This window comes from Ipomoea nil, unplaced genomic scaffold (genome assembly GCF_001879475.1).
Source record: "Ipomoea nil cultivar Tokyo-kokei standard unplaced genomic scaffold, Asagao_1.1 scaffold2701, whole genome shotgun sequence".
NCBI classification, from domain to species: Eukaryota; Viridiplantae; Streptophyta; class Magnoliopsida; order Solanales; family Convolvulaceae; genus Ipomoea; species Ipomoea nil.
The window spans coordinates 217,658-361,836 of NW_017619129.1; the positions used below are offsets into that span (position 1 = coordinate 217,658).

Genomic DNA, 144,179 nt, shown 5'->3' on the forward strand with positions numbered 1-144,179 from the left:
TTTTTAGCACTTCAAAGGAAAAATGAAAAACCTTAATATTTTAAAAAATCAATCCGACCTGCCGGATTCGTACCAGCGACCTAAGGATTTCTAATTTAGATTAATCAAACTACAGTCCTCCGCACTACCAACTGAGCTAAGGTCGGATCTATTAACTATATTTTTGTCCGTATTGTACTCTTTTATGCCACAACGCGCAGTCCGACGTGGCAGTTCGAATGCCACGTAGAAAAAAACTTAACGGAAAAAATTATCGGTGTTAATGTTGTCCTTAATTATTCTAAATCTTAAAGTACCGAGACTAGATTACACAAAATAAAGGTACAATAACTAAATTGAACAAAACGCTACAGTACAGGGACCTAACAGGTAATTTGTCCGACTATGAAATGTTAGTTTCAGTTGCAATTAGATCGCCACACGAACAATGGTGCCACATTTGATTGGGTTTACTTAAATAGTAATATGTGACTGTCTTGTTTTATCGTGCGAGTCTTTGTAGTATAGTGGTGAGTATCCTCGCTTGTCATGCGGGAGACCTGGGTTTGATTCCCGGCAACGGCGTCTTTTTTTTTTTAGCTCTTCAAAGGAAAAATTAAAAAGCTTAATATTGTAGAACATCAATCCAACCTGCCGAAATCAAACCAGCGACCTAAGGATTTCCAATTTAGATTAGTCCAACTACAGTCCTCCGCACTACCAACTGAGCTAAGGTCAGAGCAATTAACTATATTTTTGTCCATATTGTACTCTTTTATGCCACATCGCACAATCCGACATGGCAGTTCGAATGCCACGTAGAAAAAAACTTAACGGAAAAAATTATCGGTGTTAATGTTGTCCTTAGTTGTTCTAAATCTTAAAGTACCCAGACTAGATTACACAAAATAAAGGTACAATATCTAAATTGAACAAAACGCTACAGTACAGGGACCTAACAGGTAATTTGTCCGACTATGAAATGTTAGTTTCAGTTGCAATTAGATCGCCACACGAACCATGATGCCACATTTGATTGGGTTTACTTGAATAGTAATATGTGACTGTCTTGTTTTATTGTGTGAGTCTTTGTAGTATAGTGGTCAGTATCCTCGCTTGTCATGCGGGAGACCCGGGTTTGATCCCCGACAACGGCGTCTTTTTTTTTAGCTATTCAAAGGAAAAATTAAAAAGCTTAATATTGTAGAACATCAATCCAACCTGCCGAAATCAAACCAGCGACCTAAGGATTTCCAATTTAGATTAGTCCAACTACAGTCCACCACTCTACCAACTGAGCTAAGGTCAGAGCTGTTAACATTATTTTTTTCCGATTTATACTCTTTTATGCCATATCGCCCAATATGACATGGCAGTTCGAATGCCGCGTGGACAAACTTAACGGAAAAAATTATCGGTGTTAATATTGTCCTTAATTGTTCAAAATCTTAAAGTAAATGGACTAAATTACACGAAATAAAGGTACAATGACTAAATTAAATAAAACGCTACACTACGGGGACCTAACAGGTACTTTGTCCGACTATGAAATGTTAGTTTCAGTTGCAATTAGATCTCCACACGAACCATGGTGCCACATTTGATTGGGTTTACTTAAATAGTAATATGTGACTGTCCTGTTTTGTTGTGTGAGTTGTTGTAGTATAGTGGTGAATATCCTTGCTTGTCACGCGGGAGACCTGGGTTTGATCCCTGGCAACGGTGTTTTTTTTTTTTTTTTAGCTCTTCAAAGGAAAATTTAAAAAGCTTAATATTGTAGAACATCAATCCAACCTGCCGGAATCACACCAGCGACCTAAGGATTTCCAATTTAGATTAGTCCAACTAAAGTCCACCACTCTACCAACTGAGCTAAGGTCAGAGATGTTAACATTATTTTTGTCCGATTTATACTCTTTTATGCCATATCGCACAATCTGACATGGCAGTTTGAATGACGCGTGGACAAACTTAACGAAAAAAATTATCGGTGTTAATATTGTCCTTAATAGTTCAAAATCTTAAAGTAAATGGACTAAATTACACAAAATAATGGTACACTGATTAAATTAAACAAAACACAACACTAGTTTCAGTTGTAATTAGATGGCCAGACACACCAAGGCGTCACATTGGATTGGGTTTACTTAAATAGTAATATGTGACTGTCCTGTTCTGCCGCATGAGTCGTTGTTGTAGTATAATGGTGAGCAGTATTGCAAAAATCGCGCCTATGCGCTGGGCGGTGGGAGGCAGCCGCGAGGAATGGCCAAGACCGCCTAACAGCTGGTTCGGCGATTTTTTTTTTTTTTTTTTGAAAATGTCGAAAAAGTTTTGGAAGCCAAAGGCGGTTTGGTCCACTAATTTCTCAAAAAAATGCCTCTTTAGTTCTTAATTTTAGTTTTTTATGTATTTAGATGGTTTAAACAATATTTTGAACAATTTTACAACCACTTTCGTAAATAGTTTCTAAGAAATAACTATGGAATCCTTATGTTTTATTACTAAATTTAAAAAATTTTAATTTTTAATTTTATTAAAAATAAAAAAAATTAAAAAAAAAAAAATCGGCGCCTAGGCGCCCCCTAGCGCCTAGGGGGCGCCTAACGTTTTATGCAGCATTGGTGGTGAGTATTCCCCCCTGTTACGCGGGAAACCTGGGTTCGATCCCCGGCAACAGCGTTTTTTTTTTAGCTCTTAAAAGGAAAAATTAAAAAGCTTAATATTGTAAAAAATTAATCCGACCTGCCGGATTCAAACCAGCGACCTAAGGATTTCCAATTTAGATTAATCAAACAACAGTCCTCCATTCTACCAACTGAGCTATGGTCGGAGCTATTAACTATATTTTTGTCCGTATTGTACTCTTTTATGCCACATCGCACAATCCGACATGACAATTCGAATGCCACGTAGAAAAAAACTTAACAGAAAAAATTATCGGTGTTAATGTTGTCCTTAATTGTTCTAAATCTTAAAGTACCAGGACTAGATTACATAAAATAAAGGTACAATAACTAAATTGAAAAAAATGCTACCGTACAGGGACCTAACAGGTGCTTTGTCCGACTATGAAATGTTAGTTTCAGTTGCAATTAGATGGCCACACAATCCATGGTGCCACATTTGATTGGGTTTACTTAAATAGTAATATGTGACTGTCCTGTTCTATTGCGCGAGTTGTTGTAGTATAGTGGTGAGTATCCCCGCCTGTCACGTGGGAGACCTGGGTTCGATTCCCGGTAACGGTGTCTTTTTTTTTTTTTTTTTTTTTTAGCTCTTCAAAGGAAAAATTAAAAAGCTTAATATTGTAGAACATCAATCCAACCTGCCCGAATCAAACCAGCGACCTAAGGATTTCCAATTTAGATTAGTCCAACTATAGTCCACCACTCTACCAACTGAGCTAAGGTTAGAGCTGTTAACATTATTTTTATCCCATTTATACTCTTTTATGCCATATCGCACAATCTGACATGGCAGTTCGAATGCCGCGTGGACAAACTTAACGGAAAAAATTATCGGTGTTAATATTGTCTTTAATTGAACAAAATCTTAAAGTAAATGGACTAAATTACACGAAATAAAGGTACAATGACTAAATTAAACAAAACGCTACACTACGGGGACCTAACAGGTACTTTGTCCGACTATGAAATGCTAGTTTCAGTTGCAATTTGATGGCCACACGCACCATGGTGTCACATTGGATTGGTGTCACAACTATGGAAACCTTATGTTTTATTACTAAATTTAAAAAATTTTAATTTTTAATTTTATTAAAAATAAAAAAATTAAAAAAAAAATAAAAAAATCGGCGCCTAGTGGGCGCCTAACGTTTTATGCAGCATTGGTGGTGAGTATTCCCCCCTGTCACGCGGGAAACCTGGGTTCGATCCCCGGCAACAGCGTTTTTTTTTTTTAGCTCTTCAAAGGAAAAATTAAAAAGCTTAATATTGTAAAAAATTAATCCGACCTGCCGGATTCGAACCAGCGACCTAAGGATTTCCAATTTAGATTAATCAAACTACAATCCTCCGCTCTACCAACTAAGTTGAGGTCGGAGCTATTAACTATATTTTTGTCCGTATTGTACTCTTTGTGAATTAAATTTTTAGACAAGCTCCTAAACGCATCTTGAATTATTTTTATTTTGATCATCATCAATTTTTTAATTTTGTCGTGCATTTGTCATATTTCTTGTCTTTTAATTCACGAGATTCTAATTATATTAAACAAATAAAATTAAAGACTCAAAATAGACCTTGGGAAATTATTATTGATATATTTCGAGAATATTGAGAAAAACTCAACAGAGGTTCGAAAATAGAAAATATATCAGCTTAAGAGAATTTTCAGATTACCTTCTGGGTTTCTTCACACCAGAGTCTTACTTCAAAATTTCCTTGACATGTTCTCTGAGTTTGAAGAAATCATCTTTGAACTTTGCATTCTGAAATTTCTTTGTAAGTTGTCCGGCCATGTAGTGTCAAAAAGCTTCTTTGATATTGTTGCCCGGAAGAACTCCGTTTTCCCACCATAAGACATATTCTTCGAAACTTCTTTCTTCTCCAAGATTCATGCACATATTTCCAGTGAAATCTCTTAGTTCATACCACATCTCGGTTCTTTTCCTTTTGCCTTCTTCTTCTTTATTTTTCTCCGAGATCCATTGGGCTTGATCGGCTGCAGGCCATTTCTTGATCATGCTTGGTAAATTTTCCTTGGTCCATATTGTTGTCTGAGTGGCGGTACCCTTAGAGCATTCGAACCAGCCACGCTGTTCAGCAACCTTCGATGTACTCATACCAAGACTAGGATTCGTGAACTGAGCAAAACCAATCTGAGATGGTCCTTGTGAGGATTGTCCGCGGCTTCGGCCTCTACCTTGAGTAGACATTACTGGCTATTGTTGGCTTCCAAGAATAAATTCTTGTTGTTGCAAAGCCAAGTGACTGAGAATTTCTTCCCCCCTTTTGGCGTTATCAACCAAAAATGCAAGGGTCTTAAAATCTCAGTCTTGGTTTGCCTTCACAGTTTCAACACTATTGTGCGTTTCAATGGAAACGGTTTGTACGTTGTCCAGCTTGTTTGTTGTAACTGCGAGTTCAGATTCAAGTTTGTTGATTCGGCTTTCTTGGTCTTGAATTGCTTTGATCTGTCTCAAGTGACGTTCGTTGTTAATCTTTTCAGCTGCTTCTCGTTCCTTCTTCATGAGCTGAATCACTTCAAGTAAGCCTTTTGTCAATTCTCCTTTCAAAATTCTTTCTGCTTTGTCAATTTGGGTCTTCAAAATATTTTGATGCTCCATTAATTCCTTCAGATTGACTCGTACATCCGTGTGTTGTTGTTCTAGCTTTTGGTTTTGTTCAACTAACTTTTCTCCAACTGTTTGACAAACAACATCACTGGATTCGGCTACTTTGGCAAATAAGGATGAAAATATGCCATCATCTTGATCATTCATCTGCACAAAGTTTTGAGGGGATCCGAATGGACTTCTATTCGGATCTGTGAGAACAACTGTATCAATAAGTTGCATCCCTTCTTCTTCAGGTGATTCGGCTTCTTGATTGAGATCACCAATTTGTTCTTCTATGACTTCTGTTCTCGTGTAATTGTCTGCAAATAATTCTTCATTTTCTAGAACAGGGTCCATGGTAGGCATGGTAGACTCGGTATGGTGTACCGGCAATACACTGGATAAATCCTCTGTGATTGGTTGTCTACTCTCAGTAGCAACTTCTACTGCTACTTCAACTGGTATATCTCTTCTTCTTTCTTCTGACACTTCTCGTACTGACATTTCGGCTTCATTGGATCCCACAAGTTGTTCATTGCACTCCAGATTCACATTAGTTGTTGTGGGGGTCAGATAAGATATTAATAAAGAAGCATCATGGACTTTCACAGGTATGTCCATATGATTTTCAGTGCTCATGATTGGTACATCAATGAGTGCCGTCCCTTCAGTTCTTTTATCAAAAATTTCATTATCCACAAGAGATGTGTTACCTGGATAATGATGTGTTTCATAAACTGACCTTTGTAGATCTAACTGAAGTGAAATTTCATTCTGTCGTTCTTGTTCGGCTAAACGGTCTTGAGCCGTACTGCCTCCCTTTATTGGTGCTTTTCCTTTTTGTCTGGTTGCCTTCTCGTGTAGCTTCATGTGATAAACTTGATTTAAATCCATGTTGAGTGCATCTAGCATCACGTTCGTTCCGCACCATTCCAAGGAAAAATCTTCACTCCGTATCAAGTCTGGGGTGATTTTTGACATGAAAGAATGATATCTTTCAAGTTTCCATTCTCTCCAAGTTTGCACCATTATCAATTCTTTCAACAGCTCCGGATCATCTTGAATGAGAGCTGTGTCAAAAACTATAGGTCCTGCACTTCCTTCGGCTGCAGATTGACTCGAGAGTCTTCTTTGTAGATCATTCGAAATTTGCACATCAACTCCTGCAAATTCCATTCTTGTAGTATCGTCAACTCCTTCGGCCAACAAGTTTGGTTCGGCATATTTGATCGGAACAACTGCCATAGCCGTACTGATGGCTTCTTGATCTCTTCCTGATCGATTGCTTGATCCCATTTAATTACTTGAGGTTGAGATTGCTTTGCTGTTTCTCGGTCTGGAACTCTGAGGTGTTTTAGAACTTGTTGAACTCCCACCTTCTTGTCCTCTTCTCTGGCTTGACCGTTTTCCAAAATTAGGACTGAATTTTCTAAAGAGAGCTCTGTAAATTCCAATATTTTTGTGTTTTCTCATTGGAATTGTCTTCTTCCTTAGCAGTTCTCCAATGATGAGACCATATCCAACATTTTGATAGAATCGATCCACTACAGCGGGTTTCTTCATTGGTTTGGCAGCATGAACAAAAATAACCATCTTCCTGTAGATAAATTTTGCCCATTTGAATTTTATTCCTTTCATGATTCCGTCCATCAGGCACACTGTCGATGCAGTCAAAATCTTCAGTACTTCCCAGTTTGTGTTCAGGAATTTTGTAAATCATGTCCACCAACATCTCATATTCAAACTTCAATACATTCTTATGAGCAGATATATCAGAGAAAATTAGAGCCGTAGGACCACGAATCTCGTTCCAAAAATTTTGAACAACATAACTGTGAGATTCTGCCATTATCTGAGATTCAGGAAAGTTGAAGCACTTGTGTATGTCATCTTCAGTGATCGAAACTTCTGATCCTCCAACTCTAGATTTAATCGAGTACTTTTCAACGACTGCATGTAGATAAAATTCGGCTACATCTTCTTCAAAGGTTCCAAAGTAGTTGTAGGTGAAGAAATCAAACAGTCCACAGTCTTTTAAAGCTTGAAGAATTTTCTCGGCCGTGTCCTTGTTGGTAGAGCCTAGTTTGAAAAACTCAGGATTGAGTACCATCCCATTCGTCACTTGTTGCGAGAGGGTGAAAATAGGATCAATTTGCTTTCTTCCAGATTGGGCCATGATGAACAAATCGATTGATCGAGGAGAGATAATTTGAGAGAGAGTTTTCTGATATTCTGAAGGTCTTGAAAGAGTTTTTGAGATATAAGTGAGGGGTTTATATGAGGAGGATGACTCGAAGGGGTTTTTCGAATATAAGAGAGAGAGATGAGACTTCTCAATTGTACCCTTTGGTTGAGGTGTGTCGATTGGGTGAGTTTAGGGTAGATGAGTCATATGATAGAGAGTGTTACGAGGAAAGAGAAAATGTCATCATGAGCAGACAAGAGCATTTAATGCTCACACCTCTTTAGAAATACCCAATGCACGTAAGGTGTAGAGGGTGGAGATTTGAAGAGACACTTAGGAAGAATTTGGGTTCTGATCTCCTTGAGATTTGTTTATGGGGATCGATTAAGAGGGTGATTTTTCTGACAGGCGAGATGGGGGTGTCGATTGAGAGAGAGGGTAAATCTGTTTGGAAAGATTTGATTTAGGAGAGGATTATGGGGGGAGGTTTAGGTTGGGTGGAGGTTTAGAAAGGGTAGGAGTTTATGGGTGGAGGTTTGATGCCCAATTAAACTCTAATTTCCTCCTTTATCTCCTGATTTCATTCTCAAATTCGTGTACCACAAACATAATAACACTCAAACATCTCGTTAGTAGCAAAAATTACTCCTCAAATAATTAATCACACATACCAATTATATTAAACTCATACACGGTAATTTCCAATCAAAAATTAAACACATTTGGAAATTAACAAAATAACACACATATTCCTAAATTATAATTAGAAACAACTTTATAAAAAGCACATTAATCAGATTCCAAAATATTTTAGAAACTAACAAAAATATTAACTTCTAGATTTCTAAAACATTTTATTGCAAATTATATCACATATACTGCATATATACGAAACACATATCACATTAAATCACATTTGCACATAACACATATATATATTTTTAAACAAACACGGTAAATCACTTTTTATAGCAAATTGTTCATGCAAACAAGTTAGTTAATTTACAGAAACATGAACACATACTCAAAAACTGATTAACACATAAAACATGCAATTTTAAACAAATTATCAAATAAATCACGAATTGCATATTTTATCAAATTAATTTGCATGGCATATGATCTCACGTTAAATAACACATGCAAATACACAATTACATTCCTAACACATATTGCAATTTTATCACATAAAAATTTTGAATAAAAACATACATGCAAGTACGTAAAACAATTTATTCATATAAACAATTTATTTTGAGCACAAGTATCAATTTAAATAGAGAGATTAAGTCCAGTGATACTTAGCTCATTTCGATCATTCCCAACTCGTGGCTTAAGGTAGAAAATCTCGTTTCGCATAAAGGCTTCGTGAGAATATCAGCAACTTGGTTTTCCGTAGGGATATATTCGATCTTCAGATTTTTCTTTTCAACGTGATCTGTAACACCCCAGATTTTCAAGACATTTAAAACTTATAAAATAAAGGTGAAACCTCATTAAATCCCAAAACATAATACAAGAGTATGGGGTGCTATGCCACACCTGAGCTAGAGAACTCAGGTGCACAGGCTAACTAACTAATATCCTCAATAATGTAAAGGCATAAGCATGGCACGCAGGCCGAAAGGGAAACTATCTACTTCTACGTTCCAAGTTCTAGCGCGCTCCAGTGACTTATTCTTCTGTGCCTGAAAGCCAAATATATCTGTTCAGCGAGAGATGCTGGTAACCCACTCCAACGCGTTGAAATACAATACATATAGAGATATATATATATATATATATATATATATATATATATATATATATATATATATATATATATATATATATATATATATATATATATATATATATATATATATATATATATATATATATATATAGATATACGAAAACCATTTTGAGCATGAAGATATATCCTACGAACTCTAGCTTTTAAATCCGGGAAAGACTCGACAGATAAGGCTAGACACAAGCAACAGTTATAACAAGCGTATACAACAGGCAAGACAGATAAAGCTGAGCACAATTAGTAATCATAACCCAACATAAACAATCCCCAGCATAAATCCCATGGTCACATTCCCCAAGGTACTCATAATCACAGCTCATCCATATCTCATCACATAGCACACTTTGTTGGCGCCACAGGACCAATCGCATGCCCATACATGAGGGTCAGCGCATATAGCTCTGACACGGCCCCGCAGCACCCTGCCCCGTCTCACATTACGGAGGAGCCGATCGCAACCGACTGATGGACCTTTGTCCTACATAATATTTATATACCTGACCGGTCTTTACCAGCCTGGTTAACAGTTGGGATGGTTCTCAGCCCATTCAACTGCCCGTATAGTGGACCTTTGTCCTATATAATATTTATATACCTGACCGGTTTTTACCAGCCTGGTTAACAGCCGGTATGGTTCTCAGCCCATCCGACTGCCCGTATAGTGGAACTTAGTCCTATATAATATTTATATACCTGACCGGTCTCTACCAGCCTGGTTAACAGCCGGTATGGTTCTCAGCCCACCCGACTGCCCGTATAGCCCGATTGATCTCAACCAAATCGGGGTAACATGCACACATAACACATAGCAAGCACATGCAACCCACATTAACACATTGGGAAGGGGGAGAAAACGTATAACAAGACCTATGCGTGATCCTTCACATACTAAGAATAGTCCTAAGGGGTTCATACTCCTTTCACCTAGGTTAGCGGGATACCTATTCAACTAGCATGCAATATATAAGACTCATACAACCTACGAACGGTACCCGAAACATCAAACTAGACATAGGCACGATAGACGGAGTCCGTTGGGACACCACGGGGGTCGGGGAAACATCAAACGGGGAAGTCGGGGTCCCAAGTGTGGGAATTTCCAGCGGGTAGCCGGTGGGTGGGGGGCCACCCGCTGGCCGCCCGCCGGTAACACTGTTCCGGGCAGCGGGTCGCCGGCGGGCAGCTGCCCGCCCGCCGGCTGCCCGCTGCCGGGACTGCCCTCCTTTGACCGCGGGTAGGTGGCGGGTCCCCTACCCCCCACTGACTCATTAACACCAAAAACGCCCTGGGAACCTTCGTGGAACCCGAGACCATGCTTAGACACTTTTAAACGTAATTGACAACACACGTAGACGATTTAACGGATCAAAATCAAGAATCAAACGGCACATAACCTATCATGCTTTTCTAAACATAATCGACACCCAAACATGCGATTTCCCCTCCCGATACACCAAGAATAATATCATACGATACAACCTAGGGTTCTAATCACTTTTATGCCAACAAGAATACGATTGGTCTTCTAATTACAAGATTCGGTACAAATAGCACATAAACATCAAGAATGCCATACAATTATCAAGAACGACATATAAACATCAAGAATTCCTCATAATCATCAAGAACACCCTAATTATCAAGAATCTCCCAATATCAAGATCTCCCATGGCATTATCCCATTAATCATCAATAATAATATCACAAATCATCAGTACACAATAATATGGGGAATCCTACGGGGGAAATTATAGCTATGAAAATAGGTTTTGTTGAGACATGGGTTACCTCTTAGCCTTAATTAATTCCTTGGCTATGAAGGGTCTTTCTTTAAGCTTTCTTGCTTTCTTGATTTCTTCTAAGGGGATTCTTGGAGCTCTTTTGGGGTGGTGGGGCGTTAATCTTGTGGGAGCGGTTCTAGGTGCCTCTTAAGTCCCCTATTTATATATTTAGGAGTCCTGACTAGGAACTAATATTATAGGCTTGCTAATTCTATTCCTTTTGGGACTAAGGATTGGGTTCCATGGTCCATAGTGGACCATATTAATTAATTAAAGAGAATCCTAATCATACTCTGAATAGTAAAAGACCTACTTCCTTTATTCCTAATAGATAACTAGGTCTAGGATTCCTAATCAGAATCTGAATAGTAAAAGGTTTACTTTCTTTATTCCTAATAGGCTTAAGGCTCTAATTTAGGCAAGGGCCCACGGTTCATGGTGGGCCTTATTAATTAATTAAAGGGAAACCTAACCGAATTAAATCATATTTAATTATTATTAACGGGATTAATTAAATAATTAATCCGGGATTGAAGGCCGTAACACAGGGTGTTACATGATCCCTTATGAAGTGATGTCGAATGTCGATATGTTTGGTTCTTGAGTGAAGCACCGGATTGTGGGTGATAGCGATTGCACTAGTATTATCACAATAAATACTAACGTCATCACAATTAACTCCGTAATCCTTCAATTGTTGCTTCATCCACAAAATTTGCGCACAACAACTTCCTGCAGCAATATATTCGACCTCGGCGGTACTAGTTGCGATGGAATTTTGCTTTTTGCTTAACCAAGAAACAAGCCTTCCCCCCAAGAACTGGCATGTCCCGGAAGTGCTTTTTCTGTCTATTTTGCAACCTGCAAAATCCGCATCTGAAAAACCTGTTAAAGTAAAATCTGTACCTTTTGGATACCATAATCCAACATTGATTGTGCCTTTCAAATATCATATGATCTTCTTTGTTGCGGTGAGGTGGCTTTCTTTTGGATTTGCTTGGAATCTTGCACACACGCCCACAGCATAAGATATGTCCGGCCTGCTTGCAGTAAGATATAGAAGAGAACCAATCATTCCTCTATATTTTGTTTGATCGACATCCTTTCCATCTTCATCTTTGTCTAGCCTTATTGATGTGCTAATTGGAATTTTGATTGATGATTTTCCATCAATGCCAAACTTCTTTATCAAGTCGCGGGTGTATTTTGCTTGATTGATGAATACTCCTTCTTTCAGTTGTTTGACTTGTAAGCCCAAGAAGTAATTCAATTCACCCATCATGCTCATTTCGAATTTATTCTGCATAAGCTTCGAAAATTTCTCACACAAAGAATTGTTAGTGCTTCCAAAAATAATATCATAAACATATATTTTCACTAATAAAATATAATCACCATCTTGAATTCTAAATAGAGTTTTGTCAACAAGGCCTTTGGTGAATCCACAGCTTATTAGGAACATTGACAAAGTATCAAACCAAGCTCTAGGTGCTTGTTTCAACCCATACAATGCCTTTTTAAGTTTGTAGATTTTATCACCTTCGCCTTTTACCTCAAAACCTGGGGGTTGTTCGACATAAACTTCTTCTTCGAGTAGACCATTCAAGAATGCGCTTTTCACGTCCATTTGATAAACAGTGAAATCTTTGTGTGCGGCGTAAGGCTAGGAAAATTCTGGTTGCTTCAAGTCGAGCCACCGGTGCAAAAGTTTCATCAAAATCTGTTCCTTCTTCTTGAGAGTATCCTTTTGCAACGAGCCTTGCTTTATTCCTAACAATCACGCCTTCTTCGTTTGCTTTGTTCCGGAAGACCCATTTGGTTCCTACAACATTGTGGTTTGCCGGTCTTGGAACAAGTTCCCAAACATCATTTCTTTTGAATTGATCGAGCTCTTCATGCATAGCATTTATCCAATCCGGATCATTGAGAGCTTCGTCAATTTCTTTTGGTTCAATTTGAGATAGATAACACGTGAACAATGCTTCCATGGTAGACGATCTTGTTTTCACGCTTTCATGAATATTCCCAATAATTAATTCTGGAGGGTGATTTTTGAGCCATCTTAAATCTGGTTCAAATGGGTGCATGGTACTGGGTGGATCCATTTGTTGTGAACTGGCAGTGTTGGTTCGAATTTCATTATTTAATTCTTCTTGAAATTGATTACCAACTTCACATGCAACTTGATCACAAACTGGAACCCGTACTGCATCCTCATTATCACGTGAGGCATCACTCCCAAAATTATTATTAAAAGAATTTTCAACTTCTTCTAGATGAGGGATGGGATTTTGTAGAGAATTAATTTCCAACTCATCCATTCCCTGCAAAACATCATCTTCACACGTATCATTAGTATCACAAAAATCAATATGACACTTGTTACCATTTTGTGCAATTTCTTCGTCCAGAACGCCATTATTGATCTGTGATTTTTCATCAAATACCACGTGTATGGATTCTTCAACCACCATTGATCTTTTATTCAAAATTCTGAACGCCTTGCTGGTAGTCGAATATCCTAGAAAAATTCCTTCATCTGCACACTCATCAAAAGCTTTTAGATGCAATTTATCATTAATATGAATAAAACATTTGCATCCAAAAATATGAAAATAACCAATATTTGGTTTTCTCCCTTTATAAAGCTCATATGGCGTCTTCTTGTACTGCTTATGGATCATGCTTCGATTTTGCGTGTAGCAAGCAGTGTTGATAGCTTCCGCCCAATATCGTTTCGGGAGACCGGCAGCACTAATCATCACTCGTGCGGCTTCTTTGAGCATCCGGTTTCTTCTTTTGGCAACACCGTTTTGTTGTGGTGTTCTTGCGGCAGATAATTGATGAGAAATTCCATGTGAATTGCAAAAAGCTTGTATAACTCCATTCACGAACTCGGTTCCGCGATCAGTTCGTATTTTTGATATTCGCAATTCTTTCTCATTTTGTAGTTGCTTCAACAGCTTCAGTAGAACTTGCTCAACTTCATTTTTCTTCTTGAGAAACATGATCCAAGTGTACCTGGAAAAATCATCAACAACAACGAGAGTATATTTCTTACCACTTACACTTATTGGATCAACCGGTCCAAATAAGTCCATATGTAGTAAGCTTAGCGGTCTTGACGTTGACTCGTGTGTTTTTATTTGAATGATGATTTGATTTGCTTTCCGCGTTGACATGCATCACACACTTGGTCCTTCTTGAAGATAATATCTGGCAAGCCTTTTACTAGATTTTTCTTTGCAAGCTGATTGATAGTCTTGAAGTTTAAGTGGTTGAGCTTTCTGTGCCATTCCCAATTAGCTTCATTCGAATATCTGGCCATTAAGCACACTGAATCTTTGCTTGTGCTCCAATCAACAATATACATATTCTTTCATCTTTTTCCAGAAAGAACAATCTCATTTGTGAGCTCATTTTTGATTAGGCAATTATCTTTAGAAAATTCTACAAGATAGCCTTTATCACAAAATTGACTAGTGCTCAACAAATTAAATTTTAATCCTTCAACGAAAGAAACATCTTCAATCTTCAATCCATTTTTCTTGATCGTGCCAACTCCTTTTGTAATTCCATAATTTTGATTTCCTCCGAATATAACTTTTGGTCCATCGATTTCTTTGAAATTCACTAGATATGATTTATTTCTAGTCATGTGGCATGAGCAACCACTATCGATGTACCAAACATCCTGCAAAAAAGATAAATTAACTTTAGGTACCCATACTTGCTTGGGTCCTTTACTGTTAGTGATTTTTGGTAACCAAACCCACCTTGATCTTATTGAATTAAGATGAGGCGATTTGTAACCATTTGAGACACGATAATTGTAACTCACGTTAGAAAATATTTTTGGCGCCGGATTTTGAAAATTATTTTTATATTTTGGCACCTGGGAAGAGAATGGTTGCTTTGGTCTATAAAAAGTATTACATCTATTGCACAACCAATCCTTTTGAGTGGGATAAAATCTCCCAACTTTATTTCTAGAAAAGCTTCCCTCTTTTCTATGAAATCTTTTTGCACTTGACTCTTTGGCATATCTTTGCTTGATGAATTTTTGTTGCTTTGCCGTATCATAGAATTGTTTCGGCCTTTCAACATTCATCTTTGCATTTGTTTGATAGCCAAGTCCTTGTCTCATTGTGCTATTCTGACTTTTAACAAATTTTACCACTTGAACTTTATTATTTAAAGTAGTAGTAGAATTAGTCATATTTTGAGGGGTTTGAGAACATGTGGAGTCATAACCGATTCCGGTTCTATCTCCTGATGGCTTTTGCATGCTCACAATTTTATCTATTATTTTAGACGAATTAGTGAACGTAGCAATGGTTGCCCGAAGGTTATGTTCTCTAACCTCTCTTGCTTTACACTCTTCCTGAAGATGAATATTTTTATTCTTCAATTTACTCACTTCAAGTAAAGCATCTTGCAATTTTTTATTCATTTCTTCTTTTTCAAGAATTAGAATATTATTGTGCTCCTTGAGTTGAGGATGAGTGAGCATAATCTCTTGACATTCTCGCATTAGATTGTCAATAGATTCACGAGAAAAAGAAGAATTAACAGAATTGAAAGAATTAGATGTTACCTCCTCTTCCTCTGCGTCAAGAGCCATAAGACAATCTTCACTTGTACTCAACCCAATTGACTTGCATACTAGCGCCGTATCATCATCCGAACATGAACTTTCATCGCTTGATGATGAATCTTCCGAATCATCATTTTCGTTTGGTTCGTTGCTAACGAGAGCTTTTCTTTTGTCGCGCTTGAACCTTTTGCTTTCGGATTTGTTCGGCATAGATTCAACATTTTTGCCTTGATACTTGCTAACGATCGAATATGGACAATTTATTTTAAAATGTCCGGGTTTGCGGCAATTGTAGCTTAAATCCTTGTTTTCTTCGACTTTTTCTTCTTGTGTTATGCGAGAGATGAATTTTCCACGAGCAGAATTTTTGTTGTCTCCTTTTCGCATAAACCTTTTAAATCTTTTCACAAAAAGAGCAAATTGTTCATCAGTCATAAAATCAACATTATTTTCTACTGACCTGGAGGTTGACGGTTGTTCGGCCATTGGAGCAGCATTTCGAGCTTCATGAACATCATCATCTTTGGCCTTCATTTCGAACTCATATGCTTTTAGATCACTAAATAATTTGTCTGTTGACAACATTCTTAGATCTCGGTGGTCGCGCATAGCCGTAACCTTCATATCCCATGCAGATGGTAAGCCTCGTAGGATTTTGAGATTAATTTCTTTTTGGCTAATATTTTTGCCAAGATCACTAATCTATCCAAGAACTTTGATCATTCGAGCTTCCATGTCTGCAACACTTTCATTTGAGAGCATTTTGAAATCTTCAAACTTCTTCATGGCGATTGTGAGCTTATTGTCTTTTTCTTGTTCATCTCCTTCGCCAATCTTGATGAGAGTTTCCCATATTTCTTTGGCAGTGGCACACTTTCGGTTCTTCGGAAATATTGTATCATCTACGGCTTTGAATAGAATATCCTTGGCAATATTGTCAAGATTATTCCGCGTTCTATCATCCGATGTCCATTCCGGTTTAGGCTTTTGTACGTACTGTGGAGCATCCGGGGATATAACAAATGCCGTATTGATTTTTAATATTTCTATAGGGCCAGTGGAAATAACTTCCCACATTTCATCGTGTAAAGCCGATAAGTGTACCTGCATACGAACTTTCCAATCATCAAATTTATCAAGTGAGAATAATAGATTTTGAGCTAAATCTTTCTTCATCATCATCACGAGAGATATGAAAGATTAATCCAATTCACACACTTTGTAGAATGGATCAGCCTAGCAGTCCATACAGTTAACCCAGTTGGGCAACGTGTTTAATACCAAAGGTTGGTATAAACTGACTCAAATAGGCTACAGGCTCTGATACCAATTGTTGGTCCCAAAAGAGGTAAGGTGAAAGTCTAGAGGGGGGGGGGGGGGGGTGAATAGACTTTCAAACTTTTTCGCACAGCACAACAATTGCTAAGCCAGAGATAAACCAAAACTCTTAACTAGATTGTTAGAGTATGGTGCACAGCGGAAATAAATAAACATAAAGTGTGTGTGAGATTTTGTGAGCAGTATATCTCGTGTAGAGCAAATATGTAAAGAGCAGTAAGTAAAGAAAGCAGTAAAGAACACAAGACAATTATAGTGGTTCGCGAAGTGGTGTAATCCTCCTACTCCACTTGCTCTTATCTCCAAGAGCAATTCACTATATCTACCACTCCTTGGTTCCAAGATACAATGAATTTCCGTGATCTAGTGCTTTGATCACAAAGCCCACACTAATCACGCCCAGTGACACCACACTGCTGCTTCGGGTTTCACGTCGCCGCGCTACTATCCCAGGATTTCACAACTCCGCGTTACTTTCCCCCTGTCTTCCACACTCCGGTAGAAACGTATCCCGTGATCTAGTGCTTTGATCACAAAGCCCGCACTAATCACGCCCAGTGCCTCCGACACTACTGCTTCGGATCTCACAGCTCCGTGCTACTTTCCTCCCTTCTCTTGCTTTGCTCCAAAACAAGTGTTGTCTTGCTTCCAACTTCTAAGACTCTGTAGTTGATCTTCAATGATGCGCATGTCTCTTTGATGAAGATAAACACTCTGGAATGATTTCTCTTGATAGCTCTGAGTGTTTTCTCTCTTTGAATATATCAAGTAAAGCACTTGATATTTTTGCTCTGCTTTGCTCTGTTTAAGAACTCTCTGAATATTTTTCTCTTGAAGCTCTCTGAGTTCTTTTTCTTTTCTCACTTCTCACTTGAAGATTTTTGGTATGCTCTGTACCAAATGAGATTTTTGCTCTATGCTCTTTTCAAGCTTAATTGCTCTATTCGTTCCCTTTGATGGGTTCGAATTTTCTGCTCTCTTGTTCGTGAGTTCGTTCAACTGCTCTATTGCTCTTCACACTCTGTTGTCTTCATATCTTCATCATTTTATAGCTGGTAATGAGAATCTGTCCGTTGGAAAGAGACGCTCTCATTTTTGAAATCTTGTATCTTTTTGTCAGAGATCTTATCTTATCTTCTGCAAAGATGTCAGAAAGGATAAGCTAGCCGTTTGATGGATATTCATCTCCATGTAAATGAGCTCCCAAACTTCATCTGATATTCCTCTGGTTTAACGTTGAGTGGGAATATATGGGTCTCTGTTTTGGCGTAGAATGGCTTCTCTGATCAGCTCTGGAGTGGTCCTTGTATCTTTGGGATTTAAAAAAATATTCATTAATTTAATCCCATACTAGTTAAACTAGTATTTTTCTTTGTGAGAATATTTTTACTGTAAGTTCATCTTCATCTTCTTCATTCTCACATCTGGGTGTTTTTCTCCTTTGTAATTGACACCCAATTTCAATTGACTTGTAATTGGCACCCAATATCTCATAGTGCTTCAATTACTTCTCAATTTTGAATTGCATTGACCTTGACTTCGAAATTGGCTCCCAAACTTCTCCTGGATTTCAATTCCTATGAGTCCCCAATCTTGAAATTGCATGGCTCCCATGAATTGATTCCCATGTGAAACTGGCTCCCAATTTCAATTCCTATGAAATAGGCTCCCAAGTGCAATTCCCATGTGAAACTGGCTCCCAATTTCAATTGCTTCCCAATTTCCATCAGATTAATTTAATTTGGCTTCTCAAATTTTACCTTGTAAAATTGTTGATGGTGAGTTTCAAACCTGAGCCATTTCGCATAATATATCAAGCATCATCCACTTCGTCCGTACAACTATTGATTAGATCTCCAATCTTCTTTGATGTACTCCTTTCTTCCCATAGATGCTTGATCTCCAAGTCAATTTCATGCATTCTTCCAACATTAATTTTCTTCACGAAAATTCTTCTGGGATATCTTCTTTAAGTAGTAGCATTGATGTGATTTCATATTATTCACCTTCTTCTTCAATTTGTCATTTTCTCCAGACAAATTCTTGATTTTAGGCTTGATATCTTCTTCTTCTATTTTCATGTATCTTCCTCTGTTTTTCTCTTTTGCAATATAAATAAATTTTCCGATCATGGTCTAAGACTCTACTAGACCTATAAATAAAATTGGGGGATCTACAAATACAAATTTGGCATATCAAAACCATTACACTTTATTCCTAACAGTACAGGGACTAGATTACACAAAATAAAGGTACAATAACTAAATTGAACAAAACGCTACAGTACAGGGACCTAACAGGTACTTTGTCCGACTATGAAATGTTAGTTTCAGTTGCAATTAGATCGCCACACGAACCATGGTGCCACATTTGATTGGGTTTACTTAAATAGTAATATGTGACTGTCCTGTTCTACTGCGCGAGTCGTTGTAGTATAGTGGTGAGTATCCCCGCTTGTTACGCAGGAGACCCGGGTTCGATCCCCGGCAATGGCATTTTTTTTTTAGCTCTTCAAAGGAAAAATTAAAAAGCTCTATATTGTAGAACATCAATCCAACCTGCCGGAATCAAACCAGCGACCTAAGGATTTCCAATTTAGATTAATCCAACTACAGTCCACCACTCTACCAACTGAGCTAAGGTCAGAGCTGTTAACATTATTTTTGTCAGATTTATACTCTTTTATGCCATATCGCACAATCTGACATGGCAGTTCGAATACCGCGTGGACAAAGTTAACGGAAAAATTATCGGTGTTAATATTGTCCTTAATTGTTCTAAATCTTAAAGTACAGGGACTAGATTACACAAAATCAAGGTACAATAACTAAATTGAACAAAACGCTACAGTACAGGGACCTAACAGGTACTTTGTCCGACTATGAAATGTTAGTTTCAGTTGCAATTAGATCGCCATACGAACCATGGTGCCACATTTGATTGGGTTTACTTAAATAGTAATATGTGATTGTCCTATTCTATCGCGCGAGTCGTTGTATTATAGAGGTGAGTATCCCCGCCTGTCATGCCTAAGACCCAAGTTCGATCCAAGGCAACGGCGTTTTTTTTTTTTTTTTTTTTTTTTAGCTCTTCAAAGGAAAAATTAAACAGCTTAATATTGAAGAACATCAGTCCATCCTGCCGGAATCAAACCAGCGACTTAAGGATTTCCAAATTAGATTACTCCAACTACAGTCCACCACTCTTCAAACTGAGCTAAGGTCAGAGCTGTTAACATTATTTTTGTCCGATTTATACTCTTTTATGCCGTATCGCACAATCTGACATGGCAACTCGAATGCCGCGTGGACAAACTTAACGGAAAAAATTATCGGTGTTAATAAATATTGTCCTTAATTGTTCAAAATCTTAAAGTAAATGGATTAAATTACACGAAATAAAGGTACAATGACTAAATTGAACAAAACGCTACACTACGGGGACCTAACAGGTACTTTGTCCGACTATGAATTGCTAGTTTCAGTTGCAATTAGAAAGGCCACACACACCATGGTGTCACATTGGATTGGGTTTACTTAAAGAATAATATGTGACTGTCTTGTTTTGCCGTGCGAGTTGTTGTAATATAGTGATGAGTATCCCCGCCTGTCACGCGATAAACCCAGGTTCGATCCCCGGCAATGGCGTCTTTTTTTTTTTTTTTGTTTAGCTCTTCAAAGGAAAAATTAAAAAGCTTAATATTGTAGAACATCAATCCAACCTGCCCGAATCAAACCGGCGACCTAAGGATTTCCAATTTAGATTAATCCAACTACAGTCCACCACTCTACCAACAGTGCTAAGGTCAGAGCTGTTAACACTATTTTTGTCCAATTTATACTCTTTTATGCCATATCGCACAATCTGACATGGCAGTCCGAATGCCGCGTGGACAAACTTAACGGAAAAAATTATCGGTGTTAATAATGTCCTTAATTGTTCAAAATCTTAAAGTAAATGGATTAAATTACACGAAATAAAGGTACAATGACTAAATTGAACAAAACGCTACACTACGGGGACGTAACAGGTACTTTGTCCGACTATGAAATGCTAGTTTCAGTTGCAGTTAGAAGGCCACACGCACCATGGTGTCACATTGGATTGGGTTTACTTAAAGAGTAATATGTGACTGTCCTATTCTATTACGTGAGTCGTTGTAGTATAGTGGTGAGTATCCCTGTCTGTCACGCGACAGACCTAGGTTAGATCCTCGGCAATGGCGTCTTTTTTTTTTTTTTTTTTTTAGCTCTTCAAAGGAAAAATTAAAAAGCTTAATATTGTAGAACATCAATCCAACCTGCCTGAATCAAACCATCTACGTAAGGATTTCCAATTTAGATTTATCCAACTATAGTCCACCACTCTACCAACTGAGCTAAGGTCAGAGCAGTTAACATTATTTTTGTCCAAATTATACTCTTTTATGCCATATCGCACAATCTGACATGGGAGTTCGAATTCCGCGTGGACAAACTTAACAGAAAAAATTATCGGTGTTATTGTTGTACTTAATTGTTCTAAATCTTAAAGTACAGGGACTTGATTAAACAAAATGAAGGTACAATAACTAAATTGAACAAAATGCTACAGTACAGGGACCTAACAGGTACTTTGTCCGACTATGAAATGTTAGTTTCAGTTGCAATTAGATCGCCACAAGAACCATGGTGCCACATTTGATTGGGTTTACTCAAATAGTAATATGTGACTATCTTATTTTGTCGCTCGAGTCGTTGTAGTATAGTGGTGAGTATTTCCGCCTGTCACGCGGGAGACCCGGGATCGATCCCCGACAACGGTGTCATTTTTTTTTTTTAGCTCTTCAAAGGAAAAACTAAAAAGCTTAATATTGTAGAACATCAATCCAACCTGCCGGAATCAAACCAGCGACCTAAGGATTTCCAATTTAGATTAGTCCAACTACAGTCCTCCGCTCTACCAACTGAGCTAAGGTCGGAGCTATTAACTATATTTTTGTTCGTATTGTACTCTTTTATGCCACATTGCACAATCCTACATGGCAGTTCGAATGCCACGTAGAAAGAAAACTTAACGGAAAAAATTATCGGTGTTAATGTTGTCCTTAACTGTTCTAAATCCTAAAGTACAGGGACTAGATTACACAAAATAAAGGTACAATAACTAAATTTAACAAAACGCTAGAGTACAGGGACCAAACATGTACTTTGTCCGACTATGAAATGTTAGTTTCAGTTGCAATTAGATCGCCACACGAACCATGGTGCCACATTTGATTGGGTTTACTTAAATAGTAATATGTGACTGTTTTGTTCTGCCGCGCGAGTCGTTGTAGTATAGTGGTGAGTATCCCCGCCTGTCACGTCGGAGACCCGGGTTCGATCCCGGGCAATGGCGTCTTTTTTTTTTTTTTGCTCTTCAAATGAAAAATTAAAAAGCTTAATATTGTAGAAAATGAATCCGACCTGCCGGAATCAAACCAGCGACATAAGAATTTCTTATTTAGATTAGTCCAACTATAGTCCACCACTGTACCAATTGAGCTAAGGTCAGAGCTGTTAACATTATTTTTGTCCGATTTATACTCTTTTATGCCATATCGCACAATCTGACATGGCAGTTCGAATCCCACATGGTCAAACTTAACGGAAAAAATTATCGGTGTTAATATTGTCCTTAATTGTTCAAAATCTTAAAGTAAATGGACTAAATTACACGAAATAAAGGTACAATGACTAAATTGAACAAAACGCTACACTACGGGGACCTAACAGGTACTTTGTCCGACAATGAAATGCTAGTTTCAGGTGCAATTAGATGGCCACACGCACCATGGTGTCACAATGGATTGGGTTTACTTAAATAGTAATATGTGACTGTCCTGTTCTGCCGCGCGAGTCGTTGTAGTATAGTGGTGAGCAGTTTAGCAAAAATCGCGCCTAGGCGCTTGGCGGTGGGAAGCCGCCGCGGGGCATGGCCTAGACCGCCTAACCGGCCGGTTCGGCGATTTTTTTTTTTGAAAATGTCAAAAAATTTTGGAAGGCATAACTTTTGACTCGGTTGTCTGATTTGGACAATTTTTTTTTTCAAATCGCGTATTCTTTCGAGATCTACTCATCGCAAATAGCCAAAGGCGGTTTGGTCCAATAATTTCTCAAAACAATGCCTCTTTAGTTCTTAATTTTAGTTTTTTATGTATTTAGATGGTTTAAACAATATTTTGAACAATTTTACAACCACTTTCGTTCACAGTTTCTAAGAAATAACTATGGAAACCTTGTGTTTTATTACTAAATTTAAAAAATTTTAATTCTTAATCTTATTAAAAATTAAAAAAATTAAAAAAATAAATAAAAAAATCAGCGCCTAGGTGCCCCCTAGCCGCCTAGGGGACGCCTAACGTTTTATGCAACATTGGTAGTGAGTATTCCCGCCTAACACGCGGGAGACCTGGGTTCTATCCCCGACAACGGCGTTTTTTTTTTTTTGCTCTTCAAAGGTATAATTAAAAAGCTTAATATTGTAAAAAATCAATCCGACCTGCCGGATTAGTACCAGCGACCTAAGGATTTCCAATTTAGATTAATCAAACTACAGTCCTCTGCACTACCAACTGAGCTAAGGTCGGAGCTATTAACTATATTTTTGTCCGTATTGTACTCTTTTATGCCACATCGCACAATCCGACATGGCAGTTTGAATGCCACGTAGAAAAAAAAAAACTTAAACGGAAAAAATTTTTGGTGTTAATGTTGTCCTTAATTGTTCTAAATCCTAAAGTACAGGGACAAGATTACACAAAATAAAGGTACAATAACTAAATTGAACAAAACCCTACAGTACAGGGACCAAACATGTACTTTGTCCGACTATGAAATGTTAGTTTCAGTTGCAATTAGATCGCCACACGAACCATGGTGCCACATTTGATTGGGTTTACTTAAATAGTAATATGTGACTGTCTTATTCTGCCGCGCGAGTCGTTGTAGTATAGTGGTGAGTATCCCCGCTTGTCACGCGGGGGACCCGGGTTCGATCCTCTGCAACGGCGTCTTTTTTTTTTAGCTCTTCAAAGGAAAAATTAAAAAGCTTAATATTGTAGAAAATCAATCCGACCTGCCGGAATCAAACCAGCGACCTAAGGATTTCCAATTTAGATTAGTCCAACTACAGTCCACCACTCTACCAACTGTGCTAAGGTCAGAGCTGTTAACATTATTTTTGTCCGATTTATACTCTTTTATGCCATATCGCACAATCTGACATGGCAGTTCGAATGCCACGTGGACAAACTTAACGGAAAAAATTATCGGTGTTAATATTGTCCTTAATTGTTCAAAATCTTAAAGTAAATGGACTAAATTACACGAAATAAAGGTACAATGAACAATTGAACAAAACGCTACACTACGGGGACCTAACAGGTACATTGTCCGACAATGAAATGCTAGTTTCGGTTGCAATTAGATGGCCACACGCACCATGGTGTCACATTGGATTGGGTTTTCTTAAATAGTAATATGTGACTGTCCTGTTCTGCCGCGCGAGTCGTTGTAGTATAGTGGTGAGCAGTTTTGCAAAAATCGCGCCTAGGCGCTAGGCGGTGGGAGGCCGCCGCGGGGAATGGCCTAGACCGCCTTACCGGCCGGTTCGGCGATTTCTTTTTTTTGAAAATGTCGAAAAAGTTTTGGAAGGCATAACTTTTGACTCGGTTGTCTGATTTGGACAATTTTTTTTTCAAATTGCGTATTCTTTCGAGATCTACACACCGCAAACAGCCAAAGGCGGTTTGGTCCACTAATTTCTCAAAAAAAATGCCTCTTTAGTTCTTAATTTTAGTTTTTTATGTATTTAGATGGTTTAAACAATATTTTGAACTATTTTACAACCACTTTCGTACATAGTTTCTAAGAAATAACTATGGAAGCCTTATGTTTTATTACTAAATTCAAAAAATTTTAATTTTTAATCTTTTTAAAAATTTAAAAAATTAAAAAAATTAAATAAATAAATCGGCGCCTAGGCGCCCCCTAGCCGCCTAGGGGGCTCCTAACGTTTTATGCATCATTGGTGGTGAGTATTCCCGCCTGACACGCGGGAGACCTGGGTTCGATCCCCGGCAACGTCATTTTTTTTAGCTCTTCAAAGGAATAATTAAAATGCTTAATATTGTAAAAAATCAATCCGACCTGCCGGATTAGTACCAGCGACCTAAGGATTTCCAATTTAGATTAATCAAACTACAGTCCTCTGCACTACCAACTGAGCTAAGGTCGGAGCTATTAACTATATTTTTGTCCGTATTGTACTCTTTTATGCCACATCGCACAATCCGACATGGCAGTTTGAATGCCACGTAGAAAAAAAAACTTAAACGGAAAAAATTTTTGGTGTTAATGTTGTCCTTAATTGTTCTAAATCCTAAAGTACAGGGACAAGATTACACAAAATAAAGGTACAATAACTAAATTGAACAAAACCCTACAGTACAGGGACCAAACATGTACTTTGTCCGACTATGAAATGTTAGTTTCAGTTGCAATTAGATCGCCACACGAACCATGATGCCACATTTGATTGGGTTTACTTAAATAGTAATATGTGACTGTCTTATTCTGCCGCGCGAGTCGTTGTAGTATAGTGGTGAGTATCCCCGCTTGTCACGCGGGGGACCCGGGTTCGATCCTCTGCAACGGCGTCTTTTTTTTTTAGCTCTTCAAAGGAAAAATTAAAAAGCTTAATATTGTAGAAAATCAATCCGACCTGCCGGAATCAAACCAGCGACCTAAGGATTTCCAATTTAGATTAGTCCAACTACAGTCCACCACTCTACCAACTGTGCTAAGGTCAGAGCTGTTAACATTATTTTTGTCCGATTTATACTCTTTTATGCCATATCGCACAATCTGACATGGCAGTTCGAATGCCACGTGGACAAACTTAACGGAAAAAATTATCGGTGTTAATTTTGTCCTTAATTGTTCAAAATCTTAAAGTAAATGGACTAAATTACACGAAATAAAGGTACAATGAACAATTGAACAAAACGCTACACTACGGGGACCTAACAGGTACATTGTCCGACAATGAAATGCTAGTTTCGGTAGCAATTAGATGGCCACACGCACCATGGTGTCACATTGGATTGGGTTTTCTTAAATAGTAATATGTGACTGTCCTGTTCTGCCGCGCGAGTCGTTGTAGTATAGTGGTGAGCAGTTTTGCAAAAATCGCGCCTAGGCGCTAGGCGGTGGGAGGCCGCCGCGGGGAATGGCCTAGACCGCCTTACCGGCTGGTTCGGCGATTTCTTTTTTTTGAAAATGTCGAAAAAGTTTTGGAAGGCATAACTTTTGACTCGGTTGTCTGATTTGGACAATTTTTTTTTCAAATTGCGTATTCTTTCGAGATCTACACACCGCAAACAGCCAAAGGCGGTTTGGTCCACTAATTTCTCAAAAAAATGCCTCTTTAGTTCTTAATTTTAGTTTTTTATGTATTTAGATGGTTTAAACAATATTTTGAACTATTTTACAACCACTTTCGTACATAGTTTCTAAGAAATAACTATGGAAGCCTTATGTTTTATTACTAAATTCAAAAAATTTTAATTTTTAATCTTTTTAAAAATTTAAAAAATTAAAAAAATAAATAAATAAATCGGCGCCTAGGCGCCCCCTAGCCGCCTAGGGGCCTCCTAACGTTTTATGCATCATTGGTGGTGAGTATTCCCGCCTGACACGCGGGAGACCTGGGTTCGATCCCCGGCAACGTCATTTTTTTTAGCTCTTCAAAGGAATAATTAAAATGCTTAATATTGTAAAAAATCAATCCGACCTGCCGGATTTGAACCAGCGACCTAAGGATTTCCAATTTAGATTAATCAAACTACAGTTCTCCGCTCAACCAACTGACTAAGGTCGGAGCTATTAACTATATTTTTGTCCGTATTGTACTCTTTTATGCCACATCGCACAATCCGACATGGCAGTTCGAATGCCACGTATAAAAAAAGCTTAACGGAAAAAAATATCGGTGTTAATGTTGTCCTTAATTGTTCTAAATCCTAAAGTACAGGGACTAGATTACACAAAATAAAGGTACAATAACTATATTGTACAAAACGCTACAGTACAGGCACCAAACAGGTACTTTGTCCGACTATGAAATGTTAGTTTCAGTTGCAATTAGATCGCCACATTTGATTGGGTTTACTTAAATAGTAATATGTGACTGTCCTTTTTTGCTGTGCGAGTCGTTGTAGTATAGTGGTGAGTATCCTCGCTTGTCACGCGGGAGACCCGAGTTCGATCCCCGGCAACGTTGTTTTTTTTTTTTTAGCTCTTCAAAGGAAAAATTAAAAAGCTTAATATTGTAGAAAATCAATCCGACCTGTCGGAATCTAACCAGCGACCTAAGGATTTCCAATTTAGATTAGTCCAACTACAGTCCACCACTGTACCAACTGCGCTTTGGTTAGAGCTGTTAACATTATTTTTGTCCAATTTTTACTCTTTTATGCCATATCGCACAATCTGACATGGCAGTTCGAATGCCACGTGGACAAACTTAACGGAAAAAATTATCGGTGTTAATATTGTCCTTAATTGTTCAAAATCTTAAAGTAAATGGACTAAATTACACGAAATAAAGGTACAATGACAAAATTGAACAAAACGCTACACTACGGGGACCTAACAGGTACATTGTCCGACAATGAAATGCTAGTTTCGATTGCAATTAGATGGCCACACGCACCATTGTGTCACATTGGATTGGGTTTACTTAAATAGTAATATGTGACTGTCCTGTTCTGCCGCGCGAGTCGTTGTAGTATAGTGGTGAGCAGTTTGGCAAAAATCGCTCCTAGGCGCTAGGCGGTGGGAGGCCGCCGCGAGGAATGTCCTAGACCGCCTAACCGGCCGGTTCGGCGATTTCTTTTTTTTGAAAATGTCGAAAAAGTTTTGGAAGGCATAACTTTTGACTCGGTTGTCTGATTTGGACAATTTTTTTTTCAAATTGCGTATTCTTTCGAGATCTACACACCGCAAACAGCCAAAGGCGGTTTGGTCCACTAATTTCTCAAAAAAAATGCCTCTTTAGTTCTTAATTTTAGTTTTTTATGTATTTAGATGGTTTAAACAATATTTTGAACTATTTTTCAACCACTTTCGTACATAGTTTCTAAGAAATAACTATGGAAGCCTTATGTTTTATTACTAAATTCAAAAAATTTTAATTTTTAATCTTTTTAAAAATTTAAAAAATTAAAAAAATTAAATAAATAAATCGGCGCCTAGGCGCCCCCTAGCCGCCTAGGGGGCTCCTAACGTTTTATGCATCATTGGTGGTGAGTATTCCCGCCTGACACGCGGGAGACCTGGGTTCGATCCCCGGCAACGTCATTTTTTTTAGCTCTTCAAAGGAATAATTAAAATGCTTAATATTGTAAAAAATCAATCCGACCTGCCGGATTAGTACCAGCGACCTAAGGATTTCCAATTTAGATTAATCAAACTACAGTCCTCTGCACTACCAACTGAGCTAAGGTCGGAGCTATTAACTATATTTTTGTCCGTATTGTACTCTTTTATGCCACATCGCACAATCCGACATGGCAGTTTGAATGCCACGTAGAAAAAAAAACTTAAACGGAAAAAATTTTTGGTGTTAATGTTGTCCTTAATTGTTCTAAATCCTAAAGTACAGGGACAAGATTACACAAAATAAAGGTACAATAACTAAATTGAACAAAACCCTACAGTACAGGGACCAAACATGTACTTTGTCCGACTATGAAATGTTAGTTTCAGTTGCAATTAGATCGCCACACGAACCATGATGCCACATTTGATTGGGTTTACTTAAATAGTAATATGTGACTGTCTTATTCTGCCGCGCGAGTCGTTGTAGTATAGTGGTGAGTATCCCCGCTTGTCACGCGGGGGACCCGGGTTCGATCCTCTGCAACGGCGTCTTTTTTTTTTAGCTCTTCAAAGGAAAAATTAAAAAGCTTAATATTGTAGAAAATCAATCCGACCTGCCGGAATCAAACCAGCGACCTAAGGATTTCCAATTTAGATTAGTCCAACTACAGTCCACCACTCTACCAACTGTGCTAAGGTCAGAGCTGTTAACATTATTTTTGTCCGATTTATACTCTTTTATGCCATATCGCACAATCTGACATGGCAGTTCGAATGCCACGTGGACAAACTTAACGGAAAAAATTATCGGTGTTAATTTTGTCCTTAATTGTTCAAAATCTTAAAGTAAATGGACTAAATTACACGAAATAAAGGTACAATGAACAATTGAACAAAACGCTACACTACGGGGACCTAACAGGTACATTGTCCGACAATGAAATGCTAGTTTCGGTTGCAATTAGATGGCCACACGCACCATGGTGTCACATTGGATTGGGTTTTCTTAAATAGTAATATGTGACTGTCCTGTTCTGCCGCGCGAGTCGTTGTAGTATAGTGGTGAGCAGTTTTGCAAAAATCGCGCCTAGGCGCTAGGCGGTGGGAGGCCGCCGCGGGGAATGGCCTAGACCGCCTTACCGGCTGGTTCGGCGATTTCTTTTTTTTGAAAATGTCGAAAAAGTTTTGGAAGGCATAACTTTTGACTCGGTTGTCTGATTTGGACAATTTTTTTTTCAAATTGCGTATTCTTTCGAGATCTACACACCGCAAACAGCCAAAGGCGGTTTGGTCCACTAATTTCTCAAAAAAATGCCTCTTTAGTTCTTAATTTTAGTTTTTTATGTATTTAGATGGTTTAAACAATATTTTGAACTATTTTACAACCACTTTCGTACATAGTTTCTAAGAAATAACTATGGAAGCCTTATGTTTTATTACTAAATTCAAAAAATTTTAATTTTTAATCTTTTTAAAAATTTAAAAAATTAAAAAAATAAATAAATAAATCGGCGCCTAGGCGCCCCCTAGCCGCCTAGGGGCCTCCTAACGTTTTATGCATCATTGGTGGTGAGTATTCCCGCCTGACACGCGGGAGACCTGGGTTCGATCCCCGGCAACGTCATTTTTTTTAGCTCTTCAAAGGAATAATTAAAATGCTTAATATTGTAAAAAATCAATCCGACCTGCCGGATTTGAACCAGCGACCTAAGGATTTCCAATTTAGATTAATCAAACTACAGTTCTCCGCTCAACCAACTGACTAAGGTCGGAGCTATTAACTATATTTTTGTCCATATTGTACTCTTTTATGCCACATCGCACAATCCGACATGGCAGTTCGAATGCCACGTATAAAAAAAGCTTAACGGAAAAAAATATCGTTGTTAATGTTGTCCTTAATTGTTCTAAATCCTAAAGTACAGGGACTAGATTACACAAAATAAAGGTACAATAACTATATTGTACAAAACGCTACAGTACAGGCACCAAACAGGTACTTTGTCCGACTATGAAATGTTAGTTTCAGTTGCAATTAGATCGCCACATTTGATTGGGTTTACTTAAATAGTAATATGTGACTGTCCTTTTTTGCTGTGCGAGTCGTTGTAGTATAGTGGTGAGTATCCTCGCTTGTCACGCGGGAGACCCGAGTTCGATCCCCGGCAACGTTGTTTTTTTTTTTTTAGCTCTTCAAAGGAAAAATTAAAAAGCTTAATATTGTAGAAAATCAATCCGACCTGTCGGAATCTAACCAGCGACCTAAGGATTTCCAATTTAGATTAGTCCAACTACAGTCCACCACTGTACCAACTGCGCTTTGGTTAGAGCTGTTAACATTATTTTTGTCCAATTTTTACTCTTTTATGCCATATCGCACAATCTGACATGGCAGTTCGAATGCCACGTGGACAAACTTAACGGAAAAAATTATCGGTGTTAATATTGTCCTTAATTGTTCAAAATCTTAAAGTAAATGGACTAAATTACACGAAATAAAGGTACAATGACAAAATTGAACAAAACGCTACACTACGGGGACCTAACAGGTACTTTGTCCGACTATGAAATGCTAGTTTCGATTGCAATTAGATGGCCACACGCACCATTGTGTCACATTGGATTGGGTTTACTTAAATAGTAATATGTGACTGTCCTGTTCTGCCGCGCGAGTCGTTGTAGTATAGTGGTGAGCAGTTTGGCAAAAATCGCTCCTAGGCGCTAGGCGGTGGGAGGCCGCCGCGAGGAATGTCCTAGACCGCCTAACCGGCCGGTTCGGCGATTTCTTTTTTTTGAAAATGTCGAAAAAGTTTTGGAAGGCATAACTTTTGACTCGGTTGTCTGATTTGGACAATTTTTTTTTCAAATTGCGTATTCTTTCGAGATCTACACACCGCAAACAGCCAAAGGCGGTTTGGTCCACTAATTTCTCAAAAAAAATGCCTCTTTAGTTCTTAATTTTAGTTTTTTATGTATTTAGATGGTTTAAACAATATTTTGAACTATTTTACAACCACTTTCGTACATAGTTTCTAAGAAATAACTATGGAAGCCTTATGTTTTATTACTAAATTCAAAAAATTTTAATTTTTAATCTTTTTAAAAATTTAAAAAATTAAAAAAATTAAATAAATAAATCGGCGCCTAGGCGCCCCCTAGCCGCCTAGGGGGCTCCTAACGTTTTATGCATCATTGGTGGTGAGTATTCCCGCCTGACACGCGGGAGACCTGGGTTCGATCCCCGGCAACGTCATTTTTTTTAGCTCTTCAAAGGAATAATTAAAATGCTTAATATTGTAAAAAATCAATCCGACCTGCCGGATTAGTACCAGCGACCTAAGGATTTCCAATTTAGATTAATCAAACTACAGTCCTCTGCACTACCAACTGAGCTAAGGTCGGAGCTATTAACTATATTTTTGTCCGTATTGTACTCTTTTATGCCACATCGCACAATCCGACATGGCAGTTTGAATGCCACGTAGAAAAAAAAACTTAAACGGAAAAAATTTTTGGTGTTAATGTTGTCCTTAATTGTTCTAAATCCTAAAGTACAGGGACAAGATTACACAAAATAAAGGTACAATAACTAAATTGAACAAAACCCTACAGTACAGGGACCAAACATGTACTTTGTCCGACTATGAAATGTTAGTTTCAGTTGCAATTAGATCGCCACACGAACCATGATGCCACATTTGATTGGGTTTACTTAAATAGTAATATGTGACTGTCTTATTCTGCCGCGCGAGTCGTTGTAGTATAGTGGTGAGTATCCCCGCTTGTCACGCGGGGGACCCGGGTTCGATCCTCTGCAACGGCGTCTTTTTTTTTTAGCTCTTCAAAGGAAAAATTAAAAAGCTTAATATTGTAGAAAATCAATCCGACCTGCCGGAATCAAACCAGCGACCTAAGGATTTCCAATTTAGATTAGTCCAACTACAGTCCACCACTCTACCAACTGTGCTAAGGTCAGAGCTGTTAACATTATTTTTGTCCGATTTATACTCTTTTATGCCATATCGCACAATCTGACATGGCAGTTCGAATGCCACGTGGACAAACTTAACGGAAAAAATTATCGGTGTTAATATTGTCCTTAATTGTTCAAAATCTTAAAGTAAATGGACTAAATTACACGAAATAAAGGTACAATGAACAATTGAACAAAACGCTACACTACGGGGACCTAACAGGTACATTGTCCGACAATGAAATGCTAGTTTCGGTTGCAATTAGATGGCCACACGCACCATGGTGTCACATTGGATTGGGTTTTCTTAAATAGTAATATGTGACTGTCCTGTTCTGCCGCGCGAGTCGTTGTAGTATAGTGGTGAGCAGTTTTGCAAAAATCGCGCCTAGGCGCTAGGCGGTGGGAGGCCGCCGCGGGGAATGGCCTAGACCGCCTTACCGGCCGGTTCGGCGATTTCTTTTTTTTGAAAATGTCGAAAAAGTTTTGGAAGGCATAACTTTTGACTCGGTTGTCTGATTTGGACAATTTTTTTTTCAAATTGCGTATTCTTTCGAGATCTACACACCGCAAACAGCCAAAGGCGGTTTGGTCCACTAATTTCTCAAAAAAAATGCCTCTTTAGTTCTTAATTTTAGTTTTTTATGTATTTAGATGGTTTAAACAATATTTTGAACTATTTTACAACCACTTTCGTACATAGTTTCTAAGAAATAACTATGGAAGCCTTATGTTTTATTACTAAATTCAAAAAATTTTAATTTTTAATCTTTTTAAAAATTTAAAAAATTAAAAAATTAAATAAATAAATCGGCGCCTAGGCGCCCCCTAGCCGCCTAGGGGGCTCCTAACGTTTTATGCATCATTGGTGGTGAGTATTCCCGCCTGACACGCGGGAGACCTGGGTTCGATCCCCGGCAACGTCATTTTTTTTAGCTCTTCAAAGGAATAATTAAAATGCTTAATATTGTAAAAAATCAATCCGACCTGCCGGATTAGTACCAGCGACCTAAGGATTTCCAATTTAGATTAATCAAACTACAGTCCTCTGCACTACCAACTGAGCTAAGGTCGGAGCTATTAACTATATTTTTGTCCGTATTGTACTCTTTTATGCCACATCGCACAATCCGACATGGCAGTTTGAATGCCACGTAGAAAAAAAAACTTAAACGGAAAAAATTTTTGGTGTTAATGTTGTCCTTAATTGTTCTAAATCCTAAAGTACAGGGACAAGATTACACAAAATAAAGGTACAATAACTAAATTGAACAAAACCCTACAGTACAGGGACCAAACATGTACTTTGTCCGACTATGAAATGTTAGTTTCAGTTGCAATTAGATCGCCACACGAACCATGATGCCACATTTGATTGGGTTTACTTAAATAGTAATATGTGACTGTCTTATTCTGCCGCGCGAGTCGTTGTAGTATAGTGGTGAGTATCCCCGCTTGTCACGCGGGGGACCCGGGTTCGATCCTCTGCAACGGCGTCTTTTTTTTTTAGCTCTTCAAAGGAAAAATTAAAAAGCTTAATATTGTAGAAAATCAATCCGACCTGCCGGAATCAAACCAGCGACCTAAGGATTTCCAATTTAGATTAGTCCAACTACAGTCCACCACTCTACCAACTGTGCTAAGGTCAGAGCTGTTAACATTATTTTTGTCCGATTTATACTCTTTTATGCCATATCGCACAATCTGACATGGCAGTTCGAATGCCACGTGGACAAACTTAACGGAAAAAATTATCGGTGTTAATTTTGTCCTTAATTGTTCAAAATCTTAAAGTAAATGGACTAAATTACACGAAATAAAGGTACAATGAACAATTGAACAAAACGCTACACTACGGGGACCTAACAGGTACATTGTCCGACAATGAAATGCTAGTTTCGGTTGCAATTAGATGGCCACACGCACCATGGTGTCACATTGGATTGGGTTTTCTTAAATAGTAATATGTGACTGTCCTGTTCTGCCGCGCGAGTCGTTGTAGTATAGTGGTGAGCAGTTTTGCAAAAATCGCGCCTAGGCGCTAGGCGGTGGGAGGCCGCCGCGGGGAATGGCCTAGACCGCCTTACCGGCTGGTTCGGCGATTTCTTTTTTTTGAAAATGTCGAAAAAGTTTTGGAAGGCATAACTTTTGACTCGGTTGTCTGATTTGGACAATTTTTTTTTCAAATTGCGTATTCTTTCGAGATCTACACACCGCAAACAGCCAAAGGCGGTTTGGTCCACTAATTTCTCAAAAAAATGCCTCTTTAGTTCTTAATTTTAGTTTTTTATGTATTTAGATGGTTTAAACAATATTTTGAACTATTTTACAACCACTTTCGTACATAGTTTCTAAGAAATAACTATGGAAGCCTTATGTTTTATTACTAAATTCAAAAAATTTTAATTTTTAATCTTTTTAAAAATTTAAAAAATTAAAAAAATAAATAAATAAATCGGCGCCTAGGCGCCCCCTAGCCGCCTAGGGGCCTCCTAACGTTTTATGCATCATTGGTGGTGAGTATTCCCGCCTGACACGCGGGAGACCTGGGTTCGATCCCCGGCAACGTCATTTTTTTTAGCTCTTCAAAGGAATAATTAAAATGCTTAATATTGTAAAAAATCAATCCGACCTGCCGGATTTGAACCAGCGACCTAAGGATTTCCAATTTAGATTAATCAAACTACAGTTCTCCGCTCAACCAACTGACTAAGGTCGGAGCTATTAACTATATTTTTGTCCGTATTGTACTCTTTTATGCCACATCGCACAATTCGACATGGCAGTTCGAATGCCACGTATAAAAAAAGCTTAACGGAAAAAAATATCGTTGTTAATGTTGTCCTTAATTGTTCTAAATCCTAAAGTACAGGGACTAGATTACACAAAATAAAGGTACAATAACTATATTGTACAAAACGCTACAGTACAGGCACCAAACAGGTACTTTGTCCGACTATGAAATGTTAGTTTCAGTTGCAATTAGATCGCCACATTTGATTGGGTTTACTTAAATAGTAATATGTGACTGTCCTTTTTTGCTGTGCGAGTCGTTGTAGTATAGTGGTGAGTATCCTCGCTTGTCACGCGGGAGACCCGAGTTCGATCCCCGGCAACGTTGTTTTTTTTTTTTTAGCTCTTCAAAGGAAAAATTAAAAAGCTTAATATTGTAGAAAATCAATCCGACCTGTCGGAATCTAACCAGCGACCTAAGGATTTCCAATTTAGATTAGTCCAACTACAGTCCACCACTGTACCAACTGCGCTTTGGTTAGAGCTGTTAACATTATTTTTGTCCAATTTTTACTCTTTTATGCCATATCGCACAATCTGACATGGCAGTTCGAATGCCACGTGGACAAACTTAACGGAAAAAATTATCGGTGTTAATATTGTCCTTAATTGTTCAAAATCTTAAAGTAAATGGACTAAATTACACGAAATAAAGGTACAATGACAAAATTGAACAAAACGCTACACTACGGGGACCTAACAGGTACTTTGTCCGACTATGAAATGCTAGTTTCGATTGCAATTAGATGGCCACACGCACCATTGTGTCACATTGGATTGGGTTTACTTAAATAGTAATATGTGACTGTCCTGTTCTGCCGCGCGAGTCGTTGTAGTATAGTGGTGAGCAGTTTGGCAAAAATCGCTCCTAGGCGCTAGGCGGTGGGAGGCCGCCGCGAGGAATGTCCTAGACCGCCTAACCGGCCGGTTCGGCGATTTCTTTTTTTTGAAAATGTCGAAAAAGTTTTGGAAGGCATAACTTTTGACTCGGTTGTCTGATTTGGACAATTTTTTTTTCAAATTGCGTATTCTTTCGAGATCTACACACCGCAAACAGCCAAAGGCGGTTTGGTCCACTAATTTCTCAAAAAAAATGCCTCTTTAGTTCTTAATTTTAGTTTTTTATGTATTTAGATGGTTTAAACAATATTTTGAACTATTTTACAACCACTTTCGTACATAGTTTCTAAGAAATAACTATGGAAGCCTTATGTTTTATTACTAAATTCAAAAAATTTTAATTTTTAATCTTTTTAAAATTAAAAAAATTAAAAAAATAAATAAATAAAGCGGCGCCTAGGCGCCCCCTAGCCGCCTAGGGGGCTCCTAACGTTTTATGCATCATTGGTGGTGAGTATTCCCGCCTGACATGCGGGAGACCTGTGTTCGATCCCCGGCAACGTCGTTTTTTTTAGCTCTTCAAAGGAATAATTAAAAAGCTTAATATTGTAAAAAATCAATCCGACCTGCCGGATTTGAACCAGCGACCTAAGGATTTCCAATTTAGATTAATCAAACTACAGTTCTCCGCTCTACCAACTGAGCTAAGGTCGGAGCTATTAACTATATTTTTGTCCGTATTGTACTCTTTTATGCCACATCGCACAATCCGACATGGCAGTTCGAATGCCACGTATAAAAAAAAAACTTAATGGAAAAAAATATCGGTGTTAAGGTTGTCCTTAATTGTTCTAAATCCTAAAGTACAGGGACTAGATTACACAAAATAAAGGTACAATAACTAAATTGAACAAAATGCTACAGTACAGGCACCAAACAGGTACTTTGTCCGACTATGAAATGTTAGTTTCAGTTGCAATTAGATCGCCACACGAACCATGGTGCCACATTTGATTGGGTTTACTTAAATAATAATATCTGACTGTCCTTTTTTGTTGTGCGAGTCATTGTAGTATAGTGGTGAGTATCCTCCCTTGTCACGCGTGAGACCCGGGTTCGATCCCCGGCAACGGCATTTCTTTTTTTTTTTTAGCTCTTCAAAGGAAAAATTAAAAAGCTTAATATTGTAGAAAATCAATCCGACCTGCCGGAATCAAACCAGCGACCTAAGGATTTCCAATTTAGATTAGTCCAACTACAGTCCATCACTGTACCAACTACGCTTTGGTTAGAGCTGTTAACATTATTTTTGTCCAATTTTTACTCTTTTATGCCATATCGCACAATCTGACATGGCAGTTCGAATGCCACGTGGACAAACTTAACGGAAAAAATTATCGGTGTTAATATTGTCCATAATTGTTCAAAATCTTAAAGTAAATGTACTAAATTACACGAAATAAAGGTACAATGAATAATTGAACAAAACGCTACACTACGGGGACCTAACAGGTACTTTGTCCGACTATGAAATGCTAGTTTCGGTTGCAATTAGATGGCCACACGCACCATGGTGTCAGATTGGATTGGGTTTACTTAAATAGTAATATGTGACTGTCCTGTTCTGCCGCGCGAGTCGTTGTAGTATAGTGGTGAGCAGTTTTGCAAAAATCGCGCCTAGGCGCTAGGCGGTGGGAAGCCGCCGCGGGGCTTGGCCTAGACCGCCTAACCGGCCGGTTCGGCGATTTTTTTTTTTTGAAAATGTTGAAAAATTTTGGAAGGCATAACTTTTGACTCGGTTGTCTGATTTGGACAATTTTTTTTTTCAAATCGCGTATTCTTTCGAGATCTACTCACAACAAACAGCCAAAGGCGGTTTGGTTCACTAATTTCTCAAAACAATGCCTCTTTAGTTCTTAATTTTAGTTTGTTATGTATTTAGATGGTTTAAACAATATTTTGAACAATTTTACAACCACTTTCGTACATAGTTTCTAAGAAATAACTATGGAAACCTTGTGTTTTATTACTAAATTTAAAAAATTTTAATTTTTAATCTTATTAAAAATTAAAAAAATTAAAAAAATAAATAAAAAAATCAGCGCCTAGGTGCCCCCTAGCCGCCTAGGGGACGCCTAACGTTTTATGCAACATTAGTAGTGAGTATTCCCGCCTGACACGCGGGAGACCTGGGTTCGATCCCCGGCAACGGCCTTTTTTTTTTTGCTCTTCAAAGGAATAATTTAAAAGCTTAATATTGTAAAAAATCAATCCGACCTGCCGGATTTGTACCAGCGACCTAAGGATTTCCAATTTAGATTAATCAAACTACAGTCCTCTGCACTACCAACTGAGCTAAGGTCGGAGCTATTAACTATATTTTTGTCCGTATTGTACTCTTTTATGCCACATCGCACAATCCGACATGGCAGTTTGAATGCCACGTAGAAAAAAAAACTTAAACGGAAAAAATTTTTGGTGTTAATGTTGTCCTTAATTGTTCTAAATCCTAAAGTACAGGGACAAGATTACACAAAATAAAGGTACAATAACGAAATTGAACAAAACCCTACAGTACAGGGACCAAACATGTACTTTGTCCGACTATGAAATGTTAGTTTCAGTTGCAATTAGATCGCCACACGAACCATGGTGCCACATTTGATTGGGTTTACTTAAATAGTAATATGTGACTGTCCTATTCTGCCGCGCGAGTCGTTGTAGGTTAGTGGTGAGTATCCCCGCCTGTCACCCGAGAGACCCGGGTTCGATCCCCTGCAACGGTGTTTTTTTTTTTTAGCTCTTCAAAGGAAAAATTAAATAGCTTAATATTGTAGAAAATCAATCCGACCTGCCGGAATCAAACCAGCGACCTAAGGATTTCCAATTTAGATTAGTCCAACTACAGTCCACCACTCTACCAACTGTGCTAAGGTCAAAGCTGTTAACATTATTTTTGTCCGATTTATACTCTTTTTTGCCATATCGCACAATCTGACATGGCAGTTCGAATGCCACGTGGACAAACTTAACGGAAAAAATTATCGATGTTAATATTGTCCTTAATTGTTCAAAATCTTAAAGTAAATGGACTAAATTACACGAAATAAAGGTACAATGAATAATTGAACAAAACGCTACACTACGGGGACCTAACAGGTACTTTGTCCGACTATGAAATGCTAGTTTCGGTTGCAATTAGATGGCCACACGCACCATGGTGTCACATTGGATTGGGTTTTCTTAAATAGTAATATGTGACTGTCATGTTCTGCCGCGCGAGTCGTTGTAGTAAAGTGGTGAGCAGTTTTGCAAAAATCGCGCCTAGGCGCTAGGCGGTGGGAGGACGCCGCGGGGAATGGCCTAGACCGCCTTACCGGCCGGTTCGGCGATTTTTTTTTTTTGAAAAAGTCGAAAAAGTTTTGGAAGGCATAACTTTTGACTCGGTTGTCTGATTTGGACAATTTTATTTTTTTCAAATAGCGTATTCTTTCGAGATCTACACACCGCAAACAGCCAAAGGCGGTTTGGTCCACTAATTTCTCAAAAAAATGCCTCTTTAGTTATTAATTTTAGTGTTTTATGTATTTAGATGGTTTAAACAGTATTTTAAACTATTTTAAAACCACTTTCGTACATAGTTTCTAAGAAATAACTATGGAAACCTTATGTTTTATTACTAAATTTAAAAAATTTTAATTTATAATCTTATTAAAAATTAAAAAAAATTAAAAAAATTAATAAATAAATCGGCGCCTAGGCGCCCCCTAGCCGCCTAGGGGGCTCCAAACGTTTTATGCATCATTGGTGGTGAGTATTTCCGCCTGACACGCGGGAGACCTGGGTTCGATCCCCGGCAACGTCGTTTTTTTTTTTAGCACTTCAAAGGAATAATTAAAAAGCTTAATATTGTAAAAAATCAATCCGACCTGCCGGATTTGAACCAGCGACCTAAGGATTTCCAATTTAGATTAATCAAACTACAGTTCTCCGCTCTACCAACTAAGCTAAGGTCGGAGCTATTAACTATATTTTTGTCCGTATTGTACTCTTTTATGCCACATCGCACAATCCGACATGGCAGTTCGAATGCCACGTATAAAAAAAACTTAACGGAAAAAATTATCGGTGTTAATGTTGTCCTTAATTGTTCTAAATCCTAAAGTACAGGGACTAGATTACACAAAATAAAGGTACAATAACTAAATTGAACAAAACGCTACAGTACAGGCACCAAACAGGTACTTTGTCCGACTATGAAATGTTAGTTTCAGTTGCACTTAGATCGCCACATTTGATTGGGTTTACTTAAATAGTAATATGTGACTGTCTTTTTTTGCTGTGCGAGTCGTTGTAGTATAGTGGCGAGTATCCTCGCCTGTCATGTGGGAGATCCTGGTTCGATCCCCGGCAACGTTGTTTTTTTTTTTTAGCTCTTCAAAGGAAAAATTAAAAAGCTTAATATTGTAGAAAATCAATCCGACCTGTCGGAATCAAACCAGCGACCTAAGGATTTCCAATTTAGATTAGTCCAACTACAGTCCACCACTGTACCAACTGCGCTTTGGTTAGAGCTGTTAACATTATTTTTGTCCAATTTTTACTCTTTTATGCAATATCGCACAATCTAACATGGCAGTTCGAATGCCACGTGGACAAACTTAACGGAAAAAATTATCGGTGTTAATATTGTCCTTAATTGTTCAAAATCTTAAAGTAAATGGACTAAATTACACGAAATAAAGGTACAATGACAAAATTGAACAAAACGCTACACTACGGGGACCTAACAGGTACTTTGTCCGACTATGAAATGCTAGTTTCGATTGCAATTAGATGGCCACACGCACCATTGTGTCACATTGGATTGGGTTTACTTAAATAGTAATATGTGACTGTCCTGTTCTGCCGCGCGAGTCGTTGTAGTATAGTGGTGAGCAGTTTGGCAAAAATCGCTCCTAGGCGCTAGGCGGTGGGAGGCCGCCGCGAGGAATGTCCTAGACCGCCTAACCGGCCAGTTCGGCGATTTCTTTTTTTTGAAAATGTCGAAAAAGTTTTGGAAGGCATAACTTTTGACTCGGTTGTCTGATTTGGACAATTTTTTTTTCAAATCGCATATTCTTTCGAGATCTACACACCGCAAACAGCCAAAGGCGGTTTGGTCCACTAATTTCTCAAAAAAATGCCTCTTTAGTTCTTAATTTTAGTTTTTTATGTATTTAGATGATTTAAACAATATTTTGAACTATTTTACAACCACTTTCGTACATAGTTTCTAAGAAATAACTATGGAAGCCTTATGTTTTATTACTAAATTCAAAAAATTTTAATTTTTAATCTTATTAAAAATTAAAAAAATTAAAAAAAATAAATAAATAAATCGGCGCATAGGCGCCCCCTAGCCGCCTAGGGGCTCCTAACGTTTTATGCATCATTGGTGGTGAGTATTCCCGCCTGACACGCGGGAGACCTGGGTTCGATCCCCGGCAACGTCGTTTTTTTTTAGCTCTTCAAAGGAATAATTAAAAAGCTTAATATTGTAAAAAATCAATCCGACCTGCCGGATTTGAACCAGCGACCTAAGGATTTCCAATTTAGATTAATCAAACTACAGTTCTCCGCTCTACCAACTGAGCTATGGTCGAAGCTATTAACTATATTTTTGTCCGTATTGTACTCTTTTATGCCACATCGCACAATCCGACATGGCAGTTCGAATGCCACGTATAAAAAAAAACTTAACGGAAAAAATTATCGGTGTTAATGTTGTCCTTAATTGTTCTAAATCCTAAAGTACAGGGACTAGATTACACAAAATAAAGGTACAATAACTAAATTGAACAAAACGCTACAGTACAGGGACCAAACAGGTACATTGTCCGACTATGAAATGATAGTTTCAGTTGCAATTAGATCGCCACACGAACCATGGTGCCACATTTGATTGGGTTTACTTAAATAGTAATATGTGACTGTCTTGTTCTGCCGCGCGAGTCGTTGTTGTATAGTGGTGAGTATCCCCACCTGTCACGCGGGAGACCCGGGTTCGATCCCCGGCAACGGTGTCTTTTTTTTTTTTTAGCTCTTCAAAGGAAAAATTAAAAAGCTTTATATTGTAGAAAATCAATCCGACCTGCCGGAACCAAACTAGCGACCTAAGGATTTCCAATTTAGATTAGTCCAACTACAGTCCACCACTCTACCAACTGATCTAAAGTCAGAGCTGTTAACATTATTTTTGTCCGATTTATACTCTTTTATGCCATATCGCACAATCTGACATAGCAGTTCGAATGCCACGTGGACAAACTTAACGGAAAAAATTATCGGTGTTAATATTGTCCTTAATTGTTCAACATCTTAAAGTAAATGGACTAAATTACACGAAATAAAGGTACAATGACTAAATTGAATAAAACGCTACACTACGGGGACCTAACAGGTACTTTGTCCGAATATGAAATGCTAGTTTCGGTTGCAATTAGATGGCCACACGCACCATGGTGTCACATTGGATTGGGTTTACTTAAATAGTAATATGTGACTGTCCTGTTCTGCCGCGCGAGTCGTTGTAGTATAGTGGTGAGCAGTTTTGCAAAAATCGCGCCTAGGCGCTAGGCGGTGGGAGGCCGCCGCGAGGAATGGCCTAGACCGCCTAACCGGCCGGTTCGGCGATTTCTTTTTTTTGAACCTCAAAAAAGTTTTGGAAGGCATAACTTTTGACTCGGTTGTCTGATTTGGACAATTTTTTTTTTCAAATCGCGTATTCTTTCAAGATCTACACACCGCAAACAGCCAAAGGCGGTTTGGTCCACTAATTTCTCAAAAAATTGCCTCTTTAGTTCTTAATTTTAGTTTTTTATGTATTTAGATGGTTTAAACAATATTTTGAACTATTTTACAACCACTTTCGTACATAGTTTCTAAGAAATAACTATGGAAACCTTATGTTTTATTTCTAAATTTAAAAAATTTTAATTTTTAATCTTATTAAAAATTAAAAAAATCAATAAATAAATACGCGCCTAGGCGCCCCCTAGCCGCCTAGGGGGCTCCTAACGTTTTATGCATCATTGGTGGTGAGTATTCCCGCCTGACACGCGGGAGACCTGGGTTCGATCCCCGGCAACGTCGTTTTTTTTTTAGCTCTTCAAAGGAATAACTAAAAAGCTTAATATTGTAAAAAATCAATTCGACCTGCCGGATTTGAACCAGCGACCTAAGGATTTCCAATTTAGATTAATCAAACTACAGTCCTCCGCTCTACCAACTGAGCTAAGGTCGGAGCTATTAACTATATTTTTGTCCGTATTGTACTCTTTTATGCCACATCGCACAATCCGACATGGCAGTTCGAATGCCACGTATAAAAAAAAACTTAACGGAAAAAATTATCGGTGTTAATATTGTCCTTAATTGTTCTAAAACCTAAAGTACAGGGACTAGATTACAAAAAATAAAGGTACATTAACTAAATTGAACAAATCGCTACAGTACAGGGACCAAACAGTTGCTTTGTCCGACTATGAAATGTTAGTTTCAGTTGCAATTAGATCGCCACACGAACCATGGTGCCTCATTTGATTGGGTTTACTTAAATAGTAACATGTGACTGTCCTTTTTTGTCGCGCGAGTCGTTGTAGTATAGTGGTGAGTGTCCCTACTTGTCACGCGGGAGACTTGGGTTCGATCCCCAGCAACGGCATTTTTTTTTTGTTTTTTAGCTCTTCAAAGGAAAAATTAAAAAGCTTTATATTGTAGAAAATCAATCCGACCTGCCGGAATCAAACCAGCGACCTAAGGATTTCCAATTTAGATTAGTCCAACTACAGTCCACCACTGTACCAACTGCGCTTTGGTCAGAGCTGTTAACATTATTTTTGTCCGATTTTTACTCTTTTATGCCATATCGCACAATCTGACATGGCAGTTCGAATGCCACGTGGACAAACTTAACGGAAAAAATTATCGGTGTTAATATTGTCCTTAATTGTTCAAAATCTTAAAGTAAATGGACTAAATTACCCGAAATAAAGGTACAATGACTAAATTTAACAAAACGCTACACTACGGGGACCTAACAGGTACTTTGTCCGACTATGAAATGCTAGTTTCGGTTGCAATTAGATGGCCACACGCACCATTGTGTCACATTGGATTGGGTTTAAATAAATAGCAATATGTGACTGTCTTGTTCTGCCGCGCGAGTCGTTGTAGTATAGTGGTGAGCAGTTTGGCAAAAATCGCTCCTAGGCGCTAGGCGGTGGGAGGCCGCCGCGAGGAATGTCCTAGACCGCCTAACCGGCCGGTTCGGCGATTTCTTTTTTTTGAAAATGTCGAAAAAGTTTTGGAAGGCATAACTTTTGACTCGGTTGTCTGATTTGGACAATTTTTTTTTTCAAATCGCGTATTCTTTCGAGATCTACACACCGCAAACAGCCAAAGGCGGTTTGGTCCACTAATTTCTCAAAAAAATGCCTCTTTAGTTCTTAATTTTAGTTTTTTATGTATTTAGATGGTTTAAACAATATTTTGAACTATTTTACAACCACTTTCGTACATAGTTTCTAAGAAATAACTATGGAAGCCTTATGTTTTATTACTAAATTCAAAAAATTTTAATTTTTAATGTTATTAAAATTAAAAAAAATTAAAAAAATAAATATATAAATCGGCGCATAGGCGCCCCCTAGCCGCCTAGGGAGCTCCTAACGTTTTATGCAACATTGGTGGTGAGTATTCCCGCCTGACACGCGGGAGACCTGGGTTCGATCCCCGGCAACATCGTTTTTTTTTAGCTCTTCAAAGGAATAATTAAAAAGCTTAATATTGTAAAAAATCAATCCGACCTGCCGGATTTGAACCAGCGACCTAAGGATTTCCAATTTAGATTAACCAAACTACAGTTCTCCGCTCTACCAACTGACTAAGGTCGGAGCTATTAACTATATTTTTGTCCGTATTGTACTCTTTTATTCCACATCGCACAATCTGACATGGCAATTCGAATGCCACGTATAAAAAAAAAACTTAACGGAAAAAATTATCGGTGTTAATGTTGTCCTTAATTGTTCTAAATCCTAAAGTACAGGGACTAGATTACACAAAATAAAGGTACAATAACTAAATTGAACAAAACGCTACAGTACAGGCACCAAACAGGTACTTTGTCCGACTATGAAATGTTAGTTTCAGTTGCAATTAGATCGCCACACGAACCATGGTGCCACATTTGATTGGGTTTACTTAAATAGTAATATGTGACTGTCCTTTTTTGTTGTGCGAGTCGTTGTAGTATAGTGGTGAGTATCTTCGCCTGTCACGTGGGAGACCTGGGTTCGATCCCTGGCAACGGTGTTTTTTTTTTTAGCTCTTCAAAGGAAAAATTAAAAAGCTTAATATTGTAGAAAATCAATCCGACCTGCCGGAATCAAACCAGCGACCTAAGGATTTCCAATTTAGATTAGTCCAACTACAGTCCACCACTGTACCAACTACGCTTTGGTTAGAGCTGTTAACATTATTTTTGTCCAATTTTTACTCTTTTATGCCATATCGCACAATCTGACATGGCAGTTCGAATGCCACGTGGACAAACTTAACGGAAAAAATTATCGGTGTTAATATTGTCCTTAATTGTTCAAAATCTTAAAGTAAATGGACTAAATTACACGAAATAAAGGTACAATGACAAAATTGAACAAAACGCTACACTACGGGGACCTAACAGGTACTTTGTCTGACTATGAAATGCTAGTTTCGATTGCAATTAGATGGCCACACGCACCATTGTGTCACATTGGATTGGATTTACTTAAATAGTAATATGTGACTGTCCTGTTCTGCCGCGCGAGTCGTTGTAGTATAGTGGTGAGCAGTTTAGCAAAAATCGCTCCTAGGCGCTAGGCGGTGGGAGGCCGCCGCGAGGAATGTCCTAGACCGCCTAACCGGCCGGTTCGGCGATTTCTTTTTTTTGAAAATGTCGAAAAAGTTTTGGAAGGCATAACTTTTGACTCGGTTGTTTGATTTGGACAATTTTTTTTTTCAAATCGCGTATTCTTTCGAGATCTACACACCGCAAACAGCCAAAGGCGGTTTGGTCCACTAATTTCTCAAAAAAATGCCTCTTTAGTTCTTAATTTTAGTTTTTTATGTATTTAGATGGTTTAAACAATATTTTGAACGATTTTACAACCACTTTCGTACATAGTTTCTAAGAAATAACTATGGAAGCCTTATGTTTTATTTACTAAATTCAAAAAATTTTAATTTTTAATCTTATTAAAAAATAAATAAATAAATAAATAAATCGGCACCTAGGCGCCCCCTAGCCGCCTAGGGGGCTCCTAACGTTTTATGCATCGTTGGTGGTGAGTATTCCCGCCTGACACGCGGGAGACCTGGGTTCGATCCCCGGCAATGTCATTTTTTTTTAGCACTTCAAAGGAATAATTAAAAACCTTAATATTGTAAAAAATCAATCCGACTTGCCGGATTTGAACCAGCGACCTAAGGATTTCCAATTTAGATTAATCAAACTACAGTTCTCCGCTCTACCAACTGAGCTAAGGTCGGAGCTATTAACTATATTTTTGTCCGTATTGTACCCTTTTATGCCACATCGCACAATCCGACATGGCAGTTCGAATGCCACGTATAAAAAAAAAACTTAACGGAAAAAATTATCGGTGTTATTGTTGTCCTTAATTGTTCTAAATCCTAAAGTATAGGGACTAGATTACACAAAATAAAGGTACAATAACTAAATTGAACAAAATGCTACAGTACAGGGACCAAACAGGTACTTTGTCCGACTATGAAATGTTAGTTTCAGTTGCAATTAGATCGCCACACGAACCATGGTGCCACATTTGATTGGGTTTACTTAAATAGTAATATGTGACTGTCCTATTTTGCCGCGCGAGTCGTTGTTGTATAGTGGTGAGTATCCCCGCCTGTCACGCGGGAGACCCGGGTTCGATCCCCGGCAACGGCGTCTTTCTTTTTTAGCTCTTCAAAGGAAAAATTAAAAAGCTTTATATTGTAGAAAATCAATCCGACCTGCCGGAATCAAACCAGCGACCTAAGGATTTCCAATTTAGATTAGTCCAACTACAGTCCACCACTCTACCAACTGAGCTAAAGTAAGAGCTGTTAACATTATTTTTGTCCGATTTATACTCTTTTATGCCATATCGCACAATCTGACATGGCAATTCGAATGCCACGTGGACAAACTTAACGGAAAAAATTATCGGTGTTAATATTGTCCTTAATTGTTCAAAATCTTAAAGTAAATGGACTAAATTACACGAAATAAAGGTACAATGACTAAATTGAATAAAACGCTACACTACGGGGACCTAACAGGTACTTTGTCCGACTATGAAATGCTAGTTTCGGTTGCAATTAGATGGCCACACGCACCATGGTATCACATTGGATTGGGTTTTCTTAAATAGTAATATGTGACTGTCCTGTTCTGCCGCGCGAGTCGTTGTAGTATAGTGGTGAGCAGTTTGGCAAAAATCGCGCATAGGCGCTAGGCGGTGGGAGGCCGCCGCGAGGAATGGCCTAGACCGCCTAACCGGCCGGTTCGGCGATTTCTTTTTTTTGAAAATGTCAAAAAAGTTTTGGAAGGCATAACTTTTGACTCGGTTTTCTGATTTGGACAATTTTTTTTTTCAAATCGCGTATTCTTTCAAGATCTACACACCGCAAACAGCCAAAGGCGGTTTGGTCCACTAATTTCTCAAAAAAATGCCTCTTTAGTTCTTAAATTTAATTTTTTTATGTATTTAGTGTAAGATTTTCCCTAATAATATATATTATATATTATATATTAGGGCCTTAATTAAGTGGTGCAAGTTGACTAGGCTTATTAAGTGGTCTGGTTGGACTTAATAACTAGTAGTTGTTAGTCAACCAAACTCTGTGCCTAATATAACCTGGATTGATGGGATATAGGATTATGGATTAGATAGCACATTCAGTTACGGTACTCAGACCGCTCAGTAGATACCAATACACCATCTAGGGTTCTGAGTCAGGTCTGAGGCAAAACATGGCTAACGGTCTACCGTTAAGAGGCAATACTACAGGAACATCAACTATGGCTGGAGATCTACATGGCTACGCTTCCGCTATCATACGAGGTCAGGTTTCTCGTATACTATGGTTTATTATAGTTAGACTATTGTATATCTAACATTTGGTTTCAGAGCCTTCATAATCTCTGTCTGGTTGATTGTATTGTCTAAAAAAAAATCAACATTAATTCCATATACATTGAATTTTTGTATATGTTCTAATTCTTTAAAATATTCACGCAAAAAAATATATATCTATTCAGTTAGATATAATGATGTAATTTGACGTGTATGTTGGGTGAATTGGAGTGAATTAAGTGGATTCATTACGGTTGTTGGTGGAGGAGCATGTTGCACTGCTTCTTTCTTCTTTAGTCGAGAACTAGTAGGTTTCTTTGGCTGATTAGAGAAAAGATGATGGAGTATATTTGTTTGGGCCGGGTCAAGCCCATTCGTGGCAGATCTTGTCTTATTTAAACAAAAAATTGGGGGCCTATTTTGGTTTGTTTGGGCCTGCTTGTTTTTTGCTCTCATCATCATCTCTTTATTTCATTTGAATATTTAGTTTATTTATCAAATGAATTTTTTTTTTTTCTCTAACTCATCCATTATTAAATTATCATTCAATATGGGGCAAATATTAAGTTTTAATTTGCCATTTGAATTTTAATTTAATGTTAAAGATGCATATTAAATTGCTTCAAGTATTGCAATTTATTTAGTATATATGAATTAATAATATATTAATATGCAAATCCAAGCATGCTTTGTATTCATAAATTATTTTATTATAATTGTACATTTAGAAAAGCATATATTAAGGTTGGGTATAGCATATTATTAACTCATAGTCTCTATATCAAATATCATTCAATTTTGGACCATTAGGCCAATTTTAGTCATTACGGCCTATTAAAGGTAGCTTGTTGTGGTTTCCCCTTAATTTTGGACATATTTTAGTTCTATATGTCTCTGGGACTTTAGAACCTATTTTGAACAAGCTATTTGGGACCTATCTTGGGTCATTAAAGTATGGATCCCACAATTTTGATTGATATTTAAATAATAATTATAGCTCTTTTTGAGTTTATAACATGTTTATTAAGTTCTTATTTATTACTAACTACAATTTTTGGTATTCATCGTTGGTAATAATATTAAGTTTTGGGTCTATTTCAGTACTTAGACCATTTTTTATTCATGTTATAATTCACTTGGGTCATTGAGGTTTATGTGCCTAATTTGAGTGACTAAAGGCTATAATTATTGTCTTGATCTATTTTGAGACATTAAGGATTAAGGATTTAATTGTTATTTTGGCCATTAAGAATTACAAACTATTGTTTAAGTTGATTAGTTTTTAATCTATCAATAGTTTCAGGGCCTTAATAATAATATTAAGTCTTTAATTTTATGACAAAAGCAATATAATTGGTATATTGTTAGAATAATGGTAATTTGGTTATTACCTAACTTCAGTCTCCCTAAGTATCATAATAGTCCTGATTAATTATTATGTGGTAAAATTGAGATTAGTATTTGACATCCCTTAATTACAGTTTTGCCTTTATTGTATTTATTATTAATTGGCATTATTAATTAATATTATTAAGTTTAGGGACTAATCTCATTTTATTACTTTTCATAATAATTATCATTTCATGGTAATATGCTATATTTGGTACATTGGCATGATTACCACTTCATTTTACATGACTATTAATGTTGGTAATTAAGTCCTACCAATAAATTTTTAAACGTACCATTGGACGCTGCATCGAGTTTATTGACACCGATAGTGAAGATTGGGAGAATTCTGGAGTCTTTTCTTCTCTTGTGGATCGTCATCGTTGTTAGCGCAATGGGCAGATGCGGTTTGCATCATTAAGGTTAGTCATTAATTATCTTTTATGGTTGTTATTGATAATTAGTGCTACAGTTACAGTTAACCGCTAATTTGGACTAGTCGCATAGTTTATCTTTAGAAAAATGAAAACATTAAAAGTGCATTACCATACTTTAGTTTGTCATTACTAATGTTAATAGTGATTATAATGTTACTTATTGCTATTAATAATTAGTTAATTGATGATGACATTAATATTGTTATGGTATTCAGTTATGTACCTTGAACTGTTTTCAAATAAATTTATGTGACAATACTCCAGTTCAGAAAATAATTTTCTGGACATTAATATTTTTCGGACTTCAAATTTTATTAAGTTTTCAAAATTTTATCCAAAAACGTTTATAAATGTTAGCGGTTTTAACCATTGTTTTTCCATATTTAGTCTCCTACATACATAATGTGATAATATTATTATGGCTATTTATTGCTATTTTGGTTATTTGCAATTTTGCCATTAATAATAATAATATTATTAACTGGGTTATGGAGAGTGATTTTGAATCAATTTAGTAATTTTGGAAAAACATATTTTCTAGGCAATTGACAATTGCCATTAATTCTATAATTCATTTAGTTCCTTGAATTATGATTGTCCATATTTGGTTAAGTATGAATAAATGAATATTTGGTTTAAATTCATATTCTTTAGTTAGTTCATACTCTTTAGATTGTTTTATGCATTCGATCATATTAAGTGCATAATATTAAGTTTAATTATGCAATTAGGGTTTGTGAGATTTTGATTTACAAATGATAGCATATCCTTTTGGTTTGATATTGTTTGAATTTGTAAATTCAGTTATTTCTCATAAATTTGATCTTTATGCATTAAAACATTTTACCATGGGCTTACAATTTAAAAATTTTAAAGTATATATTCAGTACATTATTATTCAAAATGTTGGATCTCTTTTGGTTTGGACTCATTGATGTTTGAATATTAAATTTATACTTTGAAATCTCATATTGTAAATTTGCTTTAAGTTATGCAATTTATTTGGAATATATGAGTTTAATGTTTAATTTTATGCATATGTGTCTTAAGCATAATATTTTGTTTTAAATTATGCAATTTTATTATGCCTTTAGCAATGCATACTTTGGGATGGAATTATATTAGTTCCTATTTAAGTTGGACTTATGCATAAACTTCAGTTGCGGTAGTGCCTGAATTTAAGCACGTTTAGTCCGCTATTTTTAGTTCACCATTTAAGCTTTAATCATAGGTGAACCCTACAGTTTTCTGGTGTATACCCTACAGTTTTAGGTTCATACCCCCAAACAGTTATACATTAAGTATATATGAATCGGGGAGACATACTAGTTTTAATGGCCATGACTTAAGAACATCGTGTGCCACTAGTCTCCTTAAATTGATACTCTATTTAAGGAATTGATTTTCAGTGAGACTTAGTCTCTAACCGCCTTTCCTTGGAGTATATTTAGATTTTCCCATCACAATCTGGTATAATCTGTTTGTCAAAATTTTAAGTATTCCTTGCCAATGTGATTTGATTTCGGTTCATTAAAGAATAGCCAAAACATCTTTAATTTACTGAAGTCTCTTAAGTTTTCAATCTTGGTTAATTAAGGAAATGCTACAGCATATTCAGCTACCTAAGATTGTTAAGTTTTGATCACATAAAGTTTAGGCAAGCAATTGATAATTGTCTAGTGATCTTATAGTTTTAATTTGGTTTTGGAGTAGCCACAGCATCCTTAATCTGTTAAAATTATATATTAAGCGGTTTATTTTGATCACATAAAGTTTTAGACATATCATTTGTGATTAATTGTATGTAATATGATGAAATTTAGCCCACAGGCAATTTCGTTATATTTGTATAATTAATCAGGATGAAATACTGGACTACGGTCATAATTTAGCCCACAGGCAATTATGTATCGGAATGTAGTTTAGTAGTTTTATCAGTGACGATAGAAATAAATGAATTTATTTACTTTATGGTTATTTGTAAATAATTTTCAGTTCTATCATGAAGTTTAATTTTATGATGTAAACTTTAGATCATATTTCTTAATTTGCCCACAGGGATTAAGAAAAGGAACATGATCTCTTAAGTTTTTTATCATAATGATAGCAATGAATCTTATTGACTAAAACTTTAGCCTACAGGCAAGTTTTATGTCATTTGATTCTTCAACTCATTTGATAATGGTTTCATCATAAATAACATTTTTCAGTTGGATCTAATTGAGTAAAACTTTAGCCCACAGGCAAGTTTTATGTCACTAGATTCTTCTGGCTCTTTAGTAATTGTGAAAAATATTATAAGGGTTTAATTGGATTTAATAGAATTAAAACTTTAGCCCACAGGCAAGTTTTATGTCAATAAATCCTTCAACCCATTAGATGATAATTTTATCACAATTTCTTAGAGTTATAAATTCAGTTCAATTATAATTCTAAGTTTCATGGTTTGCATTGGCAAAACATGTTTTTCAGTCACTTCCCAAAATTTAGCCACTTATATTAATTAATCCACGAATCTTGCTCGGTTCTTCAGACTAACTGTAGTAAGTTACGTGATTTGACATAACTCTTTTGGATTCCAATAATACTAAAATGTATCTTTTGAGCCGAATTCTAACTTGGTTTTGAAAGATGCATTTTGTATTTTTTAGTATGTCCAACTAGGGTGGGGAAATATATCTTCATTATTTAGTTGGACTTTAATTGGAACCAAAAATTGATTATTTAGTATGTCCAACTAATGGTGGGGAATTGTGTCTTCATTTGTTAGTTGGTCAATAAATCAATTATGAGTATGTATATTATTAAGTTCACTTTATTAATTTCGCTGAAGAATATTTTAATCAGTGGGAGTGATCATTTAGAAAAAGATCATTAAGATACTCCACTAAAGCTTATGGATTTAATTGGCTTCATACGTTTCAAATTGGATTGTATGTTACACAATAAGTCCATAAGATTCCACAAGTATTAATCTTGTATTTGTTCATATAAATTCATAAGTTCAAATTATTGAACATTCGGTTGTGCAACATATTTATGAAAATGTTGCAACAATATTATGAAATTTATTAGAACAAAAGCATTTAACTTGTGGTGCACTGTAATTTAATAAATTCTTCAGTGATTAATAGAGTCTTTAGTTTCTTCAAAATTGATCCTGGACCATTTTGGTTTGTAAGGCTTAAGACAATTTTGTGGGACATATAAGTAAGACTCATTATGTTCAGTTCATTTAAAATGGACATTGAAGTTATTTGGGAAGTTATGGTGTATGTTTAAGATTCCAAATTTATGGACTTAGACCTTTGGTTTATTGTCTAAGTTATTGGAATACTTCTGTGACTTGACTATCTTTTGGCTATTTTTGATGAGTGGGAGTAACAGACGTGTTAACTCCAAGCTCTTAGCTGTTAGAGATAGTACTTAAAGTTAACTTATAAAGAAGTCATGGAATATAGTTAGCATTATGCTAACATTAAGAGATCTCTACTTAAGGCATGCTTATAAAGTTTTAGAGATCATACAGTGTACTCTTTTGTACAATTTGGATGCGTTTTCTCCTTCAGTTGTGCACATAATGTATTTTGAGAAACATCCCTTAAGGTACCGAGAATAAACATAGGGTTTGTTCATTAAGGACCTAAGTTGGAGAATTAAAATGCATGTGACCATAATGGATACTACTCTGATTAAATAAAGGACGTATCACTATGATTCGTGTGTTTTGTTCTTTGATGATGGTTGTGCTAGTACTTGCACCAAGTGGGAGAATGTAAGATTTCCCCTAATAATATATATTATATATTATATATTATATATTAGGGCCTTAATTAAGTGGTGCAAGTTGACTAGGCTTATTAAGTGGTCTGGTTGGACTTAATAACTAGAAGTTGTTAGTCAACCAAACTCTGTGCCTAATATAACCTGGATTGATGGGATACGGGATTATGGATTAGATAGCACATTCAGTTACGGTACTCAGACCGCTCAGTAAATACCAATACACCATCAAGGGTTCTGAGTCAGGTCTGAGGCAAAACATGGCTAACGGTCTACCGTTAAGAGGCAATACTACAGGAACATCAACTATGGCTGGAGATCCACATGGCTACGCTTCCGCTATCATACGAGGTCAGGTTTCTCGTATACTATGGTTTATTATAGTTAGACTATTGTATATCTAACATTTAGATGGTTTAAACAATATTTTGAACTATTTTACAACCACTTTCGTACATAGTTTCTAAGAAATAACTATGGAAACCTTATGTTTTATTTCAAAATTTAAAAAATTTTAATTTTTAATCTTATTAAAAATTAAAAAAATAAATAAATAAATCGGCGCCTAGGCGCCCCCTAGCCGCCTAGGGGGCTCCTAACGTTTTATGCATCATTGGTGGTGAGTATTCCCGCCTGACACGCGGGAGACTTGGGTTCGATCCCCGGCAACGTCGTTTTTTTTTTTAGCTCTTCAAAGGAATAACTAAAAAGCTTAATATTGTAAAAAATCAATCCGACCTGCCGAATTTGAACCAGCGACCTAAGGATTTCCAATTTAGATTAATCAAACTACAGTCCTCCGCTCTACCAACTGAGCTAAAGTCGGAGCTATTAACTATATTTTTGTCCGTATTGTACTCTTTTATGCCACATCGCACAATCCGACATGGCAGTTCGAATGCCACGTATAAAAAAAACTTAACGGAAAAAATTATCGGTGTTAATGTTGTCCTTAATTGTTCTAAATCCTAAAGTACAGGGACTAGATTACACAAAATAAAGGTACAATAACTAAATTGAACAAAACGCTACAGTACAGGGACCAAACAGTTGCTTTGTCCGACTATGAAATGTTAGTTTCAGTTGCAATTAGATCGCCACACGAACCATGGTGCCACATTTGATTGGGTTTACTTAAATAGTAATATGTGACTGTCCTTTTTTGTCGCACGAGTTGTTGTAGTATAGTGGTGAGTATCCCTGCCTGTCACGCGGGAGACCTGGGTTTGATCCCCGGCAATGGCATTTTTTTTTTGTTTTTTAGCTCTTCAAAGGAAAAATTAAAAACCTTAATATTGTAGAAAATCAATCCGACCTGCCGGAATCAAACCAGCGACCTAAGGATTTCCAATTTAGATTAGTCCAACTACAGTCCACCACTGTACCAACTGCGCTTTGGTCAGAGCTGTTAACAATTATTTTTGTCCGATTTTTACTCTTTTATGCCATATCGCACAATCTGACATGGCAGTTCGAATGCCACGTGGACAAACTTAACGGAAAAAATTATCGGTGTTAATATTGTCCTTAATTGTTCAAAATCTTAAAGTAAATGGACTAAATTACACGAAATAAAGGTACAATGACTAAATTGAACAAAACACTACACTACGGGGACCTAACAGGTACTTTGTCCGACTATGAAATGCTAGTTTCGGTTGCAATTAGATGGCCACACGCACCATTGTGTCACATTGGATTGGGTTTACATAAATAGCAATATGTGACTGTCTTGTTCTGCCGCGCGAGTTGTTGTAGTATAGTGGTGAGCAGTGTTGCAAAAATCGCGCCTAGGCACTAGACGGTGGGAGGCCGCCGTGAGGAATGGCCTAGACCGCCTAACCGGCCGGTTCGGCGATTTTTTTTTTTCAAAATGTCGAAAAAATTTTGGAAGGCATAACTTTTGACTCGGTTGTCTGATTTGGACAATTTTTTTTTCAAATCGCGTAATCATTCGAGATCTATACACCGCAAACAGCCAAAGGCGGTTTGGTCCACTAATTTCTCAAAAAAAATGCCTCTTTAGTTCTTAATTTTTGTTTTTTATGTATTTAGATGGTTTAAACAATATTTTGAACAATTTTACAACCACTTTCGTACATAGTTTCTAATAAATAACTATGGAAACCTTATGTTTTATTACTAAATTTAAAAAATTTTAATTTTTAATTTTAGTAAAAATTTAAAAAATCAAAAAAATAAATAAAAAAATCGGCGCCTAACGTTTTATGCAACATTGGTGGTGAGTATTCCCGCCTGACACGCGGGAGACCTGGGTTCGATCCCCGGCAACGGCGTTTTTTTTTTAGCTCTTCAAAGGAGTAATTAAAAAGCTTAATATTGTAAAAAATCAATCCGACCTGCCGGATTTGAACCAACAACCTAAGGATTTCCAATTTAGATTAATCAAACTACACTTCTCCGCTCTACCAACTGAGCTAAGGTCAGAGCTATTAACTATATTTTTGTCCGTATTGTACTCTTATATGCCACATCGCACAATCCGACATGGCAGATCGAATGCCACATAGAAAAAAACTGAAAGAAAAAAATTATCGGTGTTAATGTTGTCCTTAATTGTTCTAAATCCTAAAGTACAGGGACTAGATTACACAAAATAAAGGTACAATAACTAAATTGAACAAAACGCTACAGTACAGGGACCAAACAAGTACTTTGTCCGACTATGAAATGTTAGTTTCAGTTGCAATTAAATCGCCACACGAACCATGGTTCCACATTTGATTGGGATTACTTAAATAGTAATATGTGACTGTCCTATTCTACTGTGTGAGTCGTTGTAGTATAGTGGTGAGTATCCCCGCTTGTCACGCGGGAGACTCGAGTTTGATCCTTGGCAACGGCGTCTTTTTTTTTTCTTTCAGCTCTCCAAAGGAAAAATTAAAAAGCTTAATATTGTAGAAAATCAATCCGACCTGCCAGAATCAAACCAGCGACCTAAGGATTTCCAATTTAGATTAGTCCAACTACAGTCCACCATTGTACCAACTGAGCTAAGGTCAGAGCTGTTAACATTATTTTTGTCCAATTTTTACTCTTTTATGCCATATCGCACAATCTGACATGGCAGTTCGAATGCCACGTGGACAAACTTAACGGAAAAAATTATCGGTGTTAATATTGTCCTTAATTGTTCAAAATCTTAAAGTAAATGGACTAAATTACACGAAATAAAGGTACAATGACTAAATTGAATAAAACGCTACACTACGGGGACCTAACAGGTACTTTGTCCGACTATGAAATGCTAGTTTTGGTTGCAATTAGATGGCCACACGCACCATGGTGTCACATTGGATTGGGTTTACTTAAATAGTAATATGTGACTGTCCTGTTCTGCCCCTCGAGTCGTTGTACTATAGTGGTGAGCAGTGTTGCAAAAATCGCGCCTAGGCGCTAGGCAGTGGGAGGCCGCCGCGAGGAATGGCCTAGACCGCCTAATCGGCCGGTTCGGCGATTTTTTTTTTTTAAATGTCGAAAAAGTTTTGGAAGGCATAACTTTTGACTCGGTTGTCTGATTTGGACAAAAAAAATTTTTCAAATCGCGTATTCTTTCGAGATCTATACACCGCAAACAGCCAAAGGCGGTTTGGTCCACTAATTTCTCAAAAAAATGCCTCTTTAGTTCTAAATTTTAGTTTTTTATGTATTTAGATGGTTTAAACAATATTTTGATCAATTTTACAACGACTTTCGTACATAGTTTCTAAGAAATAACTATGGAAACCTTATGTTTTATTACTAAATATAAAAAATTTTAATTTTTAATCTTATTAAAAATAAAAAAAAATTAAAATAAATAAATAAAAAAATCAGCGCCTAACGTTTTTTGCAACATTGGTGGTGAGTATACCCGCCTGTCGGAGCTATTAACTATATTTTTGTCCGTATTGTACTCTTATATGCCACATCGCATAATCCGACATGGCAGATCGAATGCCACATAGAAAAAAACTGAAAGGAAAAAATTATCGGTGTTAATATTGTCCTTAATTGTTCTAAATCTTAAAGTACAAGGACTAGATTACAAAAAATAAAGGTACAATAACTAAATTGAACAAAACACTACAGTACAGGGACCTAACAGGTACTTTCTCCGACTATGAAATGTTAGTTTCAGTTGCAATTAAATCGCCACACGAACCACGGTGCCACATTTGATTGGGTTTACTTAAATAGTAATATCTGACTATCCTGTTTTGCCGCGCGAGTCGTTGTAGTATAGTGGTGAGTATCCCCGCCCGTCACCCGGGAGACCCGGGTTTGATCCCCGGTAACGGCGTCTTTTTTTTTTTTTAGCTCTTCAAATGAAAAATTAAAAAGCTTAATATTGTACAAAATCAATCCGACCTGTCGGAATCAAACCAGCGACCTAAGGATTTCCAATTTAGATTAGTCCAACTACAGTCCACCACTCTACCAACTGAGCTAATTAAGGACAGAGTTGTTAACATTATTTTTGTCCGATTTATACTCTTTTATGCCATATCGCACAATCTGACATGGTAGTTCGAATGTCACGTGGACAAACTTAACGAAAAAAATTATCGGTGTTAATATTGTCCTTAATTGTTCAAAATCTTAAAGTACATGGACTAAATTACACGAAATAAAGGTACAATGACTAAATTGAACAAAACGCTACACTACCGAGACCTAACAGGTACTTTGTCCGACTATGAAATGCTAGTTTCAGTTGTAATTAAATGGCCACACGCATCATGGTGCCACATTGGATTGGGTTGACTTAAATAGTTATATGTGACTGTCCTGTTCTGCCGCGCGAGTCGTTGTAGCATAGTGGTGAGCAGTGTTGCAAAAATCGCGCCTAGGCGCTAGGCGGTGGGAGGCTGCCGCGAGGAATGGACTAGACTGTCTAACCAGCCGGTTCGGCGATTTTATTTTTTTTTTTTTGAAAATGTCGAAAAAGTTTTGGAAGGCATAAATTTTGTCTCGGTTGTCTGATTTGGACAAATTTTTTTTTTCAAATCGCTTATTTTTTCGAGATCTATACACCGCAAAAAGCCAATGGCGGTTTGGTCCACTAATTTTTCAAAAAAATGCCTCTTTAGCTCTTAATTTTAGTTTTTTATGTACTTTGATGGTTTAAACAATATTTTGAACAGTTTTACAACCACTTTCGTAAATAGTTTCTAAGAAATAACTATGGAAAACTTATGTTTTATTACTAAATTTAAAAAATCTTAATTTTTAATTTTATTAAAAATTAAAAAAAATTAAATAAAAAAATTGGCGCCTAGGCGCCTAACATTTTTTGCAACATTGGTGGTGAGTATCCCCGCCTGTCACGCGGGAGTCCTGGGTTCGATCCCCGGCAACGGCGTTTTTTTTAGCTCTTCAAAGGAAAAATTAAAAAGCTTAATATTGTAAAAAATCAATCCGACCTGCCGGATTCGAACCAGCGAACTAAGGATTTCCAATTTAAATTAGTTAAACTAATGTCCTCCGCTCTACAGTACTCTTTTATGTCACATCGCACAATCCGACATGGCAGTTCGAATGCCACGTAGAAAAAAACCTAACAGAAAAAATTATCGGTGTTAATATTGTCCTTAATTGTTCTAAATCTTAAAGTACAGGGACTAGATTACACAAAATAAATGTACAATAACTAAATTAAACAAAACGCTACAGTACAGGGACCTAACAGGTACTTTGTCCGACTATGAAATGTTAGTTTCAGTTGCAATTAGATCGCCACACGAACCAGGGTGCCACATTTGATTGGGTTTACTTAAATAGTAATATGTGACTGTCCCATTTTGCTGCGCGAGTCGTTGTAGTATAGTGGTGAGTTTCCCTGCCTGTCACGCGGGAGACCCGAGTTCGATCCCCGGCAATGGTGTCTTTTTTTTTTAGCTCTTCAAAGGAAAAATTGAAAAGCTTAATATTGTACAAAATCAATCCGACCTGCCGGAATCAAACCAGCGATCTAAGGATTTCCAATTTAGATTAGTCTAACTACAGTGATAGGAATATTTTTGTAAGTTTTGATGAGCCAAATGTATTTTAAATCCCCTTAGTTTTTTTAAAGTCTTTTAGTACAAGCATCATAAATCAGAATATCGAGTCAATGGGAATCTACCATATGAAGAACAAAATTAATTTGGAAAATTAATTTTGGTCCTACGAGTATTCATCCGAGAAAAAAGCATAAAGGAATGGCGTTGCAAGAAATGATTGGATGAGCCTAACGGCGAAATGGTAGAAGTCCATACTTAAAACGATCATGCCCGAGATTGATTCCCCCCAAAGACTTATTTTTACAAGTCGAGCACAATGTTCTTAAGGAGCACAATGCGTACAAGCAAGATGTGCCAATGGAGCACAATGCGTACAAGCAAGATGTGCCAAAGAAGCACGATGTGACCAAATCAGAGAAGCACAATGTTCGAAGCCAATGGAGCACAATGCGTACAAGCAAGATGTGCCAAAGGAGCACAATGTGAACAAGCACGATGTGTCCAAAGAAGCACAATGTGACCAAATCAGAGAAGCACAATGTTCGAAGTCAAACAAGCAAAAAGTGCCAAAGTCAACGAAGCACAATGTGGCAAGAAGATGTGCCAAAGGAGCACAATGTTCCAAAGGAGCACGATGTGTCCAAAGAAGCACAATGTGACCAAATCAGAGAAGCACAATGTTCAAGTCAAACAAGCAAAAAGTGCCAAAGTCAACGAAGCACAATGTGGCAAAGAAGCAAGATGATCTGAAAATGGATAAATTCGAAGGAATTTATTTTGAATCAGCCCACATGCCACAAGAATACAAAATTGCCTGAAGATACTGATCAGAACGGAAAAAATATTTATGAAGACATGAATATAAAAACTTATCCTAGAAATAAATTCAATCAGAAGAATTTATTTCAAAGATTCGTTGGAAATTCAAATTGACAACAAAAATAATATTTTAAGAAACAACTTGAAAATCAAGTTGAGATAAAATATTATTTTGTCAGACAAGTTGACAATCAAATCAAAATTGAAGATCTACTATTGTCAACAATATCATGCTATGAAGATTCAAATTTCAAATATCAAATTATCCCACTCCAACGGATATATTTGATTGCCTATAAAAAGCCATGAAGACTTGAAGACAGATAGAGGTGAATAAAAAAATACGAACAAGTGAATACACATGAGATAAGAAGTGCAAGTGCTCAAATATTCTTTAAGAGACTTAGTCTGAATAGTCTCAAAACTAGTTGGAGAGAGATACAATTACCTTTGTATTTGTAATTGTAAAAAGAGTATAGCTGTGTGCAAAATACTCTAGTGGGTGTAGCTGTGTGCAAAACACTCGTAGTTGCTAAGTGTAGCTGTGTGCAAAACACTTAGTTGGCGTTGAGTATAGCTGTGTGCGAAATACTCAGAGTTGAGTGTAGCCGTGTGTGAGACACTCGGAGTTGGGTGTAGCTGTGTGCAAGACATCCGGAAGAAGTGCTTGTGTAGCGCTTATTCACTATTGTAACTGTGTGTGGAAAATAGTGAATTACTCCTAGAAGTGAATGGAGTAAAGTGGACTAGGAAGATTACGCCACTTCCGAACCACTATAAATTGCCTCTCTCATTTACATACCGCACTTACATAATTTGCTCTATCTATCTATCTTATCCGACTAACCCGTTTACTATTCATAGTTAATCTTAATCTTTCTGGTTTAGCGTGTTTTCACGTATGCATGCAACTCAAACTGTCCAAGCTTAAATATTGACTTATTCTAAGCAAGTTTGACGTGTTGCATGTGACGTTCGTCACACGGTCGACATGATACGATATCTTACTTATAATATTGAATATTGTTGTTAAATATTGAGTGCACCATCTCCAGGGACGGAGGGAGGGGGGCAGGGGGGGCGGCTGCCCCCCCTCACCCCACCCCCACCTCATATATAGTATTTGTATGTATATATGTATGTATAGTACATGTTTTAGTATTAGTATAAAAAAACTATAAAATGTTAACAAGAAGTGAGTTAGAGTAGGTGGTAGAGCACATCTTTAGTAATAATAAGGTTAAGGGTTCTAATCTTAGCACCAACATATTTTTACAATTCCTTTTTAATAGCTTTTTTAATATTACACACACTCTCTCTATAATAAGATGTGTAATTTATAATGTGTTTTCTATTCAAATTATTTTATTAATTATGTTTCATATTTTGTTATGAATATTTTTATAAAGTTTCGATATGTTTTATTTTTCATTCATATCCAACAATATTTACAATTATATTTCTTAGGTAGTTTATTTATTTATTTTTAAATTATCTCTTTTGTTCTAATGTTTTGCCTTTTCTTGAAAAAATTTCTGAATCCGTCTGTACTGTTTCGCCCCCCCTCAACCGAATTTCTGGCTCCGTCTCTGACCGTCTCCTTTAAATATTCAAGATATTCATGTCATATTTACACCTCATCTGAGCATTCATTCCATACGTGTGCATGTGATTTAAATTATTAATTGGGCATAACTCTTTACACTTATTTATTCCGCTGTGCAGTTCAAGCTTACTCTATTCACTTGATACTTAGAGTTAAAATTACCAAAGAGTTATTTATTGTGAAAAAGTTTAAAAGTCTAATCACCCCCCCCCCCCCCCCCTCTCTAGACTTTTACCACCCTATCGGGACCAACAATTGGTATCAGAGCGGTTGTCTTTTTTAGTCAATTTTGACTGCTAGACAGATCTCGAAAAATCAAGATGATAAAAAGAGATATGGCTCTTGCCCAAAATTTATTATTTTCCTTAGAAAAATTTGATGATTGGAAAATTCGCATGCAGGTACATCTATCCGCGTTACATGATGAAATGTGGGAAGTGGTTACAAGTGGTCCTATTGAGATTTTACAAGTCAACACTTCATCCGTACAAACAAGTGACACTCCACAACATATTCCAAAACCGAAAGCGGAATGGTCTCGTGAAGATAGAACAAGAAATAACTTGGACAATATTGCCAAGGATATTTTGTTTAAATCTATCAATGACACGATATTTCCAAAAGTTCAAAAATGTCAATCCGCGAAGGAAGTTTGGGAAACGCTCATTCAAATTGGTGAAGGAGGTGCCACATTGGATTGGGTTTACTTATATGCTAATATGTGACTGTCCTGTTCTGCCACGCGAGTCGTTGTAGTATAGTGGTGAGCAGTGTTGCAAAAATCGCGCCTAGGCGCTAGGCGGTGGGAGGCCGCCGCGAGGAATGGCCTCGGCGGCCTCCTCCGCGGGCGGCCGGTTCGGCGATTTTTTTTTATTTTTTTTTTGAAAATGTGGAAAACGTTTCGGAAGGCATAACTTTTGACTCGGTTGTCTGATATGGAAATTTTTTTTTTCAAATCGCGTATTTTTTCGAGATCTATACACCGCAAACAGCCAAAGGCAGTTTGGTTCACTAATTTCTCAAAAAAAATGCCTCTTTAGCTCTTAATTTTAGTTTTTTTTTATGTATTTAGATGGTTTAAACAATATTTTGAACAATTTTACAACCACTTTCGTAAGTAGTTTCAAAGAAATAACTATGGAACCTTATGTTTTATTACTAAATTTTAAAATTTTTAATTTTTAATTTTATTAAAATTAAAAAAATAAAAAAAATCGGCGCCTAGGCGCCCCCTAGCCGCCTAGGGGGCGCTTAACGTTTTTTGCAACATTGGTGGTGAGTATCCCCGCCTGTCACGCGGGAGACCTGGGTTCGATCCCCGGCAACGGCGTTTTTTTTTAGCTCTTCAAAGGAAAATTTTAAAAGCTTCATATTGTAAAAAATAAATCCGACCTGCCGGATTCAAACCAGCGACCTAAGGATTTCCAATTTAGATTAATCAAACTACAGTCCTCCGCTCTACCAACTGAGTTAAGGTCGGAGCTATTAACATTAATTTTTTCCGAATTATACTCTTTTATGCCACATCGCACTATCCGACATGGCAATTCGAATGCCACGTAGGAAAAACTTTACGGAAAAAATTATCGGTGTTAATATTGTCCTTAATTTTTCTAAATCTTAAAGTACTGGGACTAGATTACACAAAAAAAAAAAAAAAGGTACATTAACTAAATTGAACACAACGCTACAGTACAGGGACCTAACAGGTACATTGTCCGACTATGAAATGTTAGTTTCAGTTGCAATTAGATCGCCACACGAACTAGGGTGCCACATTGGATTGGGTTTACTTAAATAGTAATATGTGACTGTCCTGTACTGCCTCGCGAGTCGTTGTAGTATAGTGGTGAGTATCCCCGCCTGTCACGCGGGAGACCCGGGTTCGATCCCCGGCAACGGCGTCTTTTTTTTTTTTAGCTCTTCAAAGGAAAAATTAAAAAGCTTTATATTGTACAAAATCAATCGAACCTGCCGGAATCAAACCAACGACCTAAGGATTTCCAATTTAGATTAGTCCAACTATAGTCCACCACTCTACCAACTAAGCTAACGTCGGAGATGTTAACATTATTTTTGTCCGAATTATACTCTTTGATGCCATATCGCACAATCTGACATGGGAGTTCGAATGCCACGTGGACAAACTTAACGGAAAAAATTATTGGTGTTAATATTGTCCTTAATTGTTTAAAATCTTAAAGTACATGGACTAAATTACACAAAATAAAGGTACAATGACTAAATTGAACAAAACGCTACACTACAGGGACCTAATAAGTACTTTGTCCGACTATGAAATGCTAGTTTCAGTTGCAATTAGATGGCCACACGCACCGTGGTGCCACTTTGGATTGGGTTTACTTAAATAGTAATATGTGACTGTCATGTTCTGCCGCGCGAGTCGTTATAGCATAGTGGTGAGCAGTGTTGCAAAAATCGCGCCTAGGCGCTAGGCGGTGGGAGGCCGCCGCGAGGAATAGCCTCGGCAGCCTCCTCCGTGGGCGGCCTGTTCGGTGATTTTTTTTTTTTTTTTGAAAATGTGGAAAACGTTTCGGAATGCATAACTTTTGACTCGGTTGTCTGATTTGGAAATTTTTTTTTTCAAATCGCGTATTTTTTTGAGATCTATACACCGCAAACAGCCAAAGGCGGTTTGGTCCACTAATTTCTCAAAAAAAATGCCTCTTTAGCTCTTAATTTTAGTTTTTTTATGTATTTTGATGGTTTAAACAATATTTTGAACAATTGTACAACCACTTTCGTAAGTAGTTTCTAAGAAATAACTATGGAAACCTTATGTTTTATTACTAAATTTTTAAAAAATTTAATTTTTAGTTTTATTAAAATTAAAAAAAATTTTAAAAAAAAATCGGCGCCTAGGCGCCCCCTTGCCGCCTAGGGGGCGCCTAACGCTTTTTGCAACATTGGTGGTGAGTATCCCCGCCTGTCACGCGGGAGACCTGGGTTCGATCCCCGGTAACGGCGTTTTTTTTTAGCTCTTCAAAGGAAATATTAAAAAGCTTAATATTATAAAAAATCAATCCGACCTGCAGGATTCAAACCAGCGACCTAAGGATTTCCAATTTAGATTAATCAAACTACAGTCCACCACTCTACCAACTGAGCTAAGGTCAGAGCTATTAACATTATTTTTGTCCGAATTATACTCTTTTTTGCCACATCGCACAATCCGACATGGCAGTTCGAATGCCACGTAGGAAAAACTTAACGGAAAAAATTATCGGTGTTAATATTGTCCTTAATTGTTCTAAATCTTAAAGTACTGGGACTAGATTACACAAAAAAAAAAAAAAAAAAAAAAAAAAGGTACAATAACTAAATTGAACAAAACGCTACTGTACAGGGACCTAACAGGTACTTTGTCCGACTATGAAATGTTAGTTTCTGTTGCAATTAGATCGCCACACGAACCATGGTGCCACATTGGATTGGGTTTACTTAAATAGTAATATGTGACTGTCCTGTTCTGCCGAGCGAGTCGTTGTAGTATAGTGGTGAGTATCCCCGCCTGTCACCCGGGATCCCCGGCAACGGCGTCTTTTTTTTTTTAACTCTTCAAAGGAAAAATTAAAAAGCTTAATATTGTACAAAATCAATCCAACCTGCCGGAATCGAACCAACGACCTAAGGATTTCCAATTTAGATTAATCCAACTACAATCCACCACTCTTCCAACTAAGCTAAGGTCGGAGCTGTTAACATTATTTTTGTCCGAATTATACTCTTTTATGCCATATCGCACAATCTGACATGGCTGTTCGAATGCCACGTGGACAAACTTAACGGAAAAAATTATCGGTGTTAATATTGTCCTTAATTGTTCAAAATCTTAAAGTAAATGGACTAAATTACACAAAATAAAGGTACAATGACTAAATTGAACAAAACGCTACACTACAGGGACCTAATAGGTACTGTGTCCGACTATGAAATGCTAGTTTCAGTTGCAATTAGATGGCCACACGCACCATGGTGCCACTGTTGGTCCCGAAAGGGTGGCGAGAAGTCTAGAGGGGGGGGTGAATAGACTTCTCTAACTTTTCAAATTTTCTTCTGCAAACAACACTTTGGTAACTTCAACTCTAAGTAACAAGCATAATCAAGTATAACAACTTAGAGTGTGCACAGCGGAATATGTAACGGCAAAGTGTTATGCTTTAATTGTGTAGTGCTCAAAGAGATATTCTATACATGCATCATGTTAGAAACACTTGATATAGATTAAGGATGATGTATGTAAAATTTCACTTGCAGGCAAACGAGGGAACTATCAAACCCAGACAGATAAAGATACGCGATAAATCGTAACGGGTTAGTTCACAGTTGATATAAGCATGCACGAAATATAATTGAGCAGTAAGTAAATAGAGAGAGAGATTTATAGTGGTTCAGAGGTGGTGTAATCCTCCTAGTCCACTCTTCTCCTTTCACTTCAAGGAGGAAATTCACTATTCTTCGATCACCCAGATACAATAGTGAATAAGTGTCCACCGACACTTCTCTGAGTGCTTCGCACAAAGCTACACTCCACCAAGGTTTTTCGCAAGCTCCTCTTGTTACTCCGCCTTCCCGAGTACTTCGCACCAAGCTGTACTCCTACACCACGAGAACTACGCACAAAGCTACGCTCTCACCGGGTTTTCACAAGCTTCTCTTGTTACTCTGCCCTTTACAACCGAGTGCTACGCACAAAGCTACACTCAAACTGGGTTTTTCACTCTCTCTAGTTACTCTACCCCTTTTCTACACTCAGTAGAAGGTTTACAATAAAATACAAAGATTTCTTCTATCAGACTTGAATTCTATCGTATATAGCTCAATATATCACTTGATGTTTGATTGGATAATTTTCTTTGTAATTCCCGTTCAATCTCTGCTTGTCTTCAAGTCTGCTTGGGCAATTTATAGCCAATGAAAACTATTTGCCCGTTGATCAACTTTCGATCTTGATCGTCCATTTTGAATTGTAGTTGATCAAATAATTTTGCCAACTTGGTCTGCAAAGTCATTTCGCCGTCTGTCAGAAGATTTGAATAATCTTATCGTTGCTCTCCATTAATCTGACAAAGCTTTTCTTGGAATGTGTAGCCTCCAAATTTAAATTATTCTCAGGCATGACTTTTGTTGAATTATTAATCTGATGTGCCAAGTGGATCAAATAATTTATCTGCTGATTCTTGCTTGAGTATATAAAAGATTTCCTTCGTGTATCAGCTTCTTCGACTCCTTCGCAAGCTTCTCAAAAAAAAACTTTCTGTCTAACAATTGTATCATGATGATGTCATATCCCGATAGTACATCATGTCCATCTAGTATCATGAACTGGTATCATGTTAAGCTAGTATCATGAACTTGTTATCATGTCTTCATAAAAATTGCTTCAAGTGAGAGTTAAACCATGTATCCTTTGGTTGCTTTGCAAGGCTTCTTCCAACTCGACTAGTTAACCATTTGATACATTTCAAGACTTAAATTCTTTTTTCTTATCTCTTCACGTGAGTTTCACAACTCTTGTAGAAGCATATCACCATACTTCACGTGAATTATTTCTTCCTGATAGCTCTACCCGATATACTTCATGTCTACTACTTCATGATAGCACTTCACCATACCTTGTCTAAGCCTTTTTAGACCAAAATGCTCTCAATGGGATTCGAACTATAAATAATCAAGTATCAAGTGTGCTTTAACAAATCTTTTTCCATCTCATCCATCTCAACCTTTGATGACTTAATGCTTCATAAATGTGTTAAGCTATGATCCCGCTTACATTTATTCTTCCTTCAAACCAGCTTTCACGTAGGCTTCATGACAGGGGTGCACCATACTTTGTGAACCAGAATTGACTCAAATAAAATAAAATTGGGGTCTACAAAATACATTTGGCTCATCAAAACTCATACAATATGTTCCTAACAATTTCCCCCTTTTTTATGATGCCGAAACTTATACCCAAGTCATTTGGCTATGTCAAATTTTGAAAAATAATCTTTTTGTCCAATTTTATTGTGACTAGCCATTTGACGGGTTTAACACATTTAAGACTTAGAGATTTTAATTTTGGACGGTCCTAAACGTATATTGAGACTAAAACGCGGGGTTGCGTATTGATTTTTATCTTTTAATTTTTCTTCCCCCTTTCAATTTTATTTTCTCAATTATACGCTTCACATGAAATTACTAAGTCCAATTAAAATCTTGAGACTTTAAAGCAATTAAACAAACATACTAGACAAAATAAAGAGATAAGCCGTAAGCTAGCAACTTTATATTTTGTACCAAAAAGATATAATTCGAACAATCTAGCTAGGATTATGTACACCAAAAAGAATAGGAGACTTCATTTTTTACCTCTTGCTAATTAAGGCATTCACATGTGCCCTTAGCTTCTTGAAGTCTTGATCACTTTCCTTTAATTGGTATGGTGCGGTGACTTGCTCGGTTACATAGTTTCCATATGCTTCTTGAATCTTGTCACCTCGCAATACTCCAGCTTGGTACCAAGCAACGCATTCTTCAAAAGATCTTCCATCTACCATCTCGTTGCTTGAGTGCCCGAAGAAAGTCTCCAACTCACGTACAAGCTTCATCTTGTTCTCATCATAGATTGATCTTGAAGGTGATGACCTTGGGCATTCTTGTTGACTTGGAAAATCCGAACTCTGAGCAGTCACAAGATACTCCATAATTCTTCCTCTACCTCGGCCTTGAACCTTTGGTATAGGTGAGACTCCTCTTGGTGCTCTTGGAGGTCGAACAAGCTCAACTAGTGGCCGTTGTGATGACGGTCCAATCAAGTGATTTACCAAATGGCTTGGAGCTCCTCGTGCTCTTTCCCCCTTTTCGGCAGCATCAACATAATTTTGAAAACTTGCCGAAACTTCGAGTTGACTCTTTTGGACTCCGACTAGTAGATCATTGTTCACGCCGGTTTGATGTAGTAGAGCTTTCAACTGATTTTCCACCAACCGTAGCCTTGATTCACAATCGGTTCCTTTCTTTCCCAAGTCGAGGAACATCTTCAAGACTTCCCGGTTGTGTTCTTCTTGTTTGGTGGTCATCATGGCCATATCACCTTGCATTGATCCTTGTCCAAGTAACAAGGATTCGGCCCTTTCATATACACCTTTGTGAAAATCATCTAATTTGGTATCAACATTACCAAATTGGTGGTGAACTTTTTCAACAATACTTTCTCTTAAAGCATCAACATCAATGGAATGAGAATGTACCTCCTTATGTGGCTCATGTGATGGTCTCGGCATTGTAGAATCAGCCGGCTCCGGTGCTTCCACATGTGGTGTGTTCTCAAGATATAAAGGCTCACCAAAAGTAGGATCAATTGGTTCGGCAGTGGCAGTGTTAATCGGCTCGGCACAACTCAAGGGTAACGGAGATAATTCAACTTGCATCACACCTTCTTGAGCATTCTCACGGCTTTCATGCTCATCCAAATTGTCAACATTTTCTTCAATCACCAATTTTATAGGATTAATTGTGACTTGATCATTCTCCAAATTTTCATTTACCGAATTTGTCACATCTGTAGCCGTGTGAGGAGAGATAGCATCAAAGCTAAGATTGTCTTCTCCAATATTTGAAGGAAATGCATCCAACTCTTGTAGACTTCCACCATCGGTCTCCTTCAAGGTTGATACTTCCCCCGGTGTACCGTGAACTTCTTCTCTCGAAAGAACCATGGCTCGGGCAATGTCATCACGAGCAAATCCATCAATCGTCTCAACGGCAACTTCGGTAACCTCTTGTGCTACTTTCTTACCCCGACTATTAGCAACTTTCTTGATAAAACATTCATTTATCACCGATAGCCTCGTCGCGGTAGCAAGGTTTCATGTGCCTATCCATGTTAGAGCAAATTCCTCTAACTCAAGAGTGTTCGGTCATATGGTTGTAGCAACCGAAGGTGATCACCCAATCTCCAATTTCTCCAAAATTTAACTCGTTCAAACTCCTTCAACAACTCACTATTCGCCCCATACGTAGGAATGTCATCCACACTCCCAACCTTGATTAGAACTCTTACTCCATCCTCATTCGGGTTTGAGGGGTTAACTATAGGTGTGGGTAAGGTAACAAAGGGATGGCTACAAGCATCATCACTTGCTCTCCCGTGAGTGTTTGACTCCCCATGACTAGATTCTCGGATAGAAAGGGATTTCTTGGTTAAGGATAGGTTTGACGGGTTTGCCGGTTTTCGTTTTCGGGTGGTTGCTTGTGAGGGATCAACTGGGTTTGGAGTTCTAAAGAGGTAGTTTTGATTTTGGATGGGTCTTGGCTTAGATAGGGTAACACCTTTGGCTTTCAACAACTCTCCAATAACAAAACCATACCCAATATCATTTGGAAACCATCCATTCACTAACGGTTTCGCCCCCCTGCCCCCCATCTGGCTCCGTCCCTATATGGAAAGCTATTAGTGATATCCTCCCTACCAATACAAACTTGCTTATAAAGAGGGTGGATGTGGATCCAAATTGTGCCATGAGTGGGATCTCTCAAGAGGACACTATGCATGCTTTGGTGTTGTGTGACTTTGCAAAGGTCATATGGGAGCAATCCAACCTTCCAATCTCCAATATTGTGACAAACATTTTTCACATTTGGTTTACTGAGCTTCTAAATGTTCTAGACTCTAATGGAATATTACATGCAGCAGCAATTCTATATCACATTTGGAGAGCACAGAACGGAGCGGTATGGGATGCATTCATGCCGCGACCAAGGAAATTACTAGCGGCGGCTGCTGCAACCATGCATGCATGGCGTCATGTGTGACCCACCGCCGACGCCACATCAGTAGCCGAACAACCAAGTGCAACCGGGGAACCACCACTGCAACACAATCCGCCGACTGACGCTACTGCTACAACCACCGTACCACTGCCACGAACTTGCTGGGTAGATGCCGGATTCCTCCACGACTCGCGCAAGGCAACGGTAGGGGCAGTTCTCCTCGATGCGAATGGGGGATATATTGCAGCATTCAGTGCCCCTCTCCCGGATTGTTTTTCACCACTCATGGCAGAAGCATTTGCGTGCAAGGAAGCCTTATCATGGTTAAAGGGTCGTGGCGAAAGATCACTACAGCTTTACACAGATTTTCTGACATTACATGTGACACCCTGTAAATCCAAACTCTAATCAAGGATTAATTAGAAAATTAATCCTAGTCTTCTTGTTAATTTATTCCTAAAAATCCTGAAAATTCAATAGTCGAAGGACTAGAATTTGACTAGTCATTCAAGGTCAAAGGGTTGTACCTTATGCTTCTAGGGTTGTACCTTATGCTTCTTGGGTTGTGCCCTTGTTCCCTTATTCTTCCAACTTTAGTAAGGGTAGAGATGTCTTTCTACTTAAAATTTGTGGTTCAAGCTAACCTAGCAACATCCTTCATTTCATTCACCTACAATCTAAACACAAAATCTCTAACTTCTCTCTAGAAAGGTGTAGCTTCTTCTCCAAGCTAGAATTTAGGCATCCTAAATCTTGCAAGTTGTCTTCCAAGATTCCTACTTTCCTTATCTTGAGCATAGGGGAGGGTAAGATCCTTGCTCTTTTGCTGTTTTTAACCTCCTTTTAGATGTCTTTTTCTAAAAATAGAATCTTTGTTGTCTTTTGGTTGGTGTATGAAGTTGGTGTGGAAGAAGAGCTTTAGGGGAGGCTTTCTAAGGGTGAGAAAGAGAAGTTTTAGGCTACAAAGGTAACCCAAGCTTTACAAAACCTATTTTCTTACTTATATGATGATTTCTTAGCTTCTACTTGTGATTCTTGTGTTGAAATGTGAGATTTGATGTATTGTCTTGTGGTAATGCATGTTTAGAGCTTGTTCTTAGGGTTCTTGAATGCCATTGCGTGGCTATTTCTTGGGTTCAAGTCATATTGTTGTTTTGTGTGAGATTTTGGGTGTTTTGGACTTGTTGTTGAAATCCCCGAAGGGATTATTTTGGAGTACAGGTGTACCTGCGGGCGGAACGGCGGGCAGAGGCCTACCCGTCGCCCCACCCGCGGGGTACGTGGTTCATCGTGGGCTTGTACCCGCGGGCAGAACCGCGGGTGGTTGTCCACCCGTGACCCCACCCGCGGGGAACGTTGTGGATTGTGGCGAGGATTTGTTCCCCGTGATTCTTTTGACTCGGTATTGATGTTTTGACCTCCCGATGTTATTTTATTGGGCTATTTGTGAGTCTTCTTGATGTTTCGTATGTCTAGAACGGTATGTTAGGAATCCATGTAGGATTTGGTGTCTTGAATCGTGCTAAGGGTCCAACCTTGTGATTCGTTGGGCTAATGATGAGTCTTGAATGTTCTATGGAACTACTTTTGGTTTACCCGTTTGATAAGCATGCTAGTTTGATGTTGAAATGCTAGTATGTGCGGTTTGTTCTTTCTTGTTGGGATTGAAAACTTGTGTTGACCATCGTTTGGTGTCGGATTGTGATCCTTTGTTGTTGAGTATAGTTTCATATCTTTGTTGTGATCCATTGATTGATTCCTGTGATGTGAACGTATGTAATCGTTATACCCTTTGATTGATACTTGATTAAGGTTATTGTGGAACCTTAGTCTTCTTGGTAATGATGATGACTTGTGTGATTATGTTTGAGATTGGTAGTTTGTTACTTGAGCTTTGCTCACGAGATTGGCGGTTTTGTGATATGATATTTAATGGTACCCTCGTGTACTGAGAGATCGGTGGTGAATAGGAGTGTCAGCGGGGGGCGACGGTCCCCGGAGGCAAAAGGTTGGACTCAGAAGTACATGGTGGCACTAGGAGGTAATGGTTGGAATCGAAATAAGGCCGGGGGTAGCCATAAGGTTGGAACAAGGCATAAGGTCGGAACTATGATACTTTTGACATGTAGTTGTCACTGTGGCATGTAGTTGCCGTTGTGTGAATGTGTATTCTTTGCTAATGAGCATGTCTTGATGTATTCTACTTTGTGATCAGTAGAATGCATCATGAGTTGTATTGTTTTTCGTGGTTCTTGTCTTGTTAATGTCGTAAGGATGTTGATTTCCTTTCCTTTTAAGGGTGTGAATGAGTCCTTGAAGTTGACTTCTCTCTATGGCTTTTGAATGATATATACTGTATTCCGTTTCGAAAATGGTTTTGACTTATACTTATCTATATATGCTATTTAACGCTTATTAATGGGTTACCAGCAATGTTCGCTGACCGGGTGTCATCCACATGTTATGTTTTCCTTGTTCTACAGGTTTTGAGTAGAGACCCGAGAGCGCTAGACTTGGAGCGTTAGATAGCTTTGTCCTTTGTCTAGACGTTGTGTTTTTGATGGCCTGTGAGCCTTTTGAGCGGCCTATGTGCCTTGACTCTTTATACTCTGTTGAATGGTTTAGTTTTCCCGCATGTGCATCTTTAGTATGTAAGATGTGGCATAATGCCCCCCTATAGACTTGCTTCCGCTTAATGATTATGGATGATTAGATTGTTTATCTCTTGCATTTAAGTTTTAAAAATATGGTAAAATCGGGGGTGTTACATTACACCGTTATCTCACCTCACCACCATCTACAGTTCATTCGTACATTGGTTATGCTATTGACAACTGCAGAACAATTACGTCTTCGTTTGATTTTGTTAATTCAATTTTATTCCTAGATCAGATAATTATTTAGCACATGCTTTAGCATCCTCTGCGTTCCAGCAGCCTACTGTTATGTATTGAGATCTATCCCCACCTGACATTATAGCGGCTTATTTCTAATGAAATTACCACTAATTATTTTCAAAAAATATATAAAATTTATATATTTAGAAACTACATTAAAAGTACTATTTAACACACACAAAAATTAAAAATAATTAAAAATAAATAAAGAAGAAAGAGTTTTTTTTTTTTAATGTTACTGGAATAATTAAAATAAATAAAGAAGAAAGAGTTTTTTTTTTTTGAATGTTAATGGCCCTATTACATTGTAGTCTCTGTTCATATACTTTCTCAACCTACTGAGGCTTGAACTCGTAACCTTCCAAATGGAAGTCCAACCCGGGTACCATTAGACCACATAGTCTTGGTAAAGAAGAAAGAGTTAGTTTGACTAATAAATAATAAATAAGACATGAGATAGATGGAGTCAATAAATAAAATTTATCAATAATAAAATAAGAGAAAATGTTTGCCTTCCAAAAGTTTTTCCTAATATTATTTCATGATGTGACTTATAATCATTGAGTGTCGTAAATTGGCTAACCACAGATTTTTAATTATACACTAAAGTAACTAATAGATATATAGTGTCACGAGTTAATACCTCCAATGGTCCTCTGAGTATTAGCGATTTATTAGTTGTGGTCATCCGAGTTTTAAATAACCTCTAATGGTCCTCCATGTTTTAAAAAGTAACCACATGTGGTCCTAATTCTTAAAAAAAAAAAAAAAAAAAAAAAAAAAAAAAAAAAAAAACGAGCTTAAAATGACCATGAGACGTCCTAAAAGGACCACGGGTGGTTATTTTTTAAAACACGGGGGACTATTGGAGGTCATTTAAAACTCGAATGGTCACAGTTGATAAATCGCTAAGACTCGAAGGACTATTGGAGGTATTAATTCATAGTGTCACGTTTAGAGGAGAATTAAGGAGAGAAATTTTAGGGCGAATGTTTAGCATGGCAAATTATTGTGGGGATTGTGGTCCACAGGGCTATGTAGACCACGTTCCAAAACGATGTTGTTTTGATGTTAAAAAAATTACTTCCTCCACGCGCGTGTTAGAATAATGAACATTCTGGGTAAAATAATGTACTTTATGTGTTAGAATAATGTATTTTATATGTGTTAGAATAATGAAATTTTGGGGTAAGATAATGTATTTTATGAGATAGAGTAAGTAATATACTTTATGTGTTAGAATAATGTATTTTATGAGTTAAAATAATGTATTTGTAGTTTATGTGTTAGAATAATGAAATTTCTAGGATAAGATAATATATTTTATGGGTTAAAATAATGTATACTTTATGTGTTAAAATAATATATTTTTATGAATTAAAATAAGGGTTAATTCCAGCGGAGGTTCCTCGTCAGGCCCGGCCCTGGGCAAGGGCAGGCTGGGCCCTTGCCCAGGGCCCACGCTTGGAAGGGACCCTCTACCCACCCACTATGTTTTATTTATACTATAATTTTATGTATATGTATTTAGTATACATTAGTATTACTAAAGTGTTGGTCAACCTAACTGGTAAGATTTTTTGTTTTTGTGTTAAAAGGGCGTGTGGTCGAACCCTTGTATGTACATCATATTAAATTTCCACCCATTTTCACTCTCTACTATTTAGAACCCCTATACAATACAATTATATTAAATTCACTCTCTACTATTTAGAAGATGAATTTAGAATTTTAGATATATTATTATGTAGTATTAAATTGTAACTTATGAAATTTATTTCTAATTTTAATTTGTATTTTTTATTAAATTTGTAACTTTATGATTTTTTTTTTTTTACCTTTCTATAATGATAGTGAGATTTATAATATAGATTGATTTGTGATCTATATCAAATTTTGAATCAATTTCTATTCGAATAATTTACAATTTATATTTAGAACACATGTTATTTTGTGAACTTTATAATGAGTAATGTACATATAATATATTTTGTGATTTAGTTATGAAAAATATTTTAAAAAAGATAGTTTACTTTTATATGAATTATCTAGTTAATGTAGTTTAGAAGTTCCATTGTGCGTCATCGTATTTAAAAACTTGAAATTAATCTAACGAAAAGAATAAGTATTTATAAATATAATACCAATATAGAAGATATGTGATTTATAACGTGTTTTCTATTCGAACTATTTTATCAAATTAATTATGTTTCATATTTTATTATGAATATCTTTTATCGCATTTAAAGTGTTCTGATTTATTTTTCTCAATAATTAAGATTTCATGCTCAGCTTTTGTTTATAAGTTTTGTTTTATAAATTTGTAATAATAATTACTTTATTTTTATAATAATAATAATAATAATAATAATAATAATAATAATAATAATAATAATAATAATAATGTGATTGCGTATAAACTTTATTTGGTTTCAAATTGTTTATTCGTTTTTATAAACTATAATTGTTTATTTATGAAGGCACTGATGCAGTTATTGATTATTTTAGATTTAGGAAAACCTATAGAATTGTTTGCATGTGTATGTAAAATAGTTAAAAACTTTTTAATTTTATTTCAAGTTATTTGACATTAGTATTTTCATGGCCGGATTTTGGGGCATGCAAAATGGGCAACAACACAAGGGCTCAATTTTTAGAGGACCTAATATTTACAACGTTCATACTTATTTGAAATAAAAATCATATATTTTACTGTAGAAACTGTGATTTTTGCATTCAACTGGTATTACACCGTTCATACTTATTTGAAATAAAAATCTTATATTTTACAGTATTGGTTTTAAAGGCTGCGCTTATACATTTGATAGGGCCTCATTTATTTATAAGAATGGGGCCACTAAAAAAAAACCCGCCTATTTTGTGACCCTTCCTTATTTAATTTAAATTTTAGTTATAAAAATGTATATTAATTTCATGCAGGGGCCCATTTTTGTTGTTACGCCCCGGGCCTATAAAATGATAGAACCGGCCCTGTTCCTCGTCTTTGGTGGCAATCCAAATTTAGTCCCAGACTATCATATTTTGAACACTTTTAGTCCTTCCGGCAAAAGTCTATTTTAGGAAAGGGCAATTTGGTCTCTTCACTTATCTTTTTTGTTTTTCACATTTTAGTTCCGATTAAAAAAAAAAAAAAAGCAAATTCACAAGTACAATGCATGTACATCCTCATAAATCTTCTTTAAAAAAATTGTAAACAAAAACTTGAACAAAAAATGTGAAAAATAAAAATAAAAGAATAAGTGAAGAGACCAAATTGCCCTTTCCTAAAATAGGCTTTCGCCGAAAAAGTCACTGGAAGGATTAAAAGTGTCCAAAATATGATAATCTGGGATGTTAAATGGCAAAAGCGATAATCTGGGACTAAATCTGGAATTGCCACCAAAGACAAAGGACCTCTAGTGGAATTAACTCATAAAATAATGTACTTTATATGTTTCTGGACCATGTTCTACACAGCTCTACGCAATAATGATTGGTTTAGCATTACTACAAAATAAGGCCTTAATAAATTTAATAAAAATAAACTATAATGGGCCAAAAAATATTTTTAAGTTGTCATTAGTAAGCCAGGGCTCGAGCCCAATATATTGTGATGGAGCCCTGTCTCTTGGATTGTTTCCTATTCCTATTTTTTTAGAAAGAGTATCCTATTCCTATTCGAAATAGACTAATATTATTCTAGACATATCCTATTCCTATTAGTAATAGACTAATATATTCTATATATATTCACGAATGAGTAGAGTATTTTATTATTGTTTTCTTCTTCCAAATATAACACGCACGTATTCTAAACCCGTGAGAGAGTATTCTATCTATTCTGCTAGATATGGAGGACGTGGGTTCTTTGTATTTCATCATTATAGTGGTAGGCGTTTGTTTGTGGTATGCATGTTTGTGGTGGTGTCCCTTCAGAACGCCACCTCGAAGTGCGGCGGCGCAGCCGCGCAACAGACTGGCGAGAAGGAGCACCGGCGGTAACAACGTTAATGTGGAAGCACAAGTAGTCCCAGAAGTTAGGTTAAATATTAAAAGCTTCGAAGAAGGGAGCGTAAAGGAAGAGGAGAGAGAGAATGAATGTGTTATTTGTATTACCGGTTTTCAGAAAGGAGACATATCCACCGTTCTATCATGCAATCATAAATTTCATTCAGATTGCATTGCTATTTGGTTGGTACTTCATCAAACTTGCCCCATATGTAGAGCAAGTACTATTTAGCCTGTTTCATAATCTCTAACGATTACCCTGTTTCTTGTACTTTTTTTGTCATCTTTTTCAATACATACTAATCAAGATTCTTGATTCCTTATTTTAAAAAATTGAAAATGTATTAGGATGTCATTGGTTTGGTTCATGGGTTTACACATTACGAATGAGAATAAAAATTATAGTATTTGGTTGACAACTTTTTAAAACAAATTTAAATACCCCTTCAATTAAAAATCTCATTCCCTAACTAAAATGGGTATCATTCCATCTTATTAGTAATTTAATTTTTAAATATGGATTAGTACTTTTAGATTTTTGTTTTGATTTTTTTGTCCATATTGATGCTTTTAATTAATGTCATTATATTAGGATTAATTACCTTGATTTTTTATTTTTGTATTATTAAAACATTTATTCCCATTATAGAGTCATACACAACCAAACATTAATATTGGTAATCATTCCAATTCCACCCTACTACCAAACATTTAAAAGTACTCTCGCCAAAACATATGGTTAAATGTGTTGATAGTATATGTGATTGCATTTGCTCAGAGGACCGGACCACCCATAGGAATTTGCATTTGCTTTGGATCAAGCCCTGTGCAACTTCACACATTTGCTCATCCTTCAAGTTGACTAAGCTCCCGAAAGATAAATACACAACCGAACCAGTTTCCTGGGAGTCAAGCCACTCCATGCAGTCATTATTGTTTGGCTTGAAAAGACTCAGGCCATAGTTGTCATCGTCTCTTACTCGCTTGTCTAGGTACATTGATGGAAGTAGTGGCCCGATAGTAATGACTTTGAGTGAAAATTGGCTAGCCATCCACTCCAGTACCTAAGAGAATCAAGCAAGTACTTGTTAACCATACATTAAACCAGGGTTCTTGTTTAGTGGCCAGGTAAAACAATGAAAAGTTAAGCAATCTTTCAATCTACCAAAACCAACTACAATTGAGTTCAACAGTTTAAAGAACAAGAGATCATGTCCAAATGAGTTTGAGAGCAGTCATTTTAATCCATTTCCAAAGTTAAGCAATCTTCATTTTAATCCACTTCTAGGGAGGCCTGTAGGTCAAGATTTGATCCCAACTAAGGATATTTTGGGAATATAGTATATAGGTCCCTCTTTTTCAGTTTATCTCTTATTGTGAATATTGAAATTAAACCTAGCAACCCAAAATTGACCAATAGTTTAAAATAAACTGCTTCAATGGAATAAAAATTAACACTTAAGGTGGGCTACACAGAACAGCAATTTCATTTTCAAGATAAAACTGTTGCAATAATCTAAAATATCTAAGCAGAGAGAGAGGCATACCTCCTTTCTGCTTTCTGCGTATTCAAATTTCTGCTCAAAACAAACCGCAGTAGGGAAGAATAGGAGCTCTTATTGCGAACAAAAGATGGGAGATCATTCAACCCCAATGGTGGCATTGAAGGCAGTGACACGGTTGATGGTATACTGCAAAAACAGCACATGATTGGCTGTTAAATGCAGCAGCTCTCAGGCCTAGCTGGTGCACTAAGTCAGCCACCCATGGCATGATTGAGTCGTATAACACAGTGGTCAAAAAAACCCAGAATCAGTGACTTTAGACATGATCTCAGCCAAGTTATTGGAGACTAAGTCCTTGAGCCAGTCAGAAATGGCATCAAAGCCAGAATCTGGTTTCACACCATCGGGGATAGACTCAATCCTGATTAGGCTTGAACTTACCTGTATGCATGCACTAGTTGATGTTGGGGTAATGACTATCACCCCAACTCCTCTTGAGGCTAAACGCTTTGAGAGTTGAATCATCGGGGTTATGTGACCATGTATAGGGTAAGGAATAACCAGAACATGATTTACAGTAGACATTTCAGCCATCTCTGGTCTTTCTACCCCTCTCAACTTCAAAAACTTGAATTGACAGTTCCTATGCTTCAAATGTAAAACTGTTATCACTTATCAAGCAACGCCGCAACAGTATGCTAATAATCTTGTATATTTGCAAAACTAATTGTCAAAAAATTGAGGTTGGGCTCAACCAAAGTTGTACATTTTGGATTATATTGAATGTATAAAGTCTCAATTTGTGAAAACAGCTTAAATAACTGCTTGTTAAAGATAAACATTGTCCAACTTCCAATCTTCATTGAACTCAATATGACGTTGTCACTAAATGGCCTTTTATAAAAATAGTTTTAAACCTATTCTAATAAATTGATTTTAAAAACACAGAAAATAAAGCTTAAAAAACTTTTTTCAAGGGCCATAAACACTTTTCCACAAGCCTATTCAAACATGATAAACAACAGCTCAAGTGTTTATGTAGTAAATAAGTTTTACATTAGTTCTCATCCAAATCATCCAAACAGTGGCTAAACCATTCTAGTCCCATACTCGCACATTATAATCATGAATTCTACATATTATGCATATTTACACAAAATTAAATTTGGGAAATTGCTGAAAAAATTCCGGCAGATTATCCCATAATTAGAACACCAAATAAGGAACTCAGTCCTCAAGACTATGCCAAATTCAACAGGGCATTCAAGCAACAGAAATTTCTTCTCAGCTCCCTAACCTTTCTATTAGTCAAGTTTACAAGTGGTTTACAAGTAAAAAAGGCAAGCAACACCTTGTAAAGGAGGTGCTCGGTGAACCAAGGAAAACATTTCACATCACATTACTAACACACAATGGCTCCAAATTAACTATAAGTACCAAGGAATTCACTTTGCGGTGCTCTTTTTTACTTCTAATGCACAGCAACTTATAAATATTAACCAAGGAATCCACTTTATGGTGCTCAGTTTTACTCCTAGCACAGAAACGGCTTATAAATAATAACCAGGGAATCCACTTCACAAATTTGAACTTCTTACTAACGCACAACAGATTACATTTATATATAACAGATTAACAAAGGAAAATTAGAATGGTGCTGTTAGATTTATATATTAGTTTTTACGGTGGACTTTCATTGATAGTTATGGAATTGTTAGGCTTTCTTTAGATCTGAATTTGGATTTGGAGAACTAATAATTAACTAGTGTTAGCCTGTAAAGTTGCATAAACATAGTATAACCCATAAACCTCTTATTTCACACAAAAGAAATTAGTCATTACAACACAATGGGAGATGAATACTTATATTTCAAAGATAACCCAAACCCATATAAAATCTCACTTCACAACATAAAGAATAATTAATTAATGAAGAAAAGATAAACTAGTAAACCTAAGCCAGACCAATTAAAATTAGAATAAAGTAAATTACACTTCAGTCTAATTTTAAATTAGTATGGCTTAGAATCGAATTTTTAAAAATTGCATATATTCAAGAAGCATTAGAAGTCCAATGGGATCACTGATACAACAAAATAAACCCATATAGTAAATTCCAATTCCAATTCAAAAAATATAAATAACTAAAGAATGAAAACTCAAACAAAGATCGTCAACAGAAAACAACACTAAGATTGCATGGTTTATCACTTTATCCTGTTGAAAAATTTGCAGAAATAGTTAAAAAGCAATATGATGTTTTAACCAGAAAAATGAGCCAAAAGTATAATGAAAACTCTTACAAAGAAAAAAAAAAAAAAAAAAAAAAAAAAAAAAAAAAAAAAAAAAAAAAAAAATTCTCTTGAGCAGTGCTAGGTTGCCCAGTCCCTAGAAAAGAAGAGTTTGGGTAAAGTTTTATACTGAAGTTGAAGAAAAGTGTGAAACATGTATGTATCCCTTCCCTTCCCCATATATAATCCTAACTATAATAAAACCAAATAGTTTTGGTGAAAAATTCCCACCCAAAGCATACGATACTGTTTGGTTAAAACATGGATTACACTGTTTTATATTGGGAAACGCTCCCATTAACGCGTGAAGAAGATTATATTGTTTTATTATATTGGGAAACGAAGATTACGGCTGATTAAATCGTATATTGCTTTTCCAATGAAATTTCAAATTTGCATTAAAATCCTTGGTAAGCGTATCGTTCTTTTTCTGTTATAGATACAAGGCATGCGTAAACCAATGGCTATATAAGACTTCTATTCGAATACAAACATTACAACGAAAGCTAATCAGAATACATCTTAGGACTTTCATGGCTCTTATATACATGCTTGGTCGTAAAACAAGAAGCACAATCAAAGTTAGGGTGGTGCATACATATAAAATCCTAGAAAGAAAAGGCTTTTCTACAATCAAGTGCAAAGAGTTCTTCTTTCATGATCAAGAGGTATTTACATCTACCAAATTGTTGATTAAAAATCTTTTTTGTTTTAATGCATATGCACTGTCCAGATTGCATTTTTTTCTTAACATGGCAGTGAAAAGAAGATGGTTGTACAATGCATGATCCTGTTGGGGGCTGCAATTTAGTGGTAAAAAAATGAAGTAATTTAGTGGTAAAAAAATGAAGTACCAAGAGAACATGCATTCTCTATGAAATTTTCAGTAAGATCTATATATATAAAATAGGACTTTTTCATTAATCATATTACTATTTCTATACTTTAAATAATCAGTCCTATAAGCCTTATGTGGAGAAACACTCATTCTGTTTCTTTATCTTGATTTATGTTTCTATCATTTAAAATACAATGTATTGTCATGTAGGCTGCTGTGGAGGAATCATATTTCAGGAAAATATGATAATAAGCTCTAATAATCAATGCAGCAGGACAATATTAAATGTGTAGAGAACTGTTACTATTCCAAGATGATATGCAGTGGGAAACCACTATTTTAGTTGTACGATTCAATTTGATGAAACAGCAAAATAGTGAAAGGATGGAGAAACTAACATGCTCAGCAGTGATATGAAGGAAGAGGAAACATCCTGGGGATAACAAAGGTACCATCCATTCATATGCTCTCAATGTTCTTAAAAAATATTGAATGCAGCAAAAGATAGTGATATACCTAGGTCGGAAAAAACGTATAACATCAGATTTTAAAGGACAAAGAAAAAAGAACTGATTTCCATGTTAAAGAGTACACAAAATTTGAGAACTCAGTTTAAGTGTATAGTGGGGGATACAACTGATAATCAGAAAGTGTACTGAATAAGCACAGCTTTGATATTATGATATTGAATCACATATCTGAAAAAGTAGACCTTTGTATAATTTTAGTATACTATAATAAAGCAACAAACTTTTGGAATTAAAATTGATAAAATTCTTCCTGCTCAATGAAAATGCAGTCATTTAGGTCTGTAATAACAGTAGGAGTAATTTGCTGCCAATCAGTTCCAAAATTATATGTACACTTGACAGATATATCAAACAACTAACAACACAGAATAATGATATTAATTGGATGGGCATGCTTCCCTTAATATCAATAATGATTTTCACAGTTTTTTTAATTGAAGCATATTATGTGAAATGAATCTTTAAACAAAGCATAATATCAAATCTATATTGCACTTCTTAATAACAGTCTATAATGTAAACAGATACAGGGAATCAATTAAGCAACTTTTAGACTAATTGTCAAGACAACTTTGATTAAGGATGTTTAGGTAATGACAACTTTAATTTCTTAAAATTTAGGTGATCTCAATTTCAACATTACAGAGGAGGAAATCAAATCAATTCCAATATACAAAGTGGAATTTAAGTCCTTTGCTTGCAGAAATCAAGTCGATCCAAGCAACAGAGAGAGAGGGGGAAATCAAATCACCTTGTTATATAGCTCGTAGAGTCAGAAGGTTATCGGCAACTTCGAGTCTTCAACTTCACGTGGTCGCCAACGTCGTAGACTCGTAGCATTCTCTGACCAAGTCGTATATATGGAGTAGCACTTTCCACTGAATTTCACTTTCATTCTCCTCTCTCTGGGCGAGCATTCAGAAGATCTGAGATCGATCGGGAAGGACGGAGATCTTCGCAATATAATTGGAATTAATCTCAGCATTTTTACACATTGCTCAACTTTAGATTTTTTTAAAAAAAGAATTTCAAAATGTTTTAGGATTTAAATGTATGGAATATTATTACGGAGTACTTCGTAAACATTTTATTAAATTTTATTGTACCATAATTTGAATTAAACGAATATTAAAAAAAAAAAAAAAAAAAAAAAAAAAAAAAAAAAGTACTAGAGTGGTAAAAATCAAAATTGACTTTTACATCCAAAAATAAGAATAAGAAGGGTTGCAAGATAACGCAACCCGTTCAACTTGGTTAGACTATTAACTTGATAATCACAATATTACAAATTTGACTATTAGTAACCTAGGTTGGTTTACCTCTTTATGATTCTTTGTTGTTTAGAGTTACAAGACGAGTTTAGTCCGTCCATCCAAAATTCTTGCAATTGACATTTTTAACTTTTAACTATCTATTTACTTCTAAAGTAACGGGGAAGTGTGGTTACAGACTTATTAATCATTTTTTACTTTTTTTTTTTGAAGGAAAGGGAATATACTAAATCAAAGCCGAAATACAACTAGGCGGGTGAGAATCCCACACCCTAAGAACAGAAGAAAAATCAGTAGTCTGTGCAAGCACATGAGCTACGTAATTCACTAACATTTTGACATAGCGAACAAAAACGTTCCTAATGCCTCTAGCAATAACACGACATTGTTCAATAATCAAACTGACATACGAAAAGTCTTGACTAACGGAATTAAAATTATTACAAAAAAGTTTAAATAATCTGACTCCACTATGTACGTTGTGGCCGTACGAGTTTTGATCCATGATAGAGCTTCTCTGGCTTGATCAATTTTAGTTGACTGACCTAGTCAGCTAAAAAATGTGTTTGGTAATTGACTTTTTGTATTGATTGATTGTCCTTAATCAACCAAATGGGAAACACTGCTTTGAACAACGCTTTCTATCAACTTATTGGTTTATGTATTAAAAAGACATTTAACCTTGAAAATGTCTAACATGTCTGCAAGAAATCAAACTTAACAACAAATATAACTATCATACCATCAACAAAAATCAAGAACAAAGAAATCAAACTTTTAGCATGATAATAACAAAGAAAACCAAATTAAAAAATGAAAAAAAAAAAAAAAACAAAAAAAACAAAAACAAAAACAAAAAAACAAAAAACAAAAAAAAACAAAAAAAAAACAAAAAACAAAAAAACAAAATACAAAATACAAAATGTTATATAGAAATTTTTTACAGTAAATCAAAAATCATTATCAGCCATTTCACATATTCTTATTCTTTCATCTTCTTTCAATCGTTATACCTTACACCACGGCGCGCGTAGCACTATGCGTCGTGCGCCTCCCAAAACGACGTCGTTTTGGGAGGCGCGGTAGGAAGTTGCTGTGATTATGTATATTTGTTCACACAATTATGTATATTTGTTCATACAATTATGTATATTTGTTCATACAGTTATGTACATTTTTTATACAATTATGTACATTCTTTTTGTACAATTATGTACATCCGAATAAGAAAATATGTGTGTATTATGTTAAGAGTTGATGTGTATTATGTTAAAAGTTTATGTTTATTATGTATTATGTTAGATTATGTGTATTATCTTTTAAAAAGAGTATGTATATTTTGTTATATAATTATGTATATTCATGTATACAATTATGTGTATTCTAGTATAACATTATGTACATTTTTGAACAGGATTTTTTTTAAAGAAAAAATAACTGCCATATACTGGGGCGGAAAATTTCAAAAAAAAAAAAAAAAAAAAAACGACGTCGTTTTGCATCTGGGAGCACAATGCAACGCGCGCCGTGGTATATATATATATGATATAAATTGCCATCTTCTTTCATTGGATTTGCTCTCCTTCCACCACCCCCCACTACGTTTTTCTTTCGGCTATCCCTTCTTCTTCCGCCTCTAATCATGGGTTTAGGTTTTGAAGATGCAATTGACCCAAAAAATAAGCGTACAAATGTCTGTTATGGTGGATGCTCAGACTATCAATTGTCCAATTGTTATGCCGTGGAACCGTGTCCACCTTGCAAGATGGACACGGTTCTATGTTCAGCTCTATGTTTATAATTATATTTAATGTTCATAATTTTTGTACTTCATATTCACAATTAATGAACTCTATATTCACAATTATAGAACTCTTTGTTCATAATTACTGAACTCTATGTTCATAATTTTTGAACTTCATATTCACAATTATTGAACTCTATATTCACAATTACAGAACTCTATGTTTATAATTATAAAACTCTATGTTCATAACTTTTAAACTCTATATTCACAATTATGACAGTTTTTGAATCATGTTCACCTTGCAAGGTGGACACAGTTCCACAGCATAATTTGCCTCAGATTACATCTGTTGAAGTGATGGGGTCCAATATGAAAGCAAATATTGGACCCAAGAAATAAATTTGAGTACATGTCAAAAAGGAAAATCTTAATTTGAGAATGTTATGACTGGTTAGATTTGTTTGATGACAATGTGCTCTGTTTCTTGTCATCTTTTTCGATCTATACATACTAATTGATTATTATACTCCTTATTTTTAAAAATTGGAAATGTATAATTATTCATGTCTCGTTGTTGATTATATATATATATATATATATATATATATATATATATATATATATATATATATATATATATATTGTGATGGTTAAATACTTAAATGTGTTGATATTATATGTGATTGCATAATAATAATAATACATTACGGTAGTTTGATTCTTCTGAACTTTTTTATATCAAATTATTAACAGCATTTTCTTGAACCCTAATAATAGGGCGCCTAAAGTTACGTACTTTGGACGCCTATTATTTGGATGGGCTTAACAATAGGTGTCCAAAATTCTATAACTTTGGACGGCTATTATTTTGCACTTTGGACAGGTTAACAGTAGGCGTCCAAAGTTCTAAAACTTTGGACACCTATTCTTTTTAATTAAAAAAAATAAAAATAAATTATATAGTGACATTTTAATTACAAAAATACCACCGTCCTACACTTTAGGTGTCCAAAGTTCAAACTTTAGACGCATATTCTTAGATTTTTTTTTATCTTTCTTGTACTACGCCCAATTAAACTTTTATTACTTTTTTTTATTAATAAATAAATAAATTAATTAATATTAAGAAAAATTTGAGCGGAAAAGTTGAAGAGGACGATTTTACTTTTATTAATAGTATAGATAGATAGATGAATTAATATTCATATTAGTTTGGACGAGAAAGTTGAAGAAGATGATTTTACTTTTATTAATAGGTTAGATAGATTTTTCATAATGTTAATTTTAGTATTAGTATATAAAAATTATATATTTAAAAACTACATTAAAAGTACTATTTAACACATAAAAAATAAAAATAATTAAAAATACTAAAAGAAATAAGTAAAGAAGAAAGAGTTAATTTGACCAATAAATAATAAATAAGACATGAGATAGATGGAGTAAATAAATAAAATTTAGCAATAATAAAATAATATAAAGTGTTTGACTTCCAAAAGTTTTTCTTAATATTATTTCATGATGTGACTTATAATTATTGAGTGTCGTAAATTGGCTTACCACACATTTTTAATTATACACTAAAGTAACTAAAGGATATATAGTGTCACTTTAGAGGAGAATTAAAGAGAGAAATTTTAGGGCGAATGTTTAGCATGACAAATTAATGTGGGGATTGTAGTTCACACAGCTATGTAGACCACGTTCTAAAACGACGTCGTTTTGATGTTAAAAAAAATTACTTCCTCTGCGTGCGTGTTAGAATAATGATCATTCTGGGTAAAATATTGTACTTTATGTGTTAGAAAAATGTACTTTATATGTGTTAATATAATAAAATTTTTGGGGTAAGATAATGTATTTTATGAGATAGAGTAATATAATTTATGTGTTAAAATAATGTATTTTAATTTATGAGTTAAAATAATGTATATCATACTTTATGTGCTAGAATAATGAAATTTCTAGGATAAGATAATATATTTTATGGGTTGAAATAATGTATACTTTATGTGTTAAAATTATATATTTTTATGAATTAGAATAATATACTTTATATGCTTTTGGACCATGTTCTACACATCTCCACGCAATAATGATTGGTTTAGCATTACTACAAAATAAGCCCTTAATAAATTTAATAAAAATAAACTCAATCATTATTACATGGACCATGGTCCACACAATTATGTGGATCATAAATAAAAAGTATATTTTTAATACACTAATGGTACATTATTTATGTACATAAGGTACATTTTTTGAAAGTACCTTTTTAATATACTAAGGGGTACATAATGTACGTAAGGTATATAATGTACCTTCAATACAAAAATAATGTACCTACAATATAAAATAATGTATTTTTAATATATTAAAAATGTATTTGATATTCATGGTCCACACAATAATTTTCCAAATAAACTATAATTGGTCAAAAACTATTTTTAAGTTGTCATTATTAATCCAGGACTCGAGCCCAATATATTGTGATGGAACCCTGTATCTTGGATTGTTTCCTATTCCTATTTTTTAGAAAAAGTATCATATTCCTATTAGTAATAGACTAATATTATTCTATATATATTCACGAAAGAGTATCATATTCCTATTAGTAATAGACTAATATTATTCTATATATATTCATGAATGAGTAGAGTATTTTATTATTGTTTTCTTCTCCCAAATATAACACACACGTATTCTAAATCCGTGAGCGAGTATTCTATCTATTCTGCTAGACATGGAGGACGATTACACGCATGTGGGTCCTTTGTATTTCATCATTATAGTGGTAGGGGTTTGTTTGTGGTATGCATGTTTGTGTTGGTGTCCCGTCAACACGCCACCTCGAACTGCGGCGGCGCAGCCGCGCAACAGACTGGCGAGAAGGAGCACCGGCGGCAACAACATTAATGTGGAAGCACAAGTAGTCCCAGAAGTAAGGTTAAATATTAAAAGTTTCGAAGAAGGGAGCGTAAAGGGAGAGGAGAGAGAAAATGAATGTGTTATTTGTATCACCGGTTTTCAGAAAGGAGACATCTCCACCGTTCTATCATGCAAACATAAATTTCATTCAGATTGCATTGCTATTTGGTTGGTACTTCATCAAACTTGCCCCATACGTAGAGCTAGTACTGTTCAGCCTGTTTCATAATCTCTAACGATTACCTTGTTTCTTGTACTTTTTTTGTCATCTTTTTCAATACATACTGATCAAGATTCTTGATTCCTTATTTTAAAAAATTGGAAATATATTAGGGTGTCTTTGGTTTGGTTCATGGATTTACACATTAGGAATGACAAACAAAATTATAGTGTTTGGTTGACAACTTTTTAAGAAATTTGACTATCCTTCAATTAAAAATCTCATTCCTAATTAAAAAGTGTATCATTTCATCTTATTGGTAATCTAATTTTTAAATATGGATTAATACTTTTAGATTTTTGTTTTGATTTTTTTTTGTCCATATTAATGCTTTTAATGTCATTATATTTGGATCAATTACCATAATTTTTTATTTTTCAAAATAAACCCATATAGTAAATTCCAATTTCAATTCAAAAAATGTAAATAACTAAAAAATGAAAACTCAAACAAAGATCATCAACAGAAAACAACACTAAGATTGCTTGGTTTATCCTGTTGAAACATTTGCAGAATTATTTAAAAAGCAATATTATGTTTTAACCAGAAAAATAGCCAAAAGTATAATGAAAACTCTTACCAAAAAAACAATTTATCTTGAGCGGTGTTAGGTTGCTCAGTCCTCAGAAAAGAAGAGTTTGAGTAAAGTTTTATATTGAAGATGAAGAAAAGTGAGAAACATGTATGTATCCCTTATTCCTTTCCCCATATATATTATAAGGCACTTTAGCTCAGTTAATGGTGCTGGGGAAATCTCATTTTCGTAAACTTGTTGACTTCAAACCAAATTAAGGAAATTTTAAAAAAGAAAACATCACTATTTTAGTCTTCGAATTTAATTGACAAAATTTTAAATTATTTGAGAATCAAATTAATTCACGTTAAAAATTAGTGACTACATTAACAATTGAGAAACAATTGAAAGATTCAAATAATAATTTTCTCTTTTTACAAAAAAATTAAGTAATCTTAATTTTGCTAAACTAGAGCTACTCCACGGAAGGGAAATCAAATCAATTTCAATTCAATATACAAAATGAAAAAAAAAATTATATAGAATTTTTTTTTACAGTAAATCAGAAATCATTATCAGCCATTTCTCATATTCCTATTCTTTCATTGGATTTGCTCTCCTTCCACCGCCCCCCACAACGTTCTTCTTCCGCCTCTAATTTTGGGTTTAGGTTTTGAAGATGCAATTGACCCAAAACAATAAGCATAGAAATGTCTGTTATGGTGGAAGCTGAGACTACCAATTGTCCCAAGTTTGAAGTTGAGAGTTTGGTTCCAGCAGATAGATAGTAGGGCAGTCAAGTCTCTGTCGGTGTTAGAGTCGAATTCCTTCTCCTCTGTCACACCATTTCCCGAATCCCCAGTGAGGGATTGCAACATTTTTTCATTCCCAACTCCATTTCTGCTTCCTTTCTGGTACCATATCAACACTCTTCAATTCTTCAGTGGAGGTCGTCGGCGATTTGTGTTCTGAAAGCTTCTCCGAGAGTGAAATATGTAACGGTCATAATTTCTCTCTCTTTTCTCTTATTATTATTTTTTATTTTATTTTATTTCCTATTCCTATTCCTATTATTAGTTTCCTAATCCTATTACTAATATTATTCTATATATATTCAGAAGTGAGTAGAGTCTTTTGTTGGTCCTTTGTATTTCGTGATTGCAGTTGTAGGAGTTTGTTTGTGGTGTTCCTTTGTAAGGTGGTGTTCCGTCAGCACGCCACCTCCAACTGCGGCGGTGGGAGGGAGCACAAGCGGCAACAACAACAACAACGTTAATGTGGAAGCAGCACAAGTAGTCCCAGTCCAAGAAGTAAGGTTAAATGTGTTGGAAAAATAGCATTAAAATGATATTTTGAGTGATTATTTTGTGGTACAAATATATGTGGGATCCACTTCCGATTTGGGTCGGGTCAAGGTGGATTCGGGTTCTTCGTAGTGAGACGAAGAATTTGATATAATGTACGCTCAAAATGGGTAATAGGTGAATGAGAAATTGATTCTCAAAGTGAACCTATTTGAGAGAAGTCAAAATTTAAGATTAATGCTAATCAAGAATTAGCATTAGATTCGTGCTACTTATGTTTCGTTGTAGCACTTTCGTGTTGTGCCAATCAGGCATGCTAGTATTTAAATTATTAAAACACTATGCATGTGCTGGCAGCACATCACGTGCAACTTAAATTTGATAAGCTTTGAAAGCTTAATTATGGAAATTGGGGTGATGCATTATGCATGTGGACGAAAGTTATGCAATTAAAACATTGAAAGCTTAATTAGTGAATTAAGCTTTTGAGCTCCTTTCGTGTGAGCTACTTTCGTGCTGCACGAGTCAATGCTATGTGCATTGATTCGTGCCACACCGTTTCGGTACTTTGCGGACCATTCGGGTGTGGTTTTCGGTCCCAATTCGTTAACCTTTTGGGTTTGTACGGACTTCTCGGTCACTCAGATATTTGAAACGGGTCGTTATGGTCGGTACGAATTAATCGGATATTAAGTTCGTGACCGTTGATATTATTTCGATAATAAGTACGACCGTTTCAAACGTTATAATTCAATTTTTAAATTGAATTTATGTTGGTTAATGTGTCATGATGATGCTATTTAGTACCAATCTCCTATATAAAGATGTGGTGGGAGCAACCTTTTTGAAAACAATGTTAGAAAGGAAGTGAACGTGAGGGAAGAACAAGAGAGACACAACACACAAAGATAAGCACATTTTCTTCTCAAAACTCTACTCCTACTTCTTTCTAGCTACTGTGTTTTGTCCGTGCTCTAGTTCGCCGGGTTCGTTCGTTTGGGTGCTCAAACGTCGAACCGTTGTACGTTTTATCCTGGGAAACCTAGGCCACAACGCTCCTAGCACTTTTGGGAGGTGGCAAATAAAGTTTTAAGGAAAGACAGGCACTTTGCCTAACTCGTACATTTCTTTCTTTCTTCTTCTTTCTTGTTTTGGATTATGCTCTAAGCAAAAATCCGTTCTTTCTTGTTGTTTTGGAATTATAATCTAAGGATTATATTTTTTTTTGGTTGATATATATTGGTATATCTTTTTCGTAGATATACATGTATATATAACCGTTAGGTCCGTTTTATATATATTTGTGTGTGTATATATATTTCGGATATATATCCAATAATATTTTATATATATTTCGTGTGTATATATATAAATATTATTTTACAGATATTAAATCGATTGTGGTTCATTATCTCCAACAATCTTAAAACCTTATATATTTTTGATAATGAACAAGTCGATGGATTCCAAAAGTGTTGGATCCGTGAATGTTGCTCGTGGTGCACATTCAAATGGTCGGAACGGCAACGATGTTGCACATTCCGTGATGCCAGTTGATGGCAGCAACGTTGGAAATAATATTTCCATGAGAGTTGCAAAAACACACGATGGTGCTCCGGGAACTTTGGTTCACGATCCGGTAGACCTGTGGCTAATGGCACACAATTGGTACCTATTGTGTTGTCTAGTGGATCGGCTAAAAGCCACGAAGGATCCTATGATGGTGTAATAACTACATGGTCTGAGGACTATTGTAGTGTGACCAATGACTTCAACCGTAATCAAAGGAAACTTAAACGGAAACTTAGCTTTCAAGAAGATTACGAGAAGAAGGAAAAATGCCACTATGAAGCGAACCGTCATCCTGGTGAGAAGGTTGAGGACAACTTCGCTATGTTTAAAACATGTGGATGGTTGGACGAGTGAGGTCACAACCATAGGTACCCCGATGTGCCCTATGGACCACCCTTTGTGGAGTGGACGGTTGAGAATGGAACAAGGCACACGGGTTTGAAGGATCACTACGAGATAGGAATAAGGAAATATGTTTCCAATGTATTTTCCTATTTATTTATTTTGAATAAATGTTGTAGTATCCTTGGAATATTTTTATTTGAATAAAAAATATAATTGTTCCATTGAGTTGAATCTTGGTACATACGAATTATTAACTAGAATAATGTCAAATGTATAAAATGATTCAATATAGGTGCGTAGTGCATCACGGGGCATTATGTGGAAAATGCTAAAATGGCTTAACGGCCAAAATGAAATGTAACAAGCGTGTTACATGTTGAAATCCCGTAACGAACTTCGGTTCTAGTTCATGTAGAACGATACGGATTTCAAGGATCAATTTGTCAAAAATTGGGATAACTATATAATCGTGAGCGTCACAGCTCAAGTGTTGAATATTTTATATAATATTCTAAGAACGATTATATGAGTTTGATTCAACTAGTTGGAAAATTTGGTTGATTTGTTCTCGTTAATTGTGTTATAACTAACTTGATCAAAAATTCCAAATTATACTAGTATATTTAATTTGAGACAAATTGTGTTTTGGTGAATAGTGCTTTTGTAGCACTAGTGAAAAGTGCAATTTAATTTGGCACTTTGAAGTGCAAATTAGAACACTGCTATAGTGCTATTAAGCACTAGGTAGAGTGCCTAATTAGGTACTTTCGGCCACTTGGTGGCTGCACCTTTAGGTGTTGAAAACTTAAGCATTTGGTGCTTTGGTAATAGCAATAAAGGTGCTAGATTATGATTGGTCTTAATGCTAATCTACTTAGCTTAAACCTTTCGTATGTGGCTAATTAAATTTAGCGTTGTAAAAGTGTTATGTGATTAGCACGAAAGGAGGTTTTGGTTAATTGTGAAATTAACTAATAATCCTAGTGCCAAGTAGCACTGGAATTATAAGTCAAGCAACCAATGGTTGTTGTGAGTTTATAATTTAAAGCAATAAAGATTGCTTTGGAATCGATGCGTTAGTTTATAAGCAATGATTCGTGCTTGGTATAGCATGTTTCGTGCTTCACTACTAAGCACTGATTCGTGCTTCAATTTCGGAAGCACTGATTCGGGTTTGTGGCCTTTCGGTCAAAACCGAATGGATTCGTGAGGGTTAATCTGTTAGCACCTACGAGATGTGTTAGCGTGTAACACATGTTTATTCTTTAAAGAATAAAAAAGAGAAAAACCAAATTAATCGTGGATTAATGCGGTTACGAACAATCGATGTGGTGAAAAAAAAAAAAGAAACACCTATTGGTGATTTCAGCGCAAGCGTTAGTGTCGTACTCGAGCATCGAACGTTGTTGGCGAACATAAATATCAAGACGTTGATATGTTCGGGTCTTCCTCAAAGTATGTGAGGTGAGACAATACTTTGGACAAGTGAGTACCTTTTAAATAAGGTTACCCGCATGAAATTCTTACGAATTGTGGGTACGTAGGAAGTTTCCTACTAATGCCTGAAATGTGGGGGTGTCTTGCCAAAGTTGCGTATTGGTTCTTAGTACACGAGTCCAAGAGTTTGGATGTACATAAGAACACGAAAGATTGATTCAAGAAATTCATCGTTCTTGGAAGATGTATTTTTGTGAAGGATCAATAAAGGACCTAGCACGTTGAAAGGAACTTTCGGCGTAGCTATGATTGAAGGGTATGAAAGAGAACCCGAGCTCAAAGCTAGACGTAGCAAGAGAGCTAGGATTGGAAAATCCTTGGTCTAGATTTTTTGACGTACATGCTAGAATGTGACGCACATATCTAACTTGTTTACTAGAAAATAAATTGGACTTTCTGACAAGTTTGTTAGAAAACGAGCCTCGAACGTATGTAGAAGTGTTAACTTCTACAGATGGACCAACCCGAGAGAGGCTACCGAGAGTGAAGTAGATTCTATCTTAAAGAATCATACTTAGAACTGGTTGTTCTTCCTCCAGGTTGTAAAACCTCGGGATCCAAAGTGGATCACTAGTCGGAAGATAAAACCGGTTGATTATATTGAAGTGAAATGGTCATGCCTGTAATTGTAGATTACATGCAACGCGAGTGCCACGGTTACTTCGATATAAATATTCTCTTGTGATGAGAATAAAATCCATTAGTATGATACTTGCCAAAGAGCTGTTTAGCGAGACTTGGAAGTTTATCGAAATGGATGTATCGCTTTCTTAATAGACATGGAACAACCCGAGGGTTTTGTGGTTCCACGCTAGGGAAAGAAAATGTGTAATTGGTGAGATCATTGTATGGTTTGAAACAATTGCCTTAGTATTTGGCATGTAGGTTTTGATCATACAATGATGTGTCACGAGTTTAGTATAAACAAATGTGATAAATGTCTACGTAATGCGTACGATAGACGGTGAAATCACTGTTTGTTTATATACGATAAACTCAACGTGGGTAGTAACGATCAAATGATCAATTCTACCAGGAACATGTTAAGCTCGAGATTTGACATGAGAGGTGTGAGTTTGGCAGATTTAATCTTCGAGATTAAAATTGTGAGAAGACCGTATGGTCTCGTGTTAAGCCAATCTCGTTAAGTTTGATTAAATCCTTGTAAAGGATGATAATCAAGTGGCTTGGACACCGTTAGATACTAACGTACAACTAGCCAATACGAGTATTGTACTTCTCATGGAGAATACATTCAGATTATTGGTAGTTTAATTGTATCAAATGGGTTGTACTAGGCCGGATATTGCCTTAGTGGTTAACGAACTCGGTGACATACGAGTAACCCTAGTGTTATGCACTAGAAGGCAATAGTGAAAGTTATGAGATACTCAAGGTATGCTCGTGACATTGGACTGCACTAAGTGAGATATCAAGCTGTACTTGGAAAATATAGCATGGATATCAAAGGATACTAAGTCCATTAAAGGCTACGTCCTTACGTAGGCCAGTGCAGTCAGTTGGACGGAAATTCTCGAAATGAATTTGTGATAGCTAAGATCCGACGGGATCAAAGCTGAGAGCCTTACACTCGTGTCGCGAGCGAGTAGGCTGAATGGCTATGCCATTATTTCGAGAATGTTCCTAGTGGTGAACTCGTACCTCCAATTTGTGTGCATTGCGATAGTCAAGCCAAAATTGGTTAAGTACAGAGTTAAATGTGGAATGGTAAGTCTAGACTTATAAGTCGTAGATATAATACCATTAAACAATTTCTCACAACGGGAGTTATCTCTATTGACTACGTGATGTCAAAAGATAACGTAGCGGCCGCTAACTCGCTAACCCGAGGGTAAGCAAATGGTTGTGGAGAAATTGGAACGAGGAATGGGTCTAAAGCCCTTAGACTAAAAGTTCTATAGTGGACACCCAACCTAGCTGGTACCTAGGTTCAATGAGACAACTAAATTATGGAACGGAGCGTGTCACTGTGGGGGTCTCGGACTCCTTACCACTCCTCGTTAGAACAGTGACTCCCGCGCAAGGTTAGCATGTTGATGCTTTAATGATTCGAATGTCGGTTGACATGTGTGAGTATGCAGGATACTCGGAAAAGAATCACTTATGTGAGAGAGAAGTGATGGTCGCTTCAAAGGAGAATTGATGGGCGCAATTCTTCACAAACTCTTGCAGAACCAGGACGGTGACCCACGACCAAAATGGGCACACTAATGAGAACAGAGCATGGTTGGGAGGTTCCTGTGTGAGATATGTCATCGTCTACACAAACGGCAGTCGGTTCAAAGACATCGCGTTCTACCGTACAGCCAGTAGAGTAAACATATCTTCACAAGGGAAGGTTCAAAGGGTATAGTGATCCCTACCTATCCTATGCAGGGATCGACCGTTAAACACAGTTGTTTCCGATTTCAAAATACCCTGAAAATCATTTTTCATTCATGTGGGGGATTGTTGGAAAAATAGCATTAAAATGATATTTTGAGTGATTATTTTGTGGTACAAATATATGTGGGATCCACTTCCGATTTGGGTCGGGTCAAGGTGGATTCGGGTTCTTCGTAGTGAGACGAAGAATTTGATATAATGTACGCTCAAAATGGGTAATAGGTGAATGAGAAATTGATTCTCAAAGTGAACCTATTTGAGAGAAGTCAAAATTTAAGATTAATGCTAATCAAGAATTAGCATTAGATTCGTGCTACTTATGTTTCGTTGTAGCACTTTCGTGTTGTGCCAATCAGGCATGCTAGTATTTAAATTATTAAAACACTATGCATGTGCTGGCAGCACATCACGTGCAACTTAAATTTGATAAGCTTTGAAAGCTTAATTATGGAAATTGGGGTGATGCATTATGCATGTGGACGAAAGTTATGCAATTAAAACATTGAAAGCTTAATTAGTGAATTAAGCTTTTGAGCTCCTTTCGTGTGAGCTACTTTCGTGCTGCACGAGTCAATGCTATGTGCATTGATTCGTGCCACACCGTTTCGGTACTTTGCGGACCATTCGGGTGTGGTTTTCGGTCCCAATTCGTTAACCTTTTGGGTTTGTACGGACTTCTCGGTCACTCAGATATTTGAAACGGGTCGTTATGGTCGGTACGAATTAATCGGATATTAAGTTCGTGACCGTTGATATTATTTCGATAATAAGTACGACCGTTTCAAACGTTATAATTCAATTTTTAAATTGAATTTATGTTGGTTAATGTGTCATGATGATGCTATTTAGTACCAATCTCCTATATAAAGATGTGGTGGGAGCAACCTTTTTGAAAACAATGTTAGAAAGGAAGTGAACGTGAGGGAAGAACAAGAGAGACACAACACACAAAGATAAGCACATTTTCTTCTCAAAACTCTACTCCTACTTCTTTCTAGCTACTGTGTTTTGCCCGTGCTCTAGTTCGCCGGGTTCGTTTGTTTGGGTGCTCAAACGTCGAACCGTTGTACGTTTTATCCTGGGAAACCTAGGCCACAACGCTCCTAGCACTTCTGGGAAGTGGCAAATAAGGTTTTAAGGAAAGACAGGCACTTTGCCTAACTCGTACATTTCTTTCTTTCTTCTTCTTTCTTGTTTTGGATTATGCTCTAAGCAAAAATCCGTTCTTTCTTGTTGTTTTGGAATTATAATCTAAGGATTATATTTTTTTTTGGTTGATATATATTGGTATATCTTTTTCGTAGATATACATGTATATATAACCGTTAGGTCCGTTTTATATATATTTGTGTGTATATATATATTTCGGATATATATCCAATAATATTTTATATATATTTCGTGTGTATATATATAAATATTATTTTACGGATATTAAATCGATTGTGGTTCATTATCTCCAACAAAATGATAAAAGCTTCGAGGAAGGGAGCGTAAAGGGAGAGGAGAGAGAGAAGGAATGCGTTATTTGTATCACTGGTTTCCAGAAAGGTGAAATCTCCACTGTTCTCTGCCCATGCAACCATAAATTTCATTCGGATTGCATTGCTATTTGGTTGGCACTTCATCAGACTTGCCCCTTATGTAGAGCTAGTACTCTTCACCCTGTTTCATCATCTCTCGTCTAGATCACCCTGTTTCTTCTACTTTTTTGTCATCTTGATTCTTGATCAAGATTCTTGATTTGTTTAATTTTTTTTTTTTCTGATTCTTGATCAAGATTCTTGATTCTTTTATTTTTATTTTTTTTTTCTGATTCTTGATTCCTTTTTTTTTTAAAAAAAAATTGGAAATTAATGTAGAATTTTTCGTGTCTCATTATTGATTATGTTGTGATGGTTAAATGTGTTGAATAGTGTATGTGATTGCAAAATACATTATGCTTAAATAGACTTAGCAATTATGGACACGATCTCTTAACACAACACAAAATCGGACACAAAAATAACATATCAGATTCGGATTAGTATTTAGTCTTATTCCTGTCTCATTGTTGATTATGTTGTGATGGTTAAATGTGTTGATACATTGATCTCTTATATGTTATATGCCAATTTATAAATCTATGTACTGTAAATAGCAGACACAAACTCCTTAATGTTCGGCTTGAGACCAGCGGCGAAGACTTCAACAGTAGGAAAGATTATGGATGTCCAGCATACAGGAAAATGGCTGGTCCTGGCGGGCGCACTGGACCGGGATTCCGGCTCTCGGCCTTAGGTCTAAGTTGAACCGGATCGTCTCCTCCCGGGTTCGGTGCTCGCCGCCTCTGGTTCGCATTCACAGCTCTATCTGCATTCTCGGTTGGCCGGAGGTTGTGAAATAGTTTTCGTGGCAGGACGCTGAAACGGTTGATGTTTCGGCTCCGGTGCTGCTTGGACGACCACGGCCTCGGATATTATCCAGTATGTTCTAATTTGAAGCACTTTTGTCTGTGTGTAGTCTATAAGTGACCGATCCAATAGGTTAGTTTAAGAACAATAATACCTATGCATTTATGTTTGTGCTTGATATTGATTTATAGAAATTGAAGAACAACTATGTCAAGCTTTATGTTCATTAACTGCACCTTAATTGCATAAAAATTACAAGTATAGAGAATTTAGATATTTGTGTAATGGTTTTCTTTTAACTGAAAAGGTAAGATACTATACCTTTCCAGTTTCCACCCACAACCCATATGGAAAAAGAGAAACATAACACTTTAAGCAATCAAATCAAATGTTGGGCAGAAGTGTAAATCCGATCCAGTGATATTTCAACAATTTTTTTGGGTTAATAGTGTAAGGTGGTGTTAAAGTGGATAACAACATTGAATGATCCAAGGATTTAGTTAAAGATTTGATATTGCTTTGTCTATGTGATTATTAGATTATGCACTTCACTTTGGAGTGAAGTAGCATTGATTATTACTTGTGTCATTTTAGTGTGGAGATTTAAAGATTTGATATTGCTTGGTTGTCTTTTTACTAACAAGGTATCAATCCATTTTGGCTGGTTGTTTATAATAGTCATTGTCCATGTAAAGGCAGTATGCATAAATTTCTTCTTGTTTGTATGCAATGAGGTATGGAGGTTTGCGTTCCTTTCTAACACAACCAACATATGTGCTTTCTGCATACCTCTTTCAACTTTCATTCTAACTACATTGAGACATATAGTTCATCACTATCAGCCTCAATGTTGAGACATCTATTTGCAAATAATTTCATGTTCACTCCCTTAAAATCCTTTTTGATTGTGAAATGAAAATACAAGTGCTTTTATAACTTTATGGTTCTTAATTTCATAATGTACCCTGAAACTCCATTTCCCAAAGATGGTAAATTATATTCTCTCTGGATTAATGGCATGCTCATTTATTGAAGTTACTCGTCTGTTGTAATTGCAGTTTTTTCACCCTCTTCTAAGCATCTGCTACTTGCCTATGGCCGGCGTCATAGCTCTCTTCTTACACATGAATTCTTGAGGTAAGATGTGTTAAATTTTATCCCTTTTTTTTGTATAGGTGCCATTAAAATTTATTCCTTTTTCATCTCCTCCCGTAGTACTATATCACTCATGCTGGGATGTAATTATGATGTGCGCGTTAGTGTTACTCAAATGTTGCAAAACCACATTTTTATTAAAATATTCAGTTTGGAAGGGATTGCATACCAAAACATTCATTGAGACGACACTTGTCTTATTTTCTAATATTAGGCACTAGTTCAGTAGTCTTTACTAGTTCTAATCAAGATTCTTGATTCCTTATTTTTAAAAATTGGAAATGTATAATTATTCATGTCTCATTGTTGATTATGTTGTGACGATTAAATGTGTTGTCGGTGTTGATAGTATATGTGATTGCATAATATATTATGGTTAAATAGACCCGGCAATTATGGACACTACACGTTAACACAATACGAAACCGGACACGAAAATAAAAGATTAGTATTTAGCCTTAACATGTCCCGGGTCGTTAACGGGTTAACACGGGCCTGTTTTATTTAGTATTTTAACTTGTTAACTCATTTAATCCGTTAATATTATCGTGTTAACTCGTTTATACAAGCCTGTTTATAATCCGCTAAACCATTGTCAATGAATGAGATTACAAAACATATCATCATGAACATGACTAAGGATGATTTTTTTTATATATATAACTTAACTTTTTTTTTTTAATATATTAATAGGTTTAACGGGTTTCGTGTCATATCGTGTCGACACGACCCAAACCTAACATGTTAACAAAATGTGTCTATCGTGTCAACCTATTTAACCCGTTAACAAGTCGTGTTTGTGTTTGTATTAAAATTTTGATTCTGTACCTAGAGTAAAATAAAAATTTGTGTTGAAACATGAGAAACAGAAAACTACAGAATCTGTTAAGCTTAAATACCAAAACAACGTTGTTTTGATCCATGGTCCACAATACTATATGGACCCTAGTCCATAAATTGCCCAAAGTAAGGCCTTATTAAATTTAATAAGCAAATTATTCTGTGGACCTTGGTCCACCTTGCAAACTGGACAATACACAATTTACATATTGAATGTTTACAATTTTATAAAAGATAAATTGTGAACATTCAGTATTTAATTGTGTATTATAGATCCGGATCCATCTTGCAAGATGGACAATAGTCAAAGCTATAACAACTCAATTTAATAAAAATAAACTATAATGGGCCAAACAATATTTTTAAGCTATCATTTTGGGTTCCTTGTCGTCTGAGGAATTTCGCTGATACTTGGATGTGGCGGTTTCCGGCCGTCCCTGTAAAGGAAGAAGAAGAGGCTCAATTTTTTTTTTTTTTTTAATTTCACCTGAAATGACTAAATTACCCCCGAATTAAACAAATACGAATGGATTAAAAGATTCCGGCAACATTTGGCCAGTGATTTGGCTGGGATGACCAAATGTGTTAAAAATTGCATAGTTACGGGACTAAAGTGTTAGTTTCTAAAATAAAGTACTGAAATTAACAACACATCAATAGTCATAGGACCAAAAGTTTAATTTTCTCATTTTTTATTTATTTATTGCTTTAGGGGCATTTTAGATAGTTTTTCACGTAGTTTCCTTGCAAGTGGTTTCCTTTTAGATTATGTTTGCGTGATTTTAGGAAATTATAACCATGCATTTAGAGATTTTTTAGGTCGTTTTCCTTCGTTCTTCTTTTGGTTTTTGGGGGTGCCGGTAGTGACTATTCAACATAGCTTCACTTTTTGTTTTTGTTTTTTTTTTTTTTGTTTTTTTTGTTTTTTTGGTTCGTTATAATATGCTTTTAATTAGGTTTGTTGATAAATCTTTGATTTTAGGATGAGAGTACATTGTAGGCTGTTGAGTTGTGCATTGGGGCGCTAGGTGTGGTGCATCGTTGGACACCTTTGTGCACTCACAGAGTAAATGTTGTGCATTGCTAGTAGTAAAGTTGTGCATTTTGTGTTAGTATAGCGGTGATCAATTTTATGGGGTTTAGAGGTCAGGGTTTAGGGTTTATGGTGTGCAGTTACAAAATGCTATACACCTTTGTGCACTCCTAACTAAAGTTGTGCATTACTAGTAATAAAGGTATGCATTTTTATAGAACTAGTTGTGCATTACATTGTTGGTGGTTGTGCATTCTTAAGGGCAGGGATTTGTGCTCTGTGGGGCGTAGGTTTGTGTATTTATAGAGTAGGGTTTACTGTTATTGGTTTAGAGTTTCGAGTTTATGCTTTAGTGGTTTGGGGTTACTGTTTAAGGTGATTGGGGTTAGGGGTTAGGGGTTAGTGTTCAGTAATTAGGGGTTAGCGATCAGACTGAAGCAATATGATTCCCCCACACTCGGAGGTCCTCACATACTCGGTATCGCCATTGATGAATGAAAATTTGGGAGCTAGGTTGAACGAGATGAAGATGAGCTGAGTGAAAGAGATGGTGCAATCCACAACAGAATAGATGAAAATTGGAAAGGAAAAAAAAAAACAAAACAAAAAAACAAAAACAAAAAAAAAAAAAAAAAAGACAAAAAAAAAAACAAAACAAAGTTAGCGCAGAAAACCGAGAAAAAATTGAAGAAACGAAAATGTCTTTGCCTAAATTAGGGGTTCACCTGAAAACGTCATCAGAAGCACCAAAAGTGTACAAAATATGATAGTATGGTTGTTAAATGAAAAAACGATTGTTTGGGACAAAATTTGAAATTGTTACAAAAGACAAGGGACCTCCGCTGGAATAACTCATTGAGAAAATAATTAAAAAAAAATTAAAGAGATAAAAATACCCTTGTCTAAAATAGGATTTCACCAGGAAAGTCATTAAAAAGACCAGAAGTATCCAAAATATGATAGTTTAGAGGTTAAATTACAAAAACAACTAAATTTGAAATTACCACAAAAAAACAAATACCTACGCTAGAATTACCACATATATTAATTGTTTACTTAAGATGAGAATTTCATCCTTAGTTTTCAAATTATATCCGTAAAGGTACAAGTGGTTAATTTTTCATCATATACTTTATGAGTTTGTTCAACTTGTTGGAGTGTAAACTTCCTAGAGTCTTTGTAGCATTTTCTTTATCAATATCACAAGAAAATAATGAAAAGCTTAGATAGTTAGATATTGAATTGCATAATTTATTCTCTTTCATATCTACCTATGGATGAATTTGAAAATAGAGCCCCAAAATTTCCAAATTTTCTACATTTTCGTTAATCTTAAAGACATAATTAATATCACCAAATTTTTATTAGAACGAGCGTAACATTATCTTAGATGTTAATTTGCATCAAAATACTTCATTTTGTTGATGATCATCAATATATTTGAGAAAAGATATTGAGTATTAAAAATAAATAAATTTACAGCATTTTATACACTTTATATTTAATTTAATTTACTTTTATAAATTCATGTAGATTCTTTATTAACTCATGGTAGGATTGGTCCATTCATGAATAGTTATAAAAATAAAATAAAAAAAGTTTAAGTCTTGTAGGTGTGAGATCATCTCACATAAGATGTATAATATTTTTCTTTAGTTAAAATGTAATACTTTTAATTTTTTATCTTCATAAATTGCCTCCCGTAAACTGCAAAAAAAAAAAAAAAAAAAAAAAAAACTCTGCCTCTCTACCCTCCCAAACCTTGCATCTTGCTGTTCCTTCGTAGTGTGGCCGCCGGCCACTGATCGACTCTGTCCTTGGCCGGCAGTCTCATACTTCCGTAGTTCCTTTGTATTTTGTTTTTTAGTTTCACAACTTCCAGCACCAGATCTAATCAAGAAGCCCCTCACCATTGTCAACGCTTATTTTTCAACAAAAAGGGAAAAGAAGGCTTTGTGTCAGTGTTCTTTTATTGAATCTAGGTAATGAAGGCTTTGAGTTCTGAAAAAGGACAAGAAGTTTTGTGCTTTGATCAAGGACAAGAAGGCATGATGTTTTCTTGACAGGAAAAGCCGTGGTGTTCTGTTTTTTTATCTACATATCTGTGTTTTTCACTTTTTCCATTAGTTATTTTGATAAGTTATTTCCTCTCACTTCTTTGGCGAGTTATTCCCTCTCGTTTCTTTGGCGAGTTCTTTTTTCATTAAGGTGAAACGATTTAATTGATCATGGCGTATGTTTTTCTCATCCTGAGCAACGAAGAAGTTTCAGGTTCCTCCAATGAATTCAGCTTCAATCTTGAAACACAGTTTGTGCTTCAAGTTTCTTTTAGCATTGCTAGGAAAGTTGTTTCTATGTCTTTTAACATCTAAGATATACACATATTATATCTTATAAGATAATGTTACGCTCTTATAATTTGCATCTAAGATATGTTGATGTTTTATCATTCTATTGATCTTTATTGTAACTGATTCAACTTATGATTAATGAATTAGCTCTTTATTTTCAAAAAAAAAAAATGTAATACTTTTATATACACATATTATACAAAATATTATATTTTAACTAAAAAGTATTTTATGTCTCACGGTAAAACAATCTCACACAAATTTTATTCAAAATAAAAACTTCTTTTTTTTTTTTTCAAATTAATGTCTCGTGAAGTAGTGAATTTTAATTAGGGATAGATGGCAACAATTTTGTTAATTCTATAATGCAACTTTTTTTTTTTAGTACTACTGACTCTATTATAATGTAGTATCTGTTCATAGTTACTTTCTCAGCACAAAGAGTCAATACTGCCCCTACTAGGACTTAAACTCATGACCTCTCATTTGAGAGAGTACTTCATGCCATTGTTATAATGTAGTATCTGTTCATAATTACTTTCTCAGCACAAAGAGTCAATACCGCCCCTACTAGGACTTAAACTCATGACTTCTCATTTGAGAGAGCCATTTCATGCCACTGTTTGTTCATAGTTACTTTCTCAGCACAAACAGTCAATACTGCCCCTACTAGGAATTAAATTCATGACTTCTCATTTGAGAGAGTCACTTCATGTCACTAAAGTATAAGTTCATTCGCCTATAATGCAACTTCTAGAGAAGCGAAATGGCACGGGTGAGGGTGATGGAACGCAATCGTTATGCTGTGCAACCGTGTGCACCATGCATGGTGCACACGGTTGCAAAACGACGCCGTTTCATTAAAAAAAAAAAAAAAAAAAAAGAATCTTGTTCGGATCGTCGTTAATGGCGTTAGGCAGTTTCTTTTCGTATTCAAACAGTATGATATATCCACAATTTCGTAACTATATATCCACAATTTCATAACTATATATCTAAAATTACATAACTATATGTCCAGAATTACATAACTATATATTCATAATTTGACAATAGTACATTCAAAAATAATAACTAAACATTCATAATTTCATATCCATATGTTCATAATTTCACAACTAGACATTCATAATTACATAACTCCATATTCAGAATTCTTAAAGTGCTTGTTCACAGAGAACTATATCCATAATTGCATAACTACACATCCATAATTTCAAAACCATATATTCATAACTTCATAACTATATATCCATAACTTCATAACTATATATTCATAACTTCATAACTATATATTCAGACTTGCATAACTATATATTCATAATTACACGTCAATTTGAGTTTTTGTAAAAAAAAAAAAAAAATTATTTAATTGGTGAAGTTAAACGGTACCACTAATAACATCGTTACTCCATCATAGTAAACAGTGTCGTTTTGCAACCGTGTGCACCATGCATGGTGCACAAGGTTGCATGGCATAATTTGCGGATGGAACGTACAATCATTTTCATATATAGGTAGGCATTAGTGGAGAACCAAAATGAAGTCTAAAGCCCGGAGAGCACTAAGACATTATTATTGGCTTTATTTGGATTACGTTTAAGTTCAATTAACCACACATTTGGGAATTTGGAATCATTATATTATTGCTTTGATTTAGCCCGGCGTACTAAGCGTGTTTTCTCCAACACTATCCATATAAATCTACTAATTAAGAGTTGTGGTGCATGTGGACCCCACTAACATTTCAACTAAAATCTTACTTGCACTACACATTTTTTTTTATTATTATTTGATTAATTTTTATTTAATATCTCGTATTATATTTTGTCAGTTCATGATTAACAACCATATTTAATTCATTTGTTTTTGATAAATTGATCAACTCGAGTACCATCTGATAGCGTAAGATTGTACAAAAGCTTAAAGAGTTAATACCTAAAATATCATTAATTATAATGGTTTTTTTTAATTTCGTCCTAAACGATTTTGGTGATCTAATATTTTAATGTAGTCCTAGATTTTTGTGTTTTTTCTTAATTTAGTCCTCTGTTTATTATTTTGTCAAATTGGAGTTAAATAAAAGAACAATTCAGTAATCTCAATATTGGCCTCTCTTTACTCTCAGTCTTGCGAAGTGCGAAATCTCTTTTTCTTTTACGAATTACTCTCATAATTACTCACAAACTTGCGAATTTTCCCACTTCGCAGGTCTAAGAGCAAAGAAATGTCAATATTGAAATTACTGAATTGTCCATCTATTTAACACCAAATGGACAAAATAACAAGTGGATGACTAAATTGAGTAAAAACACAATAGTCTGAGATTACATTAGGTCACCAAAATTGTTTAAAAAAAAATTAACAAAAAAATTAAAATCATTATAGTCGAAGACTAATTTAGGTATTAACTCAAAACTTAATATAAGTAACACTGCACATCAAAATTGTCTTATTTGAAAATGTATGATAAAAGAAGATATTTACAAATGTACCTAGGTCTGTACAAGTTGTGTAAGCTATTATATTAAATTTTTTATACGTATAAAAATCAAAACAAAAATAACTTATACAGTATATATGAACATACTACACAAGACTTATCATATCAATGAACACGACTTGATTGAGTGTGACTATGAGAGTATTCCTATAAATATTTGAGACTTGTTTTATTCTCCATTACTAAATGGTACATGACATGATGGATTGACTTTGATACTATGGTGCTTATTAAGAAATAAATTTAGGGAAAAGTCCCATAAATTTTTATTGGTGGCCTGGTAATCAATTGCAAGATAAGATTATAAAACATTTCCATGTATATATAATGCTAAACATGTTGTTTTGTGAAGCACTAGTGGCTGTAGTTTTTTCTTAAGCCAAATTATTACAATAATTATATTCTTGGGTGGTATCTAGCTAAGTAAGTTGTGCCAATATATGATGTTTGAGTTTTTTGTTTTTGTTTTTGTTTTTGTTTTTTTTTTGTTTTTTTATTTTTTATATTTATTTATTATTATTCCCATTATTTATAGTTGAATGAGTTTTTGAAAGAAATTCAATATGACTTTTGGTGGGGGAATCACAAACTTCACACATTATTTGAGTATGTGGAATTGCTTATCAACTATTTATAGGATAGAAATTTATTTTTTGTAGTATACTAAATACTTAAATTGTCTCATTCTATTAGGGTTTCTCTAATTATCTCTCGTTTCTGGTATTTTACACGGTCGCCGCCTCCGTGAAGCAAGCGGATCGGAGGCGACATCCAATCGTCTTCCCCTGTTATCATCTCCACCGCAGATAACATCCGCCTTCGGCGTTTTCTCCTCCATCTCCACCGCTACTGGTCGTTACTCCCTTATTTTCGCACTGTTGTTTCCTTTTACTTTGTTTTACTGGTTCAATTTTGTTTACAGTTTCTGTGTTTTTCCTTTCGTTGTTTTGACGAGTTTCTTCCTCCGTTTACTTTGCAAGTTCTTTTTCATAAAGCGTGAAACGATAAAACTGGACATGACGTTTGTGAATCTCATCCTAAGTGACAAATATGACAATGAAAAAGAGACTCCTCTGAACTATGATATACAGTCCAGCCCGATCGAGATATTGTCAATGGATAGAAGAATAGAAATAGATAATCAGGTGATGTGCAAGACTATTCAACCAGTGTTAGTCTTGGTACGTTTGACCAAATCATTAAAGAAGCTTTAAGTTCCTCCAAAGAATTCAGCTTCAAATTTGTGAAACAGTATGCGAATCAAGTTTTCTGTAGCATTGCTAGGGAAGTTGTTTCTATGTCTGACTGGAAGGAATGTTTAACCATTCCATTGATCGTTATTGTAAATGTTTCAGCCTATGATTAATGAATTGGCTTCTTTATTTTCAAAAAAAAATTAAAAACGAAAACAAAAACAAAAACAAAAACAAAAAACCTAAATTGTCAAATGGCATATCAAACATTTTTCACAAAAATAATGTGTGGTAATAATAAAGCCACGATTGGTAACATAGTTAGTTTTTTTGTTAATAAGTCATTTTGACTTATTTGATTACTATTAGTTATTCAAAATACTGTTCGATCAGTTTTTTGATAAAACAATTTTACATGTAATCAGCTAATTTATCAAACATTTTTCTACAACCAACTAATGTTATCAATTAGTTAAACTTACTAACCTAATCAACTAACATCGATCTATTTATCAAACACCCCTAAGTGTTTTACTTGAAATGTTGATATGCAAAAAACTACTTGCAACAACGTTTTGAGAAAAACAAATTAAAATAAAAAAAGACTAATTAAAAAAAAAAAAAAAAAAAAAAAAACTGATTTCAAGGCTCCATTCTACATTTCCCATCGATGTGGGATCGGTGAAAAATGTAAAATAAATAAATAAATAAATAAAGGAGCATGCTTTGCAGGCTCCCTTATTATTACTATTTTTTTAATTTTAAATTTAGTCATTATTATTTTATAATAATAATATAATAATAATAATAATAATAATATTATTATTATTATTAAATTAATAATAATAATAATAATAATATATTATTGTTATTATTATTATTATTATTATTAAATTATTTTTTAAAAGTAATATCAAATTTAAAATAATTTAAGATTAATTAATTAAATAAATTAAACAATAAACTCATGTTCTTATATGTCATTTTACATGCAATTAGTTAGTTATAATCCGTTAATTTAGTAAAAATTATTATACAAATTGCTAATACTATTATCAAACTAATCAAAGCAATTAACACAATCAGCTATAAGCTAAATAACCTATCTGCAAATGGCCAAACACCCCAAAACTCTTAACATACATTAGAAATTAAAGAAGGTGAAGGGTAGGAATAATTTTGATTGTTTGTTGTGATCCTAATTTCTCTATATTTATTGCTATTTATGAGCTAGCTCTAAAAAGCGGAAAGCGGAGAAGATGGGAAGATAGTTAGATTACACATTGATATATTTGTTAGTAAAATTAATTTTGATCTTACCAGTTTGACTACTTGTGTGAAAAGATCACTCTTTGCTATGAAGATTAGCAAAACTTCATTAAGCAATTAAATGTGTGATGATTTGTTAAATGATTGCTTAGTGTCGTATTTTGAAAAATAAAAATAAACATTTAACCGTGTGTTGAATGAGATAGTGGTCATTACAATGATTTCAAAATATGAGAGAATTGAACGTAAAAAATATATATATATTATTTTATAGTTTGTCATGACTATTGAATATTATATTTTGATTTTTGTATTTAAATTATTTTGTATTCAAACTATTTTAATTAATAACAATACATTTTACTTTTTGATTCTAAACGAATATTCTACCTCTACCACCAAAGACAAGTAAAAAAATTTCGAGATTACTTGGTAAGAAATATATAGGTCTTTTAATTTGTACCAACTCTGCTGTATTTGATGTTCTATCTTTTTTAACTTCTCTAGTGGATAATTGTGATCTCACACCAAAATGACTAACCTCTGAATAGTAATTTTAATTTGAATTTCCTTCATACAAATTAATATAATTAAACAAGACTTTCATAGATACAAATTAAAAATCCATGTCTTTTGATTTGTTATCACAATATGATTAAAACTAGGGGTGTAAATGAGCCGAGCCGCTCGCGAGTCGCTCCTAAGCGGTTCGGTCAACGCTCGGCTCGAACTCGGCTCGAGCTCGAGCAGCTCGTGGATTAAACGAGCACGAGCCGAGCTTAGGTATTGTAGGCTCGCGGCTCGACGAGCCGCTCGCGAGCTTTATAATATAATATACAATATATAATATATAATATAATTATATTATATTTAGTATATAAAAATAATAATTAGGGGGAGGGAAATTAAAATACTTTAATAATTATGTATGAATAAAAGTCATAAAACAAAGCAGTTTAAATTTTAAATCAAACAGGTCAAATTCGAGATCAAAATTGAGCTCAAATTCGAGCCTAAACTCGATCTCAAATTCGAGCCTAAATTCGAGCTCGAGTTGAGGCTCGAATTCGAGCTTGAGCTCGAGCAGCTCGACAATTGCCGAGCTCGAGTTCGAGCATCAGTTCACGAGCTCGAACGAGCTCGAGCTCGAGCTCGAGCAGTGCTATCATTAACGAGCACGAGCATGAGCATACCCAGGCTCGGGCTCGACTCGGTTCGTTTACACCCCTAGTTAAAACTAATCATTGCAACTCCCAATTATTTCATCAATTGCTCCGTACGCTTAGCTCACCAATCAACTAACTTCCCCTTATTCCTCTTCTTTTCCTAGAAAGTTGAATCCCAACCCAACAGAGCATTTAGGAGGATATAAATTACGAAGTCTCAATAGTTCAACATACAGTGCCCGCAAGGAATCAGCATTTGGGAGGATGTAAATTACGAAGTCTCAATAGTGCCCGCCAAATGTCAGTGCACACAAGGAATCAGCCCACTTTAGGCATAATTCCAACACTGTCGCCGCCGAAGTTCGAACATTGGTCTCTTCTTCTAAATATTGGATGTAAATTACAAAGTCTCAATAGTGTCCACCAAATGTCAGTGCGCACAAGGAATCAACCCACTTTAGGCATAATCTCAACACTGCCGCCGCCAAAGTTCGAACATTAGTCTCTTCTTTTAAATATTGTCTACTGAACCATTGAGTTAAGTCCGTACGGGCAACTTTCCCTTATTCCTCTTAAGACTTGTTTGGGCATTCATTCCTTTCTTATGTACGTGTATAATAAATACTTGTGCTTGATTAGTTTAAATTTTTGGACATATAAACTCTTGTAAAAAAAAGTAATGTAGCTACTTATTATTGATTTGTTGCTAGGTAGGATATTTGAAAAGGCGCACTATATATGGATGGTACTTATTCATTACGAATTGGTACAAATTAAAGAGATAATGTGCAGATGAAGATTTGTTATGCTTGGAATGTCGTAATCAAGTGACAGTTTGCATACACTTTGCAGGACAAAAACCAAGAAAAGCACCAATTCAACTTTTGTTATTTTTATCAGTTTATACTTATATTGAAACTTTTCTTGTATAAATTAAAGGACAAATAATTACCAATCAGTTCAGATTCCCTGCCGCAATTTGCTTCGTTCTTCATCTCTGCGACAATTCTATTTGAATTGGAATTATTATTTACTTATATATACCAAATCATCCCCCACATGGCCACATGCATATATGTTCAATACCATTATTAATTAAGCTTAATATATATGTAGTAAGCCAATTGGCACTGCTGCCTCTTAATTGCATCCAGCATAATCCAGAAATTATGGGGATAATTTCTCCCATTAAATCTTATCCAAATCTCAAAACATTTTACATTCACTTTTCGTGCAAGAGCGCACTATTCAACACTACCAAGTGCATTTTTTGACATGTACAAGTACAAAACTACAAGTGCATTTTCTTGTCTATAAATTGCACTCAAGAAAGTTTCACTTATTAGATATTAAAGAATGCACTTGATATTGTTGAGGAATGTGTTAGAAATATACAATAATTTAACATTGATAGCGGAAGCATATATATGATCGAGCATCTCCGGCCATAGTTGTAATCTCTATTGCGTTCTTGTAAATAACTGATGAGTGTTGTCTACCACTTGATCTCCTGTGCAACTAGATGGTGTAGTCTCTCAAATCACAGGAGCAGTGGGAGGACCAAACTTATATAGCCTACGTGCCATCATTATAGACTAAGTAATAGAAACTGCTACTTCCGTTTCAAACCACAACATAATGGCCATAAATGGTCTATTAACTTGCACCACTTAATAGTGACATAATAGAAAATGTTACATTCTCCCACTTGGTGCAAGTAGTAACTCAAAGAAGCAAAAACATGAACCATAGAAATAGTTCCTTTAATTAATCAGAGTAGTATCCACTTATGATTACAATGTAACTTATTCTCTAAATACCTTATGTGGTATAAAACTTAACGAATAAACACTATGTTCATTCTTGATTATAATTAGTTAGCAAATAACCAATTATTGCCGCAATGACTAAATTTGACCTAATGAACTTACACCACTTGATTTGTACAACATTAATGGGAAATGTTACAGTTTTTCATTTGGTGCAAGTATTGGCACAACCTTTATTAAAGATAAAAAAACATGAATCATAGTGGTATGTCCTCTAAATTAAAGTGTGAGTAATACCATCTATGCATCCCATGAATTTTGATTCTCAACTCAGGTTTTTTATGAATAAACCCTATGTTTATTCTTGGTCCAACCTTATGAATGTTTCTCAAATAAATATGCGCATAACCATAGGAAAAACCATCCAAATTACATAGAAGCTAAGTGACAATAACATAAATGTACGTACAATATAGTCACATAATAAGTTCCATGTACCATGTATGATCCCCAAAATTCTTATAACCATGCCTTAAGTAGGAAATGCTAATAAATTACATGACTAACTCATTATATTTAATACTATCGCTGACAGCTAAGTTTTCAGAGTTGACACGTCTGCCACTCCTACTCTCTTTAATCTTAGCCAAAGACAGTAATTGAGTAGTCCATATTCCAACAGCTTAGATAACAAATCCATGAGTTTAAGCCCACAAACGGAACTTTAAACATACACCTTATAAATAATCTTCAAAATAAAAAGGAAACCCATATTTCATGTCAGAGAGCAATAATGAGCTGAGAATTTATTAATGTAGCTTTATGAAACAACAAAATATTGTATCAACATAACCAAAAATCCTCAAGATTCACCTATATGAACCAACATCATGAGTCTTTGCTTGCTTTTATGTCTCTCAACGTTGAATTTTGAGCCTTTTTTAAATCTTAATGGCCCAGGATCAATTTGATGAGACGAAAGACTCCAATAAATGCTAGAGAATCCAACTCTTGATAGTTCACCATAAACTTAATGTCATTGTTTTACTAAAAACTATTAATGTTGTTACAACATTTTTAGAAATATGTTGCACGCAACTTGTAGTTCAACAATTTGAACTATTGATTTTATAATAACAAGGCAAGGTGTCTTATCCTTGAATTAAAGTGGAACAATCTTGAAGTGGGACGTCTTTAATGATCTTTTCAAATGATCACTCTCACTGATTAAACCATTACTCCCACTAATAAATTAAAGTCATTCTTGAGCATAAATGATATACCCACCATAGTTTGACATGTTAAATATGTACATGTAACGGACACCATTTTCAACTATTTAAACAAATTAAATTGCGTTAGTTGAAATTTGGCTAGATATATACACTTCCAATATAACGATCCAAATTCACCCCTTTCCTGCAGATTTGACAACCTCACCTCCTGATGTTGGATTGAGCCCTTAGGACCCAATTGCGGACATAATCTCTCTGCCAATGATGCCAGACTCCCTGGGAGCAAATTGCATGAATCTCTGAAACGCATAAGTAGCTTACGGCCCTTATGCACTTTCAGCTCGTAGAGCATATGGTTCCTTATCAGGGGTTTCAATCTGTAAATATTATCAGTACGTTCAACATAATGCCTCATAAAGAATATACCATCAAATTTGGCCAAATTATGAAAGTACACCGTTCGAACGGACTTATTAACAGTCAAGGTCCTCTCTAAGGAGTTAAGAAACTCAAACATCATTCTCTTTAAAAGTATATCATGTCCAAATTTAAAAGCTCTACTATGGTTGGGCTGAAAACCAAGTAAGCCACATACAGTAACAATTTCAAGTTACTAAAGTTTTGGAGATTAACAAAATACATGTGTTGTCAATGCAACCCATGCAACATAGAATTATAACTGGCCAAGTTATAAATTCTAAAAAAATGGTATGATAAAATTTTATCTTGATCATCAATCTAAACAGAAGAATCTAGTGACATAAAACTTGCATGTAGGCTAAAGATTTATTCAATTAGACTCAACTAAGACTTTATGAGAATCAAATATAAAAATCTAGTGACATAAATTAAAACTTGCATGTGGGCTAAAGTTTTGTTCAATTAGACTCAACTAAAACTTTATGATAAAATTATTATCAAAGTGATAGAAGAATCTAGTGACATAAAACTTGTATGTGGGCTAAAGTTTTATTCAATTAGATCCATCTACAACTTTATGATAAAACTATCAAACCATGTTCCTTTTCTTAATCCATGTGGGTAAATTAAGAAATATGATTCGATGTTTTATCCCAAATCACAATGGTTTATAGCCAAGTTTGTGGTGATGATTAACACAGACTAATTCAGATACCTCTTGTCGGGCAACTCAGGGCTATGATTTTTATTTAAAAGAGGTATTTCATAAATAAAACAAAATTAGGAAGCTAAGAGTGGAGGAGAAAACAGAGATTGGGGAGACTATTTACATTATTAATATAATAAAATTCCTGTGGGTAGATTTTATTATACTTTATGTAATTAGTCATAAAGTGATCAAAATACCTTAATAATTTCAATATTGTATTGATCACTTGATATTCGTACACAAAAGAATATTAATGTACCAATTAAGTTATTAATCCAAATTTTTAATGCATAATAAATACACATAAAAGAAACTAGGCTAATATCACTAAATGTACACAGAAAAATATTCTTTGAATATGTACATATATCAGTACTTTATGATAGAAGACGCAAATTTATTTACATTAAAACCATATGTGAAATAAATTGGCATTCCTATCTGCAATGATAAAACTCACCAAAACTATATTCCGATACATAATTGCCTGTGTGCTAAATTATTATCATAGTTTGGTGTTTTTACCATAATTAATCATATAAGCATAACAAAATTGCCTGTGGGCTAAATTTCATTATATCATATATAATTAATCACAATCGATATGTTTATGATTGTATGTGATCTCAGAAAAATTTCAATTAATTAAAGATGTTGTGGTTACTTCATGATTAATCAAAATTATATGATTACTAGACGGTTATCTTTTTAGGCATACATCAACTTTAAAGCCTAAAAACAATTATGCAGCAATGTGATAAACAACTTATGCTCCCAGAAAGTTGGTTGGGATAAAATCGGCCTCATTAAAAACCAACGCCTTAGACAGAGTAATGTTTCAAGGGAACTAGTAGCACATTGGCCACTTCCCGAGAAACTTTTCTCCAGTTCATGTTTTTTCACACTAAAGGCATAATTGATGAGTAATCTTTCCAAATCTTTAACAGTTCACCTATTGAAAGACTTTTAATCTCCGAGTGAACATTCTAGATGGTCTAAAGGTGCTTAAACATAATGCACTACCGTTTATAATTTCAAACACAAAGTTCACCTTAATAAGGAATTATTATAATTCCTAACTTATGCAATTCTTAAGGAATAATTAAATTTACATAACTAGAAGATATAATGTTATGCTAGTGAACAGTTATTATGTATGAAATTCAATAACTTCATATTCAAATAAATTGTACACCATAATAGCAATTTAAAATGAGCTATAAAATAAAATATTATTCAAATAACAACATAAATCTTAAAACTTAAAGGATTATAAAATTTGAATAATAACCTGGAGGGTGTGGTTGAGTGGAAGGGATTCATCCATCCTTAACCAAAGGTCAAGGGTTTGATCCTTGGTTTTCGGAATGGAGCAGCATTAAATCTTTAGGCAAACTATTGTATGGACCATGGTCCACATAACACCATAACAAAAAGTACATATTTAATATACTAAATGTACATTATTTTGTACTGTATGTACATTATACAATATAATGTACACTCAGTACAAAAATAATGTACATCCCCTAAATACAATGCACATTATTTTTGTATTGAATATACATTATTTTTGTACTGAACGTATAGTATTGACAATATACAAAATATGGTCCATACAACTTGTGTGGACCATGGTCCACACAATAATGATTGAAATCTCTAGGACAACTGTCCCACCCAAAAGAGGTGACTACAATATTCAACGAGGGGATTTGTCACTAACGGTGGAAACCCTAGGTATACCCCAAAAAAAATTGAATAATAATTTATAATAACTATATACTTTTCAAATATTGGAAAGTTATAACTTGTAGGCCCAATACTAAATGATTTAATGCATATAGTAAACTTTATGAGAACTAGTTTAGAATTGTAATTTCTAGCCATATTAAAACCATATGATATGTTGATATTTACAAATTAAATTCTCGCAAAACCAAATTGCATAATTTATATCATAATATTATGCACTTAATTTAATTATATGCATAAAACAAACTCAAAAAATATGAATATAAACTCAAATATTCATACTCAATCGTAGTGGGCATCACAATTCAAAAATAATAATGATAACAATGTTACGGCATGTTGATTTCTCAGTTCAAAATCGATAATCGTTATTACTGTAATAATAATTATGTGACAATAATAACTGAATAATCAATTTCCTCAATCGTAACCCCTGACATTTAATAGCAATAAATATAAAATGTTATAAATCATTATTATCACATGTTTTGGATCAAGAATGAAATTGTTTCAAAATTATGATTTCAAATTGAGTTAATACCCAAAATCGTCCTCGACTATAGTGGTTTTTCTCAATTTCGTCCTAAACGACTTTAGTGACCTAATATCGTCCTAGACTTTTGTGTTTCGCTCAATTTAGTCCCAGACTTTTGTGTTTTTGCTCAATTTAGTCCCTCAATTTAGTCCCCCATTTGGTGTTAAATAAATAGACAATTCAGTAATTTTAATATTGGCATCTCTTTACTCATAGACATGTGAACTGCGAAATTCCTTTTTTTTTTACGAATTACTCCCAGAATTACTCCTAAAACTGCGAATATAAAATTTGATTTGCAGGTCCGGGAGTAATTCTGGGTGTAATTCGTACAAGAAAGAGGAATTTCGCACTTCACAAGTTGAAAGTAAAGAGAGATCAATATTGACATTACTGAATTGTCCCTTTATTTAACATCAATTTGACGGAATAACAAATGGAGGACTAAATTGAGCGAAACACAAAAGTCTGGGACGATATTAGGTCACCAAAGTCGTTTAGGACGAAATTGAGAAAAACCACTATAGTCGAGGACGATTTTGGGTATTAACTCATTTCAAATTATACTATCAAAATTCAAAACTAATGATGATAGTAACGGTACAAATCATTGATCTATCGGTTCAAAAACAAATAATGGTTATTACTATAATAATTCTAATAATTATTACATAACAATAATAACAAAATAATCAATTTTCTTAATCGTAACGGAACAACATTTAATATTAATTATTATCACTATTGTTAAATGTTACATAGCATCATCATCATTACCATACAAGTTTTGGACGAGCAAATTCAATAATCTATATCTATATATCTATCTATATCTATATATCTATATATCTATATATCTATATATATCTATATATATATAAAAGTAACCCAAGTAACCCGTCCTGATGGAGAAGATGTTAGCTCTAGACGAAGATGAACAAGATTGTGTTGTCACTACCAATGTTGTCTACAAAGAGGTTTCAATAATGTGTAAATATAATCGGTGATATTAATTTTTTTTTTCCTAAAATGAAAAAATTGCTATATATCTAGACATAAAAATATATCTTCCATACAAATGAATAAGGATAACAATTCATTTCTATAACTGAGTTGTTAGAGAACAAGCACATTTGCCTAATGTATGAAAATACTAAACAATGATAAATAAAATCTTCAAAATTATAGGACCGCATGCGTATATCTAGACATTAGCTATTAATTTGAGCAATTATTTGCACAAATTCAAGCAATGATAACATCAAAATATATAAACGATTCAAATCATATCTTTAATTGCACTATATAATATTTGATGTTCTAATTTAAATAATTATATATCGATTCATATATTCTTAATATATTACAACAAATCCATTCCGTGCATCGCACGGGTGCAAATACTAGTATATATATAAAAGTAAAATCCTCCTTCTCAAATTTTCCCCCCAAAACTTAAGGGCATTTGTGTAATATTCAAATTTAATTAATTATATATACTTAAAAGGCAATTTAATAATATCAATATTATGAATTAATTAGGAATAAGATTAATTAGGAATATTAATATAATGTCTTGATTATGAATATCAATATAATGAATTGATTATGGCAATACCTTAAATAAATAAATACACTTTCCTTTTGAAAAATTTTACAATTTTATAATTATTATATTTTTCACCTATAAATACAATGAGTTTATACCTAAAAAAATTATAAGTATTCATTTTACATTGCATCACTCTTTTCCTTTGCAGGTGACTCTCTCATCACCGATTTATCAATGTAATATTAAAGGTACAATTTCTCTTCTAGCTATTTCTATCTTTGATTTCTCCGGGTTGATGCCCCTCTAGACCAGTTGTAGTTGCTCTGACTAAGCCAATGCAAAAAGGTATAATTTTTTTAGAAAAATATTTTTTTCGTCTTATTTTTGTCTATAATTGATCTTCCATAGTTTTTAATTATTGTTTTTTTTTGAAATTTTTTATTATATGTATTTTGTCATATTATTGGTTTGTTTAAAACAATAATTTTGTAATATTGTTTATATATTTTAGTTCCAGGCATGGTTTTTGTTATTTGTGCGATGCAATGGTTACGGAGTCATTAGGGGATACTACCCGAGTTCACTGTTTTTTTGGTCTATTTGTAGTTAAGAGAGAAGCGAAAGTTGCAGTTAACAAAGCCATCTGATGAAGGTGGTGGAAAGCGGTTCATCTTTACTTGATGAAGATATTTCTTCTGATTCTGAGAAAGAATTGAAGGCCAGTAGATTAAAATATATTTGTATGTGCATGCTTGAAAGCACCATTTAGTGTTTTTTGCTTTTATTGGCCTAAACTTGATGATTTCCTGTAATTAAATTCTTATAAAAATCAATGTTCTTATATTTTTTGTTTTTAGAGTATGGATTATTTGTGCCATTCAATATTTTTTTTAAAATATTGTCTGTTGTGTTTTAAGTACTGATTTGAGTATCTGATGGTGTTTTTTTATTGTTCTCTTTGTGTTATGAAGAGAGAATTTTATTTTTTATTAATAGAATAGATTATCATATCTTTGTATTATGGTAACATGTATTTAAAGCCTAATGAAATTAAAAATTTCTATACTGTTAATAAAAATAAAATTATCCTGTGTAGTTTCCAGCCCAAACATCTGTTAATAATATGGTTATTTCCCTTAAAAAAGAAAAATGGAAAACAATCGGTAGTATCAAGAACTTTTAAGAAAGATTGTGCAAAAATAATAGAACCAAATTGAATATTACTATTTAATCGCACAAATTTAATAATAATAAGCTTATTAAAATAATCTATAATTTATCATATATATATATATATATATATATAAAGAGTAAAATCCTCCTATTTCATTTTTCCGCTCAAATTTTTGTAGTCAATTAAGTAAATATTTTATTGGTCAAATCTATACTATTAATTTATTGGTAAAATAATTAATAAAGCATAATTGGTAAGAAAATAATGTAATTTATAAGGAAATATTCTTTGGTAAGAATTTAAGGAATAATATAATGTTATTATGCTGAACTATTATTATAAGGTAATAACCTAATACGGAGTAAGTAATAACTTAATTTATAAGGAATTAATTTACTTACCAAAGATTAATTTTTAATTTTAATTTTTAATTCCCTATTATGCTAAACGTTATTATGTTGTTATTATACTAAACATATAATATAATTTTTCAGGAATATTTTTCCTATTTTTTAGAATGGTAATTTAGCTTAGGGATTGATTCTTTTTACTATTTAAACACTTCATTATGCTAATTGTATAGCTTTAAGCTTCCAACAAATTTTTTTGTGGCTGTTGTCTCCTATTTACACCAAAATACGTATGGCTTCAGATATGCAGATGTGATTAAAATACTTTGAAAACAATAATTTAAAATTACCTTTGTCCAACTGCATCCAGCAATATTAGCAAGTCCTTCTCAGACACTTTCATAGAATGATTATATTATTAGCCCACATAAACCTTTGAGCTTTCCAATTCTTCATAAGGTTTCAAGTAATGGAGCTAGACATGAAAAGTGCAGGAAAAATAGTGCAGATGATGAGAACAAAGTGTAATTGATTATTTTTTCATTAAGGTTGTCAGTTGATCCGTTATTTGCCACCAACCCACCATCAACATGAGGATGAGACCGAGTATATCATAAAATGATTTGAAAATAAAGAGTTAAAAATACTTTTAGCATGTTAGCCTATTTTTAAGATAGACGGTAAGGAACATTTTTTGAAAAGCAATATTCAGATTGAATTAGTTGTTTGATTTAATATCTCTATTCTCTGCTTTTATAAATTCAAAATTACCTGCTTCAAAATTACTTTAAGTTAAATATTGAATGGATACAACTAAAAAACAACAATTTTTTTTTTTTAATTTTGGGTTTAAATAAAAAATTACCTAACAGCGAACCTGCTTCAAGCCTCTGACCTTCAAATAGCTTGCATTGAGACAAATACTGAAAAGAATAGGTTGTAAATTTGAATAAGCAAAATGGCATTGTATGGTAATGAATATATGCTTATGTACGGTTATGATTTCCTTTCCCTTCTATAATTTACTCGGTGTATGTCTACTTTAGTATGATTTAAAAAATAATATTTGTAAAAAAAATTACAGTTTGCAATTTAAAATGAAACAAATTTTCATATATTGTAAAATAATTAGATTAAAAATAATAGAACTAAATATTACATGGGATTAAAGCGAATCTGGAAATCTGAAAATACTAAAACAGATTCAACAAATTAACATGGTCACTTTTTCGGATTAAATTTCAAAGAAATATGCATGCAGAGCAAAAAAAAAAAAAAACACCAGATTAAATGATTGAATATTCTAGCTAAATATTATATTTCAAATTTTAGGTCATAGAATTATTTGTTGGTATCTCTTCGAATACATTTTCAACTTCAAAGCGTTCTGCATTTTTACAAATATGCCGTGTGTGTATTTATCTACAAATTACAAGAAGACATGAATTAAGGTTTCCGGGAAAATAGTTAAAATTACTATTATATATTGTAAATAAAATAAAGAAATAATTACCGACCTGAAACTGTAGGATATTGCATGCGTTGCTATTGAAGACCATATTTGTCGGTCGATCTGTTTATCGTGTAATTCTTTAAATCAGTTGTGTTTTGGGTTTAAGATTTTGAAATGACGGAAATGAAGGCATTTTGTAGTATTTTCAGCCATATTTGGTGAGAGCGAGGGTGATTGGATAGAGTATCGAAGAAGAAGACAGAAATGGGGGAGTGGAATTTGGGTTAGACGGGTGGGTTTTTATTATTTACTTTCATTTTATTTTTTTTTTAAAAAATTATATTTTTTTAATTGTTTTGATTTGTAATATTATATTTGTTGTGTAATTTTTAATAATTATTTAAATGACAGGTTTTTTTTTTTTTTTTTTTTTTTTGTATTCATTGAACCTCACGAAAAATTACGAAAAGAGATGCAGGGATTGTGATCGTTTTCTCCATTAAGGAAGAACTTTGGTGAATTCTACAATAATGTCTTCGTCAAATTTTAAATCGTTTTCTTCATCTTCATCCAATTTTACTATGCATAATTTTAACTTGTAATATGAGCTCACTTTTGTATTGCAAATGTGGGTTGAAATCTCCGTTATGTATAGGTCGTGATAGTGGACAGAAATTTTTTGATTGTCAACCGTGGAAGGTTAGATTACAATTCTTGATAAAAAATCATTGAGTATGTGGTTAATTTATATGGGTCTTTTAATATCATAGAAAAATGGTTGTGAATTTGGGATATTTTTGGTTATGAATGTTCAAGTTCAAGAAATCCCGGACATTGACTATGGAGCAACACTAAATGAATCACAAGATTTGAGTTGTATTGCTCAACAACTATAAGATGATATGTCATCTGTATAGAGAGAATGGGAGAGAGTTGATGTCAATGAGTGGTGCTACTAAAGTTGAAAATGAAAGTTGGTCGAAGATGCTTTAGGTGTGGTTTTATTAGCAATGTTGCTATGCTTAGGTACTAAAAAGAGTGCATTCAAAAAAAAAAAGGTACTAAAAAGAGTAATAATTTTAGTGAGTCCTATTTTGTAATGTATTAAAAAAAAATTAATGTTGTAATGAAAAAGATGTGATGATTGCTTCTTTTTTTTTTTAATATATATATATATATATATATATATATATATATATATATATATATATATATATATAAATCATATTCTAAAAGCATTAGAATTGAGAAGTCACATTTTCTATTATATATAAAAAAACAAATTCACAGTTTGGTCTGTTGATTATAAATATTGTCTATAAGAAGGTGTTTAATAAATTCTGCATGAATTTAATAAATATTTGTTTCATTATGTTACAACCAATGTAATGTGTATATATTATATTATATAACATACATTCAATACACAATTAATGTACATTTAGTATAATAAAAATGTACTTTTTGTTATGGTCCACATTGCACTATGTGGACTATGAATCCACACAATAATTTGCTAAATTGGACCACAATCTGATAATGTTTTTGTATTCTTATACGTACACATGTATATACCCATATCTTATATTTCTGTGTATTTGTTTATTTTTTACCCTATATAAAGATGTTATTCGAGTAGATGTATGTGTACGTATGTATATGTTTTTTATAATATTTATGAATATATGTATCTTTATTATATTTTAAAAAGTTTTGTTATGTAGAGGATTTGTTCTTCTCTGTTCTTCAAATGCTGACTTTAAGGAATCAACACCTAAAAAATTTGTTCATACTTAGAAAAGTATGTGGGACGTAGAGAATGAATTGATTTCTAAATTTGTAAAGTGAGGTTGTGTTCGACAACATGAGAGTTGAAAGGATGCAATTGAAAGGCGAAATGGTAAAGAATAACAAAATGTTGTCCTTAAACGGGTTGTATGGTTAATTAATTTATATAAGGATATAAGGATATCATGAGATTTTTTTTTTCGAACAGTTATTTCTCTATGTATGCCTTATTCAATTTATATTAACAATTTTACTCTTTATAGTAAACTTAATTTTATTATTATAATAACACAATGCACATAAATAATAATATTATCTCAAACTTATATTACAACAACATAACTAAAATGTTTATAAAAGAGTTAATAGTTTTTTCTCTTATGAAAAGAATGAAAAATCTTTGTTTAAATATAACCGTTTTTTACATTCAAAAATATATATATATATATATATATATATATATAACCGTTTTTTAAATGGTCTATTTTTTAAAAATAAAAGGTTAAAATTTTGTATGTTTAACAGATTTAATACGAAAATTAAACGAAACTTTTCAAAAATTAAAGGTTCAATTTTTTCAAATTATATCATTATATTTTCAAATTAAAAGAGTTAATAGTTTTTGTTCTCATGAAAAGGGAAAGAACACGTGTCGTCAATTTGAAAGTTTAGAACAATACAATTTGAAAGTCAAAAGATCATAGGTCGTCAATTTGAATGTTTAGAACTAAACGTGGCAAAATTACTATACTCAGATGATCACAAATGACATCGAATGGCCAAATATGATATTAACACTTTTTAGTAATTACCTAGCTTAAATATCAATTTTTAATTTAATAACAACAATTTATAAAAGAATAAATCTCATATTTGTTTTTTATATATGAAATTTAATAACATTAATATTTTTAATAACATAACATGATTTTAATATTTTAAATATTGGTTTGTTATGATTTTTTTAAAAAATTTAAACAGTTTGAGATGCTTAGGAGCCCCCAACCACTGTTTAACTTTGAAAGTTGGAACTCAGTTATGCTACTGAGAAATATAGATCACTCCTTGGGACTGTGCAATGGTACAAGGTTGATAGTAACACAGTTGAGAAATCATGTTATTGAGGCACAAATTCGATGTGGCAACAACGCAGGTACAAATGTGTTGATATCAAGGCTATCTTTTACTCCTTCAGACCCAAGATTTCCATTTAAATTTCAAAGAAAGTAGTTTTCACTTATGTTGTCATATGCAATGACAATCAACAAAAGTCAAGGTCAAACGCTTTCACAAGTTAGTTTGTTACTGAAAAAAAAAAAAAAAACAGTTTTTAACCATGACCAATTATATGTAACAGTTTCTAAGGTGAGTAATCTTGACGGTCTTAAGGTCTTAATTTGTGGGGAATCTAGACGTCTTTTAAACAAGACTCAAAATGTAGTTTACAAAGAAATCTTTAATAATGTGTAATTGTTTTGTTTATGGAACACCAATAAATCATATTTTGTCTATTTATTACATCTAAAACTTTATTGGTCTTATATCTTCGATATAACAATCTTTTATATATTGCACCATAATATCATGGCCGTGCATCGCACGGGTGCAACTACTAGTAATCTCAAATAATAATTCTTAAGATCATAAATTGAATCATTATGGCAACACTAAAATGGAAAACAATTTCCAAAAGTCATAAACATATGCATTTTCCAAAATTGTGATTCAAAATCACACTTCACAATTAAAATATTATTGAATTATGACAAAGTTGTAAAATTCTGAAATTGCAATGAATAGCCATAATAGTCACATAACATTATAAGTTATAACAATTAGGAGATTTAGCATGGAAGAAACAATTGCTAACACCGCAAACCTTTAAAACATTTTTTGAAAAAATTTTAAAACTTAATAAAATTAAAATCAGAAAATCATTAATGTTCAAAAATTTAATAACCAATATTTTCAACTTTAATAATTGAAACCCACATACAAAAGTAGCGACAGATACGCATATCCATCGCTATCTAGCGACAAATCCTCAAATACGTCGCTAAAATAGAATCACAAATAAATGCCACTTGAAAATGTAGCGACGGATTTATATATCTGTTGCTAATCTATAGCTATTAAAATTATATGAAATTAGCCCGTGAAAAATCTGTCACAGATTGTCTCTAATTTTTGCGCAAAAATTTACTGCTAATATTAGCTACGTATTTAACGACAACAATATTCCGTCGAATATCCATCGCTAATCCGTCGCTACAAGTCTATTTAACAAAAAATAAATAAAATATGTCACTAAGTTGTCGCTATATTAGCAACGGAATGGGTCCGTCGCTATTTTCACGTTTTTTGTAGTGATTTATGTACATTGAGATTTAGATTTATGATCATATAGAATAAATATTATGAATATAGACAGAATAAATGTTATTAAACATGTTACGTATGTGGTATAATGTATATGTACATTAAGATTTGATTTTATGTACATGCAATAGAAGCAACATTATTAACCTATTATATATACTATAGAGTGAATAGAAATATATATTTTGTACATCTAGTTTATAGTTTATGTACATTAAGATTTAGGTTTATGAATCTATAAAATAAATATTATGAACATAATACAAGATAATGTTATTAAACATGATGTATTAATTGACAATAAATATAAAACGATATCATTTTAAATTAAGATTTATTGTGCAAGGAAAATTCTGACCCACAATATAATTTGTGGTAATGATTATCATGAATCAATATTTTAAAATTAGTTTTTAAAAAATCTAGTTAAGGTTTAGGAGACCTCACCAAATGATTAAACTATGGCCATTAATTTGACCAAGTGGACCTAATAAGTTCCTAAGTGGAGAAGTTTGAAAAAGACCTAACACATTGAACATTTAATATAACATAATAAAACAGACAAGCGAGATAGAATAATTACAACTCTTTATAAATTATTTTGATTAATAAACTTTGCCGGCAACTTGGCTTAATGATGGCCCCACCACAAAAAGTTGAAAGAATAATTAAGAAAAATGTTATTTTTATTCTGTATCACATCTCTTACTATTTACACATTTTAATTATCTTTATCTTTGTTAATGAATTTGTGGTCTAATGGGCAATGACATAAAGTAACTTTTCCATATAAGAGGTAATAAGTTCAAATCTTAGTGAAAGCAATATTAACTTTTTATACTTTTAATTAGTTGGTTGAGAAAATAGTTACGCAAAATGTTGTATTGTAACAATAATAATTTTTTTAAAAAAATTGGTAAACTAGAATTTAATTACATCAAATGGTATAATTTTTAATTAAATAAGAAAAAATTACATTTTCGTCCAAAAGCTATTATTGAATAACGATTTTAGCTCCTAATTGTTCAGTTTAATGCCAAGCAATTTGTGCTCAGATAGCACACGGGCTGCACTTCCATATGGGAGGTTGTGAGTTTGAGTCTCAGTGGAGACGTTATTGGCTCTTTGTGCTTCAATAGGTTGAGAAAGTAATTATGAACAAATACTACATTGTAATAGAGTCAGTAGCATTCAAAAAAAAATTGTTGAGCTTAATTATTAAGTATAAACATTTTAATCATCACATTGTAATGTTAGTGTCCTTAAATGCTAAACAACTCTTAATTACAACTTTTATTCAGTCATAACTTTAGAAACTAAAATTGCAACGTGAGAAGAAAAAAAAATCGCAGCATAATTAATTTTTTTTTTTTAGAATTATACATGCTAAAACTAAATAATTAAGAACTAATTAATATTGTTATTCAATCACAATATAACTTATATAAGAACTAAATCGATACTAATACTCTAGAGAATTGAATACAAATAATATAGTAGACTAGGGGTGATCACATTGTCACGAATTCGAATCTCATCCTTCTTGGTTTGAGACGCTCTGCTATGAGCAACCTAGACTAGTTAGCTTACCTCCTTATCGTCCTTTACCGATTAGGGTCACAAGGCAGAGCTTACTCAATACACATCTTGAGTTAGTGGATACGGGTTTTCCTCGTCACGCCAATAATAATATAATAGAGTAGATAAAAAAAAAATTGTTAAGAATATATATAATATATATAAGGGAAAATTGTAAAAAATGTCCCTCTATAATATGTCAATTATCAACGTTACTCCTGAATTAAGAGTGGTGTAAATGTTGCCCCTCAATTATCAAAATGGTGCACATATAGTCCCTCCCGTAACGGAATTGTGGTTCCCCACCGATGTCCATCGCTGATACTTTGAATCGAGGGAGGGAAAAACAACTAAATTACACATTGATTCCGACTTAACGGTATCGTACACTAATGGAGAACCACATGTCCGTTACGGGAGGGGCTATATATGCACCGTTTTGATAATTGAGGGGCAACATTTACACCACTCATAATTCGGGGGTGACATTGATAATTGACATATTATAGATGGGCATTTTTTACAATTTTTCCTATATATAAATAATAAATGTGCAGTCTAACAACTAATTTAAACTAAACAAAAAATAATAATGTGTTACTTGAAACCTATCAAAAAGTAATCCAATCCGTCAGGCCACATCCATCCATTCATAGTGGAGTTGTTATACCATAGACTAGGGTTCACCTTACAAGGTGGACCCTGGTCCTAAACAACGTATAAATTGTGTATTTTTAATATTTGAATCGTATACTTCTGGAATATAAATTGTGTTTCTAAATCAAAACAAATAATAGTTGTAGAATGGAATTGTAAATATAATACATGGTGTGTGAGTGTAGTATTTGAAAGAAATTTGTAAATACAAAACAAAAGGTAATCATCAATTACATATATGTTAACATTGCACTGTGACCCGGGTCCACAGAATAATTTGAGCATCCATTCATAGTGAGACTAAACCATATATATCAATAAGTTCCTACACATAATAATTGGTCAGCATGTACAAATACACAAAGCACCTAATTCTCACCACCACTACCCACAACCAGATCAGATCAGAGCCAAGAAAAATCAAAAAACACCATTCCCAAACTACCAATAATTCAAATTAAAAACCCACCAAATTAAAAGTAGTGAATATATATAATTACAAGCTAAGCTACGCTAAGCAGCATGTGGAGAATTCTTGCAGTTATAAGTCAGAATCTGGGGAACATGGGGAAGAGCCCGCGGGTGGCGGACGAGAGCATGCTGGCGGCGGCGGCGGAGATTCCGGCGGCGGTTTTAGGGCAGAGGAGAGGCCGCCGTGTTTCGGTTGTAGTATATGGAATATTCCGAGCTCCGTTGTCGTTGTTTTCGTGCTTGAGCCGTCCTCCGGCCAACGGATCAATGGATGGGGTTTGGGTCACCGGAGATTTCGCGCAGATGTCGGAAATGAATCATCTCATGGTTAGTGATAGCATGCGTTATGCAATATTGATGTGATCAAAATTATTCTAATAAATATATCACAATAATAAAAGTAGTTAACTTATATATGATGTTATTATATATATATATATAATATGATCGAATCGAAGTGTTTTGTTTTTCTTTTGTTGTTATTGTTGAGAGCGTATATATTAAGGATGTTTGTTTTTCATGTATCTATTTTGCTTGTTTGTTTTTTGATCTTTTTCTTAGTCTTTTTTTTTAGGAAAAATGTTGAATTATTGGAGCGACTTGAGTAAAAACAGTACGGTGTAATAAGATTTGAGTAATAGGGGGTCTAATTACACTATTCTTATTAGAGTTTTATAGATCAAGTTGAAAATTTTGCAATTGAAGCTAGCTATATTCACGCAACTAGCTTCCATCAAACTCTTATTCCCTAATTGAAACTTTTGTAAAGGCTTAGCTTCAATCAATCTCTTCCATGTATCTTTAGTAGAGTTAGGTAGGTGAGGTGTTTATAGTATGACAAATTTGTACTTTTGGTAAATTTTGATTAATTAGGCTTTATATATTTAGTATATTGATGAATCTTGGAGATGACTAATAATTTTTTGTTTGTCTAAATAAACATTATTATTAATTTCGATCCCACGATGAATTTTGGGATTTTTTTTTTTTAAAGTGAAACAAAGGTTTTCAGCTTTCGTGTCCTACTTGTAAGTGACAAACGAATGGTCTATTCAATTTTTTGGTAAGTTAAAATGGGGTTAAAATATTTGAAAATCAAGTTTTTTTTCTAAATATTTAACTTAATTATGAGTTGTGTTGTTCATATAAAAAAATGAGTTGAAGGATGATATATTTTGAATAAAATGTAAATATTTAGTGAATCAAATCTCATAAATTTGTGGTTGACTCGCTCCTATTTATTTTTGGCTTTAATTGTGTGTGTTTTTTTTTTTTTTTTGAAGTTACTTCATGTCACTCGATCACAAAATTATTGGCGACTAAAATTGTGTTAATATTAGAGGAAAACACATTTTTAATTTCACAATTATATATTGACGATTTGTCAATTTGATTCTTCACTATCGTGCGGAACAAATGTCCATAATTATTATACCACATTTTTACTAAATTGGTTCTTCAACATTAGTTGCCACTTGCCAATTTGGTCACTTGGCATATGGACCTACTAACATGAAAACTCATCATGAACCAAGAGACTTGTTAGACGATAATGCAGAATAATTAAATCTATGCGATAGCTACTGCTAGGCAATGGATCAAGTTTATTGTTATTATACTGTGGTCCATGATATAATTATTGGATGTGCCTCAGCTCTAATGAACTTATTAGTTTTAACCATTTTATTAGTCAACTAATAATTAAAAGAATGCAATATGTATATGTGTGTGTGAGTGAGAATTAGAAGTAAATATAACAAAATATGAATTAATACTTAAAATGGTCACTCGATTACGCCATAATTCTCAACTTGATCTTGAATTATCAATTCACTTAAAATAGTCCATTGACTATATAAAATTTTACTCAATTTAGTCCTTCATTATTTACACCGAATACTTCATTAAGTAAAGAAACGACGCGCTGTTAGTGTTAACGGGGTGACACTACAGTGTATCTAAACCAACATTGCCTCACGTATTATTTTTATATTATCAAATGAAACTGCACTTATATAAAAATGATACTGTAGTTGTGGTGAAATGAAACTGCAGTATATATAAAATGAAACGGAATAACATTTTACATATTTGAGTGTATATTGTACAATGAAGCTGTAATTATATCAAAATGATCATGTAGTTGTGCTTTAATGAACCTATAGTGTATATAAAATAAAATTAAATAACATTTTCACATATTTGAGTGTATAAATATTGAATGAAACTGTACTTAAAATGAATCTGTAGTTGTGTTTAACTGAAACTGCAGTGTATACAAAATGAAACTGAAGAACAAATTTATTTTTTACGGAACGGCACGAAACGGATTTCGTTTCTTTTCATTAAATTAAATAAAACGATGTCGTTTTGATGCGCGGTGCATAATTGATTATGCACCGCGGTGCACAATATAATTTGCCTGGAAAGTAGGAAAATGACTTTTGAAAAATATTTTTTGAAAAATGAGTCATTGATATGCAACTCATTTTATTATGGCTAAGTAAACAATAACTATAGAATAATGTAACTATTAGGTGAAAGAAATTGGATATGGACACAATTTGAAGTCCCTCAACCCAATATGAAACACACAAAAATTGGGTGGGCTAAATAATTAAATTCAGGCCAATTCCAAAACAAGTCAACTTAATTAGCCAATCTGCTAGAGATTAAGGAGATCCATTTATCACCCAGTCTTTCTAAACCATGAAGGTGTAAAAACAATTGTTATATCATGCACCGAGATCAACCTTGCATTGTGGACTCTAGTATTTGTTCTATACTTTCTCAAATATTTTCATTTCAAAAAATCTAAATCCCCATCACAGGGATTCGAACCTGCTATAACCACCATTTGAAATCTTAATCAGGATATTATCACATTACAAATAAATTGAAAGCACATAATTTATTAACTACAGACATATAATATGTTAACTACAAATATATAATATGTTAACTATAAACACAAACACAAAGAAGAGTCACATGTAAGAGAGCTACAAATCAAATACTTGAAAGATTTCCAAGACACCCAATTTTAATTTCCTAATCCATGATTTGTCAAGCTCCTCAAAATGAGTCTCCTCCAACAAATGAAGATCAACCAGCTCTGCTACATATATACTTTCTTAAATATGTTCAAGACCTTATTGCTAACTTGGAGGATTTGGTCAAAATGCTCAAGTACATCTCTTATCTTCCTAGCCACAACTAAACGATTTCAATATATAGTTGGGGAAAAGGGCACTTCTCGGGCAAATTTATGTTGTAACCGTGTGCACGGTTGCAAAAAGGGCGTCGTTTTACTTATAAAAAAAAAAAATCATTTTCGATTGCCGTTAGTTACGTAAACATATGTTCATAATTTTATAATTTCACAGTCTAAATGTATAGTTATGAAGTTATGGATGTGTAGTTATGCAATACTGAATGTATAGTTATGAAGTTATGGATGTGTAGTTATGCATACAATTCTGAATGTATAGTTATGAAGTTAATGGATGTGTAGTGCAATTCTGAATGTATAGTTATGAAGTTATGGATGTGTAGTTATGCAATTCTGAATGTATAGTTATGAAGTTATGGAACGCCGTTAACAACAATCGAAACTGATTTTTTTTATAAGTTGGACGTCAAAACGACGTCGTTTTTGCAACCGTGTGCACCATGCATGATGCACACGGTTGCACTGCATAACGCTCCCACTTCTCGGGTGTCTTTGTTGTTGGGTCACTTTGATTATATTAGACATGTTTGCCACAAATAGTTGATAGATGATACTCTTTACATTAAAGATATCATAAAAATATTATATATTAAAATTATATGTAAAAGTAATTGATTCTTTTATGAAAATATGTTTAGTGAAAAAATAAATAAAATGTAGGTCAAAATTTGACTAGAAAAGCAATAATATTAAATATTTTCATATAATTTTTTTTTAAAAAAAGAAAAAAGAAAAAAAAAAGTTAATAATAAGTCTTACAAAAATATAATAAAAACCGCCCAAAATCATCCCCACACCATGTGGCCAATACTCCCTTACGTGACTCTTACTTCCACATCAACTCAGAAAATGATTCATTTTTTGAAAAATATTTTAATTTTTTTGTGTTTAGCTTAATGTAAGAATGTTATTTTTTTTTTTCTGGCTAAAAGCTAGAAAATTACATTTTTTTTTTTTTTGTTTGGTACTTTGATTCACAAATATTCTGCTTTTTGACAATTCTTTTTCTAACCACAAACACAATGTATGAAGTTAATTCCAATCCTGAATTAGCTATTCAAATGTTTGAGTTAACAAAATAAATGAAAAATGTGTGCTCGGTGTTGAGTAGTAACCAAATAATGCATTTATGATTGATGAAAATTATAATAATTTTGAACAAGCCAATGTAATGAACAGTTTTAATCAAAGGCCTATGAATAACCCGTTTTCTCATTCTTATAATTCGGGTTGAAAAAATTATCCTAATTTTTCTTGAGACAATAATAATCAAAATAAAATTTTCAACCAATTGTCCTACCCCAACCAAAAAAAAAAAAAAAAAAAAAAAAAATCTTTGGAGCACATACCCTACAGAACTTCATGTAGGTTTGCACTAGTCAACCCCAACCTAAAAAACCATCTTTGGAGGATACTCTGCAGAATTTCATGTAGGTATGCAATAGGCAGCAAGAAGTGACTGAGCAGCGATTCCAGCTAAGTGAGACTTATTTGAGAAAACTGGAAGTACAAGTGGGTCAAATCGTTGAAACTTTACAAGAACATGTGCTAGATAATTTACCTAGTCAACCTGACGAAGATAAGGCTATAACAGTTTTAAGGAGTAGTAGAGTATTTGAGAACAATTTAGAAGACAATACCACTCCTAAAAAAATTGACGTAGCCGAAAAAATGAAAATTAATGATGATGTTATTGTTGATAAGGATGAGCCTAAATTCCATAAATCTGATGATTCTTATGTGCCTCCGAAGCCTTATGTGCCCCCAATCCCTTTTTATGTTCAAAATGACAAGTTGACTATGACTGTGCTTGATGAAACTGTTGAGTTTTCAATTTTGAAACATATGAATTTGCGAGATAAATCTAATGAATGTTTTGCAGTTAATGTTTTGGATGTTGTGCAGAAAGATTAGTTAAAGTTGGAAAAACTCTTAAATGAGAATCTTTTAAATGGTGTTGCCCATAAAACAGTTTCTTCTTGTCATTTAAAAATGCATGGCCAAATGAGAATTGCATAAAAGAAAAAAATGAATCAGGGTGGATTTTCTTTCTCTTCTTCATTTCCATTTCACAACATTGGGGACAATGTTGAAAATAAGTGTGGAAAATGGACCGATATCTTACTTTGGTTTTAAAATCTCAAAAATTTTAATTTTCTTGTGTACCTTTTGATTTTCATAAGCCTTTTTATTTTAAAATTCTAGCATTAGCTTGAGTTTTACTCTGGTGAGTCTTTTGAATAGCATGTGATGAATATAATGCAAGTTTTTGTCTGCTCTCAGTGTGTATAATACATGTGACTAATTGTTATTGTTATTTTTGTTTTATTTTAATTTTAATTCGAAAAGCGAATGTCCACGGGTTTATTGCATGGAGTTACTGTAAGCACATCTACACCCTCCATTTTGAGAAATCAACTGTTAGGATCCTACCATTATTAAACTTTCAAGTTTGTAATAATTATGCAGTGAACCACTCTTAAAGATCCGTCCTAACTTTTTACAGGAGGACCCTGTTCTAATTTGATCCTACCCATATATATATATATATATATATATATATATATATATATATATATATATATATATATATATATATATATATATATACACATTATTACACCAATGCACCACATCACTACACTGCTGCACAACTCCACAACTGCACCGGATACACCACTCCTCTGATCTTGACAATCTAATCTCATATCTTAACGGTGTGTGGGGTTCACAGGTTCACATGATAGCAATGGGTCACACCTGAAATGAACCGTATATATGTTTAGTTTCAAATGAGAACCTTTGTTAACATGTGAACTTGTGTACCATTGTGCTCATTTAGTCTTGCTTGATCTTGTGGTTTATAAATTTTTTTTGACCTCGTAAATATTACATCACTGCACCACTACACCTGCATCGGATGCACAACTCCAAACGACTTCAAATCCGGTGCACCCCCCTAATTAGATGATCCTGTGAGATCTCCTGATATCCATAGATTGATTCTCCATCAATGGTTGAGATCATGAGATCCCCTAGAATAAATTAAAGATTTATTATTAAGAAAGGGTCTGAAAAGTAATTGTACATGTTTGCCTCATTATGGTTAAAATTATGATGGGATGTTAAGCATGAATTTAGGGATATTATTACAGGAAATATATATGGCGTGATACATCACCTCTGAAGACAAAAATGCGCGTGAGACATAGCAGTGGGGTAGACGGACCGCTGAGGCTGCACAAACAAACATCTAGCGCAAAAAGAGGATGGATAGTAGAAGCACAGGTGTGTTCATTACCGAGTCCCAGTTTGTGCGTGTTTGTTTGTTGTTTTTTTTTTTTTTTTGGATTGGTTTTTCCGTTACGGAGTTTTTGCAGTAGAAAACCAAAAAATTGTATGGGTGTTGGTGCGTATAATGAGATTGAGAAGAGTGTGGAAACCAACAACGACTGCGAAAACTGTCGTTTTTGGGAGACCGTTTGGGTGTAATTTGGGCGTACTGGTGAGTGCGTGGCAGTCTAATATGTCGTGCAAACTGATGGTTATAATGTGTCAAATGTGAATGTGAGGTAATGAGTATGACAAGTAGCAGCTGCAGTACAGCTGCGTATGAAGGGGAATGGGTTTTTTTTTTCTTTTTGTTTTTTGTTGTTTCGGTTTTGATTATCTGTTTTTGGAATGTGGTTGGTTAAACTTGTCCTTTATTTTGCAATGGACAAACACTAGGAGTAAAATGTGTGTTCGTAGAGTACATCTTGGACAAAATGTGGTAGATGCGTGATAGTATGTATGTTTGTGCACGAGGGTTTAAAGTAAGGGCGGTTGGGTGGTTACATGGTTGCATGGTAGTATTTAGTCTTGTGCGCATTGCCTCAATTACGGTAGTGTTGGTTGATGCATGGTAGTATGTCAGTAGACGAAGAGGTCAAGTACGGGCGTTTTGGTCAAGTACGGGCGTTTTGGTCAAGTTGGGTCTTGATCTTAGTGGCAATCATAGGCAGTGTAACAGAATGATTGACCTTCTCGAACTTCTATCGCCATTCCTTAAGGGAGTCACTAATATCATCTTTAGCCCTTTTGAAAATAACAATCTCGCCGGCGGGCAGACCTAAAACCAAATGCACATCTGCCTCCGACACTCGAATAACGGACCCATTCTCCACACGCAAACACATATCAACTGGATCGAAGTTTGAAAGCAGCCACCTAGCTAGCGGTTTCGGAATGTCATGCACATCAAGGTTGAACAGCGCCCCCAAACCCAGCTCTTAAACAGCTTTCCGTTGGCAAGCACTGAACCGCTTCATTGGTTTCACGAGATGCGTGGGCGAAGCCCGGATCTTCAATGGTGGAAATAAAGCGTGGTCGACTTCGTCGGGCTGGATATCCGAAACATCCGAATCCGGGGGTTGATGTGCCGGCTCAGTGGGTATTTCAACTACAGCAGTCTCGGTCAAATCTGTCACCACATCTGCTGCAACCACGGGCGCACTAGCGACGTCGAAAGGCACTGTAAAAAATACCTCACACGACTAAAAAAAAAATAAAACCATATTACAATCAAATAGTGACACACAACTAAAACTATAACCCGGAAGCACACAACTAGAAACAACCACAACCCCCCACCCCCCCCCCCCACCCCCAGTATTCTATGGATTCCACCCCCATGCACCCACCAACCTGCAGACGCACATACCGAAACAACATAAACCACAACGACATAATCAAACTAAGAAACCTAAAACCTGGTAGCTCACAACAAGAAACAACCACAATCCCCACCAATATTCTACGGATTTCACCCCATGCACCCACCAAACTGCAAATGCACATACCGACAATACTAACAGACCAACCCGGCTCCTAACCCTAAACCTTAAAAAAAGAAAAAAAAAAAAAGAAAAAAAAAAACACCAAACCCAAGATGTAACACCCTGTGTTACGGCCTTCAAACCCGGATTAATTATTTAATTAATCCCGTTAATAATAATTAAATATGATTTAATTCGGTTAGGTTTCCTTTAATTAATTAATAAGGTCCACCATGAACAGTGGACCCTTGCCTAAATTAGAGTCTTAAGCCTATTAGGAATAAAGAAAGTAAACCTTTTACTATTCAGATTCTAATTAGGAATCCTAGACCTAGTTATCTATTAGGAATAAAGGGAGTAGGCCTTTTACTATTTAGACTACGATTAGGATTCTATTTAATTAATTAATATGGTCTACTATGGACCATGGACCCTTATCCCTAAAACAAGCCCTTAGTCCTATGGGGAACTCACCCAACAAAGCCTACACCAGTGATGCCAACTTCTACAAATGGGGAACTCAGGAACAAACCCGAAAGGAGAAGTAACAAAAGTGGGATACCGCTCCCTCCAGCATGATCGAACCCTTTCGGAACTGGTTAAGAATGGGCGCAACTATCCCAGCCCGGAGACTGGGAATGCCAATTAAATACAAGAAAGTAAAGTAGTACGTAAACAACATCTTCTTCTTAATCGCTAGCGCGAATTGTCGAAAAGGGGCTCAATATGACAAGAAGAGGCAACAGACGCATGGAAAGTATCATACAACTAGAGCCTCCCAGCAATAAGGGTCTTACCTTGGAACAAGGACCTTGATGATTTTAAGGCACCATAAGAAGTACATGTAACACATAAAATCGCCAAAACACCATGCGACGTCAAAGACAATCAATCAAATGCATCACCAAGCACTTGGTCACCAAAGGATTGAACAAGGAACGAGCGACAAGCCGAACTCCAAGAAAAAACCAAGAGGGCTTATCATTAATCAAGCAAGGAAAAGACAAAGTTGGCTTATAACCAACTACCCGGTGAAGGTGACGGGGTTGGTAATTGGAAACCGGACCCGACCTACTGAGCGGAAAGAACATGCGAGGGTCTTGACTCATCTATAACTCGTACTTAAGGATCAATAAAACTATACGATGGGTCATCCTATGTATTCAAGTCCCTTTTATTGTGCACATGGGTGTGGGGCTTGTCAGGACTTGAATCTGTGCGTTCTTGGGATTTTTCCCGAAGGAATTCACTCTTCCTAGGCACCTTCCCGCGGGTCCCCAACGGGACCTTGGCGGGACCTTGACGGGTCCCCGACAGGAGCTTGGCAGGCGGACGACTGCCCACCTCGCGCCCACTGGTACAATGTGCTGATTTCTTAACCCCTCACTTTATTGATTCATGGCGCACTTGTGTGCCTCGATTGATGAACGCAAGTCTTGGTAAGGAACCATGGGTCGCCTAAACGTGGTGTCATTGGTAAAAGACCTTGACACGCAAGACACCGTCGGAAAAGCACAACCAATTACATTACAAGTGGAGTTGAAGTTGGACTCTACGATGCAACCGACTAGGGATGATTGACATAAAGGATTGTGCAAACCAAGGAGGCGAGTTGGGAACTCGTGCTAAGGACTCACAAAGGCCTTAAAAGTCAAAATGCTAAGGATGGACCGGGACTCCTTCAAACCATGGATATCGTTCAAGCAAATCAGAGGACTCCTTACAAACTGTATGGAATTAAGAACTACGTAGTCCGTGGTGCTAGGCAAAAAGTAAAAATCACATTTGTGCCAAGATCTCAAGGGTCATTAAGGACCCACAGGGATGACTCGTAAAGTCACCGAGTCATTCCACAACGAGGTTAGGTAACCAACTGCGCTTCAAAAAGAAAAAGAGCATGTAAGGACACCTTCATCATTAAAAGTAACACAAAAGGGCACAACTAGCCGAACCTCGGGGAAGACATGAAGTCTTACTAAGAATTTCATTCACTAAAGAGGAGATGAAATTCAATAAGAAGGGAAAGTCAACCCAAAGTGTATCGACTCCCAAGAGACTTTGGGAAGAATTTGGGAAGTACGCCCTAAGAGATTGGCTTGGTTGACCAAACTTGGTCAAGACCTTGGACGCATTAAAGAAGTAAGTGTTAAAACATCACGGGAGATTCCCTCAAGATAGGAAAGAAGGATGAAACCTTAGCCTGGGGAGCAAGGTCTAACAAGGATCTTAAAGTCAAGCAAGTGCCAACACCAAGGAAGAAGGAGCATCAGTTCGTCAATACATCGTGATCAAAGCATCAAACCAGAATAGTCACTTGAGATCGAGAACCCTTAACCCATCCTAGCCGAATTCCTTTCCCTCCCTAGGAAAATCGGCCCCTTCCTTATTTCAAAACCCTTTCTACCCTTCAAACCACATTCTTGATTCCCTATTTTAACGATTCCATACAAGGTGGCAACCTGACACCCTAAGTTGCAACCTTGAAAACTTTGATCCTAATTCCTAAATTCACATTGTCCTCAGGTTTGAAACCCACTCTCTTAGCCCTTTAAACCTAATCGTTCCCAAAAACCCAGCACACATAGACATACAATTATACAGTTTCCCCGTAGAATGCTTTCGCTATAGGACCACCGTACTACGTTTGACTCGTTACCCCCGCAATGATTTCTAAGCTTCGGGGACGAAGCTTCTCGTAAGGGGGGGAGAGTGTAACACCCTGTGTTACGGCCTTCAAACCCGGATTAATTATTTAATTAATCCCGTTAATAATAATTAAATATGATTTAATTCGGTTAGGTTTCCCTTTAATTAATTAATAAGGTCCACCATGAACCGTGGACCCTTGCCTAAATTAGAGTCTTAAGCCTATTAGGAATAAAGAAAGTAAACCTTTTACTATTCAGATTCTAATTAGGAATCCTAGACCTAGTTATATATTAGGAATAAAGGGAGTAGGCCTTTTACTATTTAGACTACGATTAGGATTCTATTTAATTAATTAATATGGTCCACTATGGACCATGGACCCTTATCCCTAAAACAAGCCCTTAGTCCTATAAGGAATAGGATTAGTAAACACATACCATTCAGGCCCTAATTAGGAGTCTTAAATATATAAATAGGGATATAGGAGGCACCTAGATCTTTCACCACAATAATCTCTCACCACACAAGAAGTTCCAAGAATCCCTTTAGGAGAAATCAAGAAAGAAGAAAGCTTAAAGAAAGACCCTTCATAGCCAAGGAATTAATTAAGGCTAAGAGGTAACCCATGTCTCAACAAAACCTATTTTCATAGCTATGATTCCCCTCTTAGGATTTTCCCCATATGCTTGTGTGTTGATGATTCGTTATAATGATCTTGATAATTGGTGTTATGATTCCATGGGTAATCTTGATGATAAGAGGTTCTTGATGATTATATGGTGTTCTTGGTGTTCTTGATGATTATATGATGTTCTTGATGTTTATATGATATTCCTACCGAATCTTGATATTAGAAGATGAATTGTGTTCTTGTTGATTTAAAAATAATTAGAACCCTAGGTTATATCGTGGAATTCGTATGGTATTATTCTTGGTAGATTGGGTGGGAATTTGTATGTTTGGATGTTGATTATGTTTAGAAAAGCATGATAGGTTATGTGCCGTATGTTTCTTGATTTTGATCCGTTAATTGTCTACGTGTGTTATTAATTGCGTTTGAAAGTGTCTAAGCATGGTTTCGGGTTCCACAAAGGTTCCCGGGGCGTTTTGATGAAAAAGAGTCAGTGGGGGGTAGGTGGGGGTAGGGGACCCGCCACCTACCCGCGGCCTATTTGGGCAACGCCGGCAGCGGGCAGCCGGCGGGCGGGCAGCTGCCCGCCGGGCACCCGCTGCCCGAAGACACGCCACCGGCGGGCAGCCGGCGGGTGAACCCTCACCCACCGGCTACCCGCTGGAAAATACCCTACCTCGGGTTTCCGGCTTCCCCGTTTGATGTTCCCCCGACCCCCGTGGTGTCCCAACGGACTCCGTCTATCGTGCCTATGTCTAGTTTGATATTTCGGGTACCGTTCGTAGGTTGTATGAGTCTTATATATTGCATGCTAGTTGAATTGGTATCCCGTTGACCTAGGTGAAAGAAGTATAAACCCCTTAGGATTATTCTTAGTATGTGAAGGATCACGCATATGTTTTGTTATACGTTTTCTCCCCCTTCCCAATGTGTTAATGTGGGTTGCATGTGCTTGCTATGTGTTATGTGTGCATGACTGCATGATACCCCAATTTGGTTGCGATCAAGTTGGTTATACGGGCAGTTGGATGGGTTGAGAACCATACTGACTGTTAACCAGGTCGGTTGCGATCGGTCAGGTATATAAATATTATATAGGGCTGCGGTCCACCGTTTGGTTGCGATCAAACGTTTCTACATGAGCTGCGGTTCATATTTCCTGGCTGCGGTCAGATGACATACTCTTGGGCTGCGGTCCACTGTTTGGTTGCGATCAAACTATGATGAGCTGCGGTTCATCGGTCGGTTGCGATCGACCCCTCCGTGTTGCGATACGGGGCAGGGTGTTGCGGGGCCGTGTCAGAGCTATATGCACTGACCCTCATGTATGGGCATGCGATTGGTCCTGTGGCGCCAACAAAGTGTGCTATGTGATGAGATATGGATGAGTTGTTGTTATGAGTGTCTTGGGAGGTGACTTTGGGATTCATGCCAGGAATCGTATATGTTGGGTTATGGATATTAACTGTGCTTATCTTTACCTGCCTTGCCTGTTTCTCTATGCTTGTGAATTGTTTATGCTTGATTAGATCCATTGTCTGTGCTAAGCCCTATATGTTGAGTCTATTCCCTGTTTTAAAAGCTAGAGTCTCTTAGGATATATCTTCATGCTTCAAAATGGTTTTCGTATATCTATATATATGTCTATACGTATTGTATTTCAACGCGTTGGAGTGGGTTACCAGCATCTCTCGCTGAACAGATATATTTGGCTTTCAGGCACTGATGAGTAGACACTGGAGCGCGCTAGAGAATCGAGGCGTAGTGTAGATAGTTTTCCTTTCGGCCTGCGTGCCATGATTATGTATTGACATTATTAAGGAATTTAGTTAGTTAGCCTGTGCACCTGAGTTCTCCAGCTCAGGTGTGGCATAGCACCCCATACTCTTATGTTTAGATGCTCTGTTTGGGATTTAATAAGAGAATACCTTTATTATATAAGTCTTTAGAAGTTTAAAAATTTCGGGGTGTCACACAAGACCATTGCGCCTCCACAACACGCAGCAGCACATACACAAAAACAGAAAAATTGGTCCAAATCACCACCACCACCAAAACCGAAAAGAGCAATTCAACAGTAACGTCAAGTTCCAGATAAAAAGAATATGCACATGGTTACAACCCAAAACGCACACACCATGTTTATAATGATATTATGAGTAATCCATTATGATTATGGCATGGGATGATGTCATTCCATGACTGTACTAAACCAAGTTATAACTAGGGGTATTTGGATCCGTTTTCTATTTTCCAGAAAAATTGAAAAATTTTCAGAAACTAAACCCACCTTAAACTTTGCCATACATACGTAACAAAATTTGATTACAACAAACAGAATAAAAACCTCAAAAATTTTACTTTTTTTTTTTTTTGTGTGGTCTGAAACTATGATATGAATAATGTTGAAAAATATATGGGTAGAGCTAGTTTTGGGCATGGCTGGAAGTGAATAAATTGAAGTAAAGAGATGAACCCAAACTACCAAAAACGAAAAGAGCCATTCAACAGTAATGCCAAGTTCCACAAAAAAAAAAAAAATATGCACATGGTTACAAACCAAACCACACACTATGAACCCCACCCCCCCCCCCCCCCCCCTTACATACATCACCACATACAACACCCACAAAACACAACAGAACACACAGACAAAAAAACACTTTCCAATCCCCCACAAATTAAAAATAATAATAATAAATACCAAACGCCCCACCATAGCTCCGGCCAAAAACACCATGAACACTGCAATCCCCGTCCCCCAGCCATGGGCATCAACAATCCGGCCACCACCCCCCACCCCAAAACCCCCAACAAACAACCAAATACACACTGACTACCCCCCCCCCCCCCCCCGACACAGGCAAAGACCCAGACACCCCCCCCCCTAGAGATTGGTGGACTGAACCACCAACAAACCACACACACACACCCCCATACAAACCCTGAGATACACCAGTCGACCCGCCCCCGGCCCCCCATCACCACAAATTCCCCCAAAACCCCCTCCCCCCGTACCGGCCGATAACCCATCAAACAAGACCCCCATACATCACCCAAAAGAAAGAGAAACCCACGAAACCCACATCAAAAATTACAGAAAATTAAAACCAAAAAAAAAAAAAAAAAAAAAAAAAAAAAAAAAAAAAAAAAAAAACCAAAGAATCCGAAACCCCAACCCGGAACCCCAACAAACCCCAAATCAGTGAACCCACACCCCCACACCAGACACGACACTACTACATAGCCCAGAAAAACAAGAAGATAAGTGTGAAACGAACAAAAACCATACGATCAAATGAAAAACTAGGTATAAAAGCTTAAAACCTGGAATAGGAACGAGCGCGACACCTCTACGCCGCTTAGAACTCCTCGACCTCGACCTTGCCATGACCAACACCGGTACAAGCACTGCACACCCTCCGCGAATGGAGATGAACCTGCGAGAAAACCTCTTGTCTACGCGAATGAGGATGAACCTTCACGATGAAGCTAACCCTTTGAATCGACGGCAAAGTGAGAGAAACGGACAAGACTCCTAATTTAACTCGTGACACGACAACACACACACGCGAATCAAGGACTTGACATAAAGGGACCCCAGCGCAAAAGACAACACTACCCCCCAACTTAATAAAAAAGAGAAACACACGGCTAAATAATTAACATCATCCGCACCGTTAAACGTTGATAACGAAGGACCAAGATTAAAACTCACAAACACACCTAAATAGGGGGATGCACCGGATTCAAATATATATATATATATATATATATATATATATATATATATATATATATATATATATATATATATATATATATATATATATATATATATATAAGGATCATATGAGAACTTGCTCCAAGGGTAAAACTATGAACCAATCTCAATCTTACATCTTGAACAAATTGCACGGTTCTGATGAAATTTAAAAAAAAAAAAAAATGCATTGGCCAATCTCAATCTTACATCTTGAACAAATTGCACGGTTCTGATGAAATTTTTAAAAAAAAAAATACAGTGGCCTTTTTATAAATTTCATCAACTTAACGTGCACTTTTCAACACTATAGAGTGCACTTTTGAGAACTTTGCAAAGTGCACTTTGATTTTATTTGATGTTTTGATTTTATATATTTTTTAGAGGTTCACTTTTTATTGCTTAGAGTTTAATATTTTGATTTAAGTTTAAAATTTAATTTTTTTATTTATATTTTAAAAAGTTATCTAGAAATGCATTCTCTATTGTTAAAAAGTATACTGTATAATATTAA

At 35.2% G+C, this 144,179-nt stretch overlaps 1 long non-coding RNA gene, 9 other non-coding genes and 1 pseudogene across 12 annotated transcripts; 4 read left to right on the top strand and 7 right to left on the bottom strand.

Annotated features, from left to right (window-relative positions):
• Positions 1–2,718: 2,718 nt before the first annotated feature.
• TRNAN-GUU lies at positions 2,719–2,812 on the bottom strand. The gene is made up of 2 exons: positions 2,776–2,812; positions 2,719–2,754 (listed from the first exon to the last, which is right to left on the bottom strand). It is a non-coding gene; the product is annotated as a tRNA-Asn (tRNA).
• A 16,588-nt stretch (positions 2,813–19,400) lies between these two features.
• TRNAN-GUU lies at positions 19,401–19,472 on the top strand. Its single transcript has one exon. It is a non-coding gene; the product is annotated as a tRNA-Asn (tRNA).
• Positions 19,473–21,843: 2,371 nt separating this feature from the next.
• Positions 21,844–21,937, bottom strand: TRNAY-GUA. The gene is made up of 2 exons: positions 21,901–21,937; positions 21,844–21,879 (listed from the first exon to the last, which is right to left on the bottom strand). It is a non-coding gene; the product is annotated as a tRNA-Tyr (tRNA).
• Positions 21,938–36,608: 14,671 nt separating this feature from the next.
• On the bottom strand, positions 36,609–36,702 carry TRNAY-GUA. The gene is made up of 2 exons: positions 36,666–36,702; positions 36,609–36,644 (listed from the first exon to the last, which is right to left on the bottom strand). It is a non-coding gene; the product is annotated as a tRNA-Tyr (tRNA).
• A 3,209-nt stretch (positions 36,703–39,911) lies between these two features.
• Positions 39,912–40,005, bottom strand: TRNAY-GUA. Its single transcript has 2 exons — positions 39,969–40,005; positions 39,912–39,947 (listed from the first exon to the last, which is right to left on the bottom strand). It is a non-coding gene; the product is annotated as a tRNA-Tyr (tRNA).
• Positions 40,006–43,179: 3,174 nt separating this feature from the next.
• On the bottom strand, positions 43,180–43,273 carry TRNAY-GUA. Its single transcript has 2 exons — positions 43,237–43,273; positions 43,180–43,215 (listed from the first exon to the last, which is right to left on the bottom strand). It is a non-coding gene; the product is annotated as a tRNA-Tyr (tRNA).
• Positions 43,274–46,912: 3,639 nt separating this feature from the next.
• Positions 46,913–46,984, top strand: TRNAD-GUC. Its single transcript has one exon. It is a non-coding gene; the product is annotated as a tRNA-Asp (tRNA).
• A 7,512-nt stretch (positions 46,985–54,496) lies between these two features.
• Positions 54,497–54,590, bottom strand: TRNAY-GUA. Its single transcript has 2 exons — positions 54,554–54,590; positions 54,497–54,532 (listed from the first exon to the last, which is right to left on the bottom strand). It is a non-coding gene; the product is annotated as a tRNA-Tyr (tRNA).
• A 9,436-nt stretch (positions 54,591–64,026) lies between these two features.
• On the top strand, positions 64,027–64,098 carry TRNAD-GUC. Its single transcript has one exon. It is a non-coding gene; the product is annotated as a tRNA-Asp (tRNA).
• Positions 64,099–78,553: 14,455 nt separating this feature from the next.
• Positions 78,554–89,864, bottom strand: LOC109155311 (annotated as a pseudogene).
• Positions 89,865–90,336: 472 nt separating this feature from the next.
• On the top strand, positions 90,337–100,491 carry LOC109155312. Of its 3 annotated transcripts, XR_002049885.1 has the most exons (4): positions 90,337–90,722; positions 90,886–91,031; positions 98,989–99,310; positions 100,297–100,491. It is a non-coding gene; the product is annotated as an uncharacterized LOC109155312 (long non-coding RNA). The 3 variants fall into 3 exon arrangements; XR_002049886.1 differs by having other exon boundaries at positions 90,337–91,031; positions 98,986–99,310; XR_002049884.1 differs by having other exon boundaries at positions 90,337–91,031.
• The last annotated feature ends 43,688 nt before the right edge of the window (positions 100,492–144,179 follow it).